This window comes from Peromyscus californicus, unplaced genomic scaffold (genome assembly GCF_007827085.1).
Source record: "Peromyscus californicus insignis strain IS unplaced genomic scaffold, ASM782708v3 Scaffold_21__1_contigs__length_65335640, whole genome shotgun sequence".
NCBI classification, from domain to species: Eukaryota; Metazoa; Chordata; class Mammalia; order Rodentia; family Cricetidae; genus Peromyscus; species Peromyscus californicus.
Genome location: NW_026294514.1, coordinates 48,901,841 through 49,046,019, shown reverse-complemented (window position 1 = coordinate 49,046,019; position 144,179 = coordinate 48,901,841).

Below are 144,179 nucleotides of genomic sequence, written 5' to 3'. Positions count from 1 at the left end.
ATAGAGAAACTAAGGCGATATTGACCTGGAAGCTTTATCCCTACCACTTACCTTTCATAGTGCTAAAACCTGCTATTCATGATAGCAGAAGAGAAATGCATGCATCTGCTGTGGGATGGTCTGTATGTCAAATGTGTTGCTGATTGGTCAATGAATAAATCACTGATTGGCAGTGGCCAGGCAGGAAGTATAGGCGGGACTAACAGAGAGGAAAATTGAGAGAACAGGAAGCTGGGAGGGGAGACACTGCCAGCCACCATCAGGATAAGGAAGATGTAAAGTACCGGTAAGCCACAAGCCACGTGGCAAGGTATAGATTAATAGAAATGGATTAATTTAAGCTGTAAGAACAGTTAGCAAGAAGCCTGCCACGGCCATACAGTTTGAAACCAATATAAGTCTCTGTGTTTATTTGATCGGGTTTGAGCGGCTTGGGTTGACGGGTGAGAGAGATTTGTCCTGACTGTGGGCCAGGCAGGAAAACTCTAGCAACAAATGGCGCCCAACGTAGGGCAAGAGTTTCCACCTAAAACCTGAGAAAAAAGATTCTAAAATGGAGCAAAAAACAGCTTCCTAATTGTCTCTCTCAAATGAGCGGCAGCTGCCTGTTTGAGCTACTGGCGGGTTGCTGGCGTGCACGCTCGACCTGCAGTATGGCGGGAATGAGGCCTCTGCAAGTGGCACATTAAGCTACATTGTGGATTTAGCCTTTGCTAGTACAAAACAAAAAAAGAGGTTTCTGGGCTACACGCTGCTTGGATAAAAGCATAGACCCACGATAGCTCCCAGAGCTGGTGGTAAAGTACTGCGGTGGGCGGAGCCAGCAGCCACAGCTGCTGCAGCTTAAAGCAATAGATTCACAATAAGACAGATTCAGATGTAATAGTTTAAAATGTGTGTAAAATATACGTAGGCTTGAAAGAGACAAAAAAAGGTGATATATACAGTATAGAAACAAATACATGGTTTTAAAAAATAAAGTCTTTAAAGAGACAGTAAAATTAATATAAAAAATAAGCCACGTAGAGATGACTATTACACAGAGAGTCTGGATTGTGTTGTCTTTGGGATTCCTAACTACAGAGAGATGTTTGATTGTAAAGGAAGCTGAGTTAAACCAGTACGTATATTTTAAAGATACTTTGACTTCAAAATTTGGATGTAAGGATATGTTGCTTTGGAAAAGAGTCTCTTTTGTTTCCACAGAAAGCAAGAGGCTATGGATTTGTTCCAGAGTAAGATACATCAGGTTTGACCAGCCAAGACCCCCTGAAAGGTCTCCGATGACACCATGGCCCAGATGATCCAACATCCAGAACCGTTTCAAGACAACTGGCTCAGATGATACAGCCTCACGGACTCCTCCATGATCCTAAAATTTTCTTTGTTTCCCCAGAAGATACAGCGCCCCCCTCCAGCAGGAAGTAGTAAGAGAAGCTACGCCCAAATTCCCAAATATATCAAGCTGACTTTGGAGATGTGTAAAGGTTAAAACCTTCCTTTTTAAGAAAAGAAAAGGGGAGGTGCTGTGGGATGGTCTGTATGTCAAATGTGTTGCTGATTGGTCAATGAATAAATCACTGATTGGCAGTGGCCAGGCAGGAAGTATAGGTGGGACTAACAGAGAGGAAAATTGAGAGAACAGGAAGCTGGTGAGGGAGACACTGCCAGCCGCCATCAGGATAAGGAAGATGTAAAGTACCGGTAAGCCACAAGCCACGTGGCAAGGTATAGATTAATAGAAATGGATTAATTTAAGCTGTAAGAACAGTTAGCAAGAAGCCTGCCATGGCCAAACAGTTTGAAACCAATATAAGTCTCTGTGTTTATTTGATCGGGTTTGAGCAGCTTGGGACTGGTGGGTGAGAGAGATTTGTCCTGACTGTGGGCCAGGCAGGAAAACTCTAGCAACAAATGCATCAGTATCATCTAGATGCTAAATTTGAAAACTACAATCATGATGGGACTGGCAAGACATGCCCACATGTGAAATCATGGTAAAATATCATGAAGGTAAAACACAACTTTCTCAATAGATTTAAGGTCTGTTCCACAAGATGAAACCCATACTTGGCACCATTATTGGGGTCATAAAGCTGTGGCTAGCCAATTTTAGGACCTAGGAGAGAGCCTATTATTATTATTGTTATTATTTGGCTACATGGACACAAAGAGATATATAGATTCAGAATGACTGCTTCTATTTTTATTCCTAGTGACTTGTCCTTATACCCATAGGTTAATGTGCTATCAATTATCATCAGCTAATCGTATTTCTTCATTAGATGACAATTAACACAGATAGCCACAACTTGTGAAGGCACACAAAATAAGAGAGTACAGAATAATCAGCCTTAAATGGGACATCTTTGTCCCAGTCCTCCTAAGGCTCAAAGATCACCATGCACAAGGGAGCAGAAAGATTGTTTGAGTCAGAGGCAGATCATGTTTACAAGGAAAGAGTCTTTTCCTGTTACATCAGGGCAGTTGTAGATAGGAACTCACAGTAGTTGTGACAGCGTGCATAAGAAGTACAAGAGTTTAAGTCAGACAAAATTCCAGCACTGAATGAGAGATGGGTAAGAAGCCTCAACCCTATTTGAGGAGCTTTTGGCAATGGATAGTTATTGGGAGGAGATGGAGATCATTATTCTTTATAAATTTGTCTCTGGTATATTGACCGTACTCTAGTGGAAGGCCACATATTCAAGAATGGATAGGCAGCACCAGTTTGATTTGAGGTAAAGGAATAAAGAAGACAGGAAGTTGGGTGGGTAGGGATGGAATCTGGAAGAAATTGGAGGAAGATTGAATATGATCAAAACACATTATGCAAAATTACCAAATATGTAATGAAAAGATGAAAAAAATAATATGAAGCAACATCCAAACATGCTACATGGATAACAATAAATCTTCGGAAAGTGTTCATGATGGCACCATTTGTATAAAGGCAGACAATGCAGGTAATGTTGACTTTGTAAACTAATGAGTAGCTCGGAAATAATTACAAATATAAAGATTAGTGAAGATATCGATTATCTTAGAATTTATAAAATGCATTAGTAAGATGTAGAACTCAAATAATTGTAAAAACATGATGATTCTTATATAAAAAATTGCATAAAATGTCCATTGCAAATTATAATAAAAGCCCCAAAACACGAATAAAATATACATATTGTGTGTATTGTATATTTACATTTTATTTTGTTTTAGGTTAAAAAGATATTACATTATGTCAAAAATGACATCATTTTCATATCTAATAAAATAAAGGGACAATATTACTTCATATGCTAATATACTAGACAAATCATTGACATAGATAGGATACCCACAAAACTATGTGTATTTGTGGCAAAAGTATTTCCAAAGAACAATTTAAAAAGACAGTTAAGAATAATTTCTAAGTGTTAAATAAGAAGTTATAATTTACAATAAAAATAGAAAATCTGATTCACTCTTTCCCACAAAAGGAACTAGTTTCTGAAAGAACTCATTTAAATATGAAAGTAAGTAAATAGGTTCAGAAATGTGAAGGCCCAGACAAGGATTTAGCTCTCAATAGTTGAGCATAAGTAGCTTATGTCATCAGGGAAATACTGAGACTCAGTTCTAAATTCGCACGTAAGGAAGATACCACACATTTTAGAACAGTCTAGAGAAAGTAAGAGTTAAAAATTCATTCATGGGCATAGGTCCATGAACCACTGCAAATTAGCAACAGATGTTGTCAATATTTCTTATTTTAGAATGAAAGTGAGAAAAAAATAAACCGCAACAGCAACAGTAACCTGCAAGCCAAAGACAAACACCCTCCACATGCCGCAATATTTAACAGTATCTTTAGTAATCTGCTTACAAGGAAATGCCCTGAAGCACATTTCAAGGTATAATCGCACTATGTCCGTGACTAAACATTAAAACACTGCTACTTGTTTGGATGATTGGAAGCCCCCAGAGACATATTCAGAAATAAGAATAATTTAAGATAGCTGGTTAGTTATCATTATTTAAGCTGGATACACTGGCAAAATGTAAAATAGAAAATTGATGCAATGCATGTGATGTTTAAAAGACAGGCATCACCACAATGTTCTCAAGTTGAAAGAGATTGTTTTGAAATATTTAACATTTTCTTTTTTAAAAAAAATTAAAATTAAATTTATTAATTTATTTATTTTACATCCCGGCTTCAGTTTCCCCTCCTTCCTGTCCTCCCAGTTGCTCTCCCCTCTGTAGATGTAACAGTCTTTTTAAAATAAGAAACACAGAGCCAAATGCAGAAATTAAAAGACCAAGAGGTCAGAGCAATAGCTAAGAGCTAAAAACCCTTTCTTACCCTTCACTGCCGCTGCTGTCCCTTCCCTCCAAAAGAACAACCCTCTGTTCAAACCCTCCAATCTACTCCTCTTCTGTTTTTGTTTAGGAAATGGCAGGTCTCCCACGAGTATCAACAAAACATGGCATATCAAGTTGCAGTAAGACTAAGCACTCACCCCCATGTATTCAGGCTGGACAAGGTGACCCAATGTACTTAATATCTTTGATGGGAGTTTGGAAGATGATTTAAAAATATTTATTTCAATGTTTTAACACATCAAATAATCATTAAAAATTTGACTATTGACCAAATCATATTTCTAATTAGTTTACTATTTTAAATAAAGAATATTATAAAAGAACTGATTTGTTAACTGTGAGAATATGAAAATAATTATTACTTCCAGCATTTATAAACTTATTTGCAAATATACCTGATTAGATTTATATCATCTAAACATTACCTTTTTCTTTAAAGTGAAGGTAGTATGTCATATTGTTGAGGGACTGTTGGAAAAATATCACACAAACATGAGGTATTGAGTTCTGATTTCCAATGCCCATGTGAAAGCCTCAGCCTGATAGCACACACTTGTCAGTACAGTGGTTAGAAGAAGGTGGGAGAGTCAATGAGGTTTATGGGGTTTTCTGTCCAAATTAGCTCCAGATTCAGTAAGCGACACTGTCTCAAAAAAAAAAGTTAGAAAGTGTCTTAGCAACCATTTTTTTTTGCTATGAAGTGATACCTTGACCAAGAAATGTATAAAGGAAAGCATTTGCATTTAACACAGATGTCTGTGTGGGCCATTCTCATTAAAAACTGCGACACAGAGTAATTGAAGATGATATTCTCTGCTAAATTCTGGCCTACACACTTGTACATACTTAGGCATGTGTACCTGAGAACACATATGCACACACAAATAAAATTTATCATATGACTGACACCTATAATATATGAGATATATGAGATAATTAGTCTAAAAACTGTGAATGGGTATTATAGAGAATGTTACAACAACTGAAAAGTAAAATATCTTTTCTGTCCTTGATAGTTTCCCCTTTGTGGGAGCCACAGAAGTTTCCTAAAGAGAACTGAGCTTGCTTTACTCAGCAGGGCTGCATAAGGAAATAGACTGGCCACATACATAGTTACCAGGTGTTTGGAAGGGTCTGTACTTGGCATGCTAGGGGGAGGTCTTTTGTTCTACCCCTTGGCATTCCTTTAAAAAGCCCTTTAGAAGAGACAGAAGGAGCTGGTGGATCAGGATCCAGGCCCTCCCAAGGCTATCCTGTGTTTCTTACTGTCTCTCTCTCCCCTCTATATTTCTATAAATCTCTTATTCTTCACGCCTCAAGAACACCCTAGGGAAAAAGGTGGGGCAGGCTCTCCACAAATGGTGCCCCAAACAGGGACTTAGGGATTTGTTGAAAAGGATGTTGAGGGTGTAAGATATGCTGATAAGGAATTGATAAAGGTGATGGTATTTTATTCTCAGGAGTCAAGTTAGGTGGTAGAATGCTGAAGTTGAAAAGTGAGACTGCAGTGCATATTTCTCTCTGTCTAGGTTTCTTTCTGTTGTTCTCTCTCTTAATTGCTGTCTGTAGGAATATAGTATAGGAAGAAATTTAGAGTAAGGTAGAATATAGAAATATTGAGTTAGGAATATAGTTTAAGAAGACATGTTGGATAAGATAAGCAACAAGACAGAGAAAGTATATCCTTGATTTTCCATCTATGAAGCTATGAAAGAAAAGTCCAGGGGAAGAATCAGAAAAATCTATCAAAGATGAAAAAAAAAATGGGCAGAAAAATATTCCTATGGAAGCTTTTGGCCTAGAGACAGATTAGAATCAAGCCCTGAGAGGCATAGGAAAGAATTTTCCCTGAGGTTGATGTGGCTGAAATAAAACTTTTCACTCTGCTGATGCTTTTACTTTATGGAAACATAATACCATCAGAATTAGTCTCTGGCCATGAAGTCAAAAGTTTAGAGTACAAAAGTTTTGGAGAAAACAATAATTTTCCTCTCAAAAACTGAAATCGACCTTGGGAAAGACTTAGTAAACTCTTTCTCTAAAAAAACTAAAAGCTTTTCAGAACTTTTCTTTCTCAGATTTTTTTTCTCCTTCTGTAAGGGCAAGAATTAGATTCACATGGAAATAGTATCAGTATTGGAAAGTCACCTGTAATTGCTCTAAGAAAAAAACAAAAAAACCTCTTAGAATATGGCAAATTCTCCTGCTAGTCTTGTCTTTCCTTCAAGCCAGTATTAGAAAAGCAGCATCCAGAGTTCCCTCCAGCTAGAGCCTAGTGAGAAGGCCCAGCCAGAAAGCTGAAGCAGGAACAACTTCGCCCAAGGTGAAGCCACACCAGAGGCAGGGAGGGGCTGCTGGAGTGGGGGAAGCAGTGGAGGCTTTGAAATCCTCTCTGCAATGAAGGAGGCAGGGCTTGAGTTCCCAAAAATCTCTCTGAAAAGTCTAAACAGACTTTTATTTCTAAGTGCTTTCATTTCATTTTCTTTTACTGATCCTGGAAAACAGAGGAGCAAGCCCTGAAGTGCTTTTGCTTTGGGCACCAAAATACCTGTCTCAGGTGAACACAGACAGACATGAACCACTCTGGGAACAGTGTCAGATTGAAAGATCTAACTGGAGAGGTTCATTTGTCAAACAGAAATGCAGTAACACAGGTGTCCTGATGCAAGCTTAGGGAAGAAAACAACAACAACAACAACAAACTCCTGGGGTAAAAGCAAAAGCACAAAACTAAACCATATAAACAAAAACAGTAATTTCCTCCTGGACCCAGAAAGGCAACCTGGGAAATGTAGTTTGAAAAATAACTTGGGAAATGTAATACTAACATGCAGCTATAGAGAAAGGCAGTATGGGAAATGTAGTTTTTCAGCTCAAGATGGTGATACTGCCCCCCCCAACTTTTTTTTTTTTTCAGCTCAAAATGTAGTTTCTTTTCCAAGCAATGTTAGAAAGCTTAGTCTTACCTCTTAAGAACTAGGAACAGGCAAACAGCTTGCCTCTCAGGAGATAATAAAATCTAATACCTGTGGAACCAAAATAAGACTAAAATGCTTTCACCCTAAAACTAAGGCCTAAGACTTCTCCTTTTAGCTACAGGCCATAGTTACTGGAATAGGCCAGGAGTTACTGAAACCAGTCAGTCCAGATTCCAGAAACCAGGAAGTGTAAAAGTACAGAGTCACAAGGTAGTCAGGAGGTAATGACTGCCAGACTATGAAATGTCCTCTCCCTGGTTCCCTAGGTAACTGTTTGATCATAGAATGTCCCAACCCTAGTTTCCATAGTGACTGTGTAATCACCAGATGCCCCCATCTGGGGGCAGCCAATGAGAAATGGTGACGGGCAACCACCTCCTTAGAAGGAAAATTGAATCGTGATTTCTGGAATTCCTAGACACAAGCCAATCAGAATTGTACCCGTACCAGCACCCCTAAATGATGTAACCTTGTGATTTTTGCCTTTAAAAACTGAGCTTGCAGAGAGGCAGGAACTTCCTCCACCCTCCACTGCATTGGATCTGTTGGACAAAGTCCCTGCCTAGGCTTGCATTGCTTTAGGATATCCTGAATTATACCTTGCTTTTGCATTCTGGTATGCTTATCCTCCGTTGTCTCTCTGGGGCTCGAAATCTGGGCACAACAATACTGTTTGTCAACAAGTCACTTTAAAATCTTTTAGAAAACAAGGGAAAATGGTCCTTACACTGGAAAATTGTTTCAGGTGTGAAAAAGACTAATGAGATTGAGTTGTGCTTAAGTTACAAGATGGAAACATTGCCAGGAGGTGGTGGTGCACACCTTTAATCCCAGCACTTGGGAGGCAGAGGCAGGAGGATCTCTGTGAGTTCGAGGCCAGCCTGGGCTAGAGAGTGAGTTCCAGGAAAGGTGCAAAGCTACCCAGAGAAACCCTGTCTTGAAAAACCAAAAAAAAAAAAAAAAAAATAGAAATAGAAACATTGACATCATTAAAAGAACTAATGGTAGTCTTAAAAAGCAGTTTTTAAAAAAATTAAGAAGAGGGAATTTTACTCTCATTCTTAGATGAATTAGTCTCTGACTTCAAATTCTCAAGAAAAATTTCAGAGAGATATCAAAGCTGATTATAAATGCTGAACTTCAGAAATGATTTGCATACTTTTTGCCTTGTTAATAGTTCAGTTAAAAAACATCTAGTTTGTTGATAGATTTTGTTTTTGAATATAAGTTCTGTTAAGGGATTCTTTCTAGATATCTGTAAAAATAGAATTTCCTTAAAAATAGAGTTTCTGTATGAGTATGTTTGTAAAATAGTTATATAGAGTTTCCTTTTTTATATATGTTTGTAAGAAGTAAAAATAAGTATATGTTGAATGTGAGTTTGTGAAAAGTATAAATGTTGAATGTAAATCTAAATGTTTAATAATATAAGTCTGTAAAAAGTATAAATATGTATAGTGATAATAGTTCAGTTAAGAGATCTCTTCTAGATGTTTGCTAAGGTTTATAAAGTAGTCCTATAGAATGTAAGTTTGCAAAAATGTAAATACATATAGTAAATACTCATGCTAGTTATATATATATATATATATTAATATTCATGCAAGAATGATGTTGATATTAATGAACCAGAATTTGATGAAGCTAAGGGAATCTTTTTTTTTAGATTTTTATTTTATTTTATTTTACAATATAATTTAATTATATATATCAACCACGGACTCCCTTGTTCTCCCCCCTACCGCCCCCCTCCCCTTCCCCCCAGCCCACCCCCCATTCCCATCTCCTCCAGGTTGGATAAAGCAAAGGGACAAATAGCCAAATGAATGGAAACACATGAACTATGAACCAATGGCTGAGGGGCCCCCAACTGGATCAGGCCCTCTGAATAGGTGAGACAGTTGATTGGCTTGATCTGTTTGGGATGCATCGAGGCAGTGGGAACGGATCCTGTGCTCAGTGCATGAGTTGGCTGTTTGAAACCTGGGGCTTATGCAGGGAAACTAAGGGAATCTTTAAGTTTGATGCAGTTTACTTGATGTGGTTTGAATCAAGAGTTTATTGATTTTAAAAAAGAGCTTGACACAGCTAAGGCAGTTATAGGCATCTTAAGACCCATTTAAAAAAGAACATTCTTTATTGGTCATCCTCTCCTCCTTTACTGGGGAAGTGGTGACAGCCTAAGGATCACTGAGTTGCTCAAACTATGTGCAAGCTCCTGAGTCATGGTTGAGTTAAGCTCTCTAACCCCTCCTGCCAGAGGTTGGTGGTCAGAGATGAACAATGTTCTTCTTGATAACTTCCAACCTAAGCCAAAGTATGCTTGATGGAAAGCATATCTCCATGGCAGTTAATAGAAGAATAATCAAGAAGGATGACCTAAGACAGACCCAGTCTATCTGAGAGACTCTTTAAAAAATTAAGAGGAGGGATCTGTGGGAGTCCACAGAGGTTTCCTAGTGAAATCTGAGCTTGCTTTACCCAGCAGGGCTGCATAAGGGGATGGATTGACCACATAGATGTTTACTAGGTGTTTAGAAGGGTCTGCACTTGGCTGTGCTAGGGGAAGGTCCTTTGCTCCACTCCTTGGCATTCCTTTAAAAAGCCCTTTAGAAGAGACAGAAGGGGCTGGTGGATTAGGATCCAGGAGCTCCTGAGGCTAGCCTGTGTTCATAACTGTCTCTACCCTCTGTATTTCTATAAATCTCTTATCCCTCACTCCTCAAGAATACCCTTGGGAGAAAAGGTGGGAGTGGGCCTCCCACACCCGAATATCTTCTTTAGTAATTTGTTGAGAAAAAATGAGAACAAGATGAGGAAAATCTACCCAAAACATGACTATGAGCTATTTACTTTGTTTTTATTTAGAAGACTTTTTTTTCCATTTTATACACAAACCACAATTCCCTATCCCTCTCCTCCTCTCGCTGACCCCCCACCATCCCTGCACCCCACTCCCCATCCACCCCTCAGAGAGGGTAAGTCTTCTCATGGGGATTCAACAAAGTCTGGCATATCAAGTTAAGGCAGGACCTAGCCCCTCCTCTGTGTATTGAGGCTGAACAATGTATCCCACCCTCGGGAATGGGCTCCAGAAAGCCAGTTCATGCACTAGGGATAAATCCTGGCCCTACTTCCAGTGACATCACAAACTGTTCAAGCCACACAACTGTCACCCATATTCAGAGGGCCTAGTTCGGTCCCACGCACGTTCCCCAGCTGTTGGTCCAGATTCATTGAGCTCTAACTAGCTAGGGTCAGCTGTTTCTGTGGGCTTCCCCATCATGATCTTGACCACTTGACTCATATAATCCTCCTCCCTCTCTTTGGCTGGGCTCCAGGAGCCTCACCCAGTGCTTACATGTGGATCTCTGCATCTCCTTCCATCAGTTACTGGATGAAGGTTCTATGAAGATAATTAGGGTAGTCATAGATCTGACTACAGGGGAAGGCCAGTTCAGGCGCCTTCTCCACTATTGCTTGGAGTCTTAGCTGGGTTCATCCTTGTGAGTTTCTGGGAATTTCCCTAGCTCCAGGTTTCTCCTAACCCCATACTGGCTCCCTCTATCAAGGTATCTCTGTAGATGTAATTCTGAATGGTTTTATTAAATAAGAAACTCAGAGCCAAATGCAGAGTTAAAAGCCCAAGAGGTCAGAGCAGCAGCCAAGGGCTAAGACCAAGACTGTCTTTTTACCCCAAACTGTCCCTGTTGTCCTTCCCCTCAGAAAGAGACCTACTTCCTGTGTGTCTGTCTTTTTATTGACTTTCTGTTCTGCCTTCTCATTGGTTGTAATTCCAAGCACATGACCTCCTTGTCACTGCCTGTCTATACAGACCTCCAGGTCTCTATGGTTGGTATTGAAATTAAAAGCATGTGTCTCTATGGTGGCTGTATCCTTGAACACACAGAGATCTGCCTGTCATGTGATCAGGATTAAGGTCATGTGCTACCACTGCCAGACTTCTGTTAAATGGCTTGCTCTTAGCTCTAACCCCCAGGCACTTTTACTTATTAACATACAAATAAAATCACATTTCAGCACATATAAAATAACAACATATATCTCCTTCCTTACTCTCCCTCTCTATCCGTCCACCAACTGGACCATCTAGTTACCTCATGTTCTCTTACCACCTCCCCTTGCCTCCTCCCCTCCCCCCATAATCCCAATTTACTGAGGAGATTTTTTTTTTTTTTTTTTTGGTTTTTCGAGATAGGGTTTCTCTGTGTAGCTTTGCGCCTTTCCTGGAACTCACTTGGTAGCCCAGGCTGGCCTCGAACTCACAGAGATCCGCCTGGCTCTGCCTCCCGAGTGCTGGGATTAAAGGCGTGCACCACCACTGCCCGGCTACTGAGGAGATCTTATCTATTCCCCCTTCCAAGGGGGATCCATATACGTCTCTTTTAGGGTCCTCCTTATTACCTAACTTCTCTGGGGTTGTATATTGTACCCTTTGCTTTAAGTCTAACATCCACTTATGAATGAGTACATACCATGTTTTTCTTTCTGTGTCTGGGTTACCTCATTCAGGATTTTTTTTTTCTAGCCTTATATACTTGCTTGCAAATTTCATATCATTGTTTTTACAGCTGAGTAATATGTAGCTGAAGTTTTCCTGTGTCCCGGCCTGCCTGCAGTTGGGGCAGATCTCTCCCACTAGCATCCCCCAAATAAACATACAGAGACTTATATTACTTATAAACTGTATGGCCGTGGCAGGCTTCTTGCTATCTGTTCTTATATCTTAAATTAACCCATTTCAATAAATCTATACCTTGCCATATAGCTTGTGGCTTAACGGTGTCTTACATCATGCTTCTCCACACTGTGGCTGGCCTTGTCTCTCTGACTCTGCCTTCCTGTTCCCCCAGTTCTCCTCTCTGCTAGTCCCACCTATACTTTCTGCCTGGCTACTGACTAATCAGCGTTTTACTTATCAATCAATCAGCAATACATTCACAGCATAGAGAACATCCCACAGCAGAAATACAATACTCCATGTGCAAATGTACCACATTTCTTTATCCATTTTTTGGTTGAGGGGCATTTAGGCTGTTTCCAGGTTGTGGCTATTATGAATAATGCTGCTATGAACATAATTGAGCAAAACTCCTGGTGGTATGAATATGCATCCTTTGGATATATGCCAAAGAGTGGTATTGCTGGATTATGAGGTAGATTGATTCCCAGTTTTCAAAGAAAACACCATACTGATTTTCAAAAGGGCTGTATAAGTTTTCACTCCCATTAGCAATGGAGGAGTGTTCCCCTTACTCCACATTCTCTCCAGAATAGGCTGTCATCAATGTTTTTAATCTTAGCCATTCTGACAGGTGCAAGATGGTATCTCTTTTTTTTTTTTTTTTTTTTTTTTTGGTTTTTCGAGACAGGGTTTCTCTGTGTAGCTTTGCGCCTTTTCCTGGAACTCACTTGGTAGCCCAGGCTGGCCTTGAACTCACAGAGATCCACCTGACTCTGCCTCCCGAGTGCTGGGAGCAAGATGGTATCTCAAACTTGGCTTGATTTGCATTTCCCTGATGGCTAAGGATGTTGAGCAATTCTTTAAGTGTCTTTCAGTCATTTTAGATTCTTCTGTTTAGAATTCTCTGTTTAGATCTGTACCCCATTTTTAGATTGGATTGTTGGGTATTATGATGTCTAATTTCTTGAGTTCTTAATATATTTTGGAGATCAGCCCTCTGTCAGATGTAGGTTTGTTGATGGTCTTTTCTCATCCTGTAGGCTGCCATTTTGTCTTATTTACCTTAAAGAAAATTCTCAGTTTCTGGAGGTCCCATTTATTAATTGTTGCTCTCAGTGTCTGTTCTACCATTGTTATATTTAGAAAGTGGTCTCCTGTGTCAATTTGTTCAAAACTACTTTCCACTCTCTTTTCTATCAGTTGTAGTGTAACTGGATTTATGTTGAGGTCTTTGATCCACTTGGACTTGAATTATGTGCAGGGTAATAGATATGGATCTATTTTTATTCTTCTACATGCTGCCATCCAATTATGCCAGCATAATTTGTTGAAGATGCTTCCTTTTTTCCATTGCATATTTTTGGCTTACTTGCCGGAAATCAGGTTTTTGTAAGTGTGTAGATTTATGTCAGGGTCTTTGATTTGATTCCATTGACCCCCATGTCTGTTCTTATGCCAATACCAAGCCATTTTATTAATATAGCTCTATTGTATAGCTTGAAGTCATGGATGGCAGTTTCGGAGGTTTCTTCATTGCACAGGAGAGTTTTGGCTAACCTGGGTTTTCTGTTTTTCCACATGAAGTTGAGTATTGTTCTTTTAATGTCTGTGAAAAATTGTGTTGAGATTTTGATGGTGATTGCAGTAAATCTGTAGATTGCTTTTGGTAAGATTGCCATTTTTACTGTGTTGATCTTACCTATCCAAGAGCATAGGAGATCTTTCTATTTCTGATATCTTCTTCAATTTATTTCTTCAGAGACTTAAAGTTCTTGTCATACAGATCTTTAACTTTGTTTGTTAGAGTTACCTCAAGATATTTTATGTTATTTGTGGCTATTGTAAAGGGTGATGTTTCCCTTATTTCTTTCTCAGTTTGTTTATCATTTGTATATAGAAGGACTATTGATTTTTCTTTTTCTTTTTCTTTTTTTTTTTTAGTTAACTTGTATCTTGCCACATTGCTGAAGGTGTTTATTAGCTGTAGGAGTTTCCTGGTAGAATTTTTGGCGTCACTTATGTATACTATCATATATCATCTGCAAGTAGCAAAAGTTTGACTTCTTCCTTTCCAATTTGTATCCCCTTGAACTCATTTTTGTTGTTTTACTGCTCTAACTAGAATTTTGAGTACTATATTGAAATAAGTATGGGGAGAGTGGCCAACCTTGTCTTGTTTCTGATTTAAGGGGGATTGCTTGGAGTTTCTCTTCATTTATTTTGATGTTGGCTGTCAGTTTGCTGCATATTGCTTTTATTATGTCTAGTTATGTTCCTTGTATCCTTGATCTCTCAAAGACCTTTATCATGAAGGGGTGTGAGATTTCCTCAAAGGGTTTTCCGGCATCTAATGAGATGATCATGGTTTTTTTTGTTTGTTTGTTTTTCTTTCAGTTTGTTTATACAGTGGGTTACATTGACAAATTTTTGTATGTTGAAGCATCCCCACATTTCTGGGATAAAGCCTACTGGATCATGGTGGATGATTTTGTTTTTAGATTCTGTTTGCCAGTATTTTTGCATCCATGTTCATGTAGGAGATCGGTCTGTAATTCTCTTTCTTTGTTGTATCTTTGTGTGGTTTGGGTATCAGGGTGACTGTGGCCTCATAAAAAGAGTGTAGCAATATTCCTTCTGTTTCTATTATGTGGAAAAATTTGAGGAGTATTGCTATTAGTTCTTCTTTGAAATTGTGGTGGAATTTTGTGATTCAACCATCTAGCCCTGGGCTTATTTTGATTGGGAGACTTTTAATAACTGCTTCTATTTCCTTAGGGGTTATAGGTCTATTTAAGTTGTTTATCTGGTCTTGATTTAATTTTGGTAAGTGGTATGTATCCAGAAAATAGTCCATTTCTTTTAGATTTTCCAATTTGTGGAGTACAGGTTTTTGAAGTATGACCAAATGATTCTCTGGATTTTCTGAGTCTGTTATGTCACTCTTTTATTTCTAATTTTGTTAATTGGAATATTCTCTCTGTATAGCTAGAAATTTCTCCAGGCCTGCCTGGGCCCTGCAGTCCCATGGCCTGCTTATAAAATAATCACACAGAGGCTTAATAATATTTACAACTGCTTGGCCATTAGCTCAGGCTGACTACTGACTAGCTTATTTACACTTAAACTCAGCCCATTTCTGTTAATCTATATGTCACCACATATTCTGAGGCTTTACCTGTGTGACATTACATGCTGCTCCCTGGAGAGTGGGCTGGGTATCCTCCTCAGCCTTCCTCTTCCCAACATTCTCCTTGTCTGCTTATCCCACCTATACTTCCTGCCTGGCTCCTGGCCAGTCAGCATTTCATTAAACCAGTGTACAAAAGCATTATCCCACAGCATCTCTGTTTTTTGGTTAGTTTGGGTAAAGGTATGTCTATCTTATTTATTTTCACAAAGAACCAACTCTTTGTTTCATTGGTTCTTTGTGTTGTTCTCTTGGTTTCAATTTTATTGATTTCAACTCCGAGTTTGATCATTTTCTTCCATCTACTCCTCCTGGGTGAGTTTGCTTCTTTTTGTGCTAGAGCATTCAGGTGTTTTGTTAAGTCACTTGTGTGAGATTTCTACAATTTCTTTATGTAGTCATTTCATGCTATGAATGATCCCCTTAGCACTGTTTTCATTGTGTCCCATAAGTTTGAGTATGTTGGCAATTCATTTTCATTGAATTCTAGAAAGTCTTCAATTTCTTTATTGCTTCCTTCACCCAGAGGTGGTTTAGCTAAGACATGTTCATTTTTCATAAGTTTGTAGGCTTTCTGTAGTTTTTCTTTGTTGTTGAACTCTAATTTGAGCCCATGTTGGTACAATAAGATACAAGAGGTTATTCCAATTTTTTTTTGCATCTATTGATTTTTTTTTCTTTATAAGTGAGCATGTGGTCAATTTTAGAGAATGTTCTATGGGGGGCTGAAAAGAAGGTATCTTCTTTTGTATTTGGGTGAAATGTACTATAGATGTCTATTATGTCCATTTGAATCATAAAATCGGTTATTTCTCTTATTTCTCTGTTATGTTTCCTTCTGGCAGACCTGTTCATTGGTGAGAGTGGGATGTTGAAGTCTCCCACTATTAATGTGTGGGGTTTGATGTGTGAAATAAGCTTTAGTAGTGTTTCTTTTACAAATGTGGGTATTTGTGGCATAGATGTTCAGAATTGAGACTTCATCTTGATGGATTTTTACTTTGATAAATATGAAATGTCCTTCTCTATCTCTTTTGATTAACTTTAGTTTGAAGTCTATCTTGTTAGCTATAAGGATAGGTACACTGGCTTGCTTCTTATGTCAATTTGGTTGGAAAAATCTTTTTGCAACCCTTTACTCTGAGGTAATGTCTGTCTTTGAAGTTGAGGTGTGTTTCTTGTATGCAGCAGAAGGCTGGATGCTGTTTTTGTATCCATTCTTTTAGCCTGTGTCTTTTTATTAGAGAATTGCGAGCATTGATATTAAGAGATATTATTGACCAGTGATTGTTAATTCCTGTTATTTTGTTTTGTTTTGTTTTGTTGGTGGTGATAGTAGTGTGTGTGTGTGTGTGTGTGTGTGTGTGTGTGTGTGTGTGTGTGTGTGTCTCCCTTCTTTAGGCTTTGCTATAGTGTGGTTATCTACTGCCTGTGGTTTGAGGATGTAACTGAGTTCTTTGGGTTGGAGTTTACCTTCTGATACTTTCTGTTGTGCTGGATTTGTGTATAGGCATTGTTTAAATCTGGTTTTGTAATGAAATATCTTGTTTTCTCTGCCTACATTGATGGAAAGTTTTGCTTGATTTAGGAGTCTGGGCTGGCATCCATGTTTCCTTAGTGTCTGTAAAAATTTTTCCAGGTCCTTCTGGCTTTTATAGTCTCCACTGAAAAGTCAGATATATTTCTGATAAGTCTGCCTTTACATGTTACTTGGCCTTTTTCCTTTGCATCTCTTAAAATTCTTTCTTTATTCTGTATATTTAATGTTTTCATATTGTATTTATCATCTCCATCTCAATGTTTAGAGCTGTATAATTGCTATCTATCTTTTAGTCTATGTGTTCCACATATGATGAAATCATATACCTTAGTGAGGGTAGGGTATTTACCTTAATAATCTGATATCTAATTGTATTCTTTTAAGTGCAAATGACAGGATTATATTCTTTTATGCTTGAATAAAACTCACACATAATATTTGTTTTAAATATGTATTTTTTTTTTTTTTTCGAGACAGGGTTTCTCTGTGTAGCTTTGCGCCTTTCCTGGAACTCACTTGGTAGCCCAGGCTGGCCTCGAACTCACAGAGATCCGCCTGGCTCTGCCTCCCGAGTGCTGGGATTAAAGGCGTGCGCCACCACCGCCCAGCCTTAAATATGTATTCTTATACTCATTGTGTATTATTTATTGATAGGCATCTAGACTATTTTCATATTTGGGATATTATAAATAGTGCTTTAGTAACTGTGGATTTTTTGGGATGTTGTCATATTATTTTAGGTATTTTTTTTTCTTTCTTTCTTTTTTTTTTTTTGTTTTACAAGACAGGGTTTCTCTGTGTAGCTTTGTGCCTTTCCTGGATCTCACTCTGTAGATCAGGCTGGCCTCGAACTCACAAAGATCCACCTGCCTCTGCCTCTCAAGTGCTGGGATTAAAGGCATGCACCACCACTGCCTGGCTTATTTTAGGTATATTCTTAAAATTAATATAGCTCCATAACATGGTGACTCTATGCTTAACTATTTGGGGGAAATATTGATCACCATATTGGCTGCATTTACTTTCAATCCAAGTGGAAGTGTGTAAGTTTTCCCAAAAGCCAGCATGCTCACCAGTACTTCTCTGTGTTTATTTTCTTATTTCTTAGTAGAGATGACTACAATCTCAGTGTGTTTTAATATTCATTTGTCTGAAATTTTTTCCATATATTTATTGGTTAATTATATCTACTCTATTGAGAAATATATTCCATTTATTTCCCAATATTTTTGTTGTTTATTTAATAGGTATTTAATTTTCAGGGCGTCTCGTATTCTAAATATAAACCCCATCTGTAGATGTAACCAACCTTCTTATTAAATAAGAAACACAGAACCAATGCAAAGAAGAAAGCCAAGAGGTCAGAGCTAAGAGCTAAAACCTTACCCTTCCTCCTGTGGTGGTCCTACCTCTCCGAACAAGAGCTACCCCTGTGTTAAAGTCTTTATATAGAGTTCCTGTCCTGCCTTCTCATTGATTGTAAACCCAACCACATGACTGCCTCCTCAAGGCCTGTCTGTATAGGCCTCCAGGTTTTCCATGATTGGTATTGAGATTAAAGGCATGTGTATCCAATAATGGCTGTATCCCTGAACACACAGAGACTTACCCAGCTCTGCCTACCAAGTGCTGGGATTACAAGTGTACACCACCACTGCCCTGCTTTCCTATGGTTTGCTAATAGCTCTGACCCCCGGGCAACTTTATTTATTAACATACAAATAACATTTTAATACAAATAAAATATCACCATATTTCCCCTTTTCTATTTTAATAAAAAGAAAAAAAGAAAAAGGTTATAACTAACAAAAGAAAAACTATATACAAAAGTACAATAACTATATACAATATATACAAGTAATAAATACCTAGACAATGTCTAGTCCATTTGTATTTGACAAATTCAGAGAAAATAATTTCATTATCTATCCTATTTTGGTAAGTCCAAAATGTATCGAATTCACTTTCTATTCTAATTAATCTTCAACTATAACTAACTAACCTTCAACTATAACTAACTAATCTTCAATTCCCTCAGAGACCCAAGAAGGAAATAATATTAGCTAACAAAAATAAAAACGGGAAGTATATGCAAGCAACTTCCAAAAAATTGTGAGTTGACAGAAACAACCAGCTGCCTGGACAATCATCTGAGGTTTCTCCGCAGTGTTGGGGCATCATCTTCAGCCTATAGGCTTAGCATATCTGACAGACTCATTTGTGAAGTAGGATGTACACAAGGTCAACAGTTCAACCTCACATTGGGTGAGAGCAGTCCATGTACCAGAAACACCTGAATTCCCCTAGTGTCATGTCATGATTCAGGATTTTAAATTCTGGAAATTGTCGATGGTTTTTTAATTCAGCTGTCCATTCTTCTTGGCTGTGTATATATGGCTTCATCTCAGCATCCCGTTCTTCTCCACATCCCTCTATCAAATGCCAGTCTACTATTGAGAGGTGTGAGCTTAGTTACTCTTCAAGAATAACTGTTTCAGCTGCTGTTCCATTGCACATCAGAGGCCATCGGCCCACTGCCTGTTCAGCTGCCTTCGAAGAAAAGGGCACTGTACCTTTTCCGAATTGTGAAGGCCACTTCAGGGATGGTGCCATATTGTCCTGGCCTCAGAAGATGCCTTTTGATAAAGCCATAACCACACTTGTTTTGGCAAGAATCAGTAGTCCTTTGTTTCATGTCCTGTCTGTCCATTTTGTCAGCAGTTGATTCGAGGATACTTTGTTGTCCAGTGGCTAACATTTGCCACAATGAAAGTTAACTCCATATGCAGTTTCTTCAATGCCCATATTTTCTCTGAAGTAGATTGGTGCTGCCAGGAGCCAACATGTCTCAAAAAAGAAAAATTTTCTAAGTTATTAAAACATTTTAAATGCCATATTCTGTAGATCTCTGAAGGGTTTGAATATGACCTGTCTAAATTATATCTGCTCAATTTTTAAAACATATCTAATATGACTACAAGTTCTATTGTAATGTCTAACTACTAACCTTCATTTCTTTATATCCTAATAGTTGGTAATAATAACATTCAAGGATCAGAAAATTGCATTACATTGTTAAATGAACGGTACAATTAGAAATACACATAAAGCATTTTCTAACAATATCAATTTCAATATATATAATTTGTATACAATATAAAACAATCCAATCCAATGTAAAGTATTTAAAACTAGTAATTCTCTTTTTCTTCTTCTTTCTTTCTCTTTTTTTTTAAAGAAGAACCTTAAATCTAATCTCCTTTGCTTAGCCTTTTTCCTAAACCTTGACAACAACTTGTAACCAACCCCCCTAATCAATGAAAATTATTCAAAACCCAAAACCCATTAAAAGACCAAAAAAACCACCCGTCCCACACCACCTCTTTGGGAATGTGGGCGTTGTATTCTTGAAATTGCTTCCTGCTGGGTATGGGCGAATGTATCTTTATCCTGAAAAGAAAAATTTTAGGTTAATTGTCAAATTCTAGGAAAGGTAAATATATCCTTCGTTATCCAGTCTGTGTATAATGCCAAAGTTCAGGGTTTATCTCAAGTCCTTATTCAAGTAGTCTTTGAGAATGGATCATCTCAGCTAGCTCTCTCAAAATTGCTCTGAGCACCTTGTAGTTCAAAACTGATCTATAGATGATGTTTGTCAGCTTAGTGATATTATTATTGTCCATGTGGAATTGTTGCTGTTGTGGGGCCCCATCTTCTTCCTGGAGACTTCAGTTGATGTTAGGCCTGACCGTGATTTCCTGCAAAAAACTGATAAGAGACTCGAACACAAAGACTATATATGTGACTTTTTAGAATTAGTTAGTACTCTATATGACCATTTATATCTTAACAAAGTTTAAAATGTATATATATATATATATATATATATATATATATATATATATTAATCTTGTAAATTTTGATATAAATTTCATACTTTAAGAAAAGTTTAAAGAATCAGAATAGAATCAAAGAGTTGAGATTAGTAATAAAATAGTCCCTTAATTAATTTGGCTTTTCTCCTGTCCCATAGCAGAAGATGGCTCTTTTCTTCTGGCATGATACAGGGAGTTTGCATTTTCCTTTTAACAACATGCTTGAGTTTAAAGAAGGAGAGAGTCATTCTCCAACTCCAAAGTGAGCTTTAAATTTTAATTGAACTGGGACTATTAGAAGACCAATAGTGTTAAATCTTTAAAGAAAAACAGAAACAAACATTTAGGAAGACATAAAATTTTTTAGATAACATAACCATACGCCATTTCACTCTGTTTCTTAGGATAGACAATTTGTCCCTTTTCTTCAGTTGTCTCATTTGTCCAGTGTTCTTCAAATTCCTTAACCTTCATTCTCCTAAAAAACAAAAACAAAAACCTTTCCCCAAGATTTTTTGGGGATGTTCCTTTTTGACAAGTTATCTGATTAAATGGAAAGGCATGTGTTACTGGTGTAAGTTAGTTTAAATTGGATGTTTATGATAGTTGATGAACTATCACCTCCTCTAATTAAGAGGTCTCTCTTGTTCAAATCGAACCTTTATCAATTTTGATGGTACCCACAGCTTATCTTCTCCTGTAGAAATAAAAGCAAAACCTCATCCCTAATGTAACACATATCCTGGTTTCCATTCTGAGGTCAGCACATCCTTAAAGTATATAGGTTGATTTAATTCTGTAGTTTTTTCTATTATCCAAAGTCTCTCTGCAGCTATTGTTCCTTTCTCATTGGCATTGAGAAAATTCAAAGTTAATAGAGCATTATGTAGTCTATTTCTGGGGGATTTTGTTACTCCTTTTTGTTTATTTAGCATATCCTTTAGAGTTCTGTTTGATCTTTCTATAACTGCTTGACCTGTAGGATTATGTGGTATACCTGTAACATGGTTTATATTATAATAAGCAAAAAACTGTTTCATTTTAACAGAGACATATGATGGAGCATTATCAGTTTTGATTTGTGCAGGTATACCCATAATGGCCATAACTTCTAGCAAATAAGTGATTACAGAATCAGCTTTTTCAGAACTCAAAGCAGTTGCCCATTGAAATCCTGAATAAGTATCGATAGTGTAGTGTACATATTTCAATTTTCCAAATTCTGCAAAGTGAAACACGTCCATCTGCCAGATTTCATTCCTCTGAGTACCCTTTTGGTTATATCCTGCTGGTAATGGTGTTTGATTGTAGAAGGAACAAGTAGGACATTTCTTTACTATTTCTTTGGCTTGTTGCCAGGTTATGGAAAAATCCTTTTTTAAACCTTTACTATTTACATGATGTTTTTTATGAAATTCTGAGGCCTCCAGCACATTTCCTATCAATAATTTATCAATCTCATCATTGCCTTGTGTTAGAGGGCCTGGCAGACCAGTATGGGATTGGATGTGAGTTATATATAAATATTTTTGTTGTTTATTTAATAGGTATTTAATTTTCAGAGCTTCTCATATTCTAAATATAATCCCCATCATATAGGGTAGGCAAAATTTTTTCTCCCATTCTCTAGGATTTCCTCACTCTGAAAATCTTTCCTTTGATGTGCAGAAGCCATTCATTTTAACTGAATCCTGTTCTTAACTATACTATTATTTCCTGAGCAATTGAGTCTCTTTTCATTAAATACTTCATTTGCTTACATCCAGAAGTATTTTCTTGATGTTTTCCTCTGATAGTGTCAAAGCTACAGAACTTATATGAGGTATTTAAAAATCTTTGGAATTTTATACATGGTTAGAGACATAGATTTATCCAGTCAGTTTTCTATGTGTATGTTTCCAGATCACCCTTTACCTTTTCTTTAAGAGATTGTCTTTTCACCATGGTAAAGATTTGGAAGCTTTGTCAAAACTCAGATGGCTATGAATACATGAGTTAATTTCTGGGCCCTCAATACTAGTCCAGTGGTCAACATGTCTTTTTTTGTACCAAAACTCTAGAATTTTTTCTTCCTGTTGTATTTCTGCACTGTAATTTGAAATTAGATACATTGATAATTCCAGCATTGCTATTTCATCGTAGACTTGCATTGGCCTGTTTAGGAAGTTTATGCTTCCGTATGAATTTCAGGATTACTTTTCCTACTTTTGTTTTTTTGTTTGTTTTTCTAAAGAACGTCACTGAAATTGTGATGGGCATTGATCCAAAATGCTTTGGTTTACCTTGGTAATATAATCATTTTAACTCATTCTTTTAAATTACTCATTCTTCCTATCTGTTAATGTAGAGAGTCTTTCTATCCTATAGAATGTTCTTTAATTTCTTTTCTTCAGTTAAAGGTCTTTCATCAACCTCCTTAGGTTTATTTCTTAGTATTTTCTTCTGTGAAGAGAGAAGGAATCTGTGTTCCTGATTTCTTTTTCAGAACATTCATTATCTAGAAAGGGAAAGCTGCTGCTTTATTCTTAGTTCATCTATACCCTGCTGTTTTGCTGAAAGCATTGACCAACTCTAAGAGTTTCCTAGTAGAATCATGAGAGTAATATAAAGTTCTTTGTTTTCTATTTTTTCTTGAAACTAACAATAACCTTGCTTCAAGAAAGTATCAATTAGACTCATATCGAAGAATGCTAAGAAAGTCTGCTTTGGGCTGAGTTCTTTGTGTATTTTGATCATAAAAATCCACAATTGACAGTACAGTACTCCAAAAATTCATCACAACTATAGAACACTGTAGGTAGAGTTTTCCTGCCTGGCCCACAGTCAGGACAAGTCTCTCTCACCTGCCAGTCCCACAGCCACTCAGACCCAACCAAGTAAACACAGAGACTTGTATTGGTTACAAACTGTATGGCCATGGCAGGTTTCTTGCTAACTGTTCTTACAGCTTAAATTAATCCATTTCCATTAATCTATACCTTGCCACATGGCTCGTGGCTTACCGGCATCTTCATATACTGTTTGTCATCGTGGCAGCTGGCAGTGTCTCTCTGACTTAGCCTTCCACTTCCCAGCTTTATTCTCCTCCTTGTCCCGCCTATACTTCCTGCCTAGCCAATGACCAATCAGTGTTTTATTTATTGACCAATCAGCAACACATTTGCCATACAGAACATCCCACAACACTTACCCTTTTTTTTTTTTTCCAAAAGGAAGATTTTAAGCTTAAAGTAAAATTACATATAATTTGGGAATTTGGGCATAACTTCTCTTACTACTTCCTGCTGGAGGGGGGCGATGTATCTTATGGGGACACAAAGAAAATTTTAGGATTATGGAATAGTCCATGAGGCTGTATTGTCTGAGCCAGATGCCTTGAAACCATTCTGGATGTTGGATCATCTGGGCCATGGTGTCATCGGAGACCTTTCAGGGGGTCTTGGCTGGTCAAACCTGATGTATCTTAATCTAGAACAAATCCATAGCCTTTGGCTTTCTGTGGGAACAAAAGCAGAGTCTCCTTTCCAAAGCAACACATCCTTACATCCAAATTTTGAAGTCAAGGTATCTTTAAAATATACATATTGGTTTAACTCAACATCTTTTACGATCAAATGTTTTTCTGCAGTTAAAAATCCCAAAGACAACACAATCCAGATTCTCTGTGTAATATTCATCTTCATGTGGCTTATTTTTTATATTAATTTTACTGTCTCTTTAAAGACTATTTTTTTAGAACTATGTATTTGTTTATATGACTGTATATTTCACCTTTTTTTGTCTCTCTCAAGCCTACGTATTTTTTACACACATTGTAAACTATTATATCTGAATCTGTCTTACTGTGAATCTATTGCTTTAAACTGCAGCAGCTGTGGCTGCTGGCTCTGCCCACCTCAGCTTCCCAACATGGCGGTGGTATGGTACTTTTACCACCAGCTCTGGGAGCTATCGTGGGTCTATGCTTTTATCCAAGTAGTGTGTAGTCCAGAAACCTCTTTTTTTGTTTTGTACCTGCAAAAGCTAAATCCACCACGCAGCTTAGTGTGCCACTTGCAGAGGCCTCATTCCTGCCAAACTGCAGGTAGAGCGCGCACACCAGAAACCCACAAGTAGCTCAAACCGGCAGCTACCGCTCATTTGAGAGAGACAATTAGAAAGCTGTTTTTAGCTCCGTTTTAGAATCTTTTTTCTCAGTTTTTAGGTGGAAACTCTTGCCACCACGTTGGACGCCATTTGTAGATGTAACCAATCTTATTAAATAAGAAACACAGAACCAATGCAAAGAAGAAAGCCAAGAGGTCAGAGCTAAGAGCTAAAACCTTACCCTTCCACCCGCAGTGGTCCTACCTCTCCGAACAAGAGCTACCCCTGTGTTAAAGTCTTTATATAGAGTTCCTGTTCTGCCTTCTCGTTGATTGTAAACCCAACCACATGACCGCCTCGTCACAGCCTGTCTGTATAGGCCTCCAGGTTTTCCATGATTGGTATTGAGATTAAAGGCATGTGTATCCAATAATGGCTGTATCCCTGAACACACAGAGACTTACCCAGCTCTGCCTACCAAGTGCTGGGATTACAAGCATATGCCACCACTGCCCTGCTTTCCTATGACTTGTTAATAGCTCTGACCCCTGAGCAACTTTATTTATTAATATACAAATAACATTTTAATAAAAATAAAATATCAAATAAAATGTAAAAAGTATTTACATTTTTCTTTCTTTCTTTCTTTCTTTTTTTTGGTATTTTAATGGGTTTTGGGTTTGGAATAATTTTCATTGATTAGGGGGGTTGGTTACAAGTTGTTGTCAAGGGATAGGAAAAGGGCTAAGCAAAGGAGATTAGATTTAAGGTTCTTATTAAAAAAAGAAAGAAAAGAAAAGAAAAATGTAAATACTTTACATTGGATTGGATCGTTTTATATTGTATACAAATTATATATATTGAAATTCATATTGTTAGAAAATGTTATATGTATATTTCTAATTGTACTATTCATCTAACAATGTAATGCAATTTTCTGATCCTTGAATGTTGTTATTACCAACTATTAGGATATAAAGAAATGAAAGTTAGTAGTTAGACATTATAATAGAACTTGTAGTTATATTAGGTATGTTTTCAAGATTGAGTAGATATATTTTAGATAGACAGGTTATCTTCAAACCCTTCAGAGATCTACAGAATATGGCATTTAAAATGTTTTAATAACTTAGAAAATTTTTCTTTTTTGTTATGACTATGAGACATGTTGGCTCCTGGCAGTACCAATCTACTTCAGAGAAAATATGGGCATTGAAAAAACTGCAATTGGAGTTAACTTTCATTGTGGCAAAAGTTAGCCACTGGACAACAAAGTATCCTTAAATCAACTGCTGACAAACAGGACAGACAGGACATGAAACAAAGGACTACTGATTCTTGTAAAAACAAGTGTGGTTATGGCTTTATCAAAAGGCATCTTCTGAGGCCAGGACAATATGGCACCATCCCTGAAGTGGCCTTCGCAATCTGGGAAAGGTACAGTGCCCTTTTCTTCGAAGGCAGCTGAACAGGCAGTGGGCCGATGGCTTCTGATGTGCAATGGGAAGGTAGCTGAAACAGTTATTCTTGAAGAGTAATTAAGCTCACACCTCCCAACAGTAGAATGGCATTTAATAGAGGGATGTGGAGAAGAACAGGATGCTGAAATGAAGCCACATACACACATAGCCAAGAGGAATGGACAGCTGAATTAAAAAACCATCGACAATTTCCAGAATTTAAAATCCTGAATCATGACATGACACTAGGGGAATTCAGGTGTTTCTGGTATATAGACTGCTCTCACCCAATGTGAGGTTGAACTGTTGACCTTGTGTACATCCTACTTCACAAATGAGTCTGTCAGATATGCTAAGCCTATAGGTTGAAGATGATGCCCCAACACTGCAGAGAAAGCTCAGATGATTGTCCAGGCAGCTGGCAGTTTCTGTCAACTCACAATTTTTTGGAAATTGCTTGCATATACTTCCTGTTTTTATTTTTTTGTTAGCTAATATTATTTCCTTCTTGGGTCTCTGAGGGAGTTGAAGATTAGTTAGTTATAATTGAAGATTAATTAGGATAGAAAGTGAATTAGATACAATAGGATATATAATGGAATAATTTTCTCTGAATTTGTCAAATACAAATGAACTAGACATTGTTTAGGTATTTATTACTTGTATATATTGTATACAGTTATTGTACTTTTGTATATAGTTTTTCTTATGTTAGTTATAAGCTTTTTCTTTTTTTCCTTTTTATTAAAATAGAAAAGGGGAAATAAAGTGATATTTTATTTGTATTAAAATGTTATTTGTGCCGGACGGTGGTGGTGCACGCCTTTAATCCCAGCACTCGGGAGGCAGAGCCAGGCGGATCTCTGTGAGTTCGAGGCCAGCCTGGTCTCCAAAGCGAGTTCCAGGAAAGGCGCAAAGCTACACAGAGAAACCCTGTCTCGAAAAAAACCAAAAAAAAAAAAAATGTTATTTGTATGTTAGTAAATAAAGTTGCCCGGGGGTCAGAGCTATTAGCAAGCCATAGGAAAGCAGGGCAGTGGTGGCATATGCTTGTAATCCCAGCACTTGGTAGGCAGAGCTGGGTAAGTCTCTGTGTGTTCAGGGATACAGCCATTATTGGATACACATGCCTTTAATCTCAATACCAATCATGGAAAACCTGGAGGCCTATACAGACAGGCTGTGACGAGGCGGTCATGTGGTTGGGTTTACAACCAATGAGAAGGCAGAACAGTAACTCTATATAAAGACTTTAACACAGGGGTAGCTCTTGTTCGGAGAGGTAGGACCACCGCAGGAGGAAGGGTAAGGTTTTAGCTCTTAGCTCTGACCTCTTGGCTTTCTTCTTTGCATTGGTTCTGAGTTTCTTATTTAATAAGAAGGTTGGTTACATCTACAGAACTCCTATGCAAATCCCTGAAGAGATATCTTTTCCATTTTAATTCAAGTCACTCACATAAATAAATGTCATAATAATGGGAAATTAATAAAGTGAATATTTAAATAACTAGACAGGTCCTGTAGAGTGTTTTAGACTGTCAAGAAAAAATGATGCATTGATGCACTATTTAAATGTTTTGCAATTATGTTTGTTAAATTATTAAATTATTATATACTAAAGTACTTAGCAACTGATTTATTCAGGATCAGATAAACAGCAACAATAACCTACAACTGATTTAAAAATAGTTGTCTGAGTTACTGATGTTAGTAAGATGAGGACAAAAAAGAGACACTTTCCCATGTTAGGTAAATATGAGAATGTTAAAAGACAATTGTGGACAAGGACGTTATGACATAAAACTTTCAAACATTTCTGATGATATAAAATCACTCCTTAAATATCTGATATGATTTATTGCAATGCACTATGAAGTGTTCAAACAAAAAAAAATTATCAACTTGTGAATACAGATGCTTAAAGTACCATTTATTCATAAAGCAGAGGCAAGTTGGTTACAGTTTTAGGGCCTGGTTGTTTTGTTTTCTTTTTTGTGTGTTTGTTTTTTCAACTTGACACAGCTAGAGTTATCTAGAAAGAGGAATCTCAACTGAGAAAATACCTCTGTCTGTTAACCAAGCTGAGCTGATGTAAGCTGGTATTAAATCACAGTTGTTACTTCAGGTCCTGCCTCTAGTTTCTTGTCTTGAGTTCATGAATTTCCTTCCCCCAGTTATAGTCTGTGATCTGTAGGGTAAATAAGCCATTTGCTCCCCAATATGGATTTGGTCAGTCTTTTATCACAGCAACAGAAAAGCAAACTAAGGCAACCTTCAAAAAATTGAAAGTCAATGGGTTCATTTTGTTTCTGTGTTAAGAAATACCCTTTTAAGTACTCTACACCCTGAAAAGGAAAAAAAGCAAAAAGACCAATTCAATCAAAACCCCTTGTTTCACAATGGCATTCTATCTGAAATATGTGCTAGTTGCAATGGTGGCACAAAGCTTGTTGGAGTAACCAACCAATATCTGATATGATTTAAGGCTCACTCCATGAGATGTAACCCATACCTGACACTGCTTTGGTGACAAAAACCTTAAGGCTAGATAGCCTAGGGACCTAGGGAAAGACTAATTATTACATTCTTAAAACAAACAAACAAAAAATGTAGCAACAAATGACTCCTAATGACATTTGATACCATTCTATACTCATAGATCAGTGCCTTGTTCAGCCATCCTCAGAGGAGCTTCCTCATGCAGCAGATGGGAACAGATGCAGAGATCCACAGTCAGACACCATATATAGAGTGAGAGACCACGGAATACTCAGCCATAAATGGGATGTCTCTATCATGTACCTCCTCTCAGGGCTCAGTGAACACTAGTGAAGAAGAAACAGATAGAAGATAAGAACCAGAGGAGATGGAGGACACCAAGAAAACAAGGCCTTCTAAATCACAGGATTGATGCACATAGGAACACACAGAGACTAAGACAACATGCAGAGACCTACATGGGTCTGCAGCAGATGGGGTCCTAGAGAGGAAAGGAGAAATAGACAGATGCATCCATCTTGAACCCAGAAGTAATCTTCATTTGCAAATGAAAATTTAGTGTTCTCTAAGGTAGTTTTACTGGGTAAACAAACTATTCTTAAGGGTGAATTCATGCCTAGAAGTAGACAGCCAACAGAAAATTAACTCAGTGGCATCCTTGGAAATTTCTTGTCTCACAATGTCATGTCAGGCCTTTCTCTGTCTCTCACTCTCTCTTTCTTTCTCTTTCTTCTTTTATTTCCTTCTTTCTTTCTTCCTTCCTTTCTTCTTTCCTTCATTTTTTTTCTCTTTCTTTGTTTTGTTAATTTCGTCTTATTATTTTTTACTTTTCATTGCTATTTTATTTACCCTAAGGTCTTTTACAAACATATTAAAGTTTTCTGTTTAGTGGTTTTTATGGGATTCCTGAGTGTGTGGACAAGTGGTTCTCTATTTCTTGTGCCTTCTCTTGGCCTCTTTTTTTTCTGAATTACAACATGTTAGTTTTTTTTTTTTATCTTATTTTGTCTTATTTTATTCTATTATTATTGCTTGGAGTCCTGTTATTTTTTTCTTTTTTTTTTTCTAATGAGAGTCTGAAAGGTTATGGATTCAGATGGGAGGGGAGGTGGGAAGGAATTGAGAAAAGTACAGGGAAGGGAGATTATAATCTAGATATATTATGTGAGAAAAAATATATTTTCTATAACAGAAAAAAGTAATAAAAATAAACATTTTAAGGTGAAAGAAAGAAAGTTAGTTTTTCACAATAGAGGAACCTTGGCAAAAGCTGTTAGATGAAGGAAGGAACATCCCCTTGCCCTACCACCTGTGACTTCTTGCCTCCCATTAGGCACCACGTCCAAATTCTGACAAACTCCTAAAACAGTACCACCAGCTGGGACACCGTGTTTGATTAGAGCCACTCCTGTAGGATAGTAGATCACACTGTGAACCTCGAGTTTGCGTTTGTGTTAATTAAATAAAATCAACCTTGGGTCAGGAGACAGAGCCAGCAACTAGTTGACAGAATGTAACCATGGAGAGTCAGAGGGAGTCTGGATGACAGAGAGACTCACAGGAAGTAGTAGAGAGGGAAAGAGAGACTTGGAGTATGATGGATTTGGGGTTTAGCAGAGTGGAAGGATGCTGTTTCTGAGATGCTGGCAAAGAGAGGTCAGCTAGTTGATCTTCAATCTCTGTGAGCTAGCAGATTTTCACCCCAGCCCCCGACTCCCGAGTTTTATTGATAAATAGAAAGATAGAGGTTTAGTTAAAAGCTACATTTGGTGGTAGTAGCTAGAAGCAGAGCCGGTGGGACATAAAAATCCCACTTGTGCACTGCCTGAGAAGCGGGCCAGTAACAGAGCTGCAATTACTGGCTGAAACAGCAGCAGATTCAGGGGTATTCGCTGTGCCAATGGAAAAACAACAATGAGCCTGTGGGGGTATTTTACTTTCAAATTGTAGCATTAATTCCATGGCATCCCTAAGTTCATGGCTATCTCATAATGCAAAACACAATGTATTCAACTCCAACTTCAAAAGCCTTCAAAGCCCTTTAGTTCTAACGGTGTTCAAAAGTCCAAAGTCTCTGTGGAGACTGAAGGTGAGCTTTCAACAATGAACCTCTTTAATTTTTTTTTCAAGTAACATATTTGAAACATAATGACATAAATATTATTCTCAAAAACTAGGTAACGGAGACATATCAAGGACATATTGGATCAAAGCAATGATAAAATCCACAAGGTAATTCATCAACCCCTTGCAGCTCCATATTCTGCATCTTGTAATGGTGAAGGTGTAATCTTTTTTGGGGTAGCTGTGCCTCCCATGTTCTGTTGCAAGTGGAGCATGTTGCCTCTCTTTTTGGCTGGCTCTGCTTGACGCCTGTAGTTTCCCTTAGCCAATACCTCATATTTCTGGCAGCTCCAATATACTGGGATCGTCACTGTTACCTTGTGGCTTTTGTAATGGTCTCTTGGTGTCTCTTCCAGTAATCTTATGCTGCCATGCATTGTCCACACTGCGTGGATTTGTATAACCTACATACAAGTCTTTGGCATACTATAACTCTTGCGTTTTTGCATAACTGCCACCCCTGCACCACAGTGATGACTACATCAAGCTCTGAAATCACCTTGAGATGGCTTCTGTCCATCATCCTCTCAATTTCAGCAGCTTCTGAGTGCTTGGCTAACTAACCTTGGAAAACGTTTCCTGAGAAGAAAGGTTTTGAGCAAGAAATACAGGTGGCTGGGCTCCCTGTTCACTAATTCTCCTTTCAAGTTAATTTACATTTTCATTCTCTGGATCCTTTCATGGTTCAGATCTCACTCTCAAAATATTGTTGCTAGTGTCACAGAGAAGAATGAAAATGCTCTATGTAACACACTCATCTCTCATGACCTTTAGATTTTTTTCCCTCACAGCCACACTGATTGTTCCTCTCAGTGCCTTCTTGATGTACTTGAGGAGCTCTAGTGTCACACAGAAGAGAAGCCTCTGGGCATCCTTGGGGTAATTACCACAATTAGGTTAATTTGTGAAGGAAGAAAAGTTCACTGTGTGTGGCACCATTTCCTGAGATTGGTCTGCATTATATAAACAAGAGAAAGTAAGCTGAGCACAAAATTTTATGACTGTTGCTTCATGGTTCTGTACATAACATGAGTAGGTGCCCCAAAATCATGCCACCAGGACTGTCTCAATATGATAGACTGTAACCTTGAACTGTGAACCAAATTAAACTCTTTCTCTATTGTTTTGGTTTTGTTAGAGTATTTTATCACAGGGACAATAAAACCAACACAACCACATCATCCAAAAGTTTTAAGTGACCCATTCCCTTTCCATTAACTTATACAAATTTAACATCTTATCCCTTACATTCTGTTTTTTCAAACTGAGTATCTGGCTGAAAGCAATAAACAATATACATGCCATCAACTCAGTGCTATTCTGTCTTGAAATTTACTCTGTAAAATAAATTGATGCATTATTTAAAATTTTTTTCTTCATTCAAGGCATTAGGACATAAATTGAGTGTAACTGAATTATTTGTCAAAATATAATATGAATGGCCTTGATTATAATTACCAATAAAGTCTATACTCACTTCTGATACATCCTACACCTTGAATCCACTGTCCACATTATTATTAGGATTCTTTGCTTCTGAATCCTACTACGATTGCCATTAAGTTTGTTTGTAACATTCTATGCACCTCTATGCTACATCTTCAGATTCTTCCACAGTCCTGTAATAAACAATTTTCTAATATCTATGAGCAACACACTCAGACTTATTGTAGCTGTGACCCTGGTAGCAGAACATTAATTTTCTCTGTTGGTTAGTAGTCTCATTACTGTGCCCAATTTCTTAAAATAAGGAAACGAGATAAAGGAGATTTTTTTGGGGGGCTCATGTGCTGAGGACATACGGTATACCACAATAAGGAAGCCAAGGTGACAGGCATGTGCTGTGGAGATGAAGTCTACATAGGGAAGCCATGGTAGCAGGCAAGTGCTGAGGAGATATAGTCTACCACAGTAGGGAAGCCATGGTGACAGGCATGTGCTGAGGAGATGTAGTCTACCACAGTAGGGAAGCCATGGTAGCAGGCATGTGCTGAGGAGATGAAGTCTACCACAGTAGGCAAGCCATGGTAGCAGGCATGTGCTGAGGAGATGAAGTCTACCACAGTAGGGAAGCCATGGTGACAGGCATGTGCTGAGGAGATGAAGTCTACCACAGTAGGCAAGCCATGGTAGCAGGCATGTGCTGAGGAGATGAAGTCTACCACAGTAGGGAAGCCATGGTGACAGGCATGTGCTGAGGAGATGAAGTCTACCACAGTAAGAAAGCCATGGTGACAGGCATGTGCTGAGGAGATGCAGTCTATCACAGTAGGGAAGCCATGGTAGTAGGCAACTTTCTGCTGACAGGAGCATGAAACTGCTGGGTTTTATGCTTGCATTATAGATAGCAATGAAAGAATAAATGCAGGACCAGCTTACAGTCCCCTAGCTCATGCCTCAAAATCTCACTTCCTCTACATAGAACCACCTCCTCATCCTTACTAAAGATTCCAAAACAATATCACCAGCTGAGTAAAAGTGTTCAAACAAGCAAGCCTATGGGTGTAATCTTGCATATAAACAATTACAAATTCTATTTGCAAGGCTGGCGTCATCTTCCAAAAATTGCAAAATATGCAGCATCAATGTTGTTCTTTATGAAAAGCATGATTTATGCATTCTAATTTTGTTTTCAAAATTGCATTTTAATTCTTATATGAGATTTTTGAGTACCATATTTTCAAAATTAAGAATAACCTTGGATATTACCTGTCTATACTTTTTCAGTTTCTCACAAAATATAGAAAGAATAATTTAAGTTTTCAGGTTTAGTTACAGAAGGGAACAGGAAGCATCAAATGCATGAACGTCTTTCTTTGGTGATTATTTGGGTATCTTTGTGAGTCATTGAAAGATCAGGATAAAAATGCCTTTTGACACAGATAAGGTGAAAAAAATAAAGTTGAAATTACAATCGTCTGAAAGCAATTGCTTTTGAACCTATGAAATAAATTGATGATATCCCTCCTTTTTGTAATGTCATTATTATTTGGTTTTATGGAAGCTGAGTATTAATGGGCTTAGATACAATATAGGTACAGTAATGCAGGCTTTCCCCAATGCTACCACAGTACCTGAGCTAAACTCTATTAAAATACCAATGAACAAAAGGCAAAATTACCTGCAAATCTAAATTTAACTGTAAATATTTACAAAAAATGAAATATAAAATAAAATTAGTGACATTTTGCAGAGCTTAACAAAGGTAGTTGGTGAATTGTGAAAGATCATAGATATGTTTTAACATTCAGGAACACTTACAGAGACATACTCCATTGCCTTCAGTAGGAATATATGGAAATTTTATTTCATTTATGTTATCTCATATTTTTAACTTAAAATTATGCTGCTTTAATAAAAATAACATGCTTTACAGGCTTTGACAGCAGAGATTTGAATGACTTCAAGAATGACCAGAGACAATAAAACTGTACTCAGATGACAGAGGTATCTCCATGTGTAAATTGTAATAATGAATTCAACAGAGACCCAATTATCTTTATGAAAACTATTTTATAGAAATCTCCTTGAAACACAGAGAACAATTGATCATGTTAAAACAGTGAGAACTGCTACTCCCCTGAATATGCTGTTCATTTTAATTGATCAATGTTTCTACTTATAGCCTCAGATATGACATAAAGAAAAATAAATATTCTGCTGCAATAAAATCAAGAATTTCTCCATTTGAGCAGTGAAGACCAAATTGATAATGAGGCCTGAAAGATTCTGACTTGACAATATAAGCAACTCTTAGGGCCCCCACACATTAATAGCTCAATGGAAACTGACTTGTACTATCAGACAGAACACTTGCTTTAAGTGACATTATCACTACTCCTTAGCGTTTTTGCAAATTATCGAGTATGCAGAAAATTTTAAATTTCGCCCATTTGACCTAGGAAAGGGTATAAACCCTGCAATTATGGTGCAGACTCTGCCTATTTCCCTCTGGGAAGATTTCCAATAGGACAATAAAAGTTTTTATTAGACCTAATACTGTGACCATCAAATTAATTAAAGAGGACTTTAGCATATAATTTAAAGCTATGAAAGGATTTAGTTTTGCTTTTAGAATAATAAAGAGAAATAACTGAATGACAGAAAGGGGTGGCCCCAAAGGGGAGTGAAAGCTTAGAAATCATGCAGGAACTTTTGGCGGTTTAGTCAGTCAGGGACCAAACTCTGACTGTACATCATAGAGCAGCTATGACTAGAGAAAGAAATGTCTGTTGGGTTGAATGTAAATCTATACGTGTAATTGAGTATCTTGCAAGATTATTTTCCTGTGTGGTTTTGATATGATTATCCATTGTTTTATTGAAGATCATATTGTATATCTTCATGTGTGTGACACATGGGTAGGATATTGTCAGGGCAGGAACCGAACAGAGAAAAGTAAAATTTCTTTTGTTTTGTTTTACACACAAAAATATAGACACAGGGAGATGGGGACACAAAACTGAAAATATAGTGAGGTAAAGCTTTATCACAGCAGGTGCCACAGAGACCGATCAAATCAGGTACAATATTAACAGCCATGGTACATGCAGAAGATAAGGGCATTTGCATTTATATAGTTGTAAGCAATTGAGATAAAAAATAAAATCTGTGTCCTAACATACCTGTGTTTCAGAGTTTGGCTTGTGATTCAAGCAAAGATTCCAAGTTGGAAGATGTCAAAGGATGGCAAAATCTGCCCCAATACTTCCATACATCAGTAAGTTTTAAAATCTTCATGTATAACATGTCTTCAAGAATTTCAAAAGTATTATTCTTAAATAATTTAGAACATATTCTTAGAATCAAATATCTACTATTATCAACATTCTATCGACTGGACTTACATGTTCTGGATTTGAAGCTAGCATTCACATATTTAAATAACTCTAACTAAGCTGTATTTCTGTTGTCAAAGTACTTAAAAACAATGAAAAGATGCTGGGGCTATGGGATGTTACTTATAAACTCAGTAAATGTTTCCAAGTGCATACTGAATGATCTTACTCTTCTGTCATGATTTCACCTTGAAATAACCACACACTGCCTATCATTTAGCTACTTTTGATCAGAGACTTGGAAAACAAAGCATCATGTGATTGAGAAATTTTTGTTATTATTTTGGTTTTTTTCTGGTCTTATTTTTAGAGAGGGGTTATGAATCCTGTAGAGCAGCTCCCTGTTTGAGTTTATGCCTAAATCAAGTCGTACACTGTTTGTTCTTAAATATAATAATGATCCTTTCCCTATGCTAATTACAATACAGACTGAGATTCATCGTACCTTACTCAGTTTTGCACTGCATTCTGATAAGTGTAGGAGGCGAAGTACATTTCATGGTTTTGTAACATTCACACACCATTTTTCCTAATATGAATGCTAGATCCTAAATTATAATTTACTTAAGGTTTTATTTTGTTTAATGTTTTATGAGTACATAGTAGACAGGTTTAATTAAATTTGTACTTATTGTACTTGAAGTATAATATAATGGAAGAGACAAAAATGAGATGAACACATAATAACAGAAAAGGTGGGAGTGACTGCTTAAATGTTATGTTAGTAAGGTTAAATCCTCAATAACTTTAAAGCTTAGAATTTAGACATGATACTGAAAATTAAAGATTTCCCCAACAGGGTTCTAAAATGTCATTTTAATTTATTTTACAAAGGAAATCTAAAAGCAAAACCAGCTAGTCATATTGGCTTCTTAAATGTGAGCAAAAACCATAAACTTTGCAACTAGAGAAGCAAACTGTTCAGAAATGTACACTACCAGGGAAATATTGGTAAGCTGAAACTGAAGTGTATTTGAAAATACAACAGGTATACTTTAGCAAATAAGCTCAATTGTTACCTTGCCAAATAGGCTGAAAGCACATCATTCTGTATAAAGGCATAAGTATTTTCTTAAACTGGATGTCAAATAGTGTATAATATAGCATATGGCATGTTTGACTGATTTGAAGTTTTGACATCAAGAAAAAAAAGAGAGATTGAATAAGGCTTTTGGATTATTGCTGTGATTTTAGATTGTAAAATACAAAATATGAAATATTGTTGTGCATTCATTCTAAATAATTTTTTAAAAATCAGTATGGCAAGATGAATGATGAGAGATCAGACATGGAATGTGGATGAGTTGCTATTATTTTTTTCTTTTTTTCCCATTGTTCTTTTCAACTGGGGTCTAAAGGGAAGCAGCTATGCCTATAATGGAATAACTAAAAAGTAATGAAGTTCAACACATAAGTAGGGTCTGGTAATGTCTCATATTTAATAAAAAAGTAAAATAATATATTTTGATATAAAATATTTGAGAAGGGAACAAGGCTTCAAAGTTTTTTTAAAAGCACAATAAAACATATTTACTAATAAAATATACATGAATTATATGTGTACAAGTTATACATGACTTATATGTGTAAAAATACACCAATATATCATTTGAGGAAGTTGATATGATTCATAAGATTTATCCCTTCCAGCCGCCTAGCCTCATTTCCTTTAAGCAAACAAGGGGTGCTGAATCCAGCAGGAGAATGAGGCACAGCCTGCTTGAGACTTGGAGAACACTATCATAGAATGATTTTCCTCTGTTAGCTCAAATTCTGTGATCTGTTCTACCCCGAGAAACATAGAGCAGACAATTTGTGGAATATGGACCAGAGATTGTTCAGATGACTGAGTGAAGGGTCCAGAAAATGAACATAGAATTTTTCAACATCATCAGCCTGAGTTAAATAGAAAATGTTGCTTAATTCTATTCTAATCAACAGCGGGAAAAAATGTGGAAATTGAGGAGCAAAATTGCCTTTTCTCTAATACCTGTTGATGTCTTTCATCATTCCCGACAGGAGTTCATAAGCAATGTAAGATGATAAAGACGCCGGGCGGTGGTGGCGCACGCCTTTAATCCCAGCACTCGGGAGGCAGAGCCAGGCTGATCTCTGTGAGTTCGAGGCCAGCCTGGGCTACCAAGTGAGTTCCAGGACAGGCGCAAAGCTACACAGAGAAACCCTGTCTCGAAAAACCAAAAAAAAAAAAAAAAAAAAAAAGATGATAAAGACAAATTGATGGTAGGGATGGTGATAATAATAGCAAAAGGCATAATTAAATATCACAAGTACAGTTCAAATGGAAAGATAAATACTTGGATATAGTCACATATGTTTTGTTTGTTCATTTTCCCACAATTATGCCCAGATTTCTTATATCAATGTGGAAATGGATTAGATATAATAGAGAGATTTGAATACCATATTCAAGATGGCTCATTAAAATTGTTTGCTTTTAAGAACTGTTTGTTTTCCATTTCCCAAAGCTATGTCAGTTAACATTATTTATTGATATAGATAACATGACTATTTGTTATTAATTATATTCTAAACAATAGCAGTCTATCAACAGTTTATTTAGTGTTAGTATCAGCCTAATAGGAGAAAATACTAGATGAGATTAATTGTCATATTTTCATTTCAATTATTTCTGCCTCTGTAATAGCAAGTCACATGCCTCATGATATATGGATTACTTCTTTACAGTTTTACAGTTCTCCTATGTGAATTTAGAAAAGAATTAAAATATCATTGGAGTAATAAAAGCTTTATATAGTGCATTATAAAATTGTATTTTAATATAATAGGAATATAAAAGACACCACACAAAGAAAGTTATATTATTGGTCTTTCACAATGATCTACTATTGCTAATATTAGAGTCTGTTTGATGTTATTAAAATTAGGAATAAAAACAAACTATCACAAACTAAGGGCCATGAATTTCCACGTGAGTAGGGTGAGATATCAAGGTGCAGTATGGAGGAGATGAAGGGAAGAATCATGTAATTATATTTGAAAATTTAAAATTGCAAGTTTAAAAATTGCAAAATGAATTGGATGATAAAATTAAAGAATATATATCACACATATGACTTAATATTATACTTTAAAAATCTGCATATTTGTTCCTAAGGACAAATGATTAGGGCTACAGTCATAAGCAGATATTTGTTCAACAAAAATAGTTATTTAATACAATTATCAATTTCAATGAGGTAAAGAAAATAAGACCACACACAGATAAAGAAGTAAACTTTGAGCAAGGTAAATTTCATATTTCAATGTCTAAAACTGAGAGGGAAACAGAATGAAAAAGTTTTTGCTAATTAAACAATTTATGTGTACATTCAGCTTCACTCAATATTCTACTTCCATGATAAAACAACAGCCTTCAATAAACAATTATAATTTGTGTAAATATTTGCTGTGGGATGTTCTGTATGTCAAATATGTTGCTCTGATTGGTTAGTAAATAAAACACTGATTGGCCAGTAGCCAGCCAGGAAGGATAGGTGGGACAAGCAGAGAAGAGAAATCTGGGAATGGAAGGCTGAGTCAGAGAGACACTGCCAGCCACCACCATGACAAGCAGCATGTGAAGATGCCGGTAAGCCACGAGCCACGTAGCAAGGTATAGATTTATAGAAATTGATTAATTTAAGATATAAGAACAGTTAGCAAGAAGCCTAGCCACTGGCCATGCAGTTTGTAAGCAATATAAGTCTGTGCGTTTACTTGGTTGGGTCTGAGCGGCTGTGGGACTGGCGGGTGAGAGAGATTTGTCCTGACTGTGGGCCAGGCAGGAAAACTCTAGCTACAAACTAGAGTTTTCCTGCCTGACCCACAAATATTTTATATGCTTTTATGTTTTGAGATTATGATATAATTACATCATTTTCCCTTTCCTTTTCCATCTTCCAAAAACCTTCCCATATAGCCGCCCAATCTCTTTCAAATTCATGTCTCCTTTTCTTTAATTGTTACTAATGGAAGTGTGTGTCTGTGTATTCCTAAAAGCAAAAATAAAACCCACTCAGTCTGTATAATGTGACTTTTGTGGTCTGGGTTTTCATGGCTGACCATTTGGCATTATGTATCCAACTGCTGTGCTCTTCCCTGGGGAAAACAATTCTTCCTGCTCTCAACGTTCTTTAGTTATCTGTGTCTCTTCGTCTAGGTTTCAGGACTTGTGAGCATTCAGCCTTCCATGTTCATATGTCTATTGGTATTTTCCTTCTTTACTTCATGTTTGGACAGTCATGTTGATGAGACTCTATGTGTGTAGCTTCTGAAATACCTAGGAGACACAGTCTCGTAGCAAACTCCCTATTCCTATGGCTTTTACAATCTTTCTCTTTCCACTTCTGAATTTATTGGACATTTTCCTCTTTTGGAGCTTGCATGATATCTTCTGTTGCCATGCAATCTAATCCTCAGGGAATGAGGCTTTCCAGTGAGTTATAACTTAAGAGCCTCTAGCCCCTATGTGTAACATGCATGGGGTCATGAGCAATAGGAACTTACCTTCCAAATTTTGGTAGCAGCCAAAGGCATGAATGATAGCATATAATTTTGTGAGAATCTTCTGGACAACTTTGTTGTTATTGTATCATCCTCTCTATTTTCCTGTATTTCTCTTACTCTCTTTCCCTAAGTAGACAGATCTCTCTGGTTTACCCATTCCTCACTTCAGATCACTTGTATTCTGATATCTCCAACTCCATTATACTTCCCCAACAATGGTCCCACTTTCCTTTCTTAATATCTGTAGTTACTCCAGGTTATGGATGTCCATCTAAAGATTTGGAGCTAAGAACCCCAGATAAGACAGAATATACAATATTTATCTTTTAGGGTCTGAGTTACTCATCTCTATATGATCTTTTCTTGGTGAATCAATTTAAATTCAAAGTTCATGATATCAAATTTCTTTAGAGCTGAGTAGTATTCCATAGTGTATGTGTCCTACATTTTTATTATCCGTTTGTCAGTTGATGGACATTTCAGTTGTTTCTATTTCCTAGCCATTGGCGATAGAGCAGCAATGAACATGGTTGATCAATTATCTGTGGAGTAGGAGTTCAAGTCTTTTGAGTATCTGCCAAGGAGCAGTATATCTGGGTTGTATGTACATAGAGAAGATTATATATATATATATATATATATATATATATATATATATATATATATATATAAACATGTAATATATAAGCACATAACATAATATAAACATGATTATTATATGTTATAATTATAAATATATATGAATTTTTAATGGATAGAGTCCTTTGCATTTCCTAGCAATGGGATTTGCCAGATCAGCACAACCCATCAAAACTCCAACAGATAGAAAAGCCTGAATACCACTTCATTTCTCAAATCACAATGAAGCTAATGTCCAAGCATCCTGATTCAAGCCATATATTCCATATTTATACAAAAACCCACAATTCAGTAAAAACAAGGTAATCACCTCTTTTACTTTTTTGTAATATGCATTTTGATTTTTTTGTTTTAACTTTTCTTTACAATTAATTGTGCAAATATTTTACTCTAAATTATCAGTTCTTTTAAAAAACATTTTCTTTCTCCTTAGTCAATTTAAGTCTTTTTAACTGAAAGACACAGTCATAGCCATATTAAAACAGTTCTTTTTTGTTTTATATTATACTGATATGATTATTTGATAAAGATTATTTCTATTATAAAATTTACAATCCAAGTGACTATCACTCTTCAGATATGTGCTTTATATTAGAGAATTATGACCAATATTTCTATCAGTATTTCCAATTCAAATTTTACATAGCTATCAACAATATATTCCTAAAGTTTCTTATTTTAGTCATACATACCATTGTACAATCTTGAGATTCATACCTACAAATAAATGTTGTTACTACAACTCATCAAAGAAGCTTCTCTTCCTATCAAGTAGAGACCATCACAGAAAACCACAATTGGACACTCTTCAGATACCAACAGCTTATGGACAGCCCAGTTCCATTGAAACATTTGAGCATAACCCTTGCACTTGGGTTATGGCTCAGTGTACATCATAGAAAGGCCATTGAATGATTGCAAGGTCCAGGACACCAGGAAGTCAGCAATGAAACAGTCTCTCCTAGAAAGGACTATGTTAACAAGACCAAAAAAAAAATGGTAATAGCTATGGATATGCTGACATGGAAAGGGAAAATATCACAGAGTCTCACTCCTAGACAAAGAACTACAGGCAACCAATGACTACAGCAAAAATCAATCTTTCCCAGTTATAAGTCCCCTAACATGTTATCCAGTACAAAATGGTCATTTCTGAAGCTGTATCTACACAAACATCAAGAGAGGATTCAATAGTTTGTATTTATATATTTGGGCATACATACATATACGTGTGTGTGTGTGTGTGTGTGTGTGTGTGTGTGTGTGTGTGTGTGTGTGTAACAATAATAATCAGTGAAAACAGGCTAAGTTCGGGGGAGGATGTGGAAAGAGTTAAAAGGAGGAGTCTTGAGAGGGGCTGGATGGAAGAAAGAGAAAGGGGAATTGATATAATTATATGTGAATTAAAATGAATAAAAATGATAAGATATCAATAAGTTCAAAGTATGAGTATCTTAAAATAGAAACAATATCACATAAGTATCCCATATTTTCTTTATTGATGAAAAAAATGTTTCCAAATACTCTTCATGGCAAATACAAAATCATGTGAGGAGAGAAAAAGAATCAATCTGCTTCCTTTCATCTAACTCAAGAAATCTTTCTCTGTGACATTTCATCAACATCTGATCACCATCTGGGGCTAGATATGTAGAAAGGATGTTGTCCTTTTGCCACCAAGATGAGCCTATGAGGGTGTCTAATGCTCTTTCTATGGATTCTGTGCTAATAGCATTCCTGAAATAGCAGGCCATTTTAGCAAAATTGAAAACATTTGGAGATCAGGAAACTTGAAGAAGCAATGCCCCAAGAACATAATGGCATATTGCATCCTGGCAGAGCTCTGGTGTTACTGATCAATGACTCCTGTAACTTTAAGTGTGTTGTGAAGGTAGAAAGATAAAATAAATAATGTTGAGTCAGCCTTTTCTATGAAAAATGATTTTGACTGGATGAGATGTCATCAGTATTGACACAGAAAAATATTCATGAAATAATCCAGTGAAAATGTAATTCAAAGGTCTGTAGAATGGTTTTCATGTCACTATTTACTGAAGGGGGACAAAAATATCAATATTCTTTTTTGTTAATTAAATTTATTCATTTGTTTTATATCCAGACTGCAGTTTTCCCTCCCTCCTCTAAACTCTTTAGTCATATTTGAGTGCTAGCTTTGTATGTAGGTAATAATACAATAAAATTATTGTAATGGCTAGTGAAACTTATTTTTGTTTAATTCTGCCATGTTTCCTGCTTCTACTATTTAAAATATTATTATAATCATTTCATACATACAAAAAAAATAAAAGCAGTGTCCACAGAAGTATTGAACTGGACCTTGAATTTGAAAATAGTAAAACACAGGCATCTAGGTTCACACTGAATTCTACAATGGGCTATGTTGAAAATAAATAGAAAATGGAGATATGTTCTTATTAGAACATCTTTGTGTAAAATTTAACAATGGTTAGCATAATACCAGAGCTGTAGTGTTTTAAAACTTTCTGCTAGAGTATAAGCAAGCATATCAACCTGTATATTTCAAAAACAGTCTTAATTAATCATAGTATTTAAAGTAGAAAGAAAGAAATTGATACAATAATCAGATGCAATATGTGAATCCTTGTTATATTTTTGTTAAAAGTAAATTACTTGGAAAGTACTCTAAATATGAAATTAAGCCATAGCTTTATTTACTTATTTATTCGTTTATTTATTTATTTATGATAACTGTCTCATAACAGCGATATTTGATTTGTGCAATGGAATGTCTGTTTTCACATGAATACTGGGGAATTAGAGGTTTTTTATAAGCTTTTGTTTACTAGAACAATGAGGTTGAGGTTAGAATTAATAGGCTCATTCATGGTCTGTAAATGATATAATTATAAGAAAGAAAGCATGAGGTTAGTGGATATAAGGGACAACATTTAAACTGAGAAAGAACGCTAAATGTTCAAAACATACCTTTTCAAATAACAGATGCTTCACTCATCTTGTAGGAAATACTCAGTGAATGGTTGAAATTTCTTTTCTTTGGAACAATTTTTTGGGGCATGGGGAATAAACTCTTTACCTGGAACTTTTTCCTATTTTCTTATCTTTTGTTAGAGTCCAAAGAAAATTAACTGTCTTGATATTTCAGTTTGTGTTGCTTGACCCCACCTGAAAGCTCATACTAAAACAGAATTATATTAGGATCTACTAATCCAGGCCCTGGATTTATCCTTCTGTCATTATAAAACATACAAGGACTTTTTTGGTCTCTGACGAGATCACTGTGGGCAGCATAACCTGAAAGTTTGATCCTGTCAAAACAAAAGTGATCTACACTCTGTCCAAGAGGCAAGGCAAATAGTCATACTATGGCATGGGATATTGAAATGAGCCAAGTAGATTTTGCATTATTCATATTCTGGTTATGTTTCCTTTCTACCTCTCTGTGCTACCAAGCACTGCTCACATTACTTTACAATGTGTGTATCTCATATGAGGTCCAAATCCCTTCACATGTCTGAGAAGAGAGAAGAGAGGTGCATGTACAATTTTTGTGAAACAAACTCTAATGGATTTTCAATTGGATTCATAAATTGAACCCATTTCGAATACGTAGTAACAGTTCTACCAAACCTACACCATTTTTTACCTACTAACATAACCAAGATCAAATATAGTAACACCTCAAATATTTCCCATTCCCTATTCAAGCAATTCTAGCTGAAGAATCAGTCAACCATTATGATGGTCACTGTAATTACAACCTTGATTTTCCTAATATTTTATATAAATGCATTTTATTGACAAAATTTTTTATATAATATATTCTGATTAGAATTTTTCATTACTCAGCTCCAACCAGATTCCTCTCCACTTGCCACCCTTCCAAATCCACTTTTAAATCAAGAAGTAGAAGCAATCATCAAAATAAGACTAGAGAAAATTTAGCAAAGCTGTCTCCCCAGGGTTGTGTGTAATTCTCAAACAATATTGATATTGTATTCACTTTGTGTGGTGTTATTTTATTGTGCTGAAATGTGTGATATTTTATTTGTATATTAATAAATAAAGCTTGCCTGGAGATCAGAGGAAATAGCAAACCATTTTAAGTAAACACAAGTCAGGCAGTGGGAGCACACGCCCTTAATCTTATCACTTGGCAAGGGGTCTCTGTGTGTTAAAGGCCACACTAGGGAACAGAGCCAAGCGTGTGGTGACACATGCCTTTAATCTGCGTACCAACCATAGAGACCTGGAGGTCTGTACAGACAGGCAGTAACAAGAAAGTGAGGTAGCTGGGCTAAGAGCCAATGAGAGGGCAGAACAGCAAGACAATAAAAGCCTGGGTAGACAGGAATTTGTGGCACTTTGGAAGCTGCAGCATGGTGAGCTAAGGTTAGCTGGTGGCTATTCCTATTTCCCTGATCTCTAAGGCTTTCACCCATATATTTGGATCTGTGTTTTTTTTTTTTAAATTTATTTTAATTTATTTTGCAATACAATTCAGTTCTACATATCAGCCACGGATTCCCTTGTTCACCCCCTCCCGTCCCCCTCACCTTCCCCCCAACCCCCCCCCCATTCCCATCTCCTCCAGGGCAAAGCCTTCCCCACAGACTGAGGTCAACCTGGTAGACTCAGTCCAGGTAGGTCTAGTCCCCTCCTGACAGGCCGAGCCAAACAATCCTGCATAGGCCCCAGGTTTCAAACAGCCAACTCATGCAATGAGTACAAGATCTGGTCCCACTGCCTGGATGCCTCCCAAACAGATCAAGCCAATCAACTGTCTCACCCATTCGGAGGGCCTGATGCAGTGGGGATCCCTCAGCCATTGGTTCATAGTTCATGTGTTTCCATTCATTTGGCTATTTGTCCCTGTGCTTTATCCAACCTTGGTCTCAACAATTCTCACTCATATAAACCCTCCTCATTCTCGCTAATTGGACTCTCAGAGATTCACCCGGGGCCTAGTCATGGATCTCTGCATCCAGATCCCTCAGTAGTTGGATGAGGTTTCTAGCACAACAATTAGGGTGTTTGGCCATCCCATCACCAGAGTAGGTCAGTTCGGGCTGTCTCTCGACCATTGCCAGCAGTCTGTTGTGTGGGTATCTTTGTGGATTTCTGTGGGCCTCTCTAGCACTTTGCTTCTTCCTATTCTCATGTGGTCTTCATTTACCATGGTCTCCTATTCCTTGTTCTCCCTCTCTGTTGTTGATCCAGCTGGGATCTCCCGCTCCCCCAAGCTCTCTTTCCCTCAACCCTCGCCCTTCATTACCCCCACTCATGTCCAGGCTGTTCATGTAGATCTCATTCCATTTAGAAAGACACAGGGATCGCCCAATGGATCTGTGTTTTTTATTTAATAAGACTGCTTAGAAATTTGTCTACAACTTTGGATGTCTCTATTCCATTCCATTCCATGTTTTCCGTGTAGTTGGCCAGCTCTTCAAAGATAGGTTGCTTCCTTGCTTTGTAGCTCAGTGTCTTCCCACATACTTTAAATTGTTAATTTTTGTAAAGAAGATGTTTCAATGTTCACAACCCCACTGAGCCCACCGGGCTTCATGCAGAACTCAATTTTCAAAGAAGAGACTCACTAGCTGATAGTGTGCCAGGATAAAAGAATAGGAGTGTCACTTCTAACAGAATCCTCAACATAATGTGTTCTACACTTGAAGACACATTATTATATCTTCATTATTGATATATGTATATACTGCATCCTGTATGATCTCTCTCTCTCTCTCTCTCTCTCTCTCTCTCTCTCTCTCTCTCTCTCTCTCTCACACACACACACACACACACACACACACACTGCTAAATAGCATTGTAAGATAAGCTGCCCCATAAATAGACACTTATTCTTTCTTTTAAAGCCTTCTACTTATGGCACATGTAGAGAAATACTAAAATCAGTGAACAACAGGGTCCATTAATAAGTCAATTAATAGATCTTCTTTGTCATTAACTATTCCTTTGGTCTAAAGCCATGCTTTGTGAAATATATGGATACGGTGATCATTATGCAAGACCTTTAATTCTCATTCCAATTGATACTACAAAGATAAAGGAGAAAAGACCCAAACTAGAGTAGATACTGACTTTTAATAAGGTTGCATTGCATCCATTTATAAAACGGTCAAATTTTTATATAATTATCTTACTGTTAGATAACTGTTGACACTAAGAAACTATCAGAAGAATACAATCAGTCTCTAATTTTATATTCTTGAGAGGTCAAAGGTTGTCCCAGTCTTAGTACAGAAGGCCTTTGGTGGGTTAGTGTATTTTTTATTCCAGTGTTGGTGAATGAAGGTGTTTGACAGGCATACAAAATGTCTTCCTCACTCCTAAGCTGTGAGGTCCACTTTGAGTAAATATTCTCAGGTGGTCACTAAAGAGAGACAAGAAGATCAATATGTGTGGTCCCATTTTTCAAGTCTATCTAATGTATGTGTCTTTTGGACACTGTGATATTTCTTTTATGCTCTGGTGTATTGACCATTTTCTACAGTCATTCATCACAACTAAGGAGTCAGTACTTATGTATTCTTTAGACCATCTCTGTGTCCATATTAAATGGCAAGCCAGAATTTTGCTTACAGCTATGTACCTTAAATAATTTTCTCTGATTGCTGCCTTACATGACAGATCATTAATGGAAATGTAACACAGCAACAGTCTATAAAGGTTCAGACTATTGCACCTTTTTATCTGTGGGCCAGGCCAGCTCCTTTCCACTGGCACAAGGGAGCAGACAGTATGAGGAACTCTGCATTCTCAGAGAACAATGAAGACAGGTACCAAAAGAATCCAGGCTAATGACTCCTCTAAAAATTTTCCATGCATTATTTCTATCTCAAAAATTATATTGCTTGTTTCTGTCTTTAATCCTGAAAAATATCTGACTCTAATAGAGCTGTGAAGATGAGCTGGACACTTGCGGCTTCTGTCCACAGCCACTAGATGTCCCATTTTCGGGACTCAGAGAATGATTTCACGCCAAGATCATAGTCACTCAGTGACAGTGGGAATCTGAGAGTCTCCTTTATGACTGTCAAACAGGTGTCCATGTTTCACACTGTGCCTTCGAGTTTACAGGCTCCTGCCATTCACTTGTCACTGTCTCTTCAGCAGTTTTACTTCCATGAGAAATTAAGGTACTTTAAAAATTATCGCAATTATCGCAATTCAGCCAGACCGGCCACTTGGTCTCTCTTGTCAGTTTTTCTCCTGCTGTAAAAGAACATCTTAAAACCATTGATCTCTCAAGGAATATTTATTTCTAACAGTTATTGAGGCCTAAAAAAATCATGATCAAGGCCATGGTTGGTAAAGAAATTAATGCCATGACAGAAGGCACGTGTGCAGGAAACTGAGGAAAAAAAAAAGCAGATGACCTCACTTCTATAGCAAATCTACACTCAAAATAGCAAACCGCTCCTGTGGTGATGGGATTAATCCATTCAGGAGGGTTTAATCTTCTTTAAATCACCTCATAAAGGTCCTGTCAGTCAAAACTTTGGCATTGAGAATGAAATTGCCAGCCATTGAACTTTAGCAGACGTGTTTAAGCCATATTAATCCCTGCTATATTCTTTTAACAAACATATCATAATAATGTTGCTACATGTCAGAAACTACTCTACTCCCTTTCCTTCTCAACAGCAATGAAATTTCTAGTCTTCAAACCAGAAAGCAAACCGACTCCCAAATCCTGTCCTACATATCTTATTTTTCTATTGACTGACCTTACTTACCAACTCCACATACCTTACAAAATAAAAGAGGAGAAAACAGGCATATGAGCTAATATTTTATGGGATTTTTTAAGAGAAATTGGCATGCCGGCAACATGCAAGTGAGACAGAGAAAGAGAGCTAAAACCTAAATAAAGAACTTTTCCCAGTTTAACAATTGGTCATTTGGCTTTCCAGACGGAGAGTCTAGTGTATCTTAAAACAACCTATAAAAGAAGGTAACAAAACAAAAATTAATGATCAAATGCTTCTTTCTATTCTTATTGTTAGAGAGATCTCTCAGTTCTTGAGTTCTCAAAGGGAACTCAAAAAATAAAACCAGGTCAGAGACACAGAGAACTACAGCAGAAGTTTATTTAACAAGACAAACATTCCGATGTGAAATTGGAGTGGGCTGCACAATGTGGTGGGAATAGTACACTGGGTGCTGTGCTGTGGATTCAATTTTTTATGAACAGTTATAACTTAGCAGTTTTATCTGGAGTAAGTTTATTCCTTTGCATTCCCAAATCGTGGAGACTGGGTTGTCCTTTTAACATAGTTCTGCCTATGAGTGGGAGAGGGAAACACAAATCTTTCTTAAGTGCGTATCTTTGGGAAATGTCCTTGAGCCTTCAATTTTTAAATATGAAGAAAAAACTATCTTGACGTTTCAAAGGAGTTTAAGACATGGAATATTCTGATCATCCAGCTGCAAAGGTACAGCCTGAATTTTCTAGGTTACCTCATCTCTAAGTCCTTTTGGAAATCCTCTTGGTTCCAAGATTAATCGCATGACATTGTGCCATTTAGCAGAATTTTATCAAGACATTGCATTGTTTTAAAATTGAAACAATTATAAAATCTGAGCCTAGAATTTTATAACAGCTTATCAATCTATTCAAATGGGCACAGGGTTTGGGCTTATCTTCTAGAACTGCTATTTCTTATTCCACAGCTCATGTCTATTTTCTAAATAACATTATATCTTGCCATCAAATTTAATTCCATGAATATTAACTGTGCCAAATAACTGTGTTGAAACATCTAGATAAACAGCAACATATGGCAAAACCACTGTCTTTACAATCCAATTCGTCAAATGGAGTACTCAGCATTTTTCCTTCCAGGTACTTGCTTATGGTGTTCTTAACTGCTTTATAATTAGAGAAAGCATTACCATTCACTAATTTACCATCTTGGTAATGATAATCAACCTTTACTAAGGAGCATTCAGAAAAACAACAAAGAAACCCTAGAAAGAAGGGAAGAAAACTCCTTGCGCAACCCATGCTCTGGCTCTAATCCACATCTGTAACTTAACTATAAATGGTGCAAAAAAAATATGAAGGCCCAATACAGTAAACAAAGCCAAATAATGATTTCTGAGTATTATTGAAATTATACACACACAATTTTACCTAGTCTGTTTCTTAAGTCATTGTTTAAAAGGGAAAAAAAGGTCTGAGAAACAAATGGAAAATATAAAACCTCTGTAAGTCCAAACCAGATAAAATATCAACATGGGAAATGGACTTGGGTACACAGTCGTACCCCTACCTACTGAGCTTTTGGCAATTGTTTGCAACTGGGAAAAGGAGAGTTTTTCCTAAGAGTGGATAGCCCCTGATAAGTTGCCTATGTTCTGGTCAAAGACCAGACATCCAATAATATTCAGACAGCACAAACTGGACTTGAAAAGAAAAGGATGCAAACAAAAGAGTCAACAAATACAGGGACACAAAGTTGAGTTAGGGAAGGGGTCATGGACCTGAGAAGAGTTAGAGAGAGGACATTTATGGTCAAAACACAATGTACAAAACTGTCTAAGAACTAAATTAAAAATGAATTTTGCCCTTGAAATTTAGGAGACTTACTCAATCCATTAAATGTTACCACTCTCTTCATTTTCAACATTAAATGTTTCTAATTATGCTTTATATTCTATTGTGCTTTAATAATGTTTCATAACATTTAAATTTTGTTTTATGCCTGAAGATGCTGCATTCTTATTTTAAACATACTTATCATTCCAGTGTTATCTGTATTTATGTGCAAAATGGACCAGTGTGGAATTCTTCGAAACTGATTCATAACAGTCATGAAGGCAATAGATGCACTACTTTCCAATGTGCACATTGGAACCAGATGCTGACAACCTGATAACAAATGATCATGAGCCATTGTGGGATACCTATGACTTAGAAGAAAATATAAAGATAATACTTTTGAGAGATTTGAGAGTTTAAAGAAAAAAAATGTCTGGAAAGTTTTTATTGTATTTTTCTTTATTTTAGAGACATCCATTCATATTTGTGTATAATGAAATATATTTATAACTATCACATTTCCCTGTCAACCTTTTACCAGATATTCTTTGTTCATCCCTCTTCTGATTTCATCTGGTTTTTGTTTGTTTGTTTGCTTGCTTGCTTAATTGGCTTAGATGAGCCACTATGACCTGTTAGTGCACAGCTGTGAGAGCATCCACAGGAGTATGAGTAAGCTACCATTTATATCTCCTTAACACAGAATGTTCTCTTGCTCCATTAGCAGTTACCCACTGCCAATATCTTTCTAGTATGAGGTAGGAGCATTGAGATCATCGACTCCATCTGTGCCAGGATTTGACTTGCTTTACCTTGTATAGATCTTGTAGGAGCAACCACAGCCCGTGTGAGACCATGATTATATATCATTGTCATGTCCGGAAGGCAGCATTTCAAAGTAGTCTTCCCAACATCCTGCTCTTACATCCCTCTTGGTTTCTTTCTTAGTGATGTTCACTAAACTTTTGTTGTGTTGGATGTTTATGTGGATGGAGGTATAATATAGATGGCCCATTTATACCTGAACACTAAATCTCTTATGGTCGATTCTCTAAACAGTTATGCATGTCTCCACTGACTGCTGTCCACTGGAGGGTACAAAGATCAAATGATGGCTTGCCAAGGCTATAAGCAGAACTGTAAATATTTAGAAGATAATTTGACAGCATGAACATTTAACAATAACAGTAATTTCTACCATAGTGCTATGACCTAGGTCAAACCATGGGCTTTTGACCAGCATTACAGTACCAGGCATGAAATTTCCTCTGGAGCAGGCTTTAAATCAATTCAGCTCTTGACGAGCTTTGTGAACCCCAGACTTATTTTCAACGTGGCTGCAACAGTTTGTTCTCTCACCAAGAGTATACAAGAGCTCTCCTTTTAGAACTTGTGTGCCATCATTTGATATTTTTTTATATTCCTATTGGTGATGATTCTGAATGGGGTGAGACAGAATCTTAAAGCAATTTTCACCATTATTTCCCTGGTGCTAAGGGTGTGGAGCAGTTTTTCTTGATGAGAAACCATATTTTTTACACAAAGAAAACTTAAAAGGTTCTGTAAAATATCCCAATCACCCTTTGTGATTATATACACATCGCTACTGATACAGTCACAGAATTTCTTTCAGAATCATAATAAAATATGGGTGTTCCTAGTTCTATTTTATACTATTTTTACAATTTCATAAATGATTTCTGTATTGATATCATTTTCACCAAACTACGCTCTCTTCCAATGATCCCATTCTCCTCACTGCCTCATAAATGCATGGCCTGTTATTCCTTATTTACAATTACTATTATCACATATATAAATGATGAGGGAATGTCTTCTTGTATGCTGTGTAAATATGTTGCTCTGATTGGTTAATAAATAAAGTTGTTTGGCCAATGATGAAGCAGAATAGGGTTAGGCAGGACATTCTAACTAGAGAGCAGGAAGGAGAAAAGCAGAATGGAGGAGACGCTGCCAGCTGCCATCATGAGAAGCAAGAAGCCACAAGCCACATGGCAAAGTATAGGTTTATAGAAATGGGTTAATTTAAGATGTAAGACCTAGCTAGCAAGAAGCCTGAGCCAACAGGTCATACACTTGGTAATTAATGTAAGCCTCTGTGTGTTCATTTGGGTCTGAGCAGCTGTGGGACCACGAGGATGCAGGAGCCAGGTGGGCACAGGAAAACTTTCAGTTACATATAGATACATGCACAAAAAAGCCTGTTGAGACCTTCTGTATTGCTTGTATTTTTAAGGCTGAGCACACGTAATTGATTAATCCACTAAGGTAGTTAATCTAAGTAGAAGACTGATTTTCTCCTTGTAAGTTGGCATTAATGATATGTAAGTCCTCATCGAAGTCTGGAGTCTTCTTAAATCTTCACCAACCATGTTGGCAAGTCAATTGATGTTTGCATTGTGCTGCTCTATTGTTGCCATTTCATAGATGCTGCTCCCTGTCAAATGTAGAAGACACTCTCTTGTGGAAAATGTCCTAGTATTCAGTCTTACAGTCTCTCTGACCCCTCTTCCACAATTGTAGTGTATTTTACTGTAGATGTATCATGTGGAGATGCACACACACACACACATGCACATAAACTTATATTTACCTATGTATTTTAGATGAAAGTAAAACAATGTTGCCCTGTGCCTTTTCCATCATTCTTACTTCCTTTCCATTCCTTTTGTATTGTCTCTTGACATCCTCAGTTAAAGTTTTGGATACACTTTTGTCCTTGTTTTTCTTCATAGCACATGTGTTCCCTTTAAAATGCTCCTTTTGCATCAAACCTCCGTGGTCTCTTCGTTTTTTCTAAGATCTGCAATAACACCAAGTTATATCCTAACAGCTAAATGTTCAGAGCTGAATACACAAATAAGAGAGAACATGAGGTATTTGTCTTTCTGGGTCCTGATTACTCACTCACTGTAATAACTTATAGTTTCATTCACTTGCCTGAAAATTTCATGGTTTAATTTTATATATAGATGACCAAGTGTCCAATTTATATTGAATCAATTTGGAATCTCATCAATAGTAACTGAGAGTTTGTCTTTCCTTTTCTCCACCAGCATTTGTTGTCATCTGTTTTCTTGAGTTGACTGATTTTTCTAGATATTCTATAGGTGACTAAAAATTGACTAATATAGCAAGTTCATATTTCTGATAAAATTTCTAGGCACTAAAAGTAAACAGAATTATGTCTATATGTATTTCACAGTAATAAGGCCCAAATAAGCTTCTAAATGTTGCATGGAATTTGATTATTTAAATATTCTGTAGCTATCAAAGAATCAGGAAGAAAAAAATTAGTATAAATTATATATTCTTTTTTAATTTTATTTTATTTTTCTTTATTAAGAAATTTTCTACTCATTCCTCATGCTATCCACAGACCCCCCTCCTCCCTCCTCCAACCCCCAGCCCTCTTTCCCAAGCCACCCCACATCCCCACATCCCCCAAATCGAGGTCTCCCACGGGGAGTCAGCAGAGCCCAGCTCACTGAGCCTAGGCAGGTCCAAGCCCCTTCCCACTGCACCAAGGCTGTGCAAGGTTTCACACCACATATACCAGATTCCCAGAAGCCTGCCCATCAGGACAGATCCCGATCCCCCTGCCTGGGTGTCACCCAAACAGTTTGAGCCAAACAATTGTCTTCCGTATCCAGAGGGCCTAGTCCATTCCCATGGGGGCTCCACAGCCACCAGTCCACAGTTCATGGGTTTCCACTAGTGTGGTCCATCATTTTTGCACATCCTCCCATCATGATCTCGACGTCCCTCACCTGCAGTATCTCTCCTCTCTCTCATCAATTGAGTTCCTGGAACTCAGCCTGGTACCTGGCCGTGGATCTCTGTATCTGCCTCCATCTGTCACTGGACAAAGGCTCTATGATGACAGCTAGGTTATTTGCTAGGCTGGTCACCAGAGAAGACCGGTCCAGGCACCCTCTGGACCAATGCCAGCAGACCAAGGTGGGGTCTCCCCATACTTATTCAATATAGTACTTGAAGTTCTAGCTAGAGCAATAAGACGACAAAAGGAGATCAAGGGGATACAAATTGGAAAGGAAGAAGTCAAACTTTCATTATTTGCAGATTATATGATAGTATACATAAGTGACCCCAAAAATTCTACCAGGGAACTCCCACAGCTGATAAACTCCTTCAGTAAAGTGGCAGGATACAAGATTAACTCAAAAAAATCAGTAGCCCTCCTATATACAAATGAAAAAGGAGCTGAGAAAGAAATCAGAGAAACATCACCCTTTACACTAGCCACAAATAATATAAAATACCTTGGGGTAACTCTAACTTAACAAGTGAAAGACCTGTATGATAAGAACTTTAAGTCTCTGAAGAAAGAAATTGAAGAAGATATCAGAAAATGGAAAGATCTCCCATGTTCATGGATAGGTAGAATCAACATAGTAAAAATGGCAGTCTTACCAAAAGCAATATACAGATTCAATGCAATCCCCATCAAAATCCCAACACAATTCTTCACAGACTTGGAAAGAACAATACTTAACTTTATATGGACAAACAAAAGACCTAGGATAGCTAAAAGTATAAATTATATATTCTTAGGCCAATTACATTGTGAGTGTCATGGATGAGCAGTCATTTATTTGTCTTCTGAACCTCTCTACCCATACAGCTTCCCATTGCTTTACATCATGGTGTGGCCAATTGTTGGGCTTGTGCAATAGAGAAAATATCTAAGCATAGCATGTGGCATAATTGTGGTTGTAAGTTTTCAATTAAATTGCTTGAAGCAATGTTTTAAAAAAGATATTATTATCTAACAAGGGAATAATTTTCATTAGCAATATGCTTATTTTTGTATTTCCATGAATTGTACAGGTTTACGTCATTTATTAGAGATTTGTGAATCATTAAAATATTATTTTTAAGTACTGATCAGTACAGAGCAGTATGACTAATTTAGACTAGGGTAATTATCTGTTAATTTGGCACCTATCTAGTGGTTCGGAAACAGCAAAGCTTTTCAAACAAAATAGTATTTATTCCCTGAGTTGCTCACAAGTGTACTGCTGCATGTGTGAAATTTCCCTCAGATGCTGTTTTCTAAATGTCTGTGTAAATTAAAATTGTAGAGTTGGGTGTATTTGATACATTGTAGATACTTAGTGCCTTCTTACTTCGTTGTCGTTTAATTTTTTACTTCTCCAATTAGAAATCAATGATTTTAATGATTTGTGCCATTGGCTCACTGCATTGCTGTCGATTTGAAAGTCTAAGCTTGAATAGAAATGTGCACACATTCTACTAGACATTCCCATTTATTTACACATAAAACCATGTGAGAAATGACACCAAATGTAAAACTCACCAAAAATATACTCATATTAAATATCCAATAAAAAGTACACATACATAGTGTCTCTGTGTGTAATACATGTGTCTCTCTGTATGTGGAGTTTATTTGTTATACTAAAGTCCTATAGTATATATATATATATATATATATATATATATATATATATATATATATTCCTTTAACTTAACTAGATAATGTACATTCATTATATATGTTATTTAATGCTTTTAATTGTAATGTGACTATTTGGAATATGTATACATTTGAATGCATGTGCAGTTTCAATGATTAAAAGAAAATAAATTCTGATGTACTTTTTTAATCCACAGGTGTTTTAATTCAGTTATGTTAGAAATTAAAACTGAGATGACATTTTGTTATTTCAGGTCTCCAAAGCATCCTAGTTAAGAAAAATATGTATCATCATATATTGTAAATAAACACATATTTGTGTGTGCGGTGTATGGTGTGGTGTGTGTGTGTGTGTGTGTGTACCTGCACATATGTTTGTATTTCTATTTGAGTGAGTTATCTAAAATTCTTTGTTTACATGTTTTTGTAATCAGGATACTATTGAGAAGTGTAAAATTTTTTCCACTTCATCAAGGATCATGAAAAAGTTACTTTAGGTTCAACCATTTTATTCAAATTCCTAATGGTTTTAAGATAGCTTGCTCATTTGATTGTGTTTGTTAACAATTGATCAAGTGGGGAATTTTAGAGTAATAAACAAAGAGCTTTGATGTTGAGTCTGTTTTAGTGGAGCTAAAGAGAACTGGCTGCGCTTCCTCGGAGTTATTTTCTCCCTATTACATCAAGCTGCCATGCTTGCTAAGCAGTGTAACTCTCAATTTTCTGGGAAGATTAGTCAGATTCTTTCCCTTACAAAGAATGTAAGAATGTCCTGTTGTTATCAGCAACACTGCTCTGCTGCTGAGACACGGGGTCATTGTCACTGTCTACTATTTTGGTTCTTTTATTGTTGTGGTCAGTGTCTTGCAGACTGAGTGGGTGTGCTATGGTGATTATAAGATAATACCAGTCACTGTCAGATACATTGTTCTGTTCATGCAGTCTAATATTATGATGACAGTTGTTCATATCAAAGAACCTCAATTGAAATATATTTAGTTATCACATCTATATTCGTTTTTCTATTCAAAATAGGATATGTACTTCAACATTTTCTAATGTTTGATTCATTTATATTTTCGTAAATCTGTCTAAATTTTACAGAGCAGACATAGTAAACATTAGGTGTTCACACACTAGAGGAAAATAATGGCAAAATAAAATGTCTTTATAAAAATAAGTGCTTCTTTTTTCTGGTGCTGAGGACTGAACCCAGGGCCTTGCACTTACTGGGCAAGCACTCTACCACTGAGCTAAATCCCTAGCCCCAATAAGTGCATTTTTAATTCTGCATATTGTACTAAAACAAGTCAAAATAGGCAAAATGTTTTTATATTGTTGGAACACGGTAGAAAGATAGTGTCTTGTGAGGGGAATTCTGAGTGCTTGTGAGACAACTCAAGACAAAGGCACAAAAGTCTTGTGATTTCAGTTTCTTCAAAAACATAGAGTTGTTCTTGGATTACACTTTCATGTCACTCCTGGGTGTAACAGATAGAAATGAATTTAATTTAGAGTACTCATTACAACTGGCTATTGTTATTTGTCTTTATTCCTCAATGGTAAAAACATGTTTTTTTGTGATATGTGGCCTATTCTTATGATTGTATACTTTATTCATGTGATTCTTCTTATCTCTCAGAGTATAAATTTTCTGATGCTCTGAATAAAGTTGGCTTCTGCTTAATACTAGCTTGCCTGATTTTTAGGCTCCATTCTTCCATATTCAATTGCCCACTAGAGCAGAAAACATTATATTCTTGTTTTTTGTATGTAGATGAAATTTTATCGAAATAGCTATGCCTTACATTTCACTTAACTTTTCTATTCACCATTTTATACAAGTCCACAAACATTTCAAAGCTTAAGTCCATCTGTGTATCTATTCCATGTCAATGTTTATATGTGATTAGTATTAAAAGGTTAAATTCAATGCACGATCTGTCATCTTCTCTTGAAGTTGAATTGCTTATTCATTCATCTTATTTAGATATTTTTCAATAATTTTAAAATCTTCTGCTATTCACCTATTATCTGAATGCCTTAGAATCTTGAGATATGTCAACAACATGACAATTTCCTCAGTATTCTTGATTTTGAATACTATATGTGTACTGTTTGAGTATGTAGGTATAAACAACTGTTTAATGCTTTTCAGCAAAAATAGAGTGTTAATTTCTATTAGAAATTCTTTCTTGCTTGTTATGTATAAGAGGGTCTTTAACTTCTTCCTTTAATGTTTAAGCTTGTTTTCTCTTCAATAGAGGTCTCTTTCTACTCTTCAACATTGCCTCATACACTGATGACTTAATTTTGGTAAATCAATTAACCTTGCTGTAGAAGCTTATTTTCCATGGATTTAGTCCTCCTAAGTGTAGATCATTAACTGGTCATGTTTTCTAAAACAGAAACCAAAATTCCTCTCACAAATGTTCTAAGAAAAACAAAAATATTTCATATAGAACAGATTTCCATTTAAATTTTTAAGTTCAAAGAACTAATACTGAAATATCTAGCACATATAGAAATTCATAGAAAGTTGTTATTGTCATGAAAAATGTCTCAACAAATTCATTATATTTTAATTAAGCAAAAATCTTAGGATTTCCCTAATGAAACAGAAATAGAATTATGAAAGCACAAAGGGACTATTAATGATTGGGTGTTGAGGTTGGCTCTTTGACATAGTGTTAAATGTCTTATAAAGAAGAATAATATAAACCATTTAATGGTTCAGACATGCAGAAGAACATACTTTGTCATGAGAAAATGATTCATTTTCATGAAGGTGGAGAATGGGAATAGAGTTTGCGTTGTAATGAAACTTAAGGGTATTTTGGAACATACAGCAGAAAGCTTTAAGACAGAGATAGAAAGGTTTTATTTTAAAATATGTTCAATTGGAAGGCAATTAAAATTGTAATCATATTAATAAAACATTGCAAATTTCAGTATGAGCATCCGTAATTATATATGCAGACTTTCAGGTAAGGAATTCTAAAACTTACATTCTATGCAAATACTCCAAACATTGAGAGCCCTTAAATCAAAAATACTTGTAATCCCAAACATTTTAGAAAATAGCTATTCTAAATATGTGTCATTTGTGTGTAAGTTTACAAGAAAAATGTTTACATTTTTAAAATAGGCCAAGATAATAATTAAAATTTTATATTTATGAAGTCACATTTAAATAAGCATGAGGCAATATCATGAGAGAAGCATCAGAGAAAATGGGTTTATATGATCAAATGTTAATGAGGGAAAAAAATCACTGATATAAATACTAAGCTCAAAACAAGGAAACAGAAACTGTTAAACCATATTTATGCAGTGTGATAAAGAAACATAAAGCACATGGTTAAATATAATATTCTAAATGTGCAGGAGATAAAAAAAGATTAATGTCAAAGATTTTATGAAAATTGATGTTGATGTGTTAATCCATAGTAAGTCTAGTTAGGCATAGCAGGAGAGTAAATTTCACTTTGTATTTTGAATTGCTCAAATGTGTGTATGAATTCATAATTTTCTGACTTTGAAAAAATACTGCCAGTTGAAAATGTCCCAAGCTCTCTATAGCTTGCTCGCTCTGGATTCACCTAGAAAGAACTCTAAGGGCTATCTCATTGTAGTAGAAAATGAAAGAAGTTTGAAAGATGGTACCAAGGTAACTAGGACTGCTTCATTATTGACAGAGATTTGGAGTAATTATGTCTGCAGAAAGATGCTTTTGTGCTACTGCTCACTCATCTCAGCACAGCCATGTCCTTTTCTTGATCTTTAGTACTTGAGTTGAACAAAGAAGAATGTGCTCCATTTTGAGGCTTTCACTGGTACACATTGTGCCTCAAGTTTTTACAGTCTGACAAATCTAATTCCTTGTAATTTGCCTTACTTTAATGTGTATCATTCCATCTTCATTTGACAGATTTCTTAAAATTGACCATTCTTTAACTGGCAAAAAGCCCACATAAGGTTTATGATAAAATGATAGAGAGATTCCTTTGAGTTTTTAATTAGGTCAAGTCGATTTTCTTTTCTTAAGCCAAGGACATCATTAGAAAATGCTTTGTGTGATTCAGGATTTGAAAAGCAGCACGGTCAATGGCTTTTCCATTGTCATGAAATAATAGGGCTCACTCTTAATTATATTTCAAAAAGGAACAACAAAAACTCTCAAAGTACAGTAGCTTTTTTATTATAGCTTTCCATAGATCAAGATTTGTAAAAGTATAGATAGAAATCAGTCTATTTTGAACATTTAATGTATATTATAGACTCAACCATGTTTTTATGTAATGTTATGATAATTGTGGGGCCATTGTGTTTTCATATGGGCATGTTCTATTTTATTTTCACTCATAATACTTTTTTAAATCTTTACATATACAGGCAGATTAAATTACTTAAAATGTTTTGCACTAAGATACTTTTAATGTTGCTTTTTAGTATTCTTTGTATTATATGAATTGGAAATGTTACTTTGTAAAATTACCTAAGGTGTACCAAAATGGATCTGAATTCTACCAAACATACACTTGAATAAATTTTACCCATATAAGTATAATTTTATAAATAATCATAGTTAAAAAATGGCAATAAACTTCCACATTTTAATACTTGCATGGTATTACTAATAACTAATGAAATTAGAGAGAGATCATTACACATATTGGTTAAATATGCTCTCATCTACTTAGGGTAATCTCATTGAATATATGTATGTGATCTAATATAAGCCAATGTATATGTGTACATATATTATCTACAGTATATATTATTTTATGTATATATATTAAAGCAGTGTTAAAAGTCTTGCTACAGATAATATAACATGATTAATAAATGTGTTTGAATAAGTGCATTTAAAAATAGTGTCAGTATGAACACAATTCCTTAAATATTAAATTCAGTGTCTGTAAACATTTCTATCTTGATAAAAACCAATGTCTTTTACGGAGGAAGTAATGAAGTAAATGGAGACTGCTTTTAATTTCATGGATGAAGATGTGTTTTGTATTTAGAGCAAAGATGAATGTACCTGCCGTATACTATATGGTGAAACACATTAATCATGAAATAAAATTTTGATTCTCATGTAAGCTGTACTCTTATCTTTAGTAAAAAAGGCCAACCCAGTAGAGAAAAGAACATCCTCAACAAATCATGTTGCTCAAACTAGATCTCTAGATGTAGAAGAACGAAATGTCATCATTCTATCTGTTTCTGCACAAATATCCAAATGAATAAAGTATGTCAACATTCAACCCAAAACTTAGAATCTGATGTAAGAGAATAAAGTAGGGCAAGCATTTAAAACCTTTTAGGTGCAAGAAAGGGCTTTGGGAACAGGACACTGATACTGAAGGTATTAAGAACAAGACTTGAGAAATGGGACATCATGAAATTAAAAAGCTTCAATACAAAAAGGAAATCATGCTTTGGGAGAAAAGGAAGCCTCCAAAAATGGAAATCAATGTTTGCCAGCTACTTGGCCGAAAAAGTGTTAGTATCTAGAACATACAAAGAAAACACACACACACACACACACACACACACACACACACACACACACACACACACACACACCCCAAAAAAATATCCAAAGAACAAACTCTAAAAAATTGGGGCATGTTGCTAAAGTGAGAATTCTCAAAAAAATTTCCACAGAATCTATTTTCTACTAAAGAGATACTTATTCATCCATTGTCATTGCTGTAGTAAGAATCTTAAAAGTTCTTATTAATAAAATCAAACCTGGGGCCAGGTATTGGGGTGAACGGTGGAAGATCAGAGAAGCAGAATAAGTCACAGCCACCTCACCTTGCCTATTCCTCAGCTGATCCTGTTTCCTCAGACTGAATGGCTCTGTGTCCTCATCAGAATGAATCTCAGCTGTGCTGCTCAAAACCTAAAAGCTTAACCAGCTCTAGTTCCTGGTTCTCATTCCTTAAATACCTTTCTGCTCTCTGCCATCACTTCCTGAGAATAAAGGCATGTGTGCCAGAATTTTCTGGCCTCTATATCTAGTGGCTGTTCTGTTCTCTAACCCCAAATAAGTTTATTAGGGTGCACAATATTTTGAGGAACACAATATCATCACATTTCCTCTTTTTGTCTAAAATTTAAAAAGCTTATAACTAATACAAGAAAAAACTCTATCCAATAAGTATTTGCAATATATACAAACAAGAATTACATTAACAACGTCTAGTCCATTAACATTTGACGTATTCAGACAAAAAACTCCATTATTAACAATGTCCAGTGCAATAACATTTGATAAACTCTGACAAAAAATTTCATTACTTATCCTGTTTAAAACAAGCAGTTCCTTTTTAAAAGTAGATTCATTAATTGACCTTTTTATCTTATCATATCCATATTCTCTCTTTTTTCTTTTCATAACAGATTCAATAATCTACCTTTCATCATTTTTATATCTTCCCCTTTTTCTTTTTAGAGTAGATTCAATGATCTACCCATTTATCCTATTATTTCTTTATCTTTTTTCTCAGAGTAGATTCAATGATCTACCTCATATCTATATTCTCTTTTTTTCTTTTTCTTTTTTTTCATACAAAAACTCTGAATTTAATCTCCTTGTTCAGCTTTTATCCTGACCATTAACAATTAACAACTTGTAACCAACCATCATAAACAATGACAATATCCATAACTCATTAAACAACCAAAAACCTCCCATCCCACCTCTTGGGAATGTGGGTGTCGTTTTCTTAAAAAATGCTTCCTGCTTTCTGGGGTTGAATGCATCTTTAGAGAATCCTGAAAAGAAAATTTTTTGAGTTAATTGTCAAGTCCTGAGAGAGTTAGCTGTATCATTTGTCCAGTCTCTGCATAATGGGAAAGTGTAGGGCTGTCTCAAGTCCTTGCTTGAGTAGTCATGAATTTGGACCATCTCAGCTAGCCATCTCAAAATTGTACTGAGCAGTTTGTAGTCCAAAGTCGATCTTTCCGTGGTGTTAATCAGCTTAATGGCTTTACCATAGTCCATGTGGAATCATCTTTGTGGGGTCGCGTCATCCTTTTGAAGATTCCAAAGTCATGGTGCCCTGCGTCTTTTTTTTTTTTTTTTTTTTTTTTTTGGTGCCTCCTCCGTGGTTTGGAGCAATCACAGCCTGACAAATGTCTGTCTCTCAGAACCATGAATGTTCTTCCCTGGAAGAGAAAATCTTCACAGCAATTTCTCCCCACCATTTGTCAAACTTTTCCAACGTGACCTTTGCCAATGCTTTCTTGAAACACGATGGTCCAGGCAACTCTTCTCTGAACAAGCAGCAGTAAACCCTTTGTCCCAGGTAGCAGCATCACTGCAGTCATCAACACAATGAGAAGCAGCCAGCAACTCGGAGCAGCAGTCACTGTCTCCATGGACCCACCGCCACCATTTGTGTATCAGCCCTGGCTGCAGCTTCTCCTTAGAAAGCCTTCCAGGCTGGCCTCAAACTTGGGATCCTCCTGCCTCTGCCTCCTTCAGTAAATCCAACCAGTGTGCCACCACAATCAACAATGTGTAGCTTGGGTCTGAGCTGGGGCCCACAAAACACCAGGCAAGTAGCTTTTTCTCAAATTCGTACCACGAATGTTGGGTGCCAGATGTAGTAGGAATATGAAAAGTTCTTATTAATAAAATCAAACCTGGGGCCAGGTATTGGGGTGAACGAACGCTGGAAGATCAGAGAAGCAGAATAAGCCAAAGCCACCTCACCTTGTCTATTCTTCAGCTGATCCTGTTTCCTCAGACTGGATGGCACTCAGTTGAACTGTGCTGCTCAAAAGCCTAAAAGATTAACCAGACTAGTTCCTGGTTTTCATGCGTTAAATACCTTTCTGCTTTCTGCCATCACTTCCTGGGATTAAAGGCTCTTATTATCACACCTAGCTGTTTCCAGTGTGGCTTTGAACTCACAGAGATCCAGACGGATCTCTACCTCTGGAATGCTAGGGTTAAAAGCTCGTGTGCCACCATTTTCTGGCCTCTATATCTAGTGGCTATTCTGTTCTCTGATCCCAGATATGTTTATTAGGGTGCACAATATTTTGGAAAACACAATATCACCACACATTGCTGCTCTGGTCATAAGATTCAGGAAATGGAAATAACCTAGATGTCCATCAACTGATGAAAGAATTATAACAATGTGGTTATGGCCAGGCAGTGGTGGCATACTCTTTTTATCCCAGCACTAGGGTGGCAGATTCAGACAGATCCCTGTGAGTTCAAGGCCAGCCTGGTCTACAGATCGAGTACCAGGATAGTCTCCAAAGCTACACAGAGATGACTACACAGAGAAACCCTGTCTCAAAAAAAAAAAAGTGTGGTTATGTGAATATATAAGTGAATATTACTTGGATTTTAAGAAAAAAATGTGAGTATGAATTTCACAGGTAAATGGATGGAACTGAAAGCAATCATTCTAAGTGAGGAAACTGAAGGTCAGAAAGAGAAAAGTTGTATTTTAAAAGTAGATTTCATTAAGATTTTGATGACATATCTTGAAAGGAATATACATGGTCCTTATGGTTGTAAATGTTTACGGGGTTTGGGGTGAGCATATTCATAGGTGAGGCATGCAAATACTAGGAATAGATTTTATCTTGGAACTGCAAGCGTTGGGTTGTGCACATTCCCTTTTCTAGTAGTGCTCTTGGCAACGTAACTCCTTTATTTGCATATGTTACACACAAATACCCTCCTACAAACAACGCAGCCAGCAACCTCATGTCCCCACCTACATCAACTAATCAAGCAACACTTAAACCCATCTATGAACAATCAAATTTGTTTTGCTGCCCCCCCCCAAAAAAAAACAAAGTTAAACAGGTTCTGTTCAAAATGTTCCAATATATCCAGTTATGAGGAATTGAAAGGCTGATACAGATAAAATTGGTTAGATGTGTACATGCTGTAAGTCTAAACTATATCCTCAAAGTGAACTATTTTAGGGAGAAATTCAGATTTTCTTTCTTTAACAGTGAAACATTGGCTATGTATGATTAAAACTAGATGCATATTGTGAAGGGGCTTGGCTGGAGAGGTCATAAGCAAGGGAGAGCAAGACTTTACTGTCATTTACATAAGCCAATATAATATCTAACAACATTATAAGTACATATTCTATACCCTTAGACAAATATAGGTCTCATATCTCATTAAAGATTTTTCTTGAAATTAATGAAGACTATGAGAAAGATCTACAATTAGGCAAAAGTCAGAGAACAAATGTGGGGTGCCTGGCATCAATATGTACTTCTATAATGCAACCCATATATATATATGGCTCAGGTAAAACTATGGATGGGAGAGTGAAAAGATTGTAAAATCTAGAAGATCATGGTGTGCACTTTCATAAAGTTTCTTCTTGACATATAAGCTGCACCCATGACATCTCCAGAATATGATTGCCTTAGCAAGAAATGCATGGCAAGTGTTGACACTCAGAGAATATGCAGATATTTTAAAACATTAAAAATTTAAATGAAAGAACTTGCCATGTGTTATAGAACATCTTAAAATATTTTTATTATTTTACATATTTACATACAAGTAGATGATAGCATGTGTAGTTGGAAGTTTTTCTGTGTCCTGCCCAGCTAGCTCAGTAGGTAGAGCATGAGACTCTTAATCTCAGGGGTGTGGGTTCAAGCCATAAATTGGGTGCCAATTGTAGGTGGAAATTTTCCTGTGTCCCACCTGATCCCAGCCACTCATACCCAAATAAACACAGAGGCTTACAGCTCAGGCTTATTACTGACTAGCTCTTACACTTAAATTAACCCATAATTCTCATCTATATTTAGCCACATGGCTTGGTATCTTTTCTCAGTTCTGCCTTGTCATCTTGCTTCCTCTGTGTCTGGATTGTGACTCCTGACTCAGGCTTCTTCTTCCCAGAATTCTCCTTGTCTGCTTATCCCACCTATACTTCCTGCCTGGCTACTGGCCAATCAGCATTTTACTTATAAACCAATTGGAGCAGCACATATTCATAGCATACAAAAAGACATCCCAAAGCAAGCATGCTTTTCTTAATTTGTCAATTTGTCTTTTTTTTTTTTTCTTTCTGTAATTCCATTACCTGGAGAAACTTAGCACCTAGCAATTTTAGGAAATATGCATATTATAGAAAGGCACAAGGATGATTTTAGAATGCATTTCTGAGGCCCAAATGGTATGACTCAATCTCTGTGATTCACTCTTCTAGAACCTCAGACATAGACTCCATTTAAGGGATTGCATCAAATGCCAAAACAGGAGTTAGCCTGTAAAAATATCTAGGTGAACTCCATGTAATTAAGTATTTTTTGTTTCCATCCATGCAACAAGCATTTCAATTGGGATAAAAAATTGATTATATACTTCTTTAATGGTTCACAGATGCACACATTGCTTAGGAAATATATTATTTTAAAAATAAAGTTTAAAAGGAGGACCAGCAAAACATATCAAGAGTTAAAATAGTTGCCCCATAAAGTCTAGCAACCCAGGTTGGATCCCTGGAACTCATGGTAGAGGGTCAGAACTGACTTCAGAGAAGTGTCTTTAGAGCACCACATGTCTATATCACCCACATAAAATAATAACAAAATAAAATTCAGATAACTGAAATGAAAAAGAAAAACAAGTATGCAAAGATATGTTGAATTCAAACTTAATCACTATGTGAGTAAGTGAATGGTTTGCCAAGGACAACAAAGGTTCTGTCCTGAATGTGCTCATCATTTTTTGATTAACTCAATACAAATTCTGTGCTAAGGCACTATCAGTTTCTCTTAGTGATTTGATATTGAAGCACAAAGTAACTATTCCAATCTGCTCAACTGGCAGATTGGAGACTCTAAATTCAAGTCCAGGTTTCTTTCCTCTGAATTCATGCTCTGAACTGTGTACTTCAAAAGCTCCACAAAGAGAACATGATGAGGGAAATTTTAATTTAATATGTATAAATAAAAAGGTTAAAATGATTCAATTTTTCAGCAACCACCAGGTGTTAGTCTTATTACCATAGTTTACACAAAATGAATCTGGAAGAAACTACTGAAATTATGTATTGTATAAATTATATATAAAATTATATCCTCAACGAAAGTCCCTTTTTCCACAAAGTCTGTATGTTTTTCCAAGATTCTGTGTTTCTTGCCAGTATTCTATCTTTATTATGGGTAGTGTATCAATTTCAATGTGGAGAAAATTAGTAGGAAGATGCCTTTTCAAAATAGATTACAATATTAAGGGTTTTGAGAATTTCACACATGAATACAATGTGGTTTTTTTTTTTTTTTGGTTTTTCGAGACAGGGTTTCTCTGTGTAGCTTTGCGCCTCTCCTGGAACTCACTTGTTAGCCCAGGCTGGCCTCGAACTCACAGAGATCCGCCTGGCTCTGCCTCCCGAGTGTTGGGATTAAAGGCGTACGCCACCACCGCCCGGCAGTCAATTAATTTTATTATTATTATTATTATTTTTTTGAGCTGAGGCTCGAACCCAGGGCCTTGTGCTTGCTAGGCAAGCGCTCTACCACTGAGCTAAATCATCTTTTCATGTTTTAAAGTATTTTATTATAAGATAATTATATTATTTATTCTTTCCCTTTCTCCCTCCTAACATTTCTAACTACCTTCCTTGCTCACTTTCAAATTCATGAGATTTTCTATTTTAATAGATAAAGTATATTATATATTACATTATATATAACATATATTATATATTTTTATATACATGTATATTCAATCATAAATATATATGTGTATATGTACATTGCTAAATACTTAAACACATCCTGCTTAATCTGAATAATATTACTTGTAGGCTAATTTTGTATTGGATCACAATTGGTGTACTCTTTCCTGGGGGAAATTATTTCTATTGTTCTCAGCAGCATTCCTTCTACTATGCATTTTCATTATTTATACTTGCCTTTCTCCTGTCCAACCCTTCCAATGCCCCCCTTTCAACCACTATAAAATTCAGATCTCCTTCCTCTATACTTCTGACACACATACACACACACATACACACACACACACACACACACACACACACACACACACACACATGTATGCATGCATGCACATATACATGCACATACTCGTATATCCAATTAGTTCAATTAGTGTTGCTTGTATGCATAAACATGGATATATAGCTGAATCTGGGGTATGGCAACTTATCATTGGGCTGACACCTAATTAAAAAAAAATCTGATTTCCTATTTCAGAAGTCATTGACAGTCTATGATTAAATAGGCATGGGACTTCTGAGGCATTAATGCTGGGATATTGACTGATGTGGTTTTGTGCAGTTTTGTAGACTATTATGCTTTAGAATATTTGTTTAATGATGCAAAGATGTGTTGCCTTCTTTTATGTTGCATTTGTTTGTCCCGGTGAAGCTGTATTACTTTGCTTGCATATAACACCTGATTGGTCTAATAAGGAAATGAATGTCCAATACCTAGTTGGGAGAAAGAATAGGTGGGGCTTGCAGGCAGAGAGAATAGATAGGAAGATAAATCAGGGAAGAGAGATGGAAGAGCAAGAAAAAAAGGGCCAGTCACCCAGCCACACAGTCAGACATAGACTAAAAAGGAAAGAAAAGATATACAGAAACAGAGAAAGGTAAAAGCCCAGAAGCACAAGGTGCATGGGATTAATTAATTTAAGAAAAGCAGTCTAGAATTAAGCCAAGATAAGGCTGGGCATTCATAAGAAAGAATAAGCCATCATGTATTTATTTGGGAACTGGGTGATGGACCCCCCAAAAAAAGCCAAAATATTTTTAAAAAATAACAAACTACATTTTGGCATACCAATGTGAGGCTAGAGTATCCACCTAGAGTCTGAGAAAACTGAGAGAGAGAGAGAGAGAGAGAGAGAGAGAGAGAGAGAGAGAGAGAGAGAGGAGAGAGGGGAGGAGAGAGAGACATGGTTCCTTTAAGAAACCTTGATGTACAGTAGACCATTTAAACAGCCTTTTTCATGCTAAGTAGAAACAAATAAACAAAAACTAAGTAAAAGAATGCCTGCCACAGTGCAGAGCACTGGAATTCCAGATTTTGGGGGTTGAATGCAATTCCTGGTTAAATGCAACTCTAAATGGGCCTCAAACTTTAGGCTTTCCTCTCAGGAACCTAGAAGTGGGTGGAACCAGGCAATAGAGCCAAGCAGACAACCCAGCTGTAGCTTAGCAGTTTAAAGTTTGCTCACATAGTCAAAAAAAGTCTAGAAATATGCAATAAAAGAGGTCCAGATGGAAAAAAAATCTAAATAGGTTCCAGTGTATGTTACAATGGTATAGGCTTAAGAAACAAAAGAAAATGGGTATAGACAGCCATAGAAAGAAAGAGCTTAAAATAATAAGTAAAGTATTTAAAGAGAGAGTAAAAATAATATAAAAGAAAAAAGGTAAGTAAGATGGGAAACACACAGGGGGTCTGGATCTTATATATTGCTTTATTGATCTTAAATTTTTTGATTGCTCATAAGCAAAGGACAGTTGCTAAGAGACTTAGAATTGAAAGAGGTGACTGTTGAAATAAACCAGCTTATATAATCTAGGAATATCTCAACTTTAAAATGGAAGTCAAAAAATGTATTTGTAAAATGAAACTTAAAAGATGCATTGCTTTGGAGAAGAAGTTTTGCTTTTGCTTCCACTGGAGACAGGAGGCTGTGGATACCTTCAGAACTGATGTAGAGCAGGCTTGATTGGGGAGAACTCTTGAATCTTGACAGATGATATCTATTAACAAAGATTATAGCTGATCTTCCCAGGACTTGGCCATAATCTCAATTGTTCTCTGGGACTCCTAGAGATGCATTTGCCCACAAACAACAGGAAGCAGTTTAGAGAACATGGTGCCCACATTCCCAAGAGTGAGGGTGTGGATAGTCTTTGGTTATTTGGTAGGTTATGAATGTTTGTTATCATTTAGGGAAATACAGGAATATAGGATAAAATACAACTATTAATCTCAGATATTTTGCATTGTCATGAATTTTTGGTATATTGATACAACTTTAAAATTATTTTTGTTATACTGAATATGTGTTTCTTCTCTTGTTTAGGGTATTGTGCTTATGCAGTTCATTTAAAAATTCAATGTATAATTAAGAAGTGAGGTTAGTAGTTAATCTATAATGATCAAACTTATAGTCATATTAGGTATGTTTTCAAGGTTAAACAGGTATATTTTAGACAGCTAGATGATTCTCAAACGCTCCAAAGACCTACAGAATATGACATATAAGATGTTTAATAAGCTAAGGTTTTTCATGACAATGAGACACATCTGCACCTGGCAGCATCAATTTACTTCATAAAAGGATGATGGGCATCAAACATCCTCCATATGGAGTTTGCTTTCAATGTGGCAAGACTAATCATTTGGGCAAGAACCTGCTTTGCCTTGACTGCTGACAGTGTGTTGTGTAAACTGGACATGCAGGACCCACAGGAAAATGACTGCTGAACACTGCCAAAACAAGGTAGGACAGTCCTTCAAGATTCTTGCTTCACAGAAGGGTCTACCTGATATTCTGACAGACACAGAGGAAAACAACTGATGAACTTTGCCAACACAAGGCAGGATGGTTCTTCAAAATCCCTGCTTCTTAGAGGAGTCTGCCATAGACTCTAGACCTGTAGGCTGAAGATGGATGTCCCAGCATTGCAGAGGAACATTGTGTGACTGTCCAGGCAGCTAAATATCTGTTATTATGTAGTATTACATCCTCCTGGGCCTTTGATGTTGTTGAAGACTAGATGGTTATAGTTGCCAATTTCCTTAGTAATGATAGAAAGTAAATTAGATATAAAACTTTGGATTCACTATGATAGAATAAATAATGGAGTATTATCTCTGAATATGTTAAATACAAATGGATAGAATATTGTAAATGTAATTCTCACATGATAACTATTTTTGTTTTATTTAGTTTTACTATGTTAATGCCTTTCATTTTATTTAGGTAAAAATGGAGAAATGTTGTAGACTATTAGTAAAAGAAGTGTCACATTTGTTCATGCTGTGGAGTATTTGTTTAGTGATGAAAAGATATGTTGCATTTGTTTAACTCTGTGAAGCTGTGTTACTTTGCCTATCTAAAACATTTGATTGGTATAATTAAAAGCTGACTGGCCAATAGCAAGGCAGGAGAAAGGATAGATGGGGCTGGCAGGCAGAGAGAATAAATTTGAGGAGAAATCTGGGAAGAGAGATGGAGGAGTTAGAAAAGAATGGGCCCATCACCCAGTCACACAACCAGACACAAACTAAGAAGGAAAAAAAAAGATATACAGAAATAGAGAAGGGTAAAATCCCAGAGGCAAAAGTTAGATGGGATAATTTTAAGAAAAGTTGGTTAGAAAAAAACCAAGCTAAGGAGGGATTCATAAGAAAGAATAGACCTCTGTGCATTTATTTGGGAGTTGGGTGGTACCCCCCCCCAAAGAGTAAAGAGTAAAAACAATCCACTCCAATGCAGGTCTTGTATAGTCAACCATGCCTTTGAGAGTTTATAGGGGAAACATCTCTGTTGCATTGAGAAGACATTATCCTATAGCAGTGCTCTAGTTCTTAGACCCTTTCTCTATATCCCTTTCCTTGATGTTCACAGAGCATTGGGTGTTAGAGATATTCTTACTGGAGATGTGAACAAACACCCACTTATCCTCTGCACTTTTCCTAGTTATTGCTCTAACTGCTATCTAATTTCAAAAAAAAAAAAACCTTCTTCAATGGGGAGGGCAGTGTACACTGTTACTAAATTATCTGTATATGAATAAATGTTTAGAAGGCAATTGGGCACTGCATCAACTTGACAAAATGGTTGTATTAGGCTTTTTTCTAATGTCTATGACCTCTCTAACCATGGGTTCTTTGCATGAGCTCTCTTCTATTCAATATGTCTTAAGTTCAATCAGACATCTAAGTTTACCCCCAAGATACTAGTACCACTATGTGTAGAGAGCCGTGCACGGCCGCGCCTCAAAGATGGCGCTGGCATCCGGTTTCCGTCTTCCCGATGGCGGGTGTTCTCTGGGAAAAACAACTCCCTATTTGGCTTGGGCGTGGAATCTGGATTGCTTGCGTATGTCTGACCCTATCGGCATTATCCACATGGCACTATTGGGTTGGTTGCCCAGTGGCTATAAAGGGCGTGGGCTGGCTTTCCCCGAGGTCAGAAGATTGTTCAAGATTCCTGAATAAACGGCAGAAAGAAGAGCTCGGTGTTGTGTCTTCCTTGCTGGTCGAGGTGGTCGCGACAACTATGGTATAATTCAATATATGTTTCTGGTCTCATTGCTACTGTAGTTCACAGAATTTTCATCTGGATAAGATTGTTTCTTTTTCTCTTGGCAGCCTGATAGCACATTCTGACATTATGAGAGTTAGCTAAGAGAGACCCTTATAGGTCAGTGCCTGCTTGATTTCTCCAAGTTGTATCTTCAGTAGTAGTGACTTATCCTTAAGTTCTGGAATGAAACTATAATTTATGACAATAGTCTGTAATGCTCCAGGTGTCTCATGAGCTCCACCCACTCAACCACTAAAAGAGATATGGTAAAACCTACCACTGAATTTTTTTATTTGATAGTCTATGGCTTCTGAGATGAGCATTATTTGCACGTGAGATAACTCTAATTTAAAAATATGCTTTCCATATAAGTATTATCCTCAGTTTTTATTTTTTGAGATTATAATATCATTACATTTCTCCCTTCCTTTTCCTCCCTCCAGAATCTGTTGACTCTATTTCATATCTATGATGTCTTCTTTTCATTAATTGTTATTATATGTGCACACGTATTTGTATAGACATACATATTCCTAAATATAAATTGCTCAGACTCTGTAATGCTATTTTGAGTGTATGTTTTAAGGACAGAGTACTTGGTATTGCATATCCAATTTGTGTGCTTTTCCCTGAGGAAGATTGTTTCTCCTGCATTCAGCATTCTTTAGTTACTTGTATAGTTCTTTATGTAGATTGAGGGCTCATGTGCTTTCTCCCATGCACTTTCATATTCTTGTCACTGTTTTCCCTGTTTGATCATGTTGGTAAAATGTATAGAAGTAATTTTTGATTTCTTCAGCTATAAGGCCTTACCATCAGGTGATATAGAATAACTAGTAGCCTTGATGGTAATCTGTGACATTTATGGGAATCTATGCAAAATATTAGGCCAAAGACTCATCAAAGTATAATCCATTCCTGTCATTTAGAGGTGTTAGTAACATGAGCTCTCTAATTGAAACATTATGTACCTCATTATATGGTAACTCTATTTAAATTCCTTTCATATGCATATATATATTAGGAATCTTCTATAGTAGTAGATTTCCATATGGCTTTTCAAAAAGCGTTTAATGTTATTTGTCTCTACCCATATTCAACAACTAAGAAAGAAAAATAAAATAACAAAACTAAAACGTATTTTGTTGCTGAAGTTTCTCATAAAGAGAGCTAGGACAAAGTTGACCTATGTGCTTATATACCACTTTCTCTTACGCCAAAAAATTTTAAATTTTAAAATATTAGCAGCTGTGTGTGTGTGTGTGTGTGTGTGTGTGTGTGTGTGTGTGTGTGTGTGTGTGCATTTAGGGAGTGAGAATAAGGAGGTAGAAGGAAACAATTGAAATAACTTTTACCTATTCAGGAGGTTAGAAAATTCCTTAGAGTTCTTTATTAAAAAAAAAATTCCAGTGGGCATCTCAGCATGCCAGACCATTGGGTTGCTTCCAAAGCAATTAATTCTCTGTGGGATGCAAGCAAATTCATTAAAACAGAGAATTGTATTGCCTCTGAGGATTTGTGGTATGGTTCATATCTTTTAGAAGAGTAACAGTCGAATGAGCATGTAAAGCCTATTGTAAGCTCCTTGGTTCCTCTGTCCTAATTCAGGTTGATTCAGGGTGAGATATAATTATACTAAAGGGTAATAATTATCATTACAGCAATGTAATACCCTTGTAGCTTTTATTTTTTGTAGCAATCTCTTATTTGATTGAAGAGAGACATCAAAACATTAAATCAGAGGTACACATGTAACAGATCAATTTTTAAATAAAGAATAATTTCAGAAGGAAAATAATTTATTTCTGCTTGCCTAAAAACCCTTCGACCTGTGAGATTAGCTCTGAACAGAAGAAGGTCTGTGGTTTCAGGCAGGAATGTGAGGATTGTAAAAAGCAAGTGATATGTTCTCAGCTAGGTAAATGCAAATAGTGCCCTCAGCCCTCTTGAATATAGGTGATGTTTCTTCTGCTTCTGCTTTTTGCAAAAGCATAAACTTTGCTGATAGATATCACATGGACTCATTGGTATTGTTACAGGATGAGACTATAGTCAAATACTGGACATTTTGTTAAAATACTGCACTGTTACCTGGGACATAATACATATTCTGTCCACCAAAACCCTTTCTTATTCTGTGATGGCATTAACATGTGGTGTCTTTTAGAGGTAATTAGCATTAAATGATGTTTTTGAGTGAAGGCCTTATTAAAACAATCAGTGCCTTTACTAGAATCAGGAAGAACTTGTGTTTTCTCTTTGCCACAAAGGACCCAGACAAAAAGTGGAACCTCACTAGGCATTGACTCTGCTGGAGCCTTGACTACATATTCATTGTTTCAACCACATAATTCATAGACTTTTTTTTAAATTTGTATTTTTATTTTGCAATACAATTCAGTTCTACATATCAGCCACGGATTCCCTTGTTCTCCCCCCTAGGGCCTCCCTTACCTTCCCCCCAGCCCACCCCCCATTCCCACCTCCTCCAGGGCAAAACCTCCCCTGCAGACTGAGATCAACCTGGTAGACTCAGTCCAGGTAGGTCTAGTCCCCTCCTCCCAGGCCGAGCCAAACAATCCTGCATAGGCCCCAGGTTTCAAACAGTCAACTCATGCAATGAGCACAAGACCTGGTCCCACTGCCTGGATGCCTCACAAACAGACCAAGCCAATCAACTGTCTCACCCATTCAGAGGACCTGATCCAGTTGGTGACCCCTCAGCCATAGGTTCACAGTTCATGTGTTTCCATTTGTTTGGCTATTTGTCCCTGTGCTTTATCCAACCTTGGTCTCAACAATTCTCACTCATATAAACCCTCCTCATTCTCGCTAATTGGACTCCCAGAGATCCACCCGGGGCCTAGCCATGGATCTCTGCATCCAGATACCTCAGTAGTTGGATGGGGTTTCTAGCACGACAATTAGGGTGTTTGGCCATCCCATCACCAGAGTAGGTCATTTCGGGCTGTCTCTCGACCATTGCCAGCAGTCTGTTGTGGGGGTATCTTTGTGGATTTCTGTGGGCCTCTCTAGCACTTTGCTTCTTCCTATTCTCATGTGGTCTTCATTTACCATGATCTCCTATTCCTTGTTCTCCCTCTCTGTTGTTGATCCAGCTGGGATCTCCCGCTCCCCCAAGCTCTCTTTCCCTCGACCCTTGCCCTTCATTACGCCCACTCATGACCAGGCTGTTCATTTAGATCTCTTCCATTTCTCCGTCATTAGGTGATCCCCGTGTCTTCCTTGGAGTCCTGTTTTCCAGGTAGCCTCCCTGGTGATGTGAGTAGCAGTCCAGTCATCCTTGTTCCACATCTAGTATCCTCCTATGAGTGAGTACATGCCATGTTTGTCTTTCTGAGTCTGGGTTACCTCAATGTCTGAAAGACATTTAAGGAATTGCTCAACATCGCTAATCATCAGGGAAATGAAAATCAAAACAACTCTGAGATACCACCTTATGCCTGTCAGAATGGCTAAGATCAAAAACACTGAAGACACCTTATGCTGGAGAGGATGTGGAGCTAGGGGAACTCTCGTCCACTGCTGTTGGGAATGCAAGCTTGTACAACCACTTTGGAAATCAATATGGTACTTTCCTAGAAAATTGGGAATCCATCTCCCCCAAGATCCAGCTATACCACTCTTGGGCATATACCCACAGAATGCTCAACCACATCATAAGAGCACTTGTTCAGCTATGTTCATATCAGCATTGTTTGTAATAGCCAGAACATGGAAACAACCTAGATGCCCTTCAACTGAAGAATGGATAAATAAAATGTGGTACATATACACAATGTAATATTACTCAGCAGAGAAAAACAATGACATCATGAGGTTTGCAGGCGAATGGATGTAGAAAAAAATCATCCTGAATTCAGAGACTTTTGTTATGGAGCTTGTACTACACTGAGAGTGACTTTATCAGATAGTGTACATATTTATTTCTATAATTTTTGACCTAATATCATTTTCTAGTATTAATATAGCCGCTGTTACTTCTAAGTAAAATGTCAAATTTTGTGTAATAGTGAGTTCAATTTGATCTAACAATCACTTATATTAAATTCTCTGTTAACATAACTCTAAGGCTGTGGGTGGTATTAGGGACACTAAGGAACAGGAATGGGAGGTCATTTGCTCATTGTGTTATGATCCTTTCAAGGAACTGTGGTTGCAATGTCCCCCCTTTTCTCTTTTGTTTCCTGGCAGTGAGGTTTGTTTGGCTGGTTGATCTTACTTTTTATTTCTTTTTTTAATTACTGCTTCAATACAATATAGTGTGATCTTGATTTCTCCACAACTCATAATAGATCATCCCTGCTTCTATATCCACTCAATTTTGTGTTCTTTATCTCTCAATAGAAGACACACAATCAAAAACAAAAGCAAGAACCACAACAACAAAAAAACAAAATAGAAAAAATGAAATCAATGCAAACAATAAAATGAAAATTCTCAAATCAAACAAAATAACACAAATTCCATGTAAACATCATTGAGTTTATTCCTTCTGTTGGCCAATTACTGGGCACAGGGCCTGGTGTGGAATGTGGATGATACATCCAGTTACACTCCATTGGAGAAAAATGATTTTTTTTTTGTTTGCTGACAGGAATCAATTCAAAATAGCTTCTCAGTTAGTGGTGGGACTCCATGTCCACTTCTCTTTATCTGTGCTGAAATCCTGTCTGGTTTGAACCTGTGCAGGCATTGTGAGTACTGCCACAATCTGAGTTCATATGTGCATCTGTCCTATTGTGTCTTAGAGACACTGTCTCCTTGGACTCATCCATCATCTCTGGCTCTTCCGATCTTCCTGCCTCTTCTTCAGCATAGATCACTGAGCACAGAGTAGAGGAATCTGAGGAGACTTTTAATCTGAGTACTCCAAAGTCCCTCGCTCTCTGCACATTGTCTTGTTGTGGGTCTGGTTAATTCCCCTCTACTGAAAGAAGCTTCTCTGATGGGGGTTAAATAAAACACTGACCTGAAAATTTCAGAATTTGATTTTTCTTGGTAGCTTAAAAATATTATTTAGGTAATTGTACCAAAATGTCATGATCCATTGATCAGTATATGGACATCTAAGCCATTTACAATTTTTGTCTATTAAGAATATATACAGCAACGAACATGGATGACCATTATGCCTGGGGTAAGATGAAATGTAGAGTGATTCTTTACCATATTCTCTTGCATGATATTCACCCCTGGCTAAGCAAAGAAGTCAGGCATTCACAGAGTGGAACCCCTAAAGCTCAGGGCAGAAGTAAATGTCTTCTCTTAAAATTGTTTCATTACAAAAAACAGACACATGTCTTTCCAAATATATTTACATCCAAAATTATAACAAGGAACACATCTTCTTTTGGACTTTAAATAAGCAAAGTGAAGAAATAAATAAAATAATAATAGATTTGAATACTGAACATGTTTATAATTTATTAATACAAAAATCTTTCCTCAAGCCGGGCGGTGGTGGCGCACGCCTTTAATCCCAGCACTCGGGAGGCAGAGCCAGGCGGATCTCTGTGAGTTCAAGGCCAGCATGGGCTACCAAGTGAGTTCCAGGAAAAGGCGCAAAGCTACACAGAGAAACCCTGTCTCGAAAAACCAAAAAAAAAAAAAAAATCTTTCCTCAACACTTCGTGACATATCTAACTTTCAATTACTACTTTTTCCCTTGTGATAATAGTAATTTTTATTCAAAAGTAAATATACAATGTTCAGGATATATTAATTTACTGCAGGTCATCCAATAATATTTTCATTAGAAAGAAAATGTTATGCAAATATGAATTGATAAAATCATTCTTCCATCTTTGAGGTGGATGTTGGTCACCTTATCCTTTTCTCCATAACTCTTATTTGTTCCTTCGTTGCCTGCTCCTCATCCTGGATACCTCAAGGCAAAATTGTCTCTTCAGTGCAAAATTTATTTCGAGTCGATCCTTATACTTTCTTCAGCACTTAGTTATCTCCCTCAGGTACCCAGTAGTCTCACGGCCATGTTCTAACCTGTCATTCTACTGCAAAATGATATCTCACTCTCCTTAAGGAAAGACCACAGAAATTTAGTGCAGCAGCTGCCTCCTCTAAGACAGACTTTTTATGAACATGGACCAAGTATGATACTGTTTCATTCAAAGGTGGTAAAATTTCAACCATCACTTTATGTATACGTGTAGAGTGAAATTTTTTCCTGCCCATTCTCAAATAACAGTATGCTTTTCACAAAGTCAATCCAGTGTCTAACTCGTAGCTCCATGAATCTTTAGAAAGATAAAGATGTGTTACATTAAATAATTTCTCAGTACAGCTCTTGAATTATTCTCATAGGTGCCTAATTTTTTGACTAGTGCTTTATTTCTGCTAGTGTGAAAACCATTTGTGCAGTTTTTCTGAGACCATTTCCTGTATTTGGCTCAATAGGTGGTTAGGAGATACTTGTTGATAAAGCTACCCTGACTCCACAATAAATGTCACTTATGGTCCCCGAGACACTTATGTTTAATTGCTTTCAATTATCTTAGCCCATGTCCACCCAAGCAAAATGAAGTGGCAAATCAAGCAATCGTCTTGTGTATGTGATCAATATAGAAATTCAATATGGATAATTAAGGCTCCCCCAACTTACTTTTTTTCCTATAACAAGCTTTCTTTTCACCAGAATTGTTCAGATAATTGCCTCAAATGTCCATTTTGTTTTGCATCAAATGCTCAAGTCTGTAACTAGCCTAACGGACCATGGAAAAACAGAATGACCAGTGCATTCCTCAGATAGTGCACTATCTAGTTCATTCGTGTGTGGTGTTTCTGGATAAATCAGGCTGACTGGACCTGGAGAGTTTCACTGATGAGTGTCCTCTCCCATAGTTAAGGTCTGTATGACATAGAGGAATGGTCTTGACTCGGGCATTTCTCAATAGTAAATATCTACCAGGATCCTCAAGCTGGGATTTGAATTTCATACAACAAAAGATATATGGAGAGGGCTAAGGATTCATTTGGAATTTGGGTTTTTAAAGTAGTCAACGGAAACATTTAGGAGCTTAAATGGATAACTGAAATGTGACAAGAAAAGTAAAAGTCAATCTTGGTATCATCAAATTGCTAACGAAATGAGTATAGGTCCATTACAGAAACTCTGTTCCCTTATTAGGATACATTGGAACTCAATATTAAGGTAAACATCTGAGCATAATGTAAATTTATCAAATATATACTGTGTAATCTAACTTCAAGTGCGTGAAAATTATCCATATATTATAACTTTGGTTTCCAGTAATTTCATTTAAAATTATGAGAGAAACACTCAGTAGGTTCAATGGATCGTGAGATTATAATTGGGGTTTCTGTATGCTACTGCTCCAACCAATCACATGAGCTGCATAGCACATTATTTTTAAAAGATGTTTTAAGAGAAAATGCCAATTTAAAGAGTGAGCAACATAGTTCCTTCGAGCATAAAATAAAGATTGTGAAAAACAGCTACAAACCTAAGTAGAGTGCATGTTTCAAGAATGAACACATTGACTGAAAACATTTCTTTTTGCAACCATCAAATATATTTTGGAATAATATTTATATTTGGCCATCAAAGCCATTGTGTTTCTACGGAAAAAGAGTGTGCAGGCTTTGACTCCCTACTGCCTTTTCAGTGGTCTGCTTTATGGCACATTTATAGAAGAATTAGAATCACGTAAAAAAAAAACTGTGCCTTAACATACATTTAGAAAAATTTTCTTAGAAAAATAGATTCATTTGCAATGAATTCAAATTCATTAAATTTAACTGTAGATAATCATTAGAATTCCACAAAACTTGACAAAAACGTTCTTGTACCCATGGTGAAAATGAGGAATAAATTATTCAATGGAAACATCACACCATAGTTTTTTTTGAAAACTTATTGTTTCTTTAAAAACTACATCTGGAATTATTGAGATATTAGTGATTCTCCTCCCACCTATCTCACTGTCGTATTGTGACTTCCTTTTTTTTTCTGTCTTTAAATAATGAATATGCAAGGGCAAGAAAATGACACTTCATAATTTAATTTCAGAATGATTTGTTTTCCATTGTATCAAAAGAATTTTTCTAAAATTTCTTAGTGATTTAAACAAGCATGCACTTTATTAGCATATGCATATCCAGCAAGCTTTGGGTTCACTTTGAGGTGATAATCATCAAATCTCTCCTGTGGAGGCAAGGCTCAACCTGGAACCAGCTCAGTCACTCCTGTCAAGCATTGCCATGCTCACCCTGCCCCGGATGCAGAGAAAACCCACTGTATACACAAATAGACATTTACTGAAAGGGATCCATTAAGAGAAAGGACATTTGATTCTTGCATTATTCTGGCAGCTCACTGTTCTCAGAGGCTCTCCCAGATTCTTACTGAATGATGTTATTTAGCACGTGTTGAACTAAAAAGAAATGAAAGGGACTTTGTACTTAACCAAGTTCCATTTATTCTAAATCTCAAAATCCCCTAATTTTTCTTAGTGTAACTCTCCTTTGTTTGCTGTGTTTCGTAACCAACTGTGTTTTTGAAAGAAAGCAACACATTAAAAACAATTATGGACCTAAACTACCTACACATCCTGAATTTCAAAGCATGCAATTTAGGCCACTCTAGGAAAACCACAGAGGCCAGGTGGGAAGGATTACCACCTTTAGCAAAACTCAGCAAGATATATGTTGAAGATTGAAAAATGCCCAGGGTATGAGCTAATTAGAAGTTTTTCGTAAGTGGACTAAGAAAAAATTGTCAAAGATGTCAAAGATGCTGAGCATATAAAAATTAGAAATAAGATTCTCAATGATGATTATTTAAAAATTTACAGATATTTATTTTTATCATAGCTTTTATTATTCTTTAAAAATTGGCATATGTACTCAATATATTTTGAGCTAATCTACTTCCCCTTCTTCTCCACTGCCACCCCTGAAAAACCTCCCAGGGACTACAAGCACATTTCCCTCCTAATTTTATGTATTATTATGATTAATAATTATTTCCATAGATTATCCAGTATGTCTGCTCTAACTATAAAGTGTAAATGATATTTAGCAGGTCACACTGGCATCTTAAAATTGGCCTTAATTGAATTTAAAATAGGAAATAGCAAATGTCACACATAGCTCATTAATTAGCCTTGATTGATTGTTTTGGTTTGGTTTTAGTATTTAGTTTTAAGAAATTGATGTAGAAGGTATCAATATAGGCCTCACATTAAAATAGTCATGTGCAAAGCCATAACATGTTTTGTTTGTTTGAGAAACAGATTCTCACTATATAGGCTTGGCTAGCCTCAAACTCACAGCTATGCCACGGCTTCTGTTTCTCAAGTTCTGGGATATATACCACTCCACTTTCCTAGCTATTACATTTTAAACAAAAAAGTGAGAAAATATTCTGTCAGCATTGAAAAAAATTATTTCCTAAAACAACATAATGTACTCATTTATGATGGATAAGTGAGTTCCAATGTATATCATACTTATTTTACTTTCCTCTTATACCTAATTGGAATCATAATACCCTTATTTATTTCAATACAATATCCATTAGTTGCAATTATATGTTCTCTTTTTTGTAATTTGACAAGATATAGAAAATTTACATTTTATAGAGCATTTTCAATATGTTGTTTACTATGAACACAGAGCAACAGACATCTATTTAACAAGATTATTTCAATTTTGTGGAGTATGTATCCAGGAAATGTATTCTTGAGTCATACAGTAGTTCTATTTTTATGGAAACACAACAGTATATGGAGCAGAGGAACTCTGAGTCTATGAAGTCCCAAAAGAATGCATTTTGTTGACTTGAGCCACCCACATAAAGGGCCAAAACCTAAGATCCATAGAAAACTGGCAAAGCCTTTGCCCCAGGAGAAGCTCAGAGTGATGTAAACAGCTTCCTCTAGTCTGAGTGTGAGTGTTGATAATGTTTACAGAAAACATCCACCTAGGATTCTCCCTGCTCCCCAAATTTATGTCCTGAAAATTCTCCCCTATAGTGACTGCTTCTATCAAAATTAGCTAAACCTGTCTGCTTGTTCAATCAGTATATACCATAAACTCTCTCTTTCATTTGTCTCTATGTAATAATCCTGCTTCTCTGTTCAACTGTACATAGAAAATACTCTGAGATTCTGTGGGGTTGTAGCTTCATCACCAGAAAGACCAGTCCTCTCCGCCCAGTTCCAGTGTTATCATGCATCTCTGTATTGATCATTTCTTCATTCCCTTGCCACCTAGCCACCTCTCTGGGACCCAAGCCTTTCAAGGAAGTAGCACAACCATAATTAAAATTAAAAAAATAAAACCTCCATGTAATGTCTGACCATTTTCATATTCTCATTGGAAAAAAATATTTGTTGGGATAATTTACTCACTTTTAATACTTTTGTTTCTATTGACTTGCACGGGTTCCTCATTTATTGTGGATATTAGCTTCCTATCAAAAAAACTCATTTTAGATATTTTCTCCTGGGTTACAGATTTGGAGGAAAATAATGGGCTTTGGGTTAAAAATTAAAAATTGTATCAGATGAGTACACTGACTACTGAATGTGCCAAAAGGGTAGCTGTAATATGCTTTGAGTGTTTGCAGTATTAGAAGAAAGTGGTTCTTAGGGCTTGTCCCTATTAACAGGTAGCAATTTTTAGTCCTGGCTCTGCTAATTAAAATAACTGTAATCACTCACAATTATGTATTGAAATGTCATTTTGTGCTGGGGAATATATGTGCTTATATGTGTATATGTTTGATTATTGCACAGATATGTTCTATAGTGTTTTTATATAAGTAAAATCCTAGCCTGGCATTAAGACATGTGGCTGTCATCCCAGCTCTCAGCCTTCTGAGGCAAGGCAATTGGAACTTGATTGCTAGCATTGGGCACATAATGAGTCAATATCTGAAAAACAAAATTAAACAATACAAGAAAGCACACTGACTAGAGCAACACCAGAAACAAAACAGAAACTTCTAAGGTATCACCCAAGTGCACTGATTTTAATTTATTCTCATTCTTAAGGATATACTACAATATGAGAAACAGAAATCAATTAATCTCTATGGTGAAACCATACCTAATTTGAGAAATTATTAAACATGTTAAAATTATGAAGACATGAAGAAAGTGAAAGGAACCCCAATCTGCAATATGTCCTTTGAAATAGATAACAATTCTATTTCTAAGTGTTATCAATATTGAAAATATAAAACTTGTATATCAAGTAAGTGCACTCCATGGAAAGTAGAGTGGTATTTATTTCTTAAGCTCTCAACATATGATTTAGAATCTTCTATGAATATTACACACTACTTTTGACATTTGAAATGCATTAGGAAGCTAAGAAGCAATGGCTTTTATAGTGATAAATCATAGCATACAGCCAGATAAATGGAATATCTTATGAAATTGTGTAATATTTTAAAAGGAGCAGGAGTTCAACACAAAATGTACACTATGGTACAGCGATTAGCAATTAGAGTTTGTGTTTTGTGTTTTAAATACTGTGAGCCAGATCAATTATTGAAAAATAGGAATTTAATCACATAATAAGAATGGGGAGTTTAGTTGTCAATAGAGCTGTGAATGAGTGTTTGGTGCTACATCACAAAGATATAGATATGGAAAGAAAAGTGTGAATGAGAGAAAGTCAAAGATGCTACTGCATGTGGATCAGAATGTGGAATTGAGAATAATCAGTAAGGTTTGCTTGGGGGTGATATGGTATTAATATTTTTCCAGTGCATTATAGCCTACAACATAGGTAATATAAAATTGTATTTGTTGGGATAGTAATCATCCTACAGGATCCACATGGACATCAATAACCTGCCATCTTTTTTTTTTCAAATAAATAGATTCTTCTCTTCCTCCCTCCCACGCCCACTCTTCCCCAAATTCACTTCCCCTTTGTTTCCCTTCAGAAAATATCAGGACTCCAAGAGATCCCAACCAAACATGACAAAACAAGGTACAATAAGACAAAGCAAAAGCCCTCATATGGAGGCTGGGCAAGGCCACCCAATAAAGGAAAAGAATCCCAAGAACAGGCCCGCCACCTTTAAAATACAAAAGTTATTAATGAGTCTGAAGCTCTGCTTTCTCTCATATAAAATGAAAGAGGTTTAAGATGGGACTGGCAGGTTGGGTATTTAGCTCAGTGGTAGAGCGCTTGCCTAGCAAGCACAAGGCCCTGGGTTCGGTCCTCAGCTTAAAAAAAAAAAAAAAAAAAAAAAAAAAAAAAAGATGGGACTGGCTTCAGTTTTCTGACAACTGTCCACCAAGTCCAATAATTTACCAATACTTGCAAAGGTAGTAGAGGGAGAACATTCTAGACTGTTTATTTTCTAGACAGAAATAAATACACACTCATTTCACAACTTGCTTAAAAAAAAAAAAGACTAACAAGGCTGGAGAAAACTGGAAAAGAATAGCAAAGAAAGAAAAGGAATGTGTTCAATGAAGAAAAACTACAGAAATTAAAGCAATGTAATTAAAATCGATGAGACACTTTCTCTAACAGTCAGTCAAACTTTGTCCAAATAAATTGGAAAACACATTGGGTGAATAGAGTTTTCAAAACTCTTTAGAAAACAGTGCAATGAAAGAGACAACAACCAGGTTTCTGAGAGCCTGGGCAAGCCATGAATTGGTGTTTGAACCTTTGGTGTCTAGGAAGTGTAAGGAGGACGTACAAGAAACAGAATTTGACTCTGAAAGAAAAAGCTGCAATGTTTTGATTACCCAGTAAGAAACTTACTACTTTAAAATTCCACATAAAAATTCAATGTTCTAAATGGACTCATTAATGCCATTTTATTAATATGAAGAAAGGAGCAATCCAAAGAAAGATGGAAGCAGTGGGTGTCTCCAGGGACTATTTCATAGATCAGAGAAACAAAGCAGCCACCCATGCTTTCAAGTCTGCCTTTATTTAATAACCAATGATACAATGGTCATCTATGACCTGAATAGTAGTTTCAATATAATTATGTGTCTTATCACCTAGATATTAACAGCTCCTACAAATATCAAATTTTATATATATATATATATATATATATATATATATATATATATATATATAACTTTCTTTCTTTCAAAACTATGCACAGATATCTCTATCATTGCATAATTCCCACCTTTCGACATCACCTGTGCATGCTTGTCTTATGTCTCTATCAAAAAATATTTATCTATTCCAGGATAAAATATCCATTTCTTGATAAGTGGCCCCATGCTTTTTCATTTCACTTTAAGGCTTACAACTCTGTCACTAAGACTGAGTCTGGATGGTTCGAAGTACAATCATTCTGTACTCTGGGCTCTAAGAAATCCTAAAAGAAATTTTTTTTGGTGTTTAATAAACTTACTACAGTCAAATCATCCAGGCACAAAAACAGTTTTGAATACCAAAGTAGCAAAGGAGCACCTGGAAGGTAATCGATGGTGAGCCACAAATGAGCTCCGTGGGATTTAGACTGCTCTTTAGACTCTTATTCATTCATTTTTTTTTCTAGCTATTAGATAGAAAATAGGAAAGCAGTGACATTGCAATAAGAGGTCACTTTCAACCCAGAGAGTCTCCTCATTAAGTTTCAATTATTTTGCCACTTTGCAAAACTGAACATTTTTTCCGTGTTTCTTACATTTCTAACACATGTAGGTGGTTAATATCTCTCCACATATGTTTCACAGCAGGATCTGAACCATTAGAACACTTTCAGCTAAAGTTCTTTTTCAGTAGAGCATGTAAATGTGACCCCTGATGAGTGGTGTTTCTTCAGACATGATAAGAATCACTGACTCAGCTACTACATCAAGTAAAGGAAGTCTTGCTTATTAAGTTTCATAGACATAGATTAGGACAAGTGGGCCACACAAGATGTTCCATGATATGTACTATGTTTATTTGAATAACCCAAAGATAGTCAAGCATTTAGATAATAGACTACTAACGGATCATGAAACTGCCTTATAATTATTAAATATGGTAAAACATTCAGTGAAGTACTCTGAAAATCTATATGACTCATAATTTACTTGTAGAAATCACTTGGCTTTTCCAAAGAATACAATTTTATTTTGTAAAAATCAGATGTCATTTAATCTCGCAAAAATTTCTAGTTTATATCCTTCATTTAGCAAACAAAATATTCATAAATAATATAGACAGTTATTTGACAAGCACTAGTCATTGACATCTATGTGTGTCTTGATAGCCCCTCAGATTCAAGATACTCCTGGTGCTCAAGAGAACAGGTAGTTAAGAACTTGTACAAATAGAAGACAGATACTTAAATCACAAGCAGGATTATATAGTCCGAACATAGTCCAGTCCTGTCTTCATTCAACTGCCTTTGAAACAATGGTATGTTTTAAAACTTTTTTTTTTCTATTGAGATCACAGCATGGTGGTATTGTTCAATATTTTCATATTTTCTTTCTTCACAGTCATCCAATAAATAAACAATATCGAAACAGTTCGTGTTTATTCTCATTTGTTCTTCTTACAATACTTTACTTGTTTTAACCAAAGAGGAAATTTGTGAGAAGTCTGATGATAAATACGTGTGATTGTTACAATCTCAGAAGGCATTATTTAAGAGAATTTCTAAAGTTATGAGGGAAGGTAAACAAATGATAGGTCAGTGACCAGGAGACTGACACTTCTGTGTTATAAGTGATTGATACTAAAACTTAGGTTAAGAAAATAGACTAAGAACTTATGACTCAAGAGAAGAGGTGAACTTTGTCAACCCGATGAAATCTTCCAGGGAGGGTTTGGGAATGACACTCTGTGCTCACTTCCATTTTCCATCCTTCTCTTTGTGACAGCTGTTCCTTTAGATGGATGTTTGGTTTAGTAGGATGCTGTGGGATGGTCTGTATGTCAAATGTGTTGCTGATTGGTCAATGAATAAATCACTGATTGGCAGTGGCCAGGCAGGAAGTATAGGCGGGACTAACAGAGAGGAAAATTGAGAGAACAGGAAGCTGGGAGGGGAGACACTGCCAGCCGCCATCAGGACAAGGAAGATGTAAAGTACCGGTAAGCCACAAGCCACGTGGCAAGGTATAGATTAATGGAAATGGATTAATTTAAGCTGTAAGAACAGTTAGCAAGAAGCCTGCCACAGCCATACAGTTTGTAACCAATACAAGTCTCTGTGTTTACTTGGTCGGGTCTGAGTGGCTGTGGGACTGGCAGGTGAGAGAGATTTGTCCTGACTGTGGGCCAGGCAGGAAAACTCTAGCTACAGTAGGATAATTAACATGTTCAAGGAAGGCTCTCTTTGGACAGTGGGGGAGCAGAAGTGTAAATTTCAGTGATCACTTTGTTATGATAAGTTGACCCCTTCAAATAATTATAGCAAGTGATACAAATGTCTGCCCTTCCTTTTGGTATCCACTTTTCTGAGACTAGTCTGTTGAACTGATTTACTTCTATCTACAAAAATTCTCGTGTGCTTCCAAGAGTAACAAGGACAAACCAATGAAAGGAATACTCTCTAACCTGGTATGCAAACTTCAGTGGTGGAGTGTGTGACTAGGCACAAAACAGAGCTGGTAATAAATAGAGAATGAAATAAATGAACAGCAGCAACAGTGCTCCAGTGCCCCTAGGATCTAGGCAAACAAAATCAATACTTGAGCCATTCTGGGTTTAGGAAAACTTAATTTTGTTCCTGTATTTCAAAAGATGAGCTATTTTTCTCTACCATTTCCTCAATTTGATAAGGATGTGGCCATAATTGTATTTCCTCCTTTCATTTATATTTGAAAAGAAGAAAATGAATATAGTAAGAAAGTAAACAAACTGAACTTCAGCCACCCCAAAATAACCTTTTCATGCTCAGGGGAATTGGAATATCTCTTAGCTTTATGCTTCCATCTGAAAGGTTTGTGGTCTGACTAGCTCACGAGATTAAAAACTTCCCCAGTTTTGAGTCATAAGTACAAGCAGTCTTCGGAGGCAGAAAAAGTTAGGTTGGGCTAACTCAATCTACACTGAAAGAGTAACTCAAGTGTATCTCCTTTATTTAGCCACAAGCTCTGTGCATCAGGTAGATAACTATCATACTTAAGGAGTGGAAAGTTTGACATGATAATATAGCCTAACATACCATCAAGAATTCAAAGGTATAAAACAATAGACAGTTTTATCTGGAGTAGCCACTGACTTTTGCTAATTTAAATGTGGCCTGGCTGTCATTGCTCATGTTTGTGTAGTGACTTAAGCTGTGAAGCATCAGCACCCTTTGAAAGGGCTCATGCAAATATTTGGGACTTGGGAAATTATCAGTCTAAGACTGTCTCAACTCTGCCGAATGGGTCAATCAAGTCTATCTGGCTTACCAACTCTTGTCTTTGAACAGATTGTAATGGGCAGCCTCTCCTAGTAAATATCTAAGGAAGACCTGGTCTCACTGTGCAGGGATTTTTCATGTTTCTTCTCAGGTCACAGCTAGTCATGCCAGAGGTCAATGCAAACTATGTAGGTAAGCACATATAAGGAAATCATCAAAGAAATGAATACCAATGGGCATGTGTTTTGCAAGACATGTGGAGTCATTTGTTGGATGACATAACACAATGACCCTTGGAGAGATAAAACTCTTTGCTACTCACAGTCTTAAATGAGAAAGAGGTGGCAGTTCTGATCACACTTGAAGTTGTAGTCAGGACAGGGTAACAGCAAATTGGAGTTGTGGGTGGCAGCTTAGGTAAAACAATCATGGCTGGTCAGATTATTCAGGGTTCACAGGATTTCAGGAGATTCTCTTATTGACTAGTTTCTTGGGCTCTACAGCCTGAGGGTTGTTTTGGACTACGTTTTTCCTGTCCCTGGAGTACCAGGCCTGGATCTTAGTGGCTTCAAATGAGAGAGCCAGATAAGTAAGCTGGTTAGTTTTGAGTCAAGACTAATTTTGTCAGGAATTACTTTTAGATAGCAAAACTGAACAAAAACTTTTAAAAAAACTCTTACCAAGTAGAACCACAGAGAGAAAACAACTCAGAGCAATATTTTCTCTCTACAAGGAATGTAATTCAGATATATCTCAAGTTGTTGCTAATTCCGCATTACTGTAGTCAAATTCACATTTGGTTTTGATTTTACACACGCATACAAAAAGGTCTTGTGATTTTAGCTTTCAATTTTTCAATAACTTAACAAGTGACATCTAGATCATAAATAATGTCCATTTACATGGAATTTAAGCCTAAATATTTGGACTCGGGGTGGAATTCATTGTGAGACCAATTGTTTTTCAAGGATTCTTGCCTTCCTGTGAGTGGCTTTACAACATTCTTATAGGAATTGGAATACCTGATGGCATTGCCTGAAGAACATGCTTTCCACTTGTCATTGTTGCCTATTCTACTTATTTTCTTACTGCTAAGCAACTACAAGTGTGCTTGTGATAGTTCTGAGTGTGTGGACCATTTCTCCAGGTGTGAATCAGAAAAGAAGTAATGTATTGGGTAATGAGCCCATGGGTCTAAATGTCTTCTAGAACCAGTGTGATTTTTACCATGACATGTGGAGATCCCTGCCTATGTAAAAGCCATTCTTCCCGAAGACCAGATCTGTGAACCTGTGTACATGCTACAGCATGCATATCCCACAATATTCGTTTGTTGGAAGCTTATTTTTTCAATGCATTAATGCTTTTAAGACTAGCCTTATAAAAGGTACTTAGGTCAAGAGGTTTGAGTCCTCCTAAGTAGATCAATATAGTTACATGAAGGGTTTACACAAGTAGGTTCCCTGTCTTGGTTCCTCTCCAATGTGAGAATAAGATAAGTGTCCCCTTTTTGCCCTTCTTTGTTGCTTCATATGTAGCTACATCAAAAATCCCTTACTAGGAAACTGTGCTTTTATTTTGGACCTACCTCCTCCTCCTCCTCCTATATAACCTCTGCAAAGCAGTTATCACCTTTCAAAACACAGTTACTATCTTTTTATTTTAAGAACAAATGGAGTCAAATAGAGGCAACAGGAATAACTCCGCAAAACTACAGTTAACTTATTTTTAACAGCAACACAAAAAAGGAAATACTGGACAAAGGAGGACATCTTTAATAATTGGTGTTGGGAAATTTTAATTTTTTTCTTGAAGAAAAATTTAACTAGACTCTTATATTTCATTACCAAAAAGCTCAACTTCTGTTATATCAAGGGCATCAGTGTATGACTCTGTACCCTGAAACCGCTAGAGGAAGAGTTAAGACATGTTTCAACTTGTAGGCACAAGTGACAACTTTGTGAATAAGAGTAGTTAATAAGAGCTACAAAAATAAAGAGCATTTGTACAGCAAAGGGGATTGTGAAGTGGACCGATATGCACCCTGTAGTGTAGGAGCTAGTCATCCCTCAGAAACTTAGTGCATAAACTATAAAAGAACTTCAAACCACCAACAGGGATGGATTTTAAAATAATGTGGAATGTTCACACAATAGATTATTACTCAGATCTAAAAAAAAAAAGCATCATGAAATTTGCAGGCAAATGGATAGAACTAGAAAAAAAAAATCATCCCGAGTGAGTTAACCAAGATCCAGAATGATAAATGTGGTGTATTTCATTTAAATCTGGATATGAATCATTAAATAAATAATAACCAAGTCACAATCCATAGACCCAGAGAGTTTAGGCGTAGAGAAAGGGATTAGGGCGGACATATGGATCTCCTTGGGAAAGAAAATAGAATAGATTTTAGGAGGGTACTAGAGCCTAGGCAGGGTGTGTGAAGGAAGAAAATGGGAAAGTCAGGTGGGAAAAAGGAAGGGGGATAAGATTGAGAAAGGAAACGCGATGAGAGACAGATAGAATTTAAGGGAATTTGATGGGCAATATGGAAACCTAGTGCAGGAAAGTTTCCTATAATATATGAAGATGAGCCTAGTGAAGTCTCCAAATAACGAAGGCAATGAAACCCCAATTGGCCATCTTTGGTCACCATAGAAGATTCCAGTACCAGGACTGGGTTACATGCATTTAAGTTGTTGACTAAAAGAGTCCATGGAAATCCCCAAACAATTCAGGCTCTTGCCAAGGTAATAGGTTGCTCTCCACAAACCGACAGCAAGGATCCACTGCTGAAGATAACATCCAGACAACTCATTGAAAATGAAGAAGTTGAGCCTACATAGACCCTTCACTCCTATGCTCTAGTGTCTTTGATACAGAAAAGTATTCTACAGGTTACCAAAAGAGAAAGGAAACACTAGACCAACCACAAAACCTGTGATCTATGATCTGTCCTGTCTGTAAAATATTTTAGGGCAATGGTGGCAAAAATCAGGTAGGAACAAACACCTGATGTCTGATTTGAATTAATGTCCACTTCATGAGATAGAGCCCATACCTGCCACTGGTTGGGTGACCGAGAACCAAAGTCTAGACTGCCCAGAGACCTAGGATAAACCCAAATATTCCCAGAGGGAAAAAAGAAGGAAGAAAGGAAGAAAATAATAACCCAATTAAAAATGGATGGTGGAACTGAGCAAAAACTTCTCATAAGAAAGTAAAATGAATTAGGAATTGTTAACTGTTCAACACTTTAGACCATGGAGATACAAGTTAAAACTACTTTAAGATTCTACCTGACTCAGTCGAATACTGATGTCATCATAAATACAAAAAACAACAAACCCCAATATGAATGTGTCAAAGGGGTAGTTCTCACATACTGGTGGTGGGAGCTAGAAGAGGAATAGACCTAGGTGCCCATCAAAAAATTAATGGTTAAGAAGAAAGTGACACACAAATAATTCAGTATTACTCTGGTCTAAAGAAAAATGAAATAATGAAATCTGTAAGTGATGAATGGAACCAGAAGAAGTGAAAAGAGGAAAAGAAGAGAGAAGAAAAGAAAAGAGAAGAGGAGAAGAGAGGAAAGGGGAGAGGAGAGGAGAGAAGAGAAGGCAAGGGAAGGGAAGAGAAGAGAAGGGAAGGAAAGAGAACTAAATATCCAATTTTACACATAGAGACATTGTAGAACAGAAATGTATATTAAACACAGAACTTGGATGATATCATGACATGAAAACCCATATGCACTGAGGTCCCATGTTTCATGCCGTTCTTTTGTGTAGTTATTTGAGTTGTGATAGAGAGAAGTAGAAAATCTTTGATAGGCTAAATAATTCTTCTTGCATCGAGAAATCAAGTCATGAACACCGTTTATAAGAATTGTTTTCTCCTCTATATTATACCTTTGAATATTTAGCTTTCTTTAAGAATACCATAAAAGAACAAGTGGTTGTCTTTAGATATAATAAAATAATTTACTTTCTCTGAATATAAGTTTTATAAGAAAATAATTATGAACTTGCTGACTTACTTAAGAAAATTATTTTAATTAGTGATTCATATGAACAACTTAATACATTCTAGGTAATGACTTGAACAGGAAAGAATCCAGAACAAATAAGACTAGGAAAGACAATCAAGACTGCTACTTTCTTAGTAAATTCATAGAAAGCACACAAAAGGAAAGAAAATAATGCAGAAGAAGGGACTTTGGGTATTTTTGAATGCAATTTTAAAAGTCAGAAAATTCTCTACCTAATTAAATCATGTCTGAATATTTTCACTTTGACATATTTATTTTCTCTTTTAAAAATATACAAATGGAATGGGAAGTTTGAAAAAAATAAAAATAATAAATCTCACAGTCATTTTTTTATGATTCCACCTCTTTTAAGAGAAAGTATTTTAACTGGAGGGATGCAAAGACTTTGCCATTGTGAGAGGAAAAGGATAGAAGAATAGCCAAAGAAGGGTGAACAGAATACAGATAGACCACAGTTAAATGGTGCACAAAGTAGGAGGCACAGACTGAGATAAGAAGTACAGGATAGACTCACCATTTACATCTCAGATGCCTGAGTAAGACAGGCAGCTGAGAAGTTGAGAATAACAAAGTTTTAGATTATGTGAGCATATTACAAAGGAGAGAAAGTAGTAGCAATGATTTAGGCTTCAGAATATTAGCAGCTATGGAGTAAGTTGTAGCAAAGATGCCTTGATGGAGCAGGATAAATATTTTGTTGTAGTGAAATACGTTGTTGCTGTTGAAACTACTCAAATCTACCATTGTAGCTAAAACCAGACATAAATAATAAATGAACAAGTGTTTATGGCTGTATTCCAACAAACCTGAATTCGCACAAAGAGGCAGTAGGCCCACCAAACTCCTGTCAGAAGGGAAGCTTTCAAGAATACGTTCACAGGGATTGAAATTGCTTGTTTGTACTTCTGTCTACATTTCCAGTAGGAAACTGAAAGTATGAGCTTAAAAATTAGGGTCAATATAATTTTTAATTTCTAAAAATTCTTCAGACTGGAGAGGTTAGGGAAAGGCAAATTGATGTTGTAACAGATGAACAAAACAAAGTAAATAAATGATAGTCAATCTTAAGGGGAAAGAATAAAAAAGTTTTTTTTTTTCTCATAGGATTCTAGGTCACTCTGTTAGAATTAATGAATGTTTGAAAATTGTGGCAGATTATTTTGAAGAACATCTGTTTTCTTGATTTTTGGCAAATGAATTGTTCCTATAAATAGTAAGATTTACTGGATTTACTGATGTTCCTTTGGGACCTTGTCATCACCCAATTAGCTAAAGATTGATCTTGCTGGCATACCTAATGGTAAAGTTACTATAATATGTACTGATATCTAACCATTAACATTTCCTTTCAAATGAGCAAGATTTCAGAAATCTATGCACTGTTACATTGTTAAAACTATAGTCTATAGTTAATATAAAATATAACACATATCTATCATAAATGCAGTAGAAGTCACCCATAATGAAGAAATCAAACTGGTTAGGAATTTTCTGATGCCTCTGATTAAAAATTATTTATTGCATTCATTACAGTCATTGATGTTGTTATCCTTAAACAGTTTAAAATAGGAATACCTCCTCTTGCTGTGAAATTTCAAGTTCACAAATACAGTGCAACAAAACAGCCTGCACCATGATTTGTCCTCTTCTATGGTTGTCATAGTTACTTTTCTCATTGCTAGAGCAAAATAGCAAACAAAAGTTGCTAAAGACTGTTAGAGCTTATTTTTCATCTCAGTTTCAATGTGAAGTCCATCATGGTGGGGGAAGTCATGCTGTCAAGAACATGGGACACCAGGTCACAAGTATCCACAGGTCAAGAATTACAGACAGGTGAATGTTTATGCTAAGCTAACTCTCTCTTCTTTATTTAGAGCAGCAATGGTTTTCAACCTCACTAGTGCTGTGACCCTTTGATACAGTTCCTCATTTTGTGATATCCCCAACCATAAAATTGTATTTGTTGCTACTTCATAATTGTATTATGCTATTGTTATGAATCAGAATGTAAATATCTGTGTTTTCCAATGGCCTTAGGCAATCCCTGGGAAAGGGTCATTTGACCCAAAAAAAGGGGTCAAGACCCACAGCTTGTGAAACAACTGATTTAGGGTATGTCTGGGACAGAGAAACATACCAAATAGCTGGTCACATTGTGCATTGGACTTCTCAACTCAATTAATCAAATCTATATAATCCTCACAATCATGAACAGAGAGATGTCTGATAGATGATTCTAGATCCTGTCAAATTTATAACCAATGTTAATCATCACCATCATGTAAAGTTTTAAACCTGATCATGCATATTTCAGTAAGATATCTAATAATTTCCTATTTCATTCTTATCTTACTTATGATTTCTATTGCTGTGAAGAAACACTATGATTATGGCAACTCTTATAATGGAAAACACATAATTGGAGGCTACCTTACAGTTTAGAGGTTTAGTTCATTATCATAAAGGAAGCATGGCATGATGCACGCACTTATGGTGCTGGAGAAGGAGCTAAGAGTTCTACATCTTGATCTTCAGGCAGAGGGAAGAGAGAGTGACACTGGGTCTGGCTGGAGCATCTGAAACCTCAAAACCCAACCCCAGTGACACACTTCTTTCAACAAGACCACACCTACCCCAAAAAGACCAATTATTTAATAATGACACTCTTTATGATTGGCATTTTCATTCAAACCACTACATTTCTGTTATGAAGTCATTCTCAGAGATAAATGAATAATTCCCAGTCTTATATCCTTTTTCATTATCAATAGCTGGTTCTAAATGACACCATGTTTTCATGCTGTTACATTTTGCTGTGCCCCAAATGAATATTTGTAAAGAAAGGTGAATCAGGAGATAAGAACTGAATGAAATACAACATCTTTATGCTTCTTCTTGACTGTCCCCATATTATCAATCATGAGTAAATGCCATAAAATCTCAAAACAAACAGACTTGGATTAATAAAAGGGCCCCATACTTTACTTTCCTACAAATATTTAACATTTGGTAACAATTGGTAAAATTTGAAATCATAGTTTTAATAACATGGTAAGTTATTTACATTTATTTAGTTATTTTTGAGAATTATACACATGATTACTATATGTATATCATTTCTACTACACATCACATATTCTTACCCCCAATTCCTCTTGTGTTGCCATGCTCTTTCTCAACTTCATGACAACATTTAAAATTATTGTTACATACACATAAGTATTTATAACTACAACCTGATGTGTCTTATGTAAAAGTGATATCTATATGTTAAGGAATGACCATTTGAGATTAGATAACTTACAATGAGGCTCATACCTAGAGAACACAATGTCCCTGTTTTAGCAGACATAAAGTGCTCTTTGTCTTTGGGTGGGGCCTCATGACACTTCCTGCATCCATGTTGGTATGTCAGATGGTATAGTCACTATACAAATCTTGTTTAGGTGACCATATTCCTGATATTTCTCAAGCATAAACAAATCACATATAAAAGATGCTATCTTTCAGCAGAGGTCCTGGTCCTCCAGTTCTTGCTCTCAACTCTTCTTCATTTTCCTTGAGTCTCAGGGTGAGAGTTGCATTAGAGATGAATTAATGGGGTCTGGCAACCCAAAGCTGCATATTCATTGCAAGTTGACCAGTTGTTGATCTCTGTGATAACTATAAAAAGAGTCTTCTTTGAAGAGGAGTGATATCTACATGTATATTTAGATACAAGGACATCTATTTCAAAAAAAGTTCAAAGTTATAGTGATTTAGCAAGATTCCAATCATGGACTGTTTTCTGGAATCTTTAACCTAAGCAGCTGTGGGTAGTTGGTCAAGCTTGCAGTACTAGACATGGATTACCTCTGACTGAGTAGGATTTAGGTCCAATTAGAAAGTTGTTGGTTATCCCAAAGATAAAAGTTCTATTATTGCATTTGAGGGATATCTTAGCAGGCTGATCATTATTGTGTTTACTGGATAAAATAAGACTATTGATTGTTCTTATTCCCTGGTATCTTGAATAGCTAGTCCTCAGAAAGGATTACCCCTCTGTTCACAATTGTTAATAAATATGAACAACCTAAATGTCCTTCAATTGATGAAAGAATAATGAAAATTTAGTATAGATAAATAAAATAATTCTATTCAACTGTAAATAGGATCAAAGATTTCAATATAAATCCACTTACACTAAATCTGATAGAAGAGAAAGTAGGAAGTAGCCTTCAATGCATTGGCACAGGAGACCACTTTCTAAATAAAAGATAGCACAGTAGCACAGACACTGAGAGCAACAATTAATAAATGAGACCTTCTGAAACTGAGAAGCTTCTGTAAGGCAAAGGACACAGTCAATAAGACAAAACGACAGCCTACAGAATGGGAAAAGATATTCATCAACCCCACATCTGACAGAGGGCTGATCTCCAAAATGTATAAAGAACTCAAGACACTAGACATCAAAATAATGAACAACACAATTAAAAATGGGCTACAGAGTTAAACAGAGAATTCTCAACAGAAGAATCTCAAATGGCTGAAAGACATTTAAGGAAATGCTCAACATCCTTAGTCATCAGAGAAATGCAAATCAAAATGACCCTGAGATACCATCTTATACCTGGCAGAATGGCTAAGATCACAAACACTGATGAGAGCTTACTTTGGAGAAGATGTGGAGCAAGGAGAACACTCTTCCACTGTTGGTGAGAGTACAAACTTGTACAGCCACTTTGGAAACCACTATGACAGTTTCTCAGAAAATTGGAAATCAATCTACCTCAAGACCCAGCTATTCCACTCTTGGGCATATACCCAAGAAATGCTCAATCATACCACAAGGACACATGCTCAGTTATGTTCATAGCAGCATTATTCATAATAGCCAGAACCTGGAAACAACCTAGAGGTCGCTAAACTGAAAAATGGATTAAGAAAATGTGGTACATATATATAATGGAGTACTACTCAGCAGTAAAAAACAATGACATTATGAAATTTGCAGACAAATGGATGAAAATAAAAAATATCATCCTGAGTGGGGTAACTCATATTCAGAAGTACAAACATGATGTGTACTCACTCATAAGTGGTTACTAGATATAAAGCAAAGAATAACCAGACTACAACCCACAGCTCCAGAGAAACTGGCTAACAATGAGGACCCTAAAAGGGATACATGGATCACTTTGGAAAGGGGGGCAGAGATGAGATCTCCATGAGTAAACTGGAGTTGTGGGTAGCAACATATAAGGTAGAGGATGGGGTATGAGAACACAAGGGAATGAGATGGTTGAGCTGGAACAGGGACGGAATGGAGGAACAATGAAAGAGATACCATGATAGAGGGAGACATCATGGGGATAGGGAGAAATTGGGTGCTAGAGAAGTTCCCAGGAATCCACTTGGAAAAGCCCAGCAATAGTGGAGAGGGTGCCTGAACTGGTTTATCCTAGTAATCAGATAGGTAAATATCCTAACTGTCATCATAGAAACTTAATCTAGTAACTGATGGGAGCAAATGGAGAGATCCACAGCCAAACATCAGGCAGAGCTCAGAAAGTCCAGTCTAAGAGGTAGAAGAGAAATTCTGTGAGCAAGGGGCATCAAGATCATGATGGGGAAACCTACAGAGACAACCAAATCAAACTAGTGGGAACTCATGAACTTTAGACCAACAGCTGTGGAGCCTCCATAGGACTGGACTAGACACTCTGCATAAGCAAGACAGTTGCTTAACTTGAGCTGGTTAAGGAGCCCTCTGGCAGTAGGATCAGGATCCATCATTGGTGCATGAGCTGGCTTTTTAGAGCCCACTACCTATGTTGGGACACCTTGCACAGCCTTGATGCAGGTGAGGGAGGGAGGGGTCTTGGACCTACCTCAACTGAATGTACCAGGCTCTGCTGACTTCGCATGGGAGACCTTATCTTGTCTGAGAAGGGAATGAGGGGGGTTGTTGGGGGGAAGACTTGGGGTGAGATGAGAGAAGAGGGGGATATGTGGTTGTTATATAAAATTAATAAAATTTTCTTAATAAAAAAATTTAAAATCTGCAAGTAAATTGATAGAATTATAACCTTTCCTAAGTAATGCAAGACAAACTCGTAAAGACAACTGCCACCTGTCCTCTATTTCTTGATCTTAGCTTTTAATCTTTAGATATGTATATACAATCTGAAGATAACACAGGAGCCAGGGGCAGAAGAGGATCATGGTGGGAGGTGGGAGAAAGATTTTTAGAAGGATGAACTGTAGTAGGTGGTATGAAGAGAGAAATAGGAAAAATAGGGGTTAGTATTAACTATCCAGGGAACTTGGGTTATGCAGAGGGAGAAGGAGGAAGGACATATAAGTTATATTAAGGATGTTTGAAAAACCCATAGGACATATGGTCCACCATTTTACTAAAATAGCATATTCCTAACTGTATCCTAAATACTTTCCCTTATGCCCACAGGTAAGTATAGCTCTCACCATTCATCAATGAAACTTCTCTTTGTAGGAGACAGAGACCATTACAGAAAGTCACAACTGGTTAAAATACAGAGAACATCTGATCATGTGGTGTCCAGCTCCAAGTGACACAACACAATTCCTGCTCCTGAAGAGGGAGTTTAAAGATTGAAAAAGCTAGAAAAACTAGAAGTCTGCTGTGAAATTATGTTTCTTAGAAATGTCAAGAAAGCTGTACTTATGATAAAACATCAATATAATAATGTATTATGAGTGACTGTCCCCCAAACCAAGCAACCTCTATCTCAGGAACTTCATCAGTGCCCTCATCGAAAACTATCATCATAGTTGGGCATGCTGACAATGACCCCCCAAGAACACAGCAGGAGCCCCTCAGCTATGTATCCAACTATTTTCTAACACCTGGAAAGGCATCCCATTGCCTCAGCAGGGGGCAGGACAGTCTAATATATACAGGCCATGGAAGACTAGACTGAAGACTCTATTTGTACAGCTATGGAAAGCCCTTATTGGTACTGAGTAAGATTTTTCAGGTGTGGCTTATTGGGAGAGGAGTGCCCACAGCCATAAATAAAACCCCCATCTATGCTTTGTAAGGAAGCCCAATAAATTTGTGGGTTCCCCAACAGGAACTTTGGCTGAATTATGCCTAGATTTGTCATTGGAACCTTGGGGAAATGGGTAAAAATTGGCCTATGTGCCCTCAAGGGTAGGAATTTAGCAACATTGCCTAGTAAAGACCAGAACACTGATAACAGAAATAAGCACTCTAACATTGAAAGGGATAAGTCCACGGGACTCAAATACTAAATAGAGAATACCAGAGGCAGCTAAGTAAAGCTAAGACCAAGAATAACAGTTTTCCTTGGGAATGAGCCCCCTAATGAGTTATCGAATACTAGTGGTCAGCATAAAAGTAACTCTACATAAAAGTAACATCAAACAGATTCAACAAGCTCCTGTGTAGTGAGCCCTAAATATGCTAAGTGTCTTCATACAGGTTTTACTTATGCTTAGGTTGTAGTTGTGTGTGTATGTGTGTGTCTGTGTGTGTGTGTGTGTGTGTGTGTGTGTGTGTGTGTGTGTGTGCGTGTGTATGTGTGAAATAATAATAATTATTGAAAAGAAGAACATGAACTTGGAAGCAATTAAGGGGAGTAGTAACAGAGTGGTTAAAGGGGGAAAACACAGGAAGAGTTGGAAGGAAGATAAGGAAAAGGGGATGGCAAAATAAAAATAAAATTAAAAATCGTAAAATAACATTATTTCATTATATAACTTTAAAATCCATATGGAATTACACTACATAGGGTGATAATGCTCCCATAGAAGCCATGGCCTACCTAAAAAAAAATCTAGTGGCAGGCAAGGAATGGAAACTTCCTTTTAATGTGTGTAGACCAGGGGAGTTAAAATAACTCCCTATCAATATAGGATATGTCACAGCCCTTCCTTGCATTCCAGATCTTGAGGGTAAGTTCCTCTTGGAAAAGACACCATACACTTTGGCCACAAGATATGGAAGAGTTGAACTGGTAGCATTGTTTAAGCCAAAATTCTAGTTAATGTGATGTTTTCTGTATTAGATGGTGGTGGGGGAACATGGTACTTTTTTCTTTTTAGTTTTTTTTTTAAGTAATTTTCTATTCATTTTACATACCAACAACAGATTCCCCCCTCCTCCCTCTTCCCACCCCTCCAGCTTCCCCTCCAACCCCCTCACCCTCATTTCCACCTCCTCCAAGTCAAGGTCTCCCATGGGGAGTCAGCAGAGCCTGGTACATTCAGTTGAGGCAGGTCCAAGATCCTCCCCCTGCACCAAGGCTGCACAAGGTGTCACACCTTAGGCACTGAGCTCCAAAAAGTCCGCTCATGCACTAGGGGCAGATCCCAATCCCCCTGCCTGGGGTACCCCCAAACAGTTCAAGCTAAACAACTATTTCATATATGCAAAGGGCCTAGTCCAGTCCTATGGGGCTCCACAGTTATCGGTCCACAGTTCATGGGCTTCCACTAGCGTGGCTGGTCATCTCTGTATGTTTTCCCATCATGATCTCCATGTATCTTGTTTATAGAATCCCTCCTGTCTCTCATCGATTAGACTCCTGGTGCTCAGCCTGGGGCCCAGCTGTGGATCTCTGTATCTGCTTCCATCAGTAACTGTATGAAGGCTCTATGATGACAGTTAGGGTATTCACTAATCTGGTTACCAGAGTATACCAGTTCAGGCACCCTCTCGACTATTGCTAGCCTAGATGCCCCTCAACCGAAGAATGGATAAAGAAAATGTGGCACATATACACAATGGAGTACCACGCAGAAGTAAAAAACAATATCACGAAATTTGCAGGCAAATGGATTGACCTAGAAAATATTATCCTGAGTTAGGTAACCCAGACTCAGAAGGACAAACATGGTATGTACTCACTCATAAGTGAATACTAGATATAAAGCAAAGGATAACCAGACTACAACTCACATCTCCAGAGACTCTAACTAACAAGGAGGACCCTAAGAGGGACATATAGATAGCCCAGTGAAGGAGAAATAGGTGAGATCTATATGACCAAACTGGGAGTGAGTGGGAGCAATGGAGGGCAAAGAATGGGTGATGAGAACATAAGGAAATTGGAGGTTTGAGCTGGAACAGGGACAGAGTGGGAGAGCAAGGAAAGAGATACCATGATAAAGGAAGACATCATAGGAAAAGGAAGAAACAGGGTGCTAGGGAAGTTCCCAGGAATTCACAAGGATGACCCTACCTTAGACTACTAGGAACATGGTACTTTTTAAAGCCTATAATGACTCATGCTGCAAAAAAAAGAAAGAGAAAGAAAAAGAAAGAAAGAAAGAAAGAAAGGAAGGAAGGAAGGAAGGAAGGAAGGAAGGAAGAAAGGAAGGAAGAAAGAAAGAAAAAAGAGTACACCTGAGAAAAAAGGAGGGAGTCCATTTTTTTTTTGATCAAGAAAAGACCCTATTGTGTAGGCAACTTTCCATCCATTTCAGAACAATGGAATGCCAGTAAACAAAGTCTTATGGTCAGTCTGAAGCAGCATTTACACATACTCAACCTTTACTCTACAAAGAAACATTGCCTTTGTCAGGATTGATCATCAGGGATTTATTTGACTGACTCCATGATCTGACTGCGGGGCAAGACTGAGATCAAACATCCTCCTATATTCATAAATACTACTTATTTTCTGACACTCATCCGATTCCGACACTCATTCACTCATATTTTTCCAAGTTTATTTGTCTCTGTTTTATGTTTTTTTTTTAGTTTTCCCTTTCTCTTTGAGACAGTGTCTCACTTTATGGCCCACACTGGCCTTAAATAGTAATTCTGCTACCTTAGTTCTCAAATGCTAGAATTATAAGTCTAAGCCTTACATGTGGCTTCCAAGACTTTTTTACTTTTCTATTTCTGAGGATCTAATGTATCTCTGAGAAATTAAATCATAAATACTCCAAAAATATTAAAATTATTTTTGTGTTTCTAGTGGCTTAAACATGAATGTTTTATAAATAGTACAATTTCAGAGATATTTGAACAACAAAGAAGAAAATTAGCCAAGGCCTTTGGATAAATTATCTTAGAATTACTGTTGAAATTAATTACTGGTGTGGTATATAAGCAAATCCAAAGAATTCAATATACTGGTCATTCAGACTGGTATCAATAAATAGTTCTGAGAATATTGGCAAATCAGATAGAAAACACCTATTAGCTTTGCCGACTATGAATGTAAAATTTCCATGGAATTAATTTAGAATTATGCTACTTACTTCCGTATTTAATCTCATAAAGGGTGATGACCCAGACAATGAACCTAACTATGAACTTTATTTTAACAGTAATTTTCAACAAATACATAATAATACAATAGAGATTAAATTACCATGAAAAGGATTAAAGAGAATTTCTGTGTTTGAAAATCATAGTTGTTTTGGTGAAATATTTACTACAGGGACACACAAACCAAACATGTCAGGTAAATGAAATAATTAAAAAACCCAAGGACCAGGACAGGGAAGTTTGAGTATTGAGGCTAATGGAAACAAGCAAACAGTTATACAAAAAGGAAAATATATCCTGATAGATGTGAAACAGATGATTCACATGTCTTGGGTAATGGAAGACACAATGGATTTAAAAAAGTGCACTACACTAATAACTACATATGTCTCAAATCTGCTGAAAACGTACACCATCTACATTTAAAAGGGTCAACAAATGTCAAGATAAAGAAAACCACACTGAAAGACAATACAGTACAAATCTTGAAATCTGCAATAGAAAAACAGTTATTTTGAAAGGAGAATGAGAAGTAAAATTTCACGTTAAAGCAATTCTCAGCAAGAGTAAGTAGTGACTTCTGATCAGGAATCATCAAGACAGGCAGTCAGTGACACAGCATCAAAGTGTTGAAGATCAATAACTATCAATCATGAATTTTCCATGAAGGAAAAATATACATTCAAAGGGAAAGACAGTTATGATATCCCTAGAACATGAAAAGTTGAAACAATTATCTATTATAGTTTGTGATCGAAAAAGAACCAAAAGAATTCTCTCTGCATTGAAGACTGGCATACAATACCTTCAATCAACTTGAAGAAATCTAAATATCCACTAAAGACAACTACATAGATTATAATTTTTAAAATATATAGGTTTTTGTGATGATAAAATAAGACAAAAGCTATGTAGATGCCTGGACAAGTAGGGTGGCATAAAAAAGCATAGAGATGCAGCAGTAAACTGTAGGTAAAGACCAAATTCAGAAATGTTATACTTAATATTTGAAAAGAAGAAACAAGCAACGTTAATAGAGGTTGTTCGACAACATGGCCCAGAAAGAAGTGGAACCCCTGTGTTACAATTTTAAGTAAAGGGATTAAGAAAAATCTTACTAATCATCAAAGTTTCAGAATATGAAACACTGAAAAAAATATATAATTAAGGCAGTAGACCTACAATCTGTGCATCAAGGACTCTTCAGGAAATAGTGACTTGTGCTTCCTACTTCGTCACTTGAATCTGAGGTGAAAAACATGCTAAGGAGAGCTTTGCCATGAAGTCAGGTGAAGAGAGAAAACTCAAACCCCTGTATTTGTTCACTTGTCAAGACAAACAGAATCTTCTGTGGCTAAGTGTGCAACCAACCCAAGGGTTGCTGTGGTTCCAGGACATTGGCTGTGGCTGGGACACTGATTTACCCAGATCAGAGGTCAACTTGGTGGCAGGTGCTGACTGCATTCCAGTGGGAAGCAGAGAATAGAATGGAAATTGAGTTCTTAGATTAGGTGCACCACCACCAGCTGCCTGAACATGAGCACAGGCTTATTAAGAAATATGTGTGAACCGGGTGGTGATGATGCACCTTTTAATCCCAGCACTGACTGGGGAGGCAGAGCCAGGCAGATCTCTGTGAGTTCAAGGCCAGCCTGGGCTATCAAGTGAATTCCAGGAAAGGCGCAAAGCTACACAGAGAAACCCTGTCTCAAAAAACCAAAAAAAAAAAGAAAAAAAAAAAAAGAAAAAGAAAAGAAAAAAGAAATATGTGTGAAAGGACAGGCAATATACTCAGTGTCATTGCTCACTTTCTATGAATATCCCTTTGTTTACTCTCTCTGCTTTCAGAATTTTGGGCTTTTGATTACAATACACCTCTCCTTTCACTAGCTGAGTACCTCCAGTGCAAGAAGGGATGCTGCTGCCTTCTCCCACTCACAGGTAGTAGGGATTCATTGATCATGCCTTCTGTACCTGCATCTCTGCTGGGTCAATTAAGGTGGTCACATCATTAATTCAACCGAGAAATAGTCATGCAGCATCGGACAGGGTAGAAAAGGACTAGAACTCGATAGAACCATTTATTATTTGACCTTATTTGTCCACAGAAGGAAATATCTTTACCTCTAAGTCTGGTAAACTTCCTAACAAGAATCCGGTGTAAAAAAAAAAAGAGATGATCCTCTAGATTCTCATCAAGAAACAACATTTATTTTTATTAAAAAAGAAATGAAGTGTGTCATGTACAGAAAGCTTCCCTGGACCTCTCTGTAGAGCCGAAATTGACCGTGAACTTTCAGTCCTCCTGTCTCTGTCTTTCAAGTCCTAGAATTACAGCCCTGCAATAGCACATCTGTTTCCTGTGGTTCTGTTGATCAAATTCAGTGCTTCCTTATTGTGAGACAAGCATCCTATCTACTGAGCTATGTTCCCAGTACAAGAGATGATGTGTTGCTGTTGCTGTTTAAGACTATGAAGCTCTGACTGTACTGGAACTAACTTTGTAGACAAGGCTGGCTTTGAACTGAAAGAGAGCATTCTTCCTCTGACTCCCGAGTGCTTGGATTAAAGGTATGTACCACCACTCCAGACATAAGAATTGACTTATAGTGGACTTGAACTATTTACTTTTTCATATTTAATTATTTTATGTTGATTACTTTCATTATTTTTCCCCATAACTTAGTCTGAGGTATATGTCTTCTCATTTCTACCTCGTTTCTTTTCTTACCCCTCTATTATTTACTCTGTTACTGATGTGTATATATTTATTAAATTGTAATAGAATAGTTGATGCTTTATTTTTAAGCTCTTTTCCTGTCAGCTATTATTATGAGTGGAATTTCTTTATTTGAATTGATTTTATATAGTACTTTTTTTTTTTTTTTGGTGTAGTGTTAGTATCCATCCTGGATCTTACTCTGTAGATCAGGCTGGACTCAAACTCACAGAGATCTGCCTGGCTCTGCCTCTCTAGTGCTGGGATTAAGGGCTTGAGCCACCACCACCCAGCCTAGTTTTGTTTTGATATCTTCTTAGAACACTGACATACAAATACAATTCTAGTTGGAACTCAGACTCAAAGAGAAGATTGATCACCAAAAAGGAACCATTTAGAAAAGCTATTGATCTCAACAGATGCCTAAATCTCAATTTAGAAGCATAAGAAATTTGAATAAGTAGGAAGCATGACTCTTGTCTTCTGATAGTTTATAAATATTCAATAAAATAACCCAAATATAAAATGATTGCAATGCTCAGAAAATAACAAAATCTAAATTTAAATATAAACTGTGACCTTAAAGGGTAAAGGATTTAACAGATGAATATAGCAAAGGAGTCAACTCAAGACATGGATGAAAAATGTATCAAATCAGTATTTATTTGGAAGAAAAACTGGAATTATTGGAAAGTTAGAAGGGCTACTAAAAATAAAAAAAATCTCAACAGAAAACATGTTCAACATTCTAGATCATGCAAAAGGAAGGATGTTAAGGACTGAAGAAAAATGTCTCCTTAAAATTATAAAGAAGGACATGAACGAATAGACATAACTATGACTTTACTACTTTTATAATATAAATGAAACCAACATATTAATCTTTGATTAAAACACACACACACACACACACACACACACAGTGTCCCTACTCAAAGGAACAAAAGCTCCAAATTTCTTATACCTAAAGATGTTGAAATCCAAATACAGTTCATAACAGAACCCAAGATAGATATATCTTTGTACGAAACTTACCTCACACAGTTAATTTTCATGACTACATAACAAAGATAAGGAATGTGAAAGAAATATGTCACATTTCTTTTTTAAAAATTTTTCATTAAGAATTTTTTATGCATTTTACATACCAACTGTTGGTTTTAATGCGGCGGTGCTATGTTATTCATTAAACGGTGTTGTTACCTTGTGAGAAAAGTTAGAAGGTATGACAAAACTCACTATCAGAGTTTTATTAGGAGGAAGGAGGGACAGGATAGAATGTGGTCAGGCATGTTGGAAAGACATGTGAGGAGGAAGGAGAGTGGGAGAGGAGGAGAGAGCAGAAGAGAGGGGAGGAGTCTGTGACTGGCTTTTTAAGGATTTCCCTGCACATGCACATATTGGCTTATGAAGCTATGCCACACATGCACATAGATTGCATGGTCATGATGCTTGCAAATTATGTGAGCACACAGCACGCAATTAAATAGGACATAAGGCCCCTCGCTTGGCTACTGAATTGTACTTGTGTGGTCATATAGCTGGTGGAGTGGCCTGGAACTCAAACAGCAACCACAGTTGATCTTCTCTTCCCTCTTCCCAATCCCTACTAATCTCAGGTTGTGGGTCACTCAAGCAGTGTTGGGTGGATTCCATCTCCTGAGCTGTAACTCAAATCAGATTATTGGTTGGTTACTCCCACAAGTTCTCTGCCACCCTTACGTTAGCATATCTTACAAGCAGGACACCGTTGTAGATCAAAGGGTTTATGGCTGGACTGATGTTTCTTTTCCTCATTTGGTAGTATGCAGAGTGACTTCTTGTACCAATGATGCTAGCATATTGTGGGTGAAGGCTATTTTATTTCATTTCTAAATACTTTTCTCTTATTACCCTGCAGGTCCTTGGCATAGTTTTTATGACTTCCAGTTTAGTGTTTGTATGAGATTCCTGGTTGTAGGAATGAGTGGGTCTCTGTATGTATATCTGTTTCTTATGCCTTTTTTTGGGCTATTTTCCTTTTGTCTGTTTTATCCTATTCCAGTGTGTTAGATTTTTCTTCTCTTCTCTTCTCTTCTCTTCTCTTCTCTTCTCTTCTCTTCTCTTCTCCTCTCCTCTCCTCTCCTCTCCTCTCTTCCTTCCCCTCCCCTCCTCTCCCCTCCCCTCCCCTTCCCTCCCCTTCCCTTCCTTTCCCTTTCCTTTCCATTTTATCCCTAACAAGTGTATATTTGTTTTCTAATCAAAGACTGATATGGAGTAGATCCAGATGGGAGAGGAGAGGAGGAAGAACTGGCAGAGAGAGAGAAAAATCGTAATCAGGACACATTACAAAGAAAAACAAGCCACCTTAAATAAAATGAAAAAATATTGAATCTAAAAAGGAATCCAGGCACAAAGCATCCAAGATGTCGGGGACAATATGAAAAGAAAAATTGTATGAATAATAGGAATAAAGGAAGGAGTAGAAACACAGGTCAAGTGTACAGAAAATATCTTCAACAAAATCATAGAAGAAAATTTCTCTAACATAATGAAGGAGGTGCCTATCAAGGTGTGAGAAGCATACAGAACACTCTGCAGACAGAACCAGAAAAGAAATACCCATGACACATAGTAATCATAACAAGATGCACCAAACATCGAAAGAGTATTAAAATCTACAAGGGAAAAAAAGTGACAAATGTGTTAAAATAACATCTGATTTCTCAATGGAGACTCTGAAAGCAAGAAGGGTATGGACCGATGCTCTACAAATTCTGAAAGATCACAGACACTGTCAGCCCCACTATAGCCAGCAAAACATTAAATAACATTAGACATAAAAAGAAAAACTGTCCAAAATAAAACAAAATTTAACAAGTATCTATCTACCAGTCAAGTTCTACAGAAGGCACGAGAATGAATATTTCAGTCTAAAGAAGTAAACCACACCCAAGGACACACAAGGAATAAATGATCCTAGACCAGCAAATCAAAAGAGGGGGAAAAAACACCATAAAAAATAGCAGAAATCAATAAACACTGCTCATGGATAAGAATATTCATAATCCAAATTATCTGATAAAAAGACAGAGAGGATTATGAATTGAGAGTGACTGACTTCCATACCCTATTTTCACCAGTTTTAATTTATTCAACTGCCCAGTTATATTTTTTCCAAAATTGGCAACATAGCATGTCTCAATAGATATAAGAAAACTGAAATAACACTCTGCATTGTATCTGACCCTATAGATTAAAGCTGGATATCAATAACAAAAGAAACAACACAGAGTATACAAAACCATGGGAAATGAACAACACACTATGAGTGAAAAAATCTATCAGGTAACAAATCATGAAGATTAAAAGATAATTTGGAATTGATCGAAAGTGAAAACACAACACACCCAAGCACATTGGACACAATGAACAAAAGCAGTTCTAAGATAATGGTCCTTAGCATGAAATAATTCCATGTAAAATTATTGGAGAGATGTCATATTAGCAACTTAGCAGTACACATAAACTCTCTACAATTAAAAGAAGAATCAACACCTGAAGAGAGTACACGGGAAGAAATTTTCAACACCTACCAGACTTTCAATGAAAAATTGATGTCAATTCTCCTCAAATTGTTTCTCTAATAGAAACTGAAGGAACATTTCCTTATTCCTTTTATGAACTCACAATTGTCCCAATACATACCATCCACTAGGGAAGAAAATTATAAATGAGTATCATTTATCAACAAACATGCAACTAATTCTCAATAAAATACTTCCTAACCAAATCCACAAATAGAACAAATAAGTCACCTACAATGATCAAGTTGGCTTCTTCCCAGAGATCCAGGAATGGTTCAATGTACTTAAATCAATAAAGGAAAACCACCACATAAACAGGCTGAAAAACAAAAAATACATTGATCATCTCATTAGGTGTAGAAAGTATGTTTAACATGTTTAACAAAATCTAACATCCCTTCATAATAAAAGTACTGGAGAGAATAGTAATTCAAGGGACATACTTCAACAGAATAAAGGTGATTTACTGCCAGCCCACATCTAACATCAAACCTAAATGGGGGAGAGACTCAAACTTTTTCCTGAAATTGGTAACAAAACACACACAAACACACACACACACACACACACACACACACACACACACACACACACACACACAATAGCCTAGATAAAACAATCCTAAATAACAACCACAAGAGCAACAACAAAATTGTTGGAGGTAATTTCATCCCAGATTTCAAGTTGTGTTGCAGAAATGTAGTAATAAAAACCCTATGATAGTAGCATAATAAGATCAATGAAACTGAATTGAAGACCCATACATAAGTTTACCACTCTATGGACACTTGAATTTTTTCAAAGCAGTCAAACTACAAACTGGAACAAATATATCATTTCCAAATAAAAATGATGATCAAACTGAATGGTTTCATGCAGAAAGTGGGGTATAGATACATAATTATCACCCTGTACAATACTCTGGGACAAAAGGATCAAGGACCTCAGCATAAGAGCAGATGCCCTGAATCAGATAGAAGAGAAAGTGGGAAAATATTGAAATAGTTGGCACACATGTACACACACACACACACACAGAGAGAGAGAGAGAGAGAGAGAGAGAGAGAGAGAGAGAGAGAAGTACTTTTAAAATGAAAAAAAAATTGAAATGTGATATGATAAAACTTGTGGACCACAAAGAATGAAAGGTGCCTCCAATAGGGAAATCTGCAGGAATAGTTTTTTAGTAGTGTCACACACAGAATGAAAATACACTGAAAAGGGGACTAATTAGATTGGCTCAACCAATATGATCTGGGTTTTCCAAAGATTGCTGTTTGCATACTGAGAACCAGATAGCCATCTAGCCCATGAAGGTGGATGCCTTAGCAGTCCCAATCAGAGGGTAAATTCTTTGAAGATTCCTAGAGAGACTGTTGCTAATGTTTTTCTGTCTGGCCCACGGTCAGGACACATCTCTGACACCCGCCAGTCCCACAGCCATTCAGACCCAACCAAATAAACACAGAGACTTATATTGGTTACAAACTGTATGGCCGTGGCAGGCTTCTTGCTAACTGTTCTTACAGCTTAAATTAATTCATTTCTATTAATCTATACCTTGCCACGTGGCTTGTGGCTTACCGGTATTTTACATCTTCCTTGTCCTGATGGCGGCTGCAGTGTCTCTCTTACCCAGCTTCCTGTTCTCTCAATTTTCCTCTCTGTTAGTCCCGCCTATACTTCCTGCCTGGCCACTGCCAATCAGTGATTTATTCATTGACCAATCAGCAACACATTTGACATACAGACCATCCCACAGCACCTCCCCTTTTCTTTTCTTAAAAAGGAAGGTTTTAACCTTTATACATCTCCAAAGTCAGCTTGGTATATTTGGGAATTTGGGCGTAGCTTCTCTTACTACTTCCTGCTGGGGGGGGGCGCTGTATCTTCTGGGGAAACAAAGAAAATTTTAGGATCATGGAGTAGTCCGTGAGGCTGTATCATCTGAGCCAGTTGTCTTGAAATGGTTCTGGATGTTGGATCATCTGGGCCATGGTGTCATCGGAGACCTTTCAGGGGGTCTTGGCTGGTCAAACCTGATGTATCTTAATCTGGAACAAATCCATAGCCTCTGGCTTTCTGTGGAAACAAAAGCAGAGTCTCCTTTCCAAAGTAACATATCCTTATATCCAAATTTTGAAGTCAAGTTACCTTTAAAATATGTATATTGGTTTAACTCAGCTTCCTTTACAATCAAATATCTCTCTGCAGTTAAGAATCCCAAAGACAACACAATCCAGACTCTCTGTGTAATAGTCATCTCTATGTGGCTTATTTTTTATATTAATTTTACTGTCTCTTTAAAGACTTTATTTTTTAAAACTATGTATTTGTTTCTATAACTCTATATATCACCTTTTTTGTCTTTTTCAAGCCTACGTATATTTTACACACATTTTAAACTATTACATCTGAATCTGTCTTATTGTGAATCTATTGCTTTAAACTGCAGCAGCTGTGGCTGCTGGCTCCGCCCACCTCAGCTTCCCAACATGGCAGCGGTATTACCGCCAGCTCTGGGAGCCATTGTGGGTCCATGCCTTTATCCAAGCAGCGTGTAGCCCAGAAACCTCTTTTTTTTTTTTTTTTTTGTTTTGTTTTGTACTAGCAAAGGCTAAATCCACCACACAGCTTAATGTGCCATTTGCAGAGGCCTCATTCCGCCATATTGCAGGTGGAGCAAGCACGCTAGGAACCCGCCAGTAGCTCAAACCGGCAGGCTGCTGCTAACTTGAAAGAGACAACTAGGAACTGTTTTTAGCTCCGTTTTAGAATCTTTTTTTTTCTCAGGTTTTAGGTGGAAATTCTTGCCACCACGTTGGACACCATTTGTTGCTAGAGTTTTTCTGCCTGGCCCAAGGTCAGGACAAATCTCTGACACCCGCCAGTCCCACAGCCATTCAGACCCAACCAAATAAACACAGAGACTTATATTGGTTACAAACTGTATGGCCGTGGCAGGCTTCTTGCTAACTGTTCTTACAGCTTAAATTAATTCATTTCTATTAATCTATACCTTGCCACGTGGCTTGTGGCTTACCGGTATTTTACATCTTCCTTGTCCTGATGGCGGCTGCAGTGTCTCTCTTACCCAGCTTCCTGTTCTCTCAATTTTCCTCTCTGTTAGTCCCGCCTATACTTCCTGCCTGGCCACTGCCAATCAGTGATTTATTCATTGACCAATCAGCAACACATTTGACATACAGACCATCCCACAGCAAGAGACACTTAGGAATCCTTCAGAACAGGATGGGATACTGAAAGGATGGATTTGATATCAGTGAAAGACCGCTAGCAACACTAAAGATGTACTGATTAGCAAGGGGCAAAGGTACACGGGCACAAAGGAATGGCTTTCCCCTTGGATCTCCATTTATCTGAACTGCAGGTGGTAGATGTCACCTGCTCTTGAAAAGGGTCCTCCAGGAAGTTCCTCATATATGTGCAGAGACATAGCTCTTGTATTATTACACAGCTAATCAAGTTGACAGTTGAGTAAGGGGTTAATGTCACGTTTATTGAAGCATTATTCACAATAACCATCCTCGGTGTCCATTAATAAATGCTTGTGTGAAGAAAACATGCTCTATGTACTCTTTTGGAATTCCAATTAATCATAAAAAGAAAAGGCACAGTGTCACTTCCAGGAAAATGAATGATACTAGACTGGAGATCATCCTGTAAAGTGCAATAAATCATGACATGTTTTCTTTAATGTATGGACTGGAGGAGGAGAAAAGGTCAACAGAGAAAAAGAGGGATTGAAAGAGGAACTCCAATGAGAAGGAGGTACTAAAGAATATGGAAGGAATGAATACGATCAACATGCAACATGTGCATGCTACAAAATGTCACAGGGAAATCAATAAACTTCTGCAACTGATATATGCGGATGAATATAAATATGCAAATATATTTGGCTTATTTCTCTAGGCACATCTCTGATATTTATTTTACTGCTAAAGATCTGAGAATGTAATTAGTTTCTGCCTGCTCACCTCTCTAATTCTAACAGTTTGGAAGGTCCTCTTTGGGAAGTTTTCATTTATTCCATTCTTTTATCTGAAAGAACACTATATTAAGCAGCAGAAGGCTTTCACAAAGGCTTGTATACATATAATTGGAAATATAATGATTTTTTTAGACATTATTCATTATTTTTAAAGATTTTTGTGTACTTAGACTTTGAAACTTAGCAATCTCTTTTTATGATAAAAGCTTTTTTTTCTGCACATCTAGGTGAATAGATTAGAGGAAGACACATGTTTACTGGTGTAGTATGTATTTTCCCTTCTCTTGAGACCTGTTTCCTCCATCTGGGTTGTCTGGAATATCCTTGAGTTGATGGTTTATGACTAGTCTTCTTGCATCTTGCTACATAGTGTTTTCATTGGTATCACTGGGAGGCATGCTCTTTTCTGAAAAGAAATGGAGGAAACGTGGATCTGGAGGAGAGAGAAGGCTGTGGTAAGGATGTATTGTATGAGACAAGAGTAAAAAAAAGAAAAAAGTTAAAAAAAAACACTGAAGGGAAAAATATATAGTAAATTAATTTGATTTCTTTATAAGTTATGAGATTTCAGCTTGTTTAAATCATCTAATTTAATTTTCTTGTTTGAAGAGATGGAGGTTAGAATGTTAATCATTTTGAATTTTATTATGTCAGTAGCTCAGCATTTTTTCAATGAGCAATATTTACACATCATATATAGAAAGGCACACAATAAGTAGAACTCTGACACTTCAACTTTTAAAAAGCATGAAGTTATCATCCTTTGCTTCACAAAATTTAAGCCAAATGTAAACTAAATAATTTCATGGGGGTAATTTCAGGAATCAAAAATTAATAAATTATGTATGTACAATTTATTAATTTTTGTTATTGATATATTAATACAATAACTATGCATATATTATAGAACAATATACTTTATATACACACATATATGCACATATATATATATACAACTTTGAACTGGCATATAAATGCTTATATATTCAATGTCACATTTAAAGGTCTTATTTGTTTAGAAAACTGAAGGAAAATGACATATGTAGCACAAGTTCCTACTTCCTTGCTATCACCCTCTCCCACAATACATCATCTGCTGCCAGGCAAAAGGAAGGTTTGGAACTATATCAGAAAACAGGTAAATATAATTGACTCTTTAATTTCACAATCTATTTCTCTCCCTTTATTCCTGAGACAGATTTTTTTCTCCTTCAGCCTTTTATGCTAATTTTAAACACAAAGACAGTTGAAATAGGGAATGCATTTAAACAAAGAGAAAACAATTTTTTTAGGTTTTCATTTATTGCAATATAACAAGTACAATTACTCTGGGTACTAAACACACTCTAAGTATCAACGTAGGTATGAATGACGCTGCTCTCAGGAAGCATGATGTTGTTGAACTTGAGGCTTCATTACTAAAGGATTATAAGGACATTTTATTTCATTAAATAATTTAATTTCTAAAATATTTTGTATTGTACACTATAAATTTTGTATGTACAAAAGAAATGAGACTGAAACCACTCCTTTAGGGTAAAGTGTTGCGGAAAGTGTAAATTGTCTGCTATCATCCAAATAAAAAACATTAACACAGATTACATTTTCCTGTGAGACGTAAGATTTGCCTAAAAGTATAGATATCATTAAAATTCAAGTCCTAGAATCTAATAAAATAAAATTATTGCTTTTTCACCATATGAATTGTTGCATACATTATTTAAACAACTGATAAATTGTGTAACACATTAAAATAATTACACTGGTGTTCATAATATCATTTGTTGAGAAACTTAAACTGATTGCTTGATTAGGCCTAAATTTGATCTTAAAAATTAATCTAAAAAGCCTCCATTTGATTAGACACGTCTTTAAATTATAACATGAAATGCAAATAATAATGTGGCGATATTGAAATTGGGTCAAGCTATTAATATATCATTTTATTCCTTTCTAATCATCATATCTCTTACAAAGAGAATGCACAGTAAGAATTAATTAAATTGTAATATGAAATAGTTCAGTGGTACTCTTAAAATATATCAAGTAAGTGATATTTAGTTATCAGTTCCAAATTAGAGCATTGATATTACTTGAAAACAATATTGTCATATATTTTTATCTAAAAACCAAAAACCGTGGTTTTGAAAAAAAGCTGGAGAAAAGTGAATTGAGAATTTTAATTTTTTTTTTTTTTTTTTGGTTTTTCGAGACAGGGTTTCTCTGTGTAGCTTTGCGCCTTTCCTGGAACTCACTTGGTAGTCCAGGCTGGCCTCGAACTCACAGAGATCCACCTGGCTCTGCCTCCCGAGTGCTGGGAATAAAGGCGTGTGCCACCACCGCCTGGCTTAATTTTTTATATCTATTTATTTTATTTTATGTACTCGAGTGTTTTTTTCTGATGCACTTATGTGCACTACAGTGTGTACAGATGGTGGAGTCATCATGTTGGTGCTAAGAACTGTAGCCAGGTCCTTTGTAAGAACAGTGAGTGCTCTTATGTGGGGAGCCATCTGGACAGTCCTTTGAAAAAAGAATTTTATTTAAATTCTGATGATTTAATCTGCAATATCAAAATTAACATGTAACTATTATTCTGATAATTGACTCTTTCTACAATGCATATTTATTTTAAACAATAGAGAAATTGGAGCACATTGGACACTTTTATCTGCATGTGTAAAATCTACATCTGTATTAGCAAATGCATTGCTTTACAAAAAAAATAATATGCAGATATTTGTCTTTCAGTGCCTCCTGACTGCCAATATTAGAGATGAGTGATAATATGTCCATCTTGAGATGTGCTCTAAGATATGCAATCTGACTGTACATAAATGTCTAGAAATAAACTTGTTTATAATACAGATGTGTCAATTTGTGTCTTGCATAATCCTTTCTTTTGCTGTACTTGATTCATCATTTTGTTTATACAGATACATGAGCTGCAATTCTATGCTGCTATAATAAGTATAATTTAATGAATTAGCACTTACTTCCCTGTCCTGTCCAGAGCAGCCCTGAGGTTCTTTTCATGGCATGCTTAGTTCCATGATACAACACTTTGACTTGGAACAAATTCTTTGGTAGATAAAGCTGAATGAAATTCTTTCTATTACAGTAAGTCTAAAACCCTGCATTTAATTATCTGCTTGTTTCATTGAGGCAATATTTTTAATAGTCCCTCTTGAATATACTGATATTGTAAGTGTTTTGAAATATAGAATCCTGACAGAGCTACTAATTGTCACATAAATAGTTATAAAGGTTTTGTTGCTCTCTGAAACTCTTTCCTTGAAATGGCTATTCCTGCCATCAATGCTTATTCTGCCTGCACTTAATATAAAAAGATGAGAAGTAGTAGCATTACTGTAATATTTTAAATCAATTTTTGTTATATTAGCAAACTCTTCTGCACATTTTAACATTTGGATGGATGCAGTTTTTGAGTTTTTTTTTTTTTTGGTTTTTTGAGACAGGGTTTCTCTGTGTAGCTTTGCGCCTCTCCTGGAACTCACTTGGTAGCCCAGGCTGGCCTCGAACTCACAGAGATCCGCCTGGCTCTGCCTCCCGAGTGCTGGGATTAAAGGCGTGCGCCACCACCGCCCGGCTAGTTTTTGAGTTTTAAAAGAAAATTATTTAAGGAAAAAAAAAAACCTTTAAGTCATACATTTTTGTGGTCTGTTTTCTGTATGTCTGTTTGGTTGTTTGTTTTCCAGAGTTGACTGAGAATTCAGCTTTATTTTAAATCAAAACACATGTTTTGAGACTTTTTTTTTGTAATACAAAAAGATTGTTGAGCTAAAAATGTATGAGATTTTCCTGACGATCTGAACATATTCTTCGTCTTCAGTTTCCATACCGCTTTTACACTCTGATAAATAGCCAGAGGATTAATGCTTCAGTGAAAGCTAGCTCGTGGCTTTCAAAAGGACCTCTTCAAGTCAAATTCTCAATGTGCCTGGACTACAAAATAAATCTTAAATAAACATGGGGAGGCGAAAACAAATTGTTACTTTTTCGATCATTTATCTGTCTCCACCAATTTGTCTGCAAGGTGAACACTCACAGATACAAGTTATTCACATACAGACACAGATTTATGTTTAAATTTCTAGACCAAAAATCCCAGGCAGTCTCAGCATAGCAGCAAAAGCAATACTGGTCAAAACAATTAAGTATTGGTTTCTTTTGTAAGATAATTAAAATTTCAACTATCAATCACGTCCCTTCAGGTAAGGAGTCCAAGATATACTGAGAACATATCACAGCATCATTTTGTAATTTTTTTTAAAGTTTTGTGACTTCTAAAACCAAAATTCTGCTTATATTAAACAACATATTGGCATATGTAAACATTTTATTAGTTCTTTCACATGGGCTGTAAACACTCAAAAATAAACAAACATGTTGACACAATTATAACATGCTCACAGCACAAGAATGACAAGAAACTTTGTTACCCTCCTTTGTACCCCATTTTTTTTCCCAATGGTTGGCACATCACCTTCTTTCCAAGGTCCAGTGGAAATAATAAAATGACACAGCAGAGACAGAGAGGAGGAATTTCTCAAAGAGGAAAACAATTTAAAACTCGTTAAAACATATGACTCCACTATCTTTGGTCCAATTTACTGGAGAAATAATGTGTTTATTTTGTAAACTTTTAATTGTTCAGTTTACTATAAAATTCTGAGTCTCTCTTGACTTCTGTTTCCTAGTTTTGGAATAGATGATGCCAAATCAGTTTCCTTGTTCTGAGGAAACTTCTCCTAGGAATGATCAGTTTTTGTCACCATAAAAATCATTCTTCATAAGTTAAATATTACTTAATAGCACATCTGAAAAACTAGTTGTTTTTTTTTTAATACCAGTTGATTTTAATTTTACTATTTCGTAACGGCTTTCAGGGAGGTACCTTGTATGTTTCCAAATCAATTTTAGGCAAGCTCCTTCTGGAGGTCTCCATGCTGTTTCCTAATCTCATCCCTAGTGATTTAAATATTGTTTAACAAAGAAGTGTTATTTTTCTGAGATTTGCCTCTTTTACCTTCTTTTCAAGTTCTCACTGCCAATTCTTACAATGAACATGTGGTGATCTTAAATGTATTCCACAGAGTGAAGACAAATACACATGGAGTATATTTAGATGAAGGATTTTTCAAAATGAGAATATAAATTGAAGAATATACATATATATATATATATAATATGTGCTTAATTCTATGTTAATGCTTATTTTAAGCATCAATTTTAATTCTTGTATGAGGAAGACTAAAGTAAGGTTATTCTAACACACAATGAAAAGGCTGCTTCCTGAAATAGTCTTGGTATCATTATAATTTTGAAATTTAATTGTTTTTATTTGATTATTGATGATTTGTCTGCATGTATGTCATTGTGGCAAGTACATGACCGATGACAAAGGAGGCCAGAAGAGAGTCCATTAAAAGCTGTTTTGGTCAGTTAGCTTGTATTTCTTATCACCCCGTAAGTGGCTTGTGATGTGGAGCCTGACTAAAGAAATGTCTTCTGAAATCATTATTGGTCTGACTGCCGAATCTGCAACTTTATATTTCACAAAAAATACTCTTTGCAGAAAGAAAACAAAACAATTATATTCATGATAAAAAAAAATCAGGTTAAAAAAAAAACCTGACCACCCAACTACCATGTTTCTGTTGGGAGGAAATTAAAAAGCAGTGTGAGAGGGTTATACAGTGATGCCATGAACTTTCATCTTTCTCAGCATGCTGTTAGAAATCTGAAGTCAATACTATAGAATTACTAAATACATTTCATGATGTCATAAATTGATAAGAAATCATCCCTTGAATGGAATTTTGGTTTTTGGCACTTCTGAGATAAGTTATCTGCCACATACATGGTAGGGGAACAGTGTAGAATCCGTGGCTGTGGGGTAGTAGATTCAGCTCAATGATAGTCTAAGATATGCAAAGTAACTATTTGAACATTTCAAATATTGAAGGGTTCTATGAAAAAATAATAGCTAGAGGACAGCTTATGGCATATAGGGTTTCATTGTGTGATGAGAAACTGGCATTATTATTTAACAAGACTGAAGAAATATACAGCATCTTCATAGATGTGTATGCAAATTGAGTTGAATACATTAGTTTCTCTCATGATAGATGAATTTATTAATTTCTAGAATGTTTCTGAAATCTTATACAGTGTAGAGTGGATTTAACAATATAATTAAAGCAAATATCTGAATGCTTTAAAAAAACTTTACATAATTAAAACATTGCAATGCACAAGTAAAATACTGTAAATGGTCAAAATTTGAGTTAAATACATATTATCTAATAATCTTTAGGAGTGTAACTTCTTATACAGCAGAGAGGAGAGCTGGCTATGACATCCTGGATCTTTTCCATATTAATGGTAAGACGTCTGAACGTTATTAACCAGTATTTTACATTGGTAAAGAAACAGAGGAATTGCTTTCTGAGGTCCTTCAAATAGGTACATACAACTCACTCTTCATGAAACACCTCCCTAAGCCTTGGAGTTCTTGCTTCTCTTGGCCCTTGCTGACTTTCTGTAAATAATAAGCCTATTTCAAGTATCTTATGTGTACGGGTGTTCATTCCACCAGACACAGCTAAGTGGGACCCAATGTGCAATGGACCAGCTTCAATTGACTTGAAAGAGGTCTACATCAAAAAGCAGGACTGTAAGTGCCTGGTCAATGACAGATGTTCCTCTTAGACAAGCAACTCTTTATTCCTTTAAGTTTCTCAACACAAAATTACATGTACAAATGCATCAGATTTCTTTAACCACATCATATTCAATAGTTATCTTTAAAGTATGTACATACCACATTTAACTTTCACCTGTCACCAAGAGACATGGAGCAAGTTCCATGGTGGGATGGAGAATTCTTAGAGCACGGATAGAATTAATTTTTACTTTTCATTTTTTTTTTGTTTATTAATGTTTAACTATTTGTTAATTTTCCAGGAGACAAAAGTAATCACACAGACTGAATTTCTGTGAGTGGTCAAGATAATATCCTTCCAAGTTAGCAAAGGGGAGAGAGATGGCTCAATGGGTAAGAACAGTGACTGCTCTTCAGAGGACCCAGGTCTAATTCCTAGCACCTACAAGGCCGCTTACATCTGTCTGTATGTAGTTCCAGGTCCAGGGGAATCTGACATTCTCACACAGACATGCAGGCAGGCGAAACAACAGTGCACACCATTTTTTTTTTAAGAAGTAGGACAAAGAAATTTTTTTCACTTCCTTATGCACAAATTAATATTTTAATGTTACACTTATGCTAAGGAAGGTACAAAATTATTTAAACACGCTAAATATACAGAAAGCAGATTGCTGGTAAACTGGCTTCAGTTTCCAAAGGGACTTTCTGATATCTTGAAACATCCCTTTAAAGGAATCAGTAACGCTTGTAGATTCCTGAGGATTTCCCTAGCACCGGGTTTCTCACTAGCCCCCTAATGGTTCCCTATGCCAAGGTATCTCTTTCATCGATTTCCCTCTCCACCCTCCCTCCACTGGACCATCTCAGTCCCTCCTGTTCTAATCCCCCATTCCTTCCCTTCCCCCGCCCCAGGTTACCCAGGAGATCTTAATTATTTTTCCTTTCTGGGGCCCACCATGTGTGTCCCTCTTAGAGTCCTCCTTTTTACCTAGCTTCTCTGAGGCTGTGGATTGTAGCCTGGTTATCCTTTGCTTTGCATCTAATATCCATTTAATGGACAGGGTACCTAAATTTACCATCCCCTATATCAGATTAGTGACTCCCATAATTGTCATCATAGAACCTACATCCAGTAACTGAAGGAAGCAGATGTAGCTATCCACAGCCAAGTTCCTAGACTTCAGTTGAAAAGAGGGAGGAGGATCATAGGAGCAAGTGAGGTCAAGATCATGATGGGAAAAACCACAAGACAGCTGACCAAAGCTGGTTGGGAGCTCATGGACTCTGATCTGTCAGCTGTGGAACATGCATGGGACTGAACTAGGCCCTTGTAATGCGGGAGACAGTTATGTGGGTAGATCTGTTTGGGGAGCCCCTGGCAGTGGGACCAGGACTTATCCCGGGTGCATAAAATGGCTTTTTGGAACACATTGCCTACGGTAGGATACCTTGCTCAGCCTCCACACAGCAGGGAGGGGCTTGGTCCTGCCTCAACTTAGTATGCCAGACTTTATTGACTCCCCAAGGGAGGCCTGACCCTCTCTGAGGAGGTGATGGGGGGAGTGGGATGGAGGAAGACAGGGGGAGTAAGGAGAAAAGGAGGAAGGGGGAACTGGGATTGGTATGTAAAATTAAAAAAAATTTAAAGTAAAAAAATGTAATCAGTAATGAGTACAGCTTTATTTTCTCTCTACAGAGAGTTTTATTGAGGGATTTATACATTCAATAAATCTTGCTATGGACTAGTGTGTATTACAACAAATTTCAACAAATTTGGAAAGTTCTGTAACCAACATCAGAAAGGAAATGTGTACTTTCATTCTCTTCCTGGTTCTCTGTGACTATGAGGTCATCACCCCTTCCACAAGTATATAAAGTCACTGCTCTGAGGTTTGTGCCTGCATTTTGTCTTTCTCAGAAGTTGCAGAACCATCAATGTGTATCTACTCATATCTAATTTATTTCATTCAACATAATCCCCTCAAAATTTCATGCTGTGTTGCACATATCACTTTGAAATTTTTTTTGAGTTGTAATGAGGATTAGCCTTGACTGTCAAGGTCATCGGTTAGTAATCACCTAGGAGCAATTTTGGATATGTCTGGGAGGGTAATTCCAGATTAACCTTCCTTCCAGAGATGGTTAAATAAAGGAGGAAGACCCACCTTAAGTGTGTGTGTATGGGGCGAGTGTGGAGAGGGCATCTTTCAAAAGGCAAACAACATTTTTCAAAAAGCCCGATAAAAAAAAAAAAACAGCATGCCATCTTTTCCATTAGCTGAGCTAGTTTGACTATCCTGGCTGCTAGGATGCTTCACTGCCAGCAGACCCTGTTTTCTCTGTCTTCCAAACTGGATTTATTATTCTGGGAGATCATCTAGGCTTTCCATGCCAGGTAGATTGTTAAGGTATTCAGCTTCTCAGAATAAGTTTCAACTGGGTTTTCTGCTCCTTTGGTGTGTGAAAGTCATCATTGGTTTCTCAAGCCCCTGCCGTAAAAGCAAAGTTGTTGCTCTATGCATTTCCTGCATGTTTGTGTGTGTAGTATTGTGTGTGTGTGTTTGTGTGTGTGTGTGTATGTGAGAGAGAGAGACAAAGAGAAACAGAGACATAGAGATAGGTAGACAGTGACAGAGAGAGATAGAGTCAGAGAGACAGAGACAGAAAGAAAGCATACAAGTAGTTCTGTTTTTACATAACCTTGACTAACACAATAAGTAAGCATACAATCTAGTATTTCGAATCCAATCCTAAATTGATGAACATTTGAGCACAGTTTAGAGTTGCCATAAATAGAGATACTAGTAGTGAACAAAAATCTCTTTTGTGTGAACAAATCATTTCTATTGGGGAAATGACTAAAGGTAGTATTTCTTGGTCTCAGAGTATGGTAAAAGTTGATAAGACATTGCTAAGATGTTTTCCACATGGGTTGAAATACTTGTTCTTACCACCTGTGGTCTAAATCCTTACCAGTGCTTTAATCTGTTTATTTTCATGCATTTCTTTCCTCACAGAATAATAAAAAGTATATAGTTTTAGTGCATATTTCAAGATAGCAAATTCTGTTTTGAATTTACATTTTGCCACTAACAGATGATGTTCACAAGTTTTTCTTTATAATGTTAATCATGCCTCCTTTGGTAAAATATCTATTTAAATGTGCTAACTACAGTTAAACGCATTATTTAATCTATCCAAAGCTATTTTGAGAAAACTCCAACTGATTTTTAATAATGACTAACCTTAGCATGTATACTTTATTAAAAATCATTTGATTACATGCATGAAGGGATGCTCTTTCCTTGTTTTTACATTGACCCACATTTCTACTTCTTTAGTTCTAAACTAATCTGGTTTCTATAGATCAGAAGATTTATTTGAAGTTACTGAAATGAAATACTTCTCTAAACATTCATCTCCAGGGTCTAGCTGGGTGAATGCCAAATTCTCCTTTCAACAACCCTCCCAAACAATCCAGATCTAGACCAGATCCCACATCCATTGTCCCAGACAATTCTTTAATCTGCCTGTACTGCAACCAAATTCTTGGCTTCTTAAGGTTGTGTCTACTTAAATACACCAGATCCTTCCCTCCATTCATACTTCACAGCTCATAGATCTGCCACTAATTCATGCTCAGACCTGGACACATAACCTGCAAACCAACCCAGTGACTGCTGTGTTCACCTGACTTCATTAAACCTAAGCCGTATTCAAAATCTAGACCCAACCCAATGCACACATACTCTCTTCTGCCCAAGCCTCCTCTGTTCACATCAGATGCAGAATTAACAAAGTAGTCCACACATCCAGATCTCATCACCTAAAAACAAACAACATAAAAGAGCAAGCCAGTGTCTCTTGCCAAAGTCTACAAGTCCCTCAGAGAAAAAAAAGATGGAAAAGATATCCTAAGCAAATAGGTCTAAGAAACAAGCTGTTGTACCATTTTAATATCTGACTGTCCTGGGTGGTTCTATGTCAACTTGACACAATCTAGAGTCATCTGAGAGGAAGGAAACTCATTGAGAAAATGACTCCATAAAACCTAGCTGTAGGGAAACTTCTTAATTAGTGATCAATGGGGGAGAGGGCTCAGCCCATTATGGGTGGGGATTCCCTGGGCTGGTAGTCCTTGGTTCTATAAGAAAGCAGGGTGAGCAAGTGATATGGAGCAAGCTAGTAAGCAGTACCCCTAAATGGCCTCTGCATCAGCTCTTGTCTCCATGTTCCTGCAATGTTTGAGTTCCTGTCGACTTCTTTTTTGATGAAGAGTGATACAGAAGTGCAAACCAAATAAACCCTCTCCTACCCAGTTTGCTTTGTGAGCATGATGTTTTGTTACAGCAATAGAAACCCTAAAGACACTGATAAAACAGACTTCAAATGAAAACTAATTAGAAGAGATAATTGGCATTGAAGAAACTCATTATGAAATTTGATATTTTGTGGCTAAAGTTAGCCACTGGGTAAAAATGTGCAATTGCTTTGACTGCTTGACAGTATGTTGTATAAAATGGACAGGCAGGACCCATAGGAAGGGGATCACTGAACTTTGCAAGGTGAACTGGTCCTTTGGGTTCCTGCTTCACAGAGGAGACTGTCAGACATTCTACAGGATACAAGAAAAGGTGACTAAGAGACTCTAGGCCTGTAGGTTGAAGATGGATGCCCTAATGTTACAGAGGAACTTTGGATGACTATCTAGGCAGGCAGCTGTCTTTGTCATTTCCAGAATTTTGGAAGTTGCTTACAATGCATTTCCTGTTTACTTAGGTAATATTATTTCCTTCTGGAGTCTTTGACGTAGTTGAAGACTAGATAGTTATAATTATAGTTTTCCTTAGTCATGATAAAAGGTAAATTAAATATAAAACTTTAGACTCACAAATATAGGATAGATGGTAGAATATTTTCCTTAATTTTGCAAAACACAAATTGACTAGATATTGTAACTGTAATTCTTGCTTGATAATTTTCCTATTATATGTAATTTTACTATGTTAAAGTTAAAATCTTCCTTTTTTATTAGATAGAAAACAGAAAGTGCTGCTGAATGTCATTCTGTATGCTGTGAATGTATGTTGTTCTGATTGATTGATAAATAAAATGCTGATTGGCCAGTAGCCAGGCAGGAAGTACAGGCAGAATAAGCAGAAAAGGACAATTCTGGGAAGAGGAAGGGGTGAGTCAGGAGTCACAGCCAGACACAGAGGAAGCAAGATGTCAAGGCAGAACTGAGAAAAGGTACCAAGCCATGTGACTAAATATAAATAAATATTATAGGTTAATTTAAGTGTAAGAGCTAGTCAGTAATAAGCCTGAGCTAATGGCTGAGCAGTTATAATCAATATTAAAGCCTCTGTGTGATTATTTTATAAAAGGCTGAGGGACTGTGGGTGAGAGATTTGTCCTAAGCACTTGCTGGCCAGGATACAGGAAAACATCCCTTCATGATAAAATCCTGGAGGGATTAGGGATACATGGGATATAACTAAACATAATAAAAGCTATTTACAGCAAGCCCATATCCATCATCAACTTAATGGAAAAACAAAGCATGTTCACTAAAATCAGGAACAAGACCAGGTTTCCACTCTAGTCAAGCATATTTGATATGCTACTTTAAGTCTTAGCTAGTGCAACAAGACACTTGACGGAGATCAAAGGGATGCAAATTGGAAAATAGAAAGTTCAAGTAACTTTATTTGCAGATGATATAATTTTATACATCAAAGGCCTCAAAAAAAGTCCACAAGGAAATATCTACAACTGATAAAGGCTTTCAGCAAAAAAACAGGATACCAGGATACCAAATTAACACACACACACACACACACACACACACACACACACACACACACACACACACGCAAATCAGTAGCCTTTCTTTATACAAATGACAAACAAACTGAGAAAAAATCAGAGAAACAGTAGCTTTTACAATAGCCTCAAGTAATATAAAATATCGTGGGGTAATTCTAAACAGACAAGTGAAAGACTAATATGAGAAAAATATTAAGTCATTGAAGAAACAAACTGAAGAAGATATGAGAAACTGGAAATATTTCTCATGCTCATGAATCTGTAGGGTTAATGCAGTAAAACTGGAGAGCCTACCAAAAGTAATCTACAGATTCAATGCTATCCCCATCAAACTTCCAATATGACTCTTCAAAGATCATGACTGCACAATTTTCAGCTTCGTACGGAAATACAAGCTGGCACAGCCATAACTATCTTGGATTTTTTAAGGGGTGATAATTAAAATACAGAAGTAAGGACAATCTAAAACTCTGCATTTAGGGGCTGAGGGCTAGCTCAGCTCTTTAGAAGTCTGCTGGATTATTTCATAACTTCCAGGTTCAGTTCCCATGGAGTCTTCAACCTTACATACTCTAGTACAAGGCCATCTGAAATCATCTTCTGGTCTCCTTGGGCATGCATGTGTGTGCACCACATGCATGCAAGCAAGTCAATCACACTGATAAAATTAAAATAAACAAATATTAAGCCTCTACCTTTAAAAAATAACTGTACTGTTTTTTAACTGCAGTAAACCCATCTCCACTAATGCTTGCTTGAAAAAGAACTTGAGTTTCTCACTATATATTATACATTATAAAAAGCCCTTAAAGAATTAAAACCTCGTGGAAATATGGAAAGTCCTCCACCTTAAATATCCCATTGTGCTTACCTAGCAGTCTTTGCCTGTGAATTACTCAGGGAAGTGTATTTGACCAACAGAGCCATAGAAGCCAAGATAGGAATCCAGATAAGATGAGTTTCTCCTGCAAGCTCAGTCAGTGGCAGAGCACCAGGACAGTTAAACTAGTAGCATGTGCATCCTTTATATGTGTGGGGCTGAGATTGAGGGAAAAAATGGGGTTGTGAATTTAAGAACTTAGTAACCAATGTGCAGTTATGACCTAGCTGTGAAAAGCACTTGCTACGCTTAGGACACCAGTTCATTTCCGAGCACCCATATCAGTCAGACAACGGAAAACTACTTGTAATTTCAGCTCCAGGTATTTGACTCCCTCTTCCTGATTCTGCGATAACCAGCAAACATATGTCACTCCCACACAACACACACACACACACACACACACACACACACACACACACACACACACACACACACACACAAACCCAAACATAAATCTTGTTTTAAAACAGGTGCTTAACATCTTGCTTGTTTAATAATTTAAAGGATAGCAAAGGTAAACTATTTAAAATCAATATATTGATTACAATAGTCTTACAATGAGGGTCAGTGATGTTCTTCGGTTGCTCATTTTCTTGTCTAGGACATATAAAGTCCTGAGTTCAATCCCCAGAACTATATGAAGCAGGCCAAGGTAATGCTTTTGAGGGAAGCCTGAGTCTACCTGAATATCATGTCAAAAAAAAAAAAAAAAAAAAAAAAAAAAAAAAAGGAATGAGGGCCTAGAAAGATGGCTCAGCAGCTAGGATCAGAGAGCGGTGACTTCTCTTCCCAGAGGACCCATGTTCAATACCCTGCACCCAAACAATGATAACCATCTGTAACTTCATTTTTTTAATCCAGTGCCCTCTTTTGTCCTCCACAGACAACAAGCATACACATAATGCATAGACATGCATGGAGGCAAAACACCCACGCAGATAACTTTTTCAGAAAAAAATTAAATAAATAAAGAAAAATACCTTAAAATTAAGGGTTGACTCTAAATGTTTTGCAAATGTTCTCTGTGTTAAACTAACTGATCTAAAGCTATAGCTCAAAGAACTCCCATTCACCAGCCCTATGGTTAGGGCAAAACACTTTTATTTTTTTACCCTTGAAATATCCAGTTAAATTGGCACAGGTACTTAATTATCATTTCCATATTCAATTTTCTGTTGCTAATGACACAATACCAGACACTGTGTATACAACAAATAAAATAGATATATTTTGCTTCATGTTAACAGCTAAGATTTAAGAGATCACCCCCACGAGGATCTTGATGACAGTCTTACATCTGAATCTCATCTGAAGGACACAGGGGTTTGAAACAGAAGTATAATCATTTCATATTATATCAATGGTGAATCATCCCAAAAAGGTGTCTATGGTGTTTGATAATCTAAAGGTGTTTTAATGTATAAGGTATGTTCTGTTGTTTTTTTTTCTGTTCTGTAATTTGTGATAAGCAGCATAATAATTTCTTCTATGTGACAAAAGCAGAGCAATTAAGAAAGATGCATTTTATACTGTAGCCTTCCCAGGAAAAGTTGCTTTAGAAGTTGAATTTCATTTATTAATAAAAATGTTTCTCACTGTCTTTACAGATTTTATTTACAGTAAATTCAATATTTGGTCTCTGCTGACACCAAAACATGTACATCAGAGAACAAAGAGCAATTTTAGTGCAATGTGAGCTTTTGTAGAAATGTGGACACCATAGTTTTGTCAAAATTAAACTATGGTGCAATCTTATTTAAAAATTTCAGTGAGTAACTATTTTCAATAGTAATGATCATCACCATGTTGTTCTTATAATCTTTACCCAAATGGGAATCAGAATCCTCATTTAAACATGGCACATGTATGTCATATGGGGTACATGTGGCTAGAGAAAATTTTATCTGAAAAGCACAACATAGATCGGTTTTCTTTGAACAGAAAATAGCCAGGCCCAGTGATCACCCACCGTGTCAGAGGAAGATTAAATTGAATTTAGTTTTCCTTCAATCTATTTGCAACGGAGAGGACAAACTCTGTGTACACCCATAACATTTTATCTTTGAACCACTGACTAAAAAGTCTAAAGTTGTTAAGGCATCTTGTAGAAGTTGAGAGGTCAGTGAAGGGTTTGAACCTGAATAACACGGTACTCTTTCAATCCTTAAGTTCAAAACGAACAGAAGGCACAGTAAGTTCACTGATGGAAAAGCTGCTTTATTTGTCTGGTGTAGATAATTCACATGACCTGTTTGTTTCACCTCTCTCTTTATATATTGATAGCATACTCCCTTCACCTTTAGATTCCTCTGAAAGCATAGTCTGTAAGTCTGACTTTTCTGTTCTTGCCCTACCACAGTCCTTAAGCTACTGGGAGAGCTATTGCTACATCAGTTCCCAATATTATCTTTATTTCTGTTTGTCTACATCTGTGCTTATTGAGGAAGCCAAACCACGTCTATCAAATATGTCATACTCCCACAGGTATTATTTATTCGAAAAGTACACACATTACTTCCAAGTACCATTGATGCTTGTCAGAAGTGAGTCTTCTATTTGGGCACTAGTTCAACTTCTCCATGTTCCAAGGCATAAATAAGTGGTTTCAACTACAATAGGATCTTACCATCAGGTTGTATAGGGCAACCAATATGCTTAGCAATAGCCTGTGTTTTTGTTTTGGGTTTTTTTTTTTGATGGGGGTGTCAGTCTGTGGGACCTCTTTGATAAATGACTCAACAAGATATAGCTCATTCCTTTCACTGGTTTTACTTGGTGGAATGTCTTGTTGGAGTATTGTTTTCCACACTACATGGTGATTCTTTTTCAATTGCTCTCATATAAACAAATATTTTAGGAAGTTTCTACACTAGTAGGCTTCCATATAGGTTTAATCTTAGTTTTCCTGACCCATGTTCTCTCCTTTACCATGCTCTCCATTTCCTCGGCATCTAACTCTCTTATTCTGGCTTCCTCTTTATCTCTCCATTACAATATATTCCATTTTCTCTCTCTTGAAAGGTCCTCTCACTGGCCCTGGTCCCCTCCTAGGTCCCTAAGCTCTGTGGTTATTTGGAATGAAGCTCACATTTAGAAAGCTTAAATGGTAGCATCTGCATATAAGAGAAAGCAAACAATATTTGTCTCCTCAAGTCTTGGTTACCTCATCTAGGATGATCATTTTCAGCTCCATCCATTTACCTGTGAATTTGAATTTCCTGATTTCATTTTTATATTTTTACAGCTGAGGAGTATTTCATTGCCTAAATGTACCACTTTTGCATTACCCATTTATCCGTTGATAAGCAGCTGCTTAAATTTCTGGCTATTGTGAAGAGAACAGCAATGAACATGGATGAGAAAGTTTCTCTGTAGTAGGATGCAGTGGCCTTTGGGTAGGTGTCCTAGAGTGTTATAGCATGATCTTAAGGAAGATCGATTCCCAGGTTCTTGAGAAACTACAACATTGATTTCCATAGTGTATGCAAAAAGTTGCACTCCTCCTAGCAATGAGAAAACGTCCCTCTTTCTCTGCAGTTTTGATAGGATGTTTTGCCATTCTACCATTTTTTTTAAACTGATATTGGTTTTATATATATATATATATATATATATATATATATATATATATATATATGATGTGTTGACATATATATCAACAAGCAAGTGAAAGCCTTGCACACACACACACACACACACACACACACACACACACACATATATATATATATATATATATATAGAGAGAGAGAGAGAGAGAGAGAGAGAGAGAGAGACTATAGTGAAAGGTATTGTTTCCCTGATTACTTTCTCAGTCTTTGTCATTTGAATATAGGAAGACACTGATTTTTAATTTTGGCTAATAGGTCTTCATTTTGTATACTGCTACTGTGCTGAAAGTGATTATCCCCTGTAGAATTTTCTGGTGGAATTTTAGGTTCTTTCCTATAAATACCATCACATCACCTAGAAATAAAGACTTTGACTTCTTCCTTTTCTATTTGTATCCCCTTGAGCATGTTCAGAAGTACAACTGCTCCAGTTAAGACTTTAAATACTCTATTAAATGGGTATGAGGCAAGATGACCTCTTTGTCTTGATCCTAATTTTATTGGAAATGTTTGGAGTTTCTCTCTGTTTGAGATGATGTTGGTTTGAGTATGTGGTTGATGCTCTTTTATTATGTTCAGGTATGTCCCTTGTATCTAGTCATTGCTGGGAAATAGGCAAAATTTTCTGTATTTTTCTGTTTGTTAAATGATGAAGGTAAATTAATAAATACCTTGAATATTTTTAGTTGCGTATCAAAATGATCATATAACATTCTGCAAGGAATTAATTTTACAGAGTCTCTTACTTTTGTCAGATTTTACTAAAAAATGAGATATAATGAATTCTTGACCATATCAAACTATATCAAAACCTTGTCTTTTGGCAAATGCTTTATTAGAAGGTTCATAGTACTTTAGTAAAATTTCACATTAAGAAAAGCTAGTTCACAGATTATTACAATTAAGAGGAGTCAAGAAACACAAGTGCAGAATTTGTAGATTCTGGCCCCTAACAAATTCAGTCAAACTACTTGAATTTTGTTAAAAAGTCTTTCAGAATTAAAAGATAATTTAGAACAACATATTTTGAAACTAAAGATTATGACTTGCATCTAAAGCTCAATAAATATATTAGACATTTTATATAGATTGTTTTATATACTTTAATGATGATTATTTTATAATTTTTAGTATTTACTCTTTGGGAATATTTAGTAACAGGACTAATGTTTTCAAATTAGTTAGAACAAATGAGAATCGTATATTCTAGGCAATTAAAATTAACCACATATAAGCATAATGTTATTAGCAGTCTAATAATAGGTCACCATGTTATAGTAAACATTTTTATTCAATATGAACACTTTAATATTTTTGAAAGGAAAATATGTTTTAGTTTTGATTAACTATTTTAATAATGTATAAAATAATTGGATATATTTTAAGAACATAAAATTTGAAATTGTTTTATAAAAGTGTCTAAAGCTTATTTAAGAATTTGAAGCAATTCATGTGCCTTATTATATTCTATAAGGAGTATAATGTTTATTCAACTATTAAAATATAATGCTTATATTGTTGCTTGTGCACTTGCTGGTGGTATCTATGAAACTTGGTAGCTCTCAGACCTGCCTGTATCTGTTAGTGAAGTGTCACTCACTAACTGATTAGGTCAGCAAATTTGATGAGTTACAGATTCACAAATAGTTCGAAGAATAAGATTATTAAAATTATTTTTTTTCATCATACAACTTGAACCTTTATTCATAGATAGCATAGTATTTTTACACGGCTACATGATTCCAGTATTTTAATTCAAATAAAAATGCAATTATAGGCCTTATATTGGTTGTCAGTTTAAAAGTCTTTTCTAAAATCTTTCAGGACAAATCTTTCAACATAAGTAGCTAACTTACAAAAGTAAAACAAATGTTTGGGAATTACTTTTCTTTTAACGAATGATTGAAAGGGCTGAGGGACCATGGAGTAATTCTACAGGTTTCAGTGGCCAGAATGAGTTTGGAAGGAAATATATAACACAGTAGAAATATACTATTGCATATATGCAATAAGCATGTATGTATTCAGAGGTACATGGCCGTGCACATGTGGGGGTAAGGAACAGGCACTGCGTTTATGCCTATATCTATTAATTTGGAAGAGGCTCTTTCTCGGAAGCAGGAGTTCTGTGTCAGCTATGCTTGAAGTGAGGAAGGCCCAGCCATCCTCCTGTCTTCAGTCTCCAACACCCTCAGAGCTGAGGCTGCATGAATTTGTTCCGATGCTCAGCTTGTTATTTGCCAGCCGGGATCAGAAATCAGTTTCTTATGATTGTGGAGCAACTTTTCTCAACTGCTGTACCATCTCTCCAGCTCACACTACCTGTTCTTTATATTTTTAAATCACCAATTAGAGAGATGTATTTAAAAATTTTGTGGGTGTGTGTATGTGTTTTTATGTGTAGGAGGTGTTTCATTTTGTTGTGTTTGAGTATTTTTTTCTTTTTCTCCTTCAGTGATTTTCTTTTCTTTTTTTTTATTGAAAGTAGATTCTGTGCTCCAATACATCACAACCACAGTTTGATCTCCCTCCCTCCATTCCTCCTAGCTGCCAACACCTGTACTCTCTCCCAGATCCACACCCCTCTATTTCTTGTTCCGAAAAGAGCAGGCTAAAAAGAGATGATGGCCAAACAGGACAAAACACCATAAAATAAGACAGGGCTAAAGTCCTCCTATGGATGCTGGCCAAGGAAACCCAACAGGAGGAAAAGAGTCTCAAGACCAAGTAAAAGAGTCAGAGATACACCAGCTCACATGTTTAGGAGTCTCACAAAAACAAGCTAACAGTCGTAACATATACAGAGGACCTGGTGAAGACCCATGCAGGCGCTGTGCTTGCCACTTCAGTCATGGTGAGCCCACCTGAGCCCTGCAGTCTTTCCTCCCCGTCTTCCTCGGGGTTCATCTCCAAGTAGAGCAACTGGAAAGAGATATCCAATTTAGACTCTGCATATTGTCTGGCTGTGGATCTCTGTACCCACTCCTATCTGCTGGAGGAAGCCTCTCTGATGATGGCTGGATCAGGCACCATTCTGTAAGTTTAACAGAATATCATTGAGAATCATTTCATTGATTATTTTTCTTTTCTTTTCGTTTTTTTTTTTCTTTTTCAGTCATGTTTGGTTCTGCCCTAGTTCTCTGGGCTATCTAGGCTATGGCTCCAGGCCACCCAGGCACTGTCGGGCAGAGACTCCCTCTCGTGAACTGGGCCTCAAGTTAAACCAAACATTGGTTGTTTACTCCCACAAGTTCTGAGCCACTACTGTCCCACATCTTGCAGGCAGGACAGGTGGTAGGTGGAGAGTTTTATGGCTGGGTATCCAGGTTTCCAGGTTTCTCTTTCCATAGCCCGCAGAGTACCTTCTTGTGCAAAGACACTAGAATGTAGGAGTGGAGGCTGCAAGCCCTCACCAACTTGACCTCTCTAAGTTCAGTGAGCCCTGTGGAAGTTATCGTCTGCAATGAAGCACCGCTGTCACTTCTCAGAGGGGTACCTTCTCTCTTAGCATCAACTTGGGTTGTTTAGAGATCTCCTGGGGACCTTTTCACCCTCAGATGATGGCACACAACTTTAATATCAGCACTCGGGAAGCAGAGGCAAGAGTATCTCTGTGACTTTGTGGCCAGCCTAGTCAACACAGTGAGTTCTAGGAAAACCAGAGCTAGATAGTAAGACGCAGTCTTGATGGAAACAAAATAAAATAAACAAAACAAAAAGGCAATTAGAAGGGGTTTCCTCCAATCTGTCTCTGTCTCTTTCTCTTTCTTTCTCTCTCTCAGGAAGCTACAGAACATGAATTTTTGTGGGTAGACAGGTGAGTAGGATTTTTGAGGAGTTGAGGTAGGGGAAACATGGTCAACATACATTCTATGAAAAAAATTACAAAAGCACACATGTAGTTTTGCTTTTCTTAGTGGCTAATTTCACATTTATAAACAGTATGCTGTGCTTTGTGGATCTTTCACCTACTGTATGCTACTAAAAGAGATTTGTGTTGACTGCAAACTTGCCCTGGTTCTCATTTATACATTTGTTCTACACTATTTTGTGTATAGGTCAAGTTTGTGACTGACACGAGTTTGATTTTTGCTTCCTTTAATACATTCTACATGTAATATGTTGGACTCTATTATGTTAAATGAGAATACTTGCACATCTTAATTTCTGAAAATTTTTCTCCATCCCATTCAATTTTTGCTTCTTTATCATTTATCATTTTTGAGATAGTGTCTTACCATAAATATAGACAGATTAACTAATGTACTGCTCATGGTATTTTGAGTCTAAAGTCTTTCTGCTTGTAAAAACAAGAAATTCACAATGATATGTCATTATTTTTAAGAACTATGAAACTCAAAATAACATTTTAAAAATATATTCACATGCTAGTTAATAATTTTTCCAAATATTAGTAGTTTCTGCTCATATGTATTATTTCACTGAAATATTAATTTTACATAAAACAACTCAGGTTTTGGATGTGTATACTTAAAATCTTGCCTTGAATCAAATATATTGTACTTCATTCCTTGTATGTTCTCCAATGAACAAAAAGAAATAAATCAAAAAAAAATTACTCACTACTTCCTTTATTTCTTTTACCTTGTAGATGCTATATACATTGAATAGATATTAAGAAATCTAAATTAAGTTCCTTTTTTATTGAGCTGCAAACATAGCATGGCTGATTTCTAACTAAGTTATTAATTTTATCTACTTAGTAAATGTAGAGGTTGCTTTGATTTTCTATATTTGTTTTTCATTATACTTACAGTTTACAGGTTGGAAATTAACTCCTCAATAGTCCTATTTAAACAAGGATAAGGTAAACATCTTTCATAAAATGGACCTTTTAAGCTGTGTCATATTTGACTTGTTGAATCAATGTACCCTTGTGATCAAGTGATTAATCCATCTGCTGCTCCTGCACTGGAAGCTATTAAACAGATCATAAACACAGTATTACAGAGCGAGCATCAAGATCTTTGAGTTCTGACTAAATAGTTGTATAACCTTGAAGATGTGACATAATGTCTTTGACTTCAACTTCATTATGGACGTAGCAAGACAACAATTATCTCTGTGGGATTCATTGCTGATAGGACTCTAAGATTTCCTTCTACAATTATCTTCAGATGAATTTAGCTCAAGGAGAAAAGCTGAATTGAAACATTTATGCAAATAATCTTAAATGAATTATGGAGTTAATTTAATAAGCCTCTTAGCTTTTGGGGGCTAATTTTAAGAAAAGTAAATATTCATTTAAGAAATATAATAACGGTTGTTATTAACAAACATTGTAAAATATTCCCATATAATTTAGTATTTCTAGAAATTGCTTATCAACCATGTGTTTAAAGAATATCTTAATTCTGACACCAAAAGTTTCACTTGCTACAATTAACAGCTGAAAAATTTTAGTAACAGCCTACAATTCAATATAATTGTCTTCTAAAGTTTTCATGCATGTATTTTCTTCATATTAATGTAATAAATATATTTCTGTTGAAAATACTGTGACTTTGTAAATTTAAATGATTATTAATTTATGAAAAAAATTACAAATTATCTATGGCTTAACTTCTAACTCTGACAAGCTGATGGGACCATAAGGCAAGTTGATCAAGCTATTACTTTGTGAAATTTACCATAGTGTTTAACACTAGACATTGCTGACAGTAATGAAAACATAGATGTGAAAGAGTTGCTTTTCAATGGGAGATTGAATATTGGTATAGGTAAGCACATTTACATTCTGAATGAGTGGTTTTGCAGTTAGAGAAGCTGAAAGAATTCCACTTGGAAATCATTTTATTTTTGAAGTCTTCTTGAGAAGAATTAATATTTTCTGAGTGCAGTTGTTGTAACAGTATTTTACGTGTCTGTATTCTCAAAAAATAATAATTTTATCATTAAAAGCAAAATTATATTAATGCTAACATACAATAATATGTTTTTTACTCTATTTAATGTCAGAGACATAGGGATAGAGTGAGTATTAATACATACTGTGTCTGTGGGTCAAGTTCCTTTGATCTCCTTACCCAGTTTTCAGGGTAGAAGGGATCTCTTGACATAGTTTTCTAAGAGGAAACACTATGCTCAGAGTCTTAGTGCAAGGCAGAGTGAGAAGGAGTTCTTTTCAGGCACAAGTCATGATTAACCTCTCAACCTTTGCAAAGAGTTTCCCTTCCTCCTGCTGTGATGGTAGCACTGCTGTATCTGTGAATCCACTACATATCATCAAAAGAGGAATTTGACAGAATAAAAACTTGCCTGCTTGCTGTAGTTCAGAATTACAATAGATCTTGTGTATTTTAAAAAATTCCTCTGGATGGAGTGATAGCATCTTACTGCATTTTCTTCTTCCAATATTAACCCTCCACTCAAAAGTTTTATACTTGTATGTGAACATTTACATGTAAAGCACACACATGTTGCATTAATTATGGTATTAGAATAAATAACAATTATTCATTAAACATAACAAATGCTTCATAAAAACAAATGCCTAATAATCTTGTATTTATTATATTTTCTCTTACTTAATCTTGTCCTTGGGCTTCAATCAAGGTCCCAGCGTATGCTATGTTTGAGCTGTATCACTACATTATATACTCTTACTTCTACTAAGTTGAAATAATTTATTGACCATGTTAGCAAACATAATAAAATTTAAATGATGACCTTAAACATTTCTATTGCCTACCAATCATATTATCAGTTTAATTTCCACAAGGAACAATCTTCATACGATGAAAAATTTGTATTTAAAGATAAATCTACCATTTATTGTCTATTACATATTGAAAAATAAGTTTCATTGGATAGATATAGCAAAGACATTTGAAAATGTCAACATAATCAGTATTCACAAACATCTTGTCTACTGGAACATATACAGAACTGACGTTATAAGTACTTAAATGTATGTATTCAGTTTAGCCTCTAGGATGCCCTAAGAATTATATGGTTTTCAACATTAGATATGTCAACCGTTCAATTTCAAAAGCAGCCATGATATTTTGTTTGTGCAAAATTAAAGGGAAAACATATACTAAAGTTTTATTTGGTGAATGAATAAATATAAGAAAATTAGTTCTAGGACAATTTGAGACAAGGAATGTATATAAGATCTGTTGTTATGAGATGTCAATATTAGATTAAGAATCAGTTGCTATTATATAATAAATTAATACACTTATATGTAATTTATATATGTATATTATGTATGGTAAGAATTTATATAAGAAAAGATCACTAGTTAACAACCTTCGTAGAATTCAAGTGCTATTAAAGTTTAAATAAAAAACAAATGTACTTTCCTATGAAGAGTTATATAATCCTTGAATTTTTCTATTGAACAATGCATTATGGACTTATATGGAAATCAATATGGCAGTTTCTTAGAAAATTGGGAATCAATCTACCTCAAGACCCAGCTATACCACTCTTGGTCATATACCCAAGGAATGTTCAATCATACCACAAGGACACAGACTCAACTATGTTCATAGACACATTATTTGTAATAACTAGAACCTGGAAACAACCTAAATGTCCCTCACCTCAAGAACAGAATAAGCAAATGTGGTACATATACACAATGGAGTACTACTCAGCAGTGAAAAACAATGATATCATGAAATTTTCAGGCAAATGGATGGAACAAGAAAATACCATCCCTAGTGAGGTAACCTACTCTCAGAAGGACAAACATGGTATGTACTCACTCATAAGTAGATACTAGATGTAAAGCAAGGACTAACCAAACTACAACCCACAGCTCAAAAAAAGCTAGCTAACAAAGAGGATCCAAAGAGGGATGCATGGATCACTCTGGGAATGGGAAATACATGAGATCTCCATGAGTAAACAGGGAATGGGGGCAGAACATTGGAGGGTAAGAGATGGGGGATAAGAACATAAGGGAAGTGTATAGTTGAGCTGGAACAGGGACAGAGTGGGAGAGCAATGAAAGAGATACCATGATAGAGGGAGACATCATGGGGATAGGGAGAAACCAGGTCCTAGGGAAGTTCCCAGGAATCCAGAAGGATGTCCCCAGCTTAGACTACTTGCAATAGTTGAGAGGGTGCCTGAACTGGTCTACCCCAGTAATCAGATTGGTGAATACACTAGCAGTCGTCATAGAGCCTTCGTCTAGTAACTGATGGAAGGAGATGCAGAGATCCACTGTCAAGTACCAGGCTGAGCTCTAGGAGTCCAGTTGGAGAAAGAGAAGGGGAATTCTGTGAGCAAGGGGCATCAAGATCATGATGGGGAAATCTACAGAGACAACCAAACCAAACTAGTGGAAACTCATGAAATTTAGACCAACACCTGTGGAGTCTCCATTGGGACTGGACTAGGCCCTTTGCAAAAGCGAGACAATTGTTTTATTTAATATGCTTAAGGGTCCCCTTGGAAGTAGGATCAGGATCCATCCCTGGTACATTAGCTGGCTTTTTGGAGCCTACTACCTATGGTGGGACACCTTGCACATCCTTGAGGCAGAGGGAGGGGCTTGGACCAGGATCGCTGACTCCCCAGCAGAGGAAGGCCTTACCTTCTTCTAGGAGGGGATGGGGGATGGGTTGGGGGGGTGGAGGGGCAGTAGAAGGGAAAAGGGGGATCTGTGATTGATATGTATAATGAATAAAAAATTTCAAAATAAAAAAGAAATTATCAATATTCTATCAGCAAGGTACAAAAAAGAATCACTTGCTATTATATAATAAATTAATACACTTAGAAATGTATATATGTAATTTATATATGTATATTATATATGGGAAGAATTTATATAAGAAAAGATTACTAGTTAACAAACTTCATAGAATTCAAGTACTATTAAAGTTTAAATAGAAGAACAAAGGTACTTTCCTATAAAGACTTATATAATCCTTGGATTTTTCTATTGAGCAATGCATTATGGACCTACATGCAAGAAGCTGTTATTGTTTTTCTGGTTTTTTTAATATACTGTCACCGAATTATGGCCCTTCTTCAAGAAGACACAGCTCAATGTCTATGGAGGTGTAGTAAGCCTTCAGGGTGGAGTGCATAGGATGGTTACTAAAAGAGCATTCCAGAGGGGTGCACAGGATGATGACTAAGAGAGCATTCCAGAGGGGTGCATAGGCTGGTGTTACACAAACTAATATTTTTCTCACACTATGACAATCCAGACAAATAGCATGAACAGGTAGTTGAGAAGATAGAAGTGTGTTGCAGCTGCAAACCAACAGGATACAGATCTCACTATTGGATTCAATTTCTATGCAGTGCTCTGCATACTTCATCAAGAAGCCCACCACTATGAAACCACGTGGAATTAGCTTCAAACTCCACAGAACAGCCTACACTGTTCTCACTATGTGGTCTTTGAACAATATACTGTAGCCATTTGTGAGCCCCATTTTTAACACTAAGAAAGAAGCAAGAACTCACAGCTGTTTTATAAGCACACACAGAAAGCTTGGCCCCGGAGATTGGAATAAGCACACAACTTCAGTATTTTCAGAAAAAGGCCAGCAAGCCTGTCAGTGGTGGCATGCACCTTGAATCTCAGCACTCAGGAGGCAGAGGCAGGTGGATCTCTGTGAGTTCAAAGCTAGCTTGGCCTACAGAGCAAGTCCCAGGACAGCCAGGTCTACACAGAGAACCCTTGTCTCAAAAACAAAGCAAACAAAAGAAATACAAACCTTTCTCCACTACAACAATACAACTGAGATCTCTGTTTTATTTGAGGAATTCGGAAAGATTGCATTTAGAAAGATCACCAAGCAAAATGAGAAAATAAATGTGAACGCAACAAAGTGGGGAATATAATTCATGTACAAAACTGTGCAAAATTCGTAAAACAATCCCAAATAAATTTTAGAGCTGAAAAATACAGTGAGAAACATTTTCAAGATGTGCTGAAGTCCTTCAAAAGCAGAATTGATCAAGCAGAAGAGAGAATCTGTGAACTCAGAGATGGGTCACTGAAATTATCCAGTCAGAGTTGGCAAAACATGAAAGAAAATAGAGAGAAAGTGTATGATTTATGGAACATGAGCAAGAAAACTATGCATTGTGGAAAGCAAATGAAATGTACATTACAAAATACCAAGGAAACGAAAGAGCCCAAGAGATCACCATAAACAATTGAAAAAAGAATTGAACAAACAAGATGAAATTGATATATTTCTATAAACATTCACCTACAACCTATTGAATCACAAAGTAATAGAAAACCTTGTGTGAACAATAATGGATAGAGATTGAATGCAATAAAAAAAAATCACCAGCAATGAAAATCCATAGCTCAAATAGCTTCACTGTTAACTTATAGTGAGCATCTAAAGGGGAATTAACCCCTATCCTTTTAAACTTTTCCATACACAAAAAAAGAGAGGACTTTGACTTTTACTTTATAGTGTCAGTGTTACTCGATGACAAGCAACCTAGACATAAGCACTAAAATATAGACCCATAGCCCAATTTTCCTAATAGAGCCAAGACTCTTCATCAAGATACTATCCACAACAAAAATGCAAAAGATTGAAAAGAACTTTCCCATGATTTGTAAAATGATTCATAGTACTAATTTGGGGAATTTCATATATCATATTTATGGACTGAAAAATAAAAACATTATGCATTGGATAAAAAAAATAATGACAAAATTCAAAATTGATTTATGATTTTTAAGCCCAAATAATTATGTAGAGAAAGAACAGAGATATGACACTGACATTAGAGCTCGTGTTTAGCAGGAGATTGGAAATTCTACCTATTATAGTCAGGGAAGAAAAGAAGCTTGTTTTAATAAATGGGAAGGAAAAGCTATAGTTTATTTCTGCAGATTGTGGAATCATATATAAAGAAATGCCTGTAAATTTCAGCTAAAATTGTTAAACCATATAAACGAAAAACAATATTTTCAGGAACAAAAATCTGAATCTTAATTGTGCTTTCATGGGCTCACAAGATAGGAAAGAAAAACTGATAAGAGTCCCATGGCCTCTTTTTCATTAATTGTTGTTACCTGCATATACGTTTATATTCATGTATATATATATGTTGCTAAATAAAACCTGTTTAGTCTGTGCAATGCTTCTTGGATGTCCATTTTCAGGACCATTCATCATTACTTAATCATTTGGAGTTCCTTTCTGCAGTTAAGACTACTTTTCCCACTCCCAGACTTCCTTAGTTGCCTGTAGTTCTTTGTGTATGGTTAAGTAAGGCCTTTTAGGCCTTTTCTCATCCATGTTAACATGTCTATCATTGTTGTCCTTATTCAACTTGTATTTAGTCAGTCATGCTATTGAAACATTTGGGGTGTTGCTTCTGTTATTCCTAGGAGACACATATCATTTGGAAGCTTTCATAGTGATTTATGGTATCATCAAGGCTTGTCATCATGGAGGAGGCTTTCAGGTCAGTTTCAGCTCATGGGACACTAAGGACTGAGTAGGACTTGCATGGTGTCTTTAGCAATCAGCCTCTTGAGGCTACTGAGAATAAGAGCAATAGCCTATAATGTATTGGGGTCTCTTGGATAACCCTGACTAAGAACTCAAAAGAAGAATTTTCATGCGGGTGATGGCTTTTTGTAAGGTGGTCTTCAATAATGTTGAATTCTCCAAATGTTATTTGTTTGGACAAATACTATGCTTGTGTATTGGGTGTATGAACACATTTCCTGAGCTAACTCACCTTGTCAGGACCATATGAGTAAGAATATGGTCCTAATGTTCTGAAGATGCAAGTGATTCAGAGACAAAGGCACAGCAAAAAAGAGAGGTGAAATATTGACACATCCCACCAGGTCCCCAGATTAACTTTGCCAGATAAATTGTAACTGTCACTTAAATCTGAATTTCAGAGGCAAAACATTTTTTAACTAAACTGTACACTATTACATAAGAAGCATACTCCCCTAGTACACAAATTTCAGTGCAGTCCTATAATCAACCTTAAACTGAGCATCTAGAATTTTATTTTCTACATTTCTCAGTTTACCAAATCTCATCTTCCAGTACCAACCACATATTCCTCTGCCCGAGTAATGTATGATTGTCAATGAATGTTTGGTGATTTTCCCTCAGACGATGGTACATGTAATTAATATCTTTATTTTATAAGTATGTTCTCATGAGTATACATGGCATTCTCCAGTGACCAAAGTCTCCCAAATCCAATGACTGGAACTGCATGTACTGTCAGGAATTCTTGTGCCAGGGGCATTCAAGGATAAAGAATTATAGACAAGGCCTCTTCCTCTACAAATGTCACCAATCTGTGTGCACAGAGATCAAATGACAGGAGATGGCAAACATCTGTCTTCTTTTTCCTTCCCTCTTGCAATTATGCCTGTTTTCTAAGACCATGTAATCAAATACGTGACACTGAGTAAGATTCCTAGGTGTGAGACAAAAGAAGACTGAAAATAATTTGATAATTTACAGGCCATGAAGAACAAAGCATTTCCTAAACTAGTGAAAAGATGTATGGATCCTAAAATTACTAACTACAAGTTTTTCTCTGCTTGCTTCAGTGGTCATCTGCATCCATGTGCACATACTCACACCTGTATTGATACTGAGACAACATTGAAAATAAAATCATTATTTTAAAGAAAAGTGTAAATACTAACACTTTTAGTTTCAAGGTTAATGTACACTTCACTACACTTTCTAATTATATTTTAATATTCTACTTCTTTAAAATTTTGCATTCAAAACATACTGCAGCTTTTAATCTAGCATTTCTACTAATTTCTATGACTTTAACCAACATGGAGGTTTAATGAGGTATGGCTATTAACTTATAGCTTGCTCTTTACTCTTGTAGGAACTTTACACTGTTCTATATTAAAATAAAACCATGAGTACTATTAAAAGTCTAAATTCAGCATATTAGACCATACATATTGTGTTTTTTAATGAATTAGTTGTCATATAAAGTATTTTGTTTCCTTTTGTTTTATAATAACTCTTGAAATAAATTTGTTTTATTTAAATACTTTCTGGTGATTATGAGAGTTCTTAAAATTTAAGCCTCTTTACCCTTACTTGTGCTTTAAAGAAACAAAATATTTTCTTTTACATATAAAGAAGTGGGGGATCATCAATAAACTTGTTTGTCTCAAGTAACTCCATAATTAAAGACCTAAAATTGATCGCATTTTCTACTTTATTGAGATTATAATTGCATTGTTTCTTTCTTTTCCCAAACCATTTCATATACTGCCCCAGCTTGCTCTTTTTCAAATTCACAGCTTCTCTTTTCATTGATTGCTTTTGCATACATATATGTTTATGAATCTATATTCCATATATTATATATATGCATGCATGTGCCCCATATATATGTATATGTATGTATACACACATACACATACACACATTATATATATATATATATATATATTCATACCGGCTCAGCCCACTGAGCTTTTCACCATATAAAACCATAGATCTTTCAATAACCAAAGGAGTCGCTGACAATAAACAAGTCACTGCTTTGTTTCATAATTCTACCTTGAGAGGAGAAAATTGTAACTGATAAGTTTCACTTGGGCATATATGTATTTATTATTTTTCAGTTTTTTCCAATTTTTTAACAGAGAAAAATCCAACACACTGAATGCACCAAGCATTTGTGTCTTCTGGTCTCTCAACAACAACTGACTCCATATGACCATTTTAAACAGGTAGACTCAAGAACTCCATCCATCAGAGAGGATGGTTATCTTTCATAGCAGTCTTTGATACAAATACCTTTGAAAAGCCAATGGAAAAACTGACAGCATGTTGTTTTTATTCTCATGCTAATATTTACTTCTCTGCTGTTACTCTGCTCTCATGGACTCACTCCTTTCAGAATTTGACTATTTGTTCAATATACTGTTTTCCATATCAGCATGATCTGCTTTCTGTTTTCTTTCCATCTCATAATCACACCCTTGTCTTTATTTTAACTCTCTGAATACTTTACATTCTTT